We start from the raw sequence: 144,179 nt of genomic DNA, 5'->3' as shown, positions 1-144,179 counted from the left end.
CAACAACAAAAAAAAACAAACAACAAACCAAACAAAAAAAAACCCTATAAACCTTGAAATGAAGATTTGTTATAATAGAGTTACTGATTGCCAGTAATCAAATTTGGTCCGGTGCAGTCTGAATATTCAGGAGAGAATATGAAGAAATACACTATATGAGCACTTAGACATGCTTGTAGTCTTTACAATGTCCTGTTCGTTACAGTTTTCTTACAGTGCTTAACAATGTAAGGACTATTTAGGTAAGAGTGCAGGGATCCTTATATAATGACTGGGATAAGAATCAATCTCTTCTACACATTCAGAGGTGAGAGTGGGAAGGAAGCCAAATGAAGTACAGTAGTTGACTCATCTTCCCAGACTGAGAAAGCATGCTCTCAGTCAACTTGCAGATATAAAACCAGATTACCAAATGAATTACACAGTGATTCATTCTGCACACTTCCATCCTTCCTTTCACCATTCCAGATCTGAAAAAAAAAAAACAAACCAAACCCAAAAACCCAACCAGAAGTAAAGACTCTTTATAGCACTAAGGACAGGAAACAATTTTCATTTAGCTACTGGTAATTTGACAGTTGTTCTGCTTAGACACATTTCAAGTTTCTCACAGGGCAGGAGAAAAGGGATACTGCAAAGGATAGATACTTGAGTACTTCTCTAACTCTATGGAGATTTCCAGACTAGGCCATAAATGGGGAATATTTTCTTTCTTTTGGACTGAAATTCTTTTGGCAAGAAGAAAGCAAGTGACTGTTCTCCAGCAGTCTTGGCCAACTTCATCTTTGTGGTCAATGCACTCAAATCAGCTACTCTTTATCAATAGAGATGAATTTAACTCATTTATCTGTTTGCAGCCAGAACAGCTTATTTTAAAAGCTATAATTGCCAAGTAAAATTCAGTTTTAAGAAGGCTCAGCATTTTCTCAAATGGGTAGTTTTTACCAGTGTCAACTTAAGGAATCAGAACTGTGATGAAACATATATTTTTATATTACAAGGTTGTCAGAATTAACATAAAAGCCAAACCCATATATCATTAAAATTGAAAAATGTAATTATTGTCTTTCTTATCCAGCAATAGATTCCATATACTAAACTGTTATTTCTGTTTATAAAATGTCACCATGTAAATGGAAAATTTTAAACCAGGTGATTTTATGATGCAATTGCAAATGAAAACCGTAACTTTTTTAACTATTTTATCTTATCACAATGGTAGGTGATCATGATACTCTTACAGAAGTCTGCAGTTTTATCCTTCTGCAAGAAATATGTTGTATTTTAATAAAAAAAGGGAATATAAAAATAATTATATTTGTCCCTTATCTGTATTTCTGATTCATGATATTTGCGTTGTATGGCCAATGTAGCTTGCTTTCCTGTGAAAAGGAGATCTGTTTCTAGAGAAAGTAAGTGAGGCATAAAATACCTATATTCTTTTGGAAGAGAGGCAGCAAAATAGAAGCTAATAAACAGCAGATTAGCAAACACATCTTTCTGACATCTGCTTTGTTATATGATGAACTGCGTCTCTGGATTCTCCACCTTCTTCTCATTCAGAATGCCACTGTAATTCAAACCTTTTGTATTTTTATTACGAAATTAATTATGAAATGCCCTAAACAATTCCAGCAGATTCAAGGATTATTTCATCCATGTGCATCACTCTTCATCAGCTGATTCATGCTCTGGATATCCTTATGGATTGCAAGCAATGAACAGATAAGTTGCAAAAAAAGAGATTCAAGAATAAAAGGTATAAAGAAACAGTGAGAAAATCAACAGTTCGTACACATGAACTAATGCTTTTTTTTCTTTTTTTTTCCTGATGCAGAACTGGGATTAAAAATTACATAAATTGACAGTCAAAGATTGGTTTATTTGTAATAGCGCCTTTTTCTTCAGCAAATGTCTACGAAACAGCTAATGTCCCTGAAGCTGGAATTTTCCATAGAATTGTGTTCTACAGGTTAATTATTTTTCATCCACAGATAAGAAAGTTAAAATAAACAAGACACAACTTAGTTACAATATATAGTCACAGCCATGGTAGCAAGAAATTGCCAGCATATGTCCCATTCTTTGTTTATGAAAGTTAAAAGGAATAATATTGAAAGGTCCTACAATGGCAAGGAAGCACTCAAGAAGTATTACAAAATTCCAGAAATTTCCTACATTTAGATGCCTGCAAACAATAAGAAATATTGAAAAAAAAAGAAAGAAAAAAAAAAAATTCCTGAAGTTGTGATAATCAAACACTTAAGAATTTATATGTTGAATTAGTTGCGTTTGTTTGTCTCTTAGATCAATTTTTGCTAAGATAGAAGTCATCTGACTATTTTGCAAAGTGTTCTCCTTTGTGTCATTCAGTTAATTTTGAGTTGGTTGTAACTATGATTTTTTAATCCACATATTCATCTACATTCATTGCTAGCAGTGTAACTAGCTAATTATTTCTAAATATTGACATACTACTCCGTATTCGTGTAATATGTTCTTGTTTCCCAAAGACAAAGTGTATTTTTTCTCAAGTATCATTATTAATTTCTACCTTCTGTACCTCCTAATTTGCTTTCTGTGTAAAAAATGCTAATCTTTTCTTACGAGTCAAAAGTATTTATTAAGGTGAAATAACTTTCGACAGAAGCTCAGGACAGAACCTCAGTTTCAAACTTCCTGAAGGCAAACCTGATTTTTTATGACAGAAATAAACTTGATCTAAGTTGTTGCCTAAAACCTTCTTTCTAGTATTTTGATATGAGAATGATGCATTGCATTGAAGCTAAACCCAACATGACAGTTGAAGAGGAATTAATCTTGACCTGGTTAATTATCACTTTCTTTTATTCTTCCTGCCTTCAATGCATTAATGCTTGTTAAGAGGAAACTCCATGTAACCTTGTGGAGACGTTATTTTTTACTTCACACCCTAATCTGAATTACAGATGATCAAAAAACTAATCCATAGGATGTAGTCAGAGCTTTTGGGAGGTTTCTGTGTGTCTTATTTTGTTCTGTCAGTATTTTCCTAGGCACATGTAAATACAGGAACTGCCATACTGGATCTTCATCAGTCCAAAACCATGTCCATATCAACTGCCTATACCTTATGCTTCTGAGGAAGATGACATGACTTTGCAGAAGAAGCAAGTAGCCTGTTCCTCCGCATTAGCTTTTAATTTCAATAGTTACACTTGTGAAGCACAAAGATAAATGCTTCTTTTAGCATTTTGGGGGATAATTATCATAACCCAAGATATTCTTGATACTCCTGTACATGTTTGTGTTTTTCCAGTCTATTTCACTGTACTTAAATTCTTGAAGTCAACAAATTTCTCATAACAGAAATTCTGCATTTTTATCTTTTCTAAGGATAGCAAGCCTAGTCTTTATTTTCTGAGAACAGGCTTTTTCTTTAATTTTTGTTGATCTTTTGTTATTTCCTGTATTTTTTGTAGTCTGTGAAGGAATAAACAGTGTGAACATAGTATGTTAGTGGAAGATACACCTCTGATATCAATAGAATTATCTTTTTGTTTATTCTCTGCTCCATTCCTTATAAACTTACTGTTTTGACAACTTAACAATTCACACCAAACAGAGGGTAACAGGATTCAAACAAAATCAATTAACACTTCAAATTTTCCCATACTCCATCTGTTCTCATAGTACAGGTATAAAAGCTGATATTATGAAAAGACAAGACTCTAAAATTAAATTTTATTTACTTCTATTCAGTGGAAACCAGTAGTTTGTTTGAATACTTATGTAGTGGAAAAAATTGTTATTTGTTCATCAAATATGAGTCCTGCTTGAGTCATAAAAGTAGCCAAGATCAAGCCAATCCCCATAGCACACTCAGGAACACTCTTTGGTTTTCCATGTCTTCTGTCTTGTTTTCAGGAACCATTGTCTGGGTGTCTACCTTACCTAGCAGACATAGTTTATGTCTTAAAATAGTTGAAGGAAATCAAAATCAGCTGATTATGCTGACCACAGCTGAAGCTGAAAAATTAACTTTCTTCAACATATTAGTAAAAGTCAACCTGCTTTTTAAATCATCTCTGGATTTTCTTCTACCAAATTTAAAACCTGACATATCTGAATGATCAACACTAGAAGATTAATAGTAGAATTTCTGTCCTTTCTCACTTTTCAAACCTCATGAATTCAAAATGTATTGAAAAGATCAGGAATTATTCTGTATAATTTATATAATTCACTTAACCTCAGAAACCCTATATACAAAGGTTGCAGTTTTAAGTAAGGTTTTTGAAGCCAAACTAATGTCCATAAATGGTCTGACAGGATTTTATTACTTCTAAGAAGGATGTTGCAATCCATAAACTGTAGGATTTTTTATGTGAACAGAAAAAAAAAATCACTGCAAGCACAAAGAGTATTATTTTTGTTTCTTATTGTAGTATTGTGACTAGCTGTGTCTATCCTGCTTCTGAGGTATTGATAAAATGAAAATTATATGCTGTCTGCACTTGGATAAATTTGCATCCTTTGTTCTACTTCTTATCACCTTTTAAGCTATTCATTACATATCTGCCTGGTAAGAGATACAGGGTAACTTAACTATTTGCAGAAATTGCTAAATTTTAAGTTAACCTGTGATTTAGCAGAGCAGAGGTTTCTTTCATGTGGTTAGACAGTTGTTTAATCCTTGTATGTCTCTAAGGTTTGAGAATAAAAGGAGCCTGTGATGGGGCACCACTTAAGTCAATAGCCTTTTTATTGATTTTGATGGGCTGGATCACCTTAGTTTTCTGGGTTTCATTTTCTAGAGGCAGTTGAGAGAGCTGATCCATTATGTCATCCTTTCTGTTTCCCATATCTTCCCTTATCTTTCTCCCTCTCTTTTATCACAATCAGATTTATGGTCTCATAATAAGACATCATGGTGTTATTTTCTTTTTTCCACTCCTTTTTGAACTGTCCTTTATTCAGAGAGAATAGTGCTAGTTATGATTACACTGAAGTTTTATTTAAATGTGTGAATGATGAGAAGACTGAAGACCATCAACGACTCTCTCTGATGATGAGAATAGGTGACAAAGCTAGGAATACAACTTTAATCTCCTGCACTTCACTGTACCTTAATAGCTATAGAGATGCTGGGGAGGGACTCTTCATTAGGGACTGTAGTGATAGGACAAGGGGTAACGGGTTAAAACTTAAACAGGGGGAGTTTAGATTGGATATAAGGAGGAAATTCTTTCCTGTTAGAATGGTGAGGCACTGGAATGGGTTGCCCAGGGAGGTTGTGAATGCTCCATCCGCGGCAGTGTTCAAGGCCAGGTTGGATGAAGCCTTGGGTGATATGGTTTAGTGTGAGGTGTCCCTGCCCATGGCAGGGGGGTTGGAACTTGATGATCTTAAGGTCCTTTCCAACCCTAACTATTCTAGGATTCTATGATTCAATCTCAAAAATTTAAGGATATTGACAGAGTTTCTGTAGAAAAGAACAGAGCCTGGAAAACATAATGCTTTCCTAGTAAATGGTGCTTTTTGTTGAGGTAGATCAACATTGTATTTGAGCAAAAATAATTTTTGTTCAACACCATCATCAATTAATGTGGTGTGACCCAATGAACACAATAGATTCAAAAGAGTATTATCTGACTAATGCACCAAAAAGGGTTTTTGTCTTTCACATAGTTTATTCTGACATTTAAAGAGAGATCACCATCACCTAATTTTAGGCACGTAAGAGTTCAACATTCCTTGGTTCAAATCCCTCTACAGACAGACCTAATGGAAAAAAATAAATATATCCTTTCTACTAAAAGCATCTGGCTACAAGAAGTGAATGATTCTCTAGAATCACACTGATCTCTGTGTTACCTTAAGGGAGATTAGGAAGATATCTTCAACTTCATGACTAGAAACTTTAAAAGGTTCCAGTTAGGTAAATGTTTCAGTTTAGGTTAATTCTTCTAACAGCATAATTTTCTGCCTATAAAGGCACAAGCATCTATATTTATAGGACTTTGGAGGGTCAATGTTGAGGACAAAGAAAGAAGATACCCTTAAAAATGAATAAGGGTTGCCAATAACCTCCCCAAATTCTGTGATTTTATATTGATAGCTGTTGCTGATGTTAGTTGCTCTTGCATGCTTCCAATACAGCTCATTATTAACAATGTCCTTACATTAGGAACAGAACCAGAGAACTCTCCAATCCTTGTTGATTTCATTTATAACATTTAAAAATTGAAAACAAATAGTAAAGATATTCAACATTTTTAAGTCTGGAATATTTTTCAGCTTTTTCATTTTGAAATAACTTTCCCTATCAAAGTGTTTTTCAAAATACTCAAAAAGTCTGAAAAACATGGCAGTCTAACATTTAAAATATTTCTTAAAAAAAAAAAATCTGTTTTTTTTTGTTTGGTTGGTCTTGTTTTTTTTTTTAATTCCTTGAAATTATGCTTCTTGGAAAGCTCTTTAGTTTTTTAATCTGGTTCAGAATAAAACTAATTTTAAAGCTGTAAATCTTTCTGCAGAGTGGAAATTTCAATGTCCATGTAACTAAATTTTTCTGAACTATACAATCCTTTGACAGCACTTTGGCTTTTGCCTCTGCAGTTTTGTCGATTAAAAAGTTTTCAAATAATACTTTAATTCATATTTTTCTTTTATACAACAACAGTAAATCAGAAATATACTTTGTGAAATAAATGAATATATGGCTATTTAATGTTTTTTATAGCTGAGAGAAAAATCATTTGAAAATACGTCTATCTTTTCTTTTCTAAATGATATTCAGTGTTTCAAAGGAGAGGACTGTATTTTTTTTTCCCATTTACTCATCTTATTTTTGGCTGCCAGAAATGAGAAGGGACAAAAGCTGCAATTGAACTCTACTGTTTCATGAAAAAAAAAAAAACCACAAAAAAAAAAACCCAAAAGCCAACCAAACTACACAGCTGTTTTTACAGACTGCTTCAGCTCCTTGAAAAAGTTATTTACACTCTTGTCTTCACAACTATATTAAATCCTCAAAATATGTTGACTGTCTACTTTAATTCTTGTCATCAAAATTACTTAAAAGCCGCCCTGGTAGCATAAACAATTCTTCAAGGAATTTACATATTCCCTAGCATGAGGAAATCCATTTAGCAGCACAGAACACAAGACGTCAACACTTTTCAATCGCATGCTAATTAAGCTGAACTATATGTTTACAGAATAAATGTGCCCAACACGCATAAAGAACAGCAGACTTCACTACCATTATTTTTCAGAGAGTGGCTACATTTTAGGTCTACTCTGTGATTCAGTCCATGATAATTTAAAATGGACACTTTTAAAGAGTCACTATGCTTCATGGAAATCCATGAACAATATTCTGCTTTGAAAACATTTCTGCTTATAGCTCATACTATTTTTCTTCATAAACATTGTTTTACTTATATATAAGGATCTTTGTTGTTAATAAGTGCATATATAAGCATTGTTATTTCTTTGACTCAAGTCATAATCTTCTGCTTGTGTTTGAAAAAAAAACCTTTTAATTATCAGGTCTCTAACAGGCTCCTCTTTCATCCTTCACTGCCTCTCTAACTTCCTTTTCTGTAAAAGGTGTAATTCTATGCTGTGTAAGAACTGTTTATTCTAATAAAGAGCTGTTTTACTTGTCACTGGGACCTGATTATATTGACATTAAAGTTCCTGTTATCGTACCTTAATTATATAAATTTAGAGAACTTAGACTTGGTTTAAAGGAAGTTTAATTCGAGATCCTATTGAGTTACAGGCTTTGCCTGGGCTTAACATCATGAATAAAGATAATCTTTGGTACATTTTCCTCATAGACACATTGAATTTGTATATCGTTACAGAGAATGTTTTGTTTTGGTTAGTTGTGTTTTTTTTTTTATTGGAAGTTGTTTTTTTTTTGAGGGGGGAGTAATGGTTTGTCATTGTTTGTTTGTTTTTTTGTTTGTTTTTTTTTTTTTAATGGGCAGACATCTTTAACAGCTTGGCTTATATTTTTGATTGTGGAGAATAGGCAGGTCCTTGGCTTGTCTGAGTTTTGATTTATCTGCAAGCTTGCCCAGATCTACTTAGAAATGCCCATGGGCATAATGCTTCAGGGGAAAAAAATGAAGAAAAAAAAAAAGAAAAAGAAAAGAATTAAAAATATTGAAATTTTTCAATTTACAAATTATCATTGCTTCCATAATCACATTGTTGCTGCCTCTTTTTTTGTTTAACTCTCGTCCCTTGTGTAGCTCTGGCTGTATGTTGGAAAAATCGTCCATTGCACAAGAAATCCATGCTGATAAATGTTCACTGTATGTTAATTTACCTAGAGAGGACATTACACAGTTTCTGCATAAATAATTTCAAAATGCAAGCATAAAGTAGCGTTACAGTTTTTAGTCAAATTCTTCTACTGGGCTATAGGAACCCTGGAAAACAAAAGGAAAAAATCTTTGCAAACACATTTCTCTTCTTTAAAGGCTATGATGTACAGCTTAATTGTGTAAAGAAATGTAACATTGTACTCAACAAAAGCAATGAATAAATAATATGAACTTTTATGCCTGACAGCCTATGTGTAGTAATTAATACAGAATAAGAAAAGATGCAGTAACTACCAGAATGAAGACATAAGATCTGAGTTTAAAAGATGAAAAGCATTTTGGTCATTAAACATTCTGCATATTGTCAGCAATTCTGAACCATAGGTGTTCAGATACACACAACTGAGAGAAGGAAGTCAGTATTTTAGCTCAGAGAATATATATCAGTGATTCATTGTCAAGTGAAAACACAATTCTGCTAGGGTCTGTTCAAATCTATTTCTACTCAGGCCTTTACCAATGACCTGGGTGGAGAAAAACCTGTGTTTGTTAAGCCCACAAGTGGCATGAAGATGAGAAGGATTTTAACATGCACTTTGAAACAAGACAAAATCAAAATGGCAATAGCAGACTGGAGAAAAATAGAATGAAATGGAATGAAGCCCAGTGGGAAGTGCCCAATTTAGGAATCATTGACTGCACATTGTAGCATGGAATGAAGAATCAGGGGCTGATTTACTTCTTCAAGAGAGGAAATGGAAGATTAAATCATGAACTGAATATAAGATTTATGGAAAAATGGTTACAGCATGAAGAAAAAAGAAGAACAATTGTCTTCAAAACTGTTGTAGGAGGGAAAACAATACCCTTTTCTCAAGCACATGATGGCTGTGACAGGAAGAAATGTGCTTAAAAAGAATCAAGAACATAGTAGGTGTCAGATATAGTAGGTGTCAGAAAAATATCCAAATGGTAAAAAACCTGAAAAGACTGGAAAGGATATGCAGAGAGCTGTAAAGTCTCCAACACTGGAGTCTATAAAACTGGACTGGAAACACATTTTTGCATGTCACTTGCATGCTTTCTTGTACATGTCCAGATGGAGTGAAAAAAAGATGTCTGTAACAACTCTGGTTTTGATTTCACGATGGAACACGGGTGTACAAAGATTATTTTTTTGTTTTATTATTTTCCTTGAACAACTAGCAAGCCCTTAAAATAGAAATACATTTCCCTATTACGTTGTTTGAATTTTGGGTAACACCTAAGTCTTCTGTTCTTTAATCAAATCACTCGTAACCTACCTATGTTAGACCCAGTCAGGCATTAACTTAAGATTTAAATGTTGATACTACTCTAAAAAGCTAATTTCATGAAGTATGTGTGCTTGGATGAGAATTTTTTTCATCCCTATAAATGCAGCATTGAATGAAGACAAATTATTTAAATGCAATGTTATATAAGGTCTAAATTTCTGCTGTATTCTTTCACGGTTATTTAAAGCTTCATTCTGAGTAGATAGAGGCTAAAAAACAGATTCATAAAAGTTTTACAGGCATTGGTTCTAGCATTACACTTTCTGACACATTTATAGTTTACTTTAAAATAATGAGACCAGATTAATGTCTTGTGCAACGGCACTCACTCCACTGAAATTACGCCCAGGATAAAGTTGGCACAGCATTGTTTGAGCAACCCCAAATAAAGATTCTCCCAGCTACTAGGAGAACCAGGAAGGGAAAATGGAGAAAGAACAGATGTTGATTCATTATTCTTTGGGTACTTGTCTGTTTTTCAGAACATCAAACAATTACAGAGAATTCAGCTGTTGTTAAGGTAGATTTATTTCAGCTGAATATATAATTACATAGGAATGTTGCTTTGGAGTGGCAGTGCTGTTTGAGAAAAGAATTAAAATCTGCAGGATGGTGGAAGTACGTTTAAAAGGTAATCCTTAAGGTAATGTTAACACAGAACCTCAGCAAAAATGAACAATACAGTCTTTTCTTAGAAAAATTCCAATTATTTCACTTTTTTTTTTTTCATATGTATAGATTTGTGACAGCAAGTCTTTGGGATTCTGCTGGCATGGAATCCTACATATATGGTACTGATACATAAGAACTATCTTTGTGATCATTCTACAGTCCTCTCCTAGACCCCTGCCAGATTTCTTTAAGTGTTTGATGTTTCATCCATACCCTTGGGGATTACCCTTCATTCACATTAAGGCTACTTTACACCATTGCAGAATTATGAGGGACTGTTAAAATATCACTCATTATGACACCTTCCTATATCTGTATGGTGAAAAATGGCCTTAGTGCAAGTAAGAATTAAATTTTAAATACTAGGGTAGAACTTTTCCCACACATTTGTGGTTAGGCCTGGGAGACGTTTACTCTGCCTGCAAAATGGAAGAAATATGTTCCTTCATGGTTATGAACCAAGTTGATAATGATGTATCAATCACACCGTCTCTCCAGTGGAAGCAGGTGGACTACTTCAGTCACAATAAAAATGATCAAATTAATGTTGTAAAGGATTATTTATTACATGACTGGTATCACTGCACAGATTTTCATGGAAAGATTATTTTCCAACAGAAAGAGTATGAAAAGTTTTTTGTCAGCAGCCTTCTTGAAAAAAAAAAGAGAAAAGAAAAAAGGAAAAGAAAAAACAATTATTTCAAGTTGGATTTATGTTTACAGTTTCCTTTGGAGACTATCTGTCACTAGTTAATCTTCTATTGACGGGCACCAGCTGACTGGCTTGAGGCCTTCGCCTGACAGCGGATACTTACCCAAAGGGTAAGAGTTTCATGAAACTTGTGTTGAGGAAAATTTTGTCAAAACAGACACAATTTTTACCTACATCAAGTGCATAAAAGTTCCTGATAGCAGACTGAAGATTTTTGCTGTTTTATTGTTCCTGACCATATTTTAAGCTACACCTTTAATATAGCTATCTTTTTTGTTCTCAGGGCTTTGCAGACAATAATAATTTTAAGATATTACTACTTAATAGCAGGCAGCATGAGGCTGTTGAAAGTTCACTGGAGTCCAAAATAATGTAAAAAAATAAATAAATAAATTTGAGGTTATCAGACACCATGATGCAGAGAAAGATTTTTCTCACAGATTATTTCTTCTTTAGTGTTGCTGATGAGAGGCCAGCTGGTATCGTTTTCCTCTAAAGGCACGTGGTTTTGTGTGACATGAAGTTATTAAAGCAAAACCAAGTATGCGTGACTTGAAATCATTCTCTGAAGGAGATGCATGTTTCTTCAAGAAAGTAGATTCCCAAAATTTTATATATACTTCCTTCCAACAGTCTACTTAATTCGTGTAGCATGATGAGAAATAGATTCTATGAAATAGGAAGAAAGGCTACCCAGCTGCTCAGGTGTCGTGGTTTAAACCCAGTCAGGTAACTTGTTCACTCACTCCCAGTGAGTGGTGCCAAGCTGACAACAATCAAGGTCCGTGTTCGTCTCCCCCCCCCTCCCTGCACCGGGGCTCTCCCCTTCCCCGCTCCCGGAGGAACGGGGAGGAGGATCGAGAGAGTGCAACTCCTACGGGTTGAGACAAGAACAGTCCAGCAACAAATCACCACCGCTACTATCAGCTAAAACAATGATAAGGGAAAATAACAAGGGAAGAGAATACGATACCACCGGCCAAGAAAACGAGTTCCACCCGGAAGCCCCTGTCCTTCCGGGCAACTCCCAGTTACCCCCCACCCCGGGCATGACGTGCTGTGGTATGGAATACCTCCCCGGCTAGCCCGGGTCAGGCGCCCCGTCTCTGCTTCCTCACAGCTTCCCCTCCTCCCTGGCAGAGCATGAGCCTCACAAAGTCCTTGGTCAGGGTAAACATCACTTAGCAACAACCGAAAACATCGGCTTCACCAACGCTGTTCTCAAAACTAGAAGTCAAAACACAGCACTGCACCAGTTAACACAAAGGAAAAAACATGACTGCTACTGCTGAACCCAGGACATTATCCACCCCTTATTCCATACCATTCACGTCGTGCTCAGATCCCACATTTTCAATACACCATCGCTCTCCCACATATATACATCCATATACATACAGACCAAGAGGAAAAAAATAATTTTCTTAGTGCATGGACCAATCCCTATAATGCTGCCGAGTCCATTCGGTCCATGATGTTCCAAGTTCATTCTCTGTTGGGATGATGGCTGGAGGGAAGTCAGGGCCAGTCGCTGGTGACCTGGAGACATCTAGTTGATGGGCTATAAAAGCATTACACAGCAGGCAACAGCATACAATTGAGTTCACTGGCTGTTTTCCCCTAATATCAAATCCCCTTGAGGTATACATCGGACTTCCCCATCTTCCCGCATTACCCACCAAGTATATCCAGGTCCCTGAGCAAAAGCAATCCCACGAGTGGGTTTGCCTTTACCTGAAGCAGGAATAACCCAGACTGTCTTCCCCAGCAAATTCTTCATATGCACCACGGGAACTCTGTCCCCCTCTACAATATGTAAAAGTTCTGACTGGGCTGGGCCAGCCCTGTTGGCAGATCCTCTGGTGTTGACCAACCAGGTGGCCTTTGGTAAATGTGTATCCCAATGCTTGAAAGTTCCCCCACCCATCGCTCTCAGTGTAGTTTTTAACAGCCCATTGTACCGTTCGATTTTCCCAGAGGCTGGTGCATGGTAGGGGATGTGATATACCCACTCAATGCCATGCTCTTTGGCCCAAATATCTATAAGGTTATTCCGGAAATGAGTCCCATTGTCTGACTCAATTCTCTCTGGGGTGCCGTGTCGCCACAAAATCTGTTTCTCAAGGCCCAGGATGGTGTTCCGGGCAGTGGCATGGGGCACAGCGTATGTTTCCAGCCACCCGGTGGTTGCTTCCACCATGGTAAGCACATGGCGCTTGCCTTGGCGGGTTGGTGGCAGTGTGATATAGTCAATCTGCCAGGCCTCCCCATATTTATACTTCAACCATCGTCCTCCATACCAAAGAGGCTTTAACCGCTTGGCTTGTTTAATTGCAGCACATGTTTCACACTCATGAATAACCTGGGCAATAGTGTCCATTGTTAAGTCCACCCCTCGGTCACGGGCCCATCTATATGTTGCATCTCTGCCCTGATGGCCTGAAGTGTCATGGGCCCACCGGGCCAAAAATAATTCACCTTTATGTTGCCAATCTAAGTCCATCTGAGCCACTTCAATCTTAGCCGCTTTATCCACTTGTTGGTTGTTCTGGTGTTCCTCAGTGGCCCGACTCTTGGGTACATGGGCATCTACATGACGTACCTTCACCACCAGATTCTGCACCCGGGCAGCAATATCTTTCCACAGTGCAGCAGCCCAGATGGGTTTACCTCTGCGTTGCCAGTTGCTCTGCTTCCATTGCTTCAACCACCCCCACAGGGCATTTGCCACCATCCATGAGTCAGTATAGAGATAAAGTACTGGCCACTTTTCTCGTTCAGCAATGTCCAGGGCCAGCTGGATGGCTTTCACCTCGGCAAATTGACTCGATTCACCCTCTCCTTCAGCAGTTTCTGCAACTTGTCGTCCAGGACTCCATACAGCTGCCTTCCATCTCCGATGCTTTCCCACAATACGGCAAGAGCCATCAGTAAACAAGGCATACTGCTTTTCACTTTCTGACAGTTTATTATATGGTGGGGCCTCTTCAGCACGCACCACCTCCTCCTCTGGTGACATTCCGAAATCTTTGCCCTCTGGCCAGTCCATGATGACTTCTAGAATGCCTGGACGACTGGGATTTCCTATTCGAGTTCGTTGTGTAATTAGTGCAGCCCATTTACTCCATGTAGCATCAGTTGCATGATGTGTAGAGGAGACCCTGCCTTTGAACATCCAGCCCAGCACGGGCAGCCGGGGTGCCAGGAGGAGCTGTGCTTCAGTGCCAATCACTTCCGAAGCAGCTCGAACCCCTTCATAGGCTGCCAGTATCTCTTTCTCAGTTGGGGTATAGCTGGCCTCAGATCCTTTGTATCCCCGACTCCAAAAGCCGAGGGGTCGACCTCGAGTCTCCCCTGGAGCTTTCTGCCAGAGGCTCCAGGTAGGACCGTTCTCCCCAGCTGCAGTGTACAGCACATTTTTTACATCTGGTCCGGTTCGGACTGGTCCAAGGGCTACTGCATGAACTATCTCGCGTTTAATTTGCTCAAAGGCTTGTTGCTGCTCAGGGCCCCATTTAAAATCATTCTTCTTCCGGGTCACATGATAGAGAGGGCTTACAATCGAACTGTAATTTGGGATGTGCATTCTCCAGAACCCCACTGCACCCAAGAAAGCTTGCGTTTCTTTCTTATTAGTTGGTGGAGACATTGCTGTTATCTTGTTGATCACATCTGTGGGGATCTGTCTACGTCCATCTTGCCATTTTATTCCCAAAAATTGAATCTCCTGTGCAGGTCCCTTGACCTTACTCCGTTTTATGGCAAAACCGGCTTTCAGCAGGATTTGGATTATTTTCCTCCCTTTCTCAAAGACTTCTTCCGCTGTATCGCCCCACACAATAATGTCATCAATGTATTGCAGGTGTTCTGGAGCTTGCCCCTGTTCCAGTGCAGTCTGGATCAGTCCATGGCAAATGGTAGGGCTGTGTTTCCACCCCTGGGGCAGTCGGTTCCAAGTGAACTGGACACCCCTCCAAGTAAAAGCAAACTGGGGCCTGCACTCTGCTGCCAAAGGAATGGAGAAAAATGCATTGGCAATATCAATCGTGGCATACCACTTGGCTGCTTTTGACTCTAGTTCATACTGAAGTTCTAGCATGTCCGGTACGGCAGCACTCAATGGTGGTGTGACTTCATTCAGGCCACGATAGTCTACTGTTAGTCTCCATTCTCCATTAGACTTTCGCACTGGCCATATGGGGCTATTGAAGGGTGAGCGGGTCCTGCTGATCACCCCCTGACTCTCCAGTCTACGGATCAGCTGATGGATGGGAATCAGGGAGTCTCGGTTGGTGCGATATTGCCGCCGGTGCACTGTTGTGGTCGCAATTGGCACTTGTTGTTCTTCAACTTTCAGCAACCCCACAGCAGAGGGATCTTCTGAGAGACCAGGCAAGGTGGACAGCTGCTCAATTTCCTCAGTCTCCAAAGCAGCAATACCAAAAGCCCACCGGTACCCTTTTGGGTCTTTGAAGTACCCTCTCTTGAGGTAGTCTATGCCGAGGATGCATGGAGCCTCTGGACCAGTCACAATAGGGTGCTTTTGCCACTCCCTCCCAGTCAGGCTGATTTCAGCCTCCAGCACAGTCAACTCTTGGGATCCTCCTGTTACTCCAGAAATATAGATGGGTTCCACCCCTTGACAGCTTGATGGCATCAGGGTACACTGTGCACCGGTATCTACTAGAGCCTTATACTTCTGTGGGACTGATGTGCCAGGCCATCTGATCCACACAGTCCAGTAAATCCGATTGTCCCCTACCTCCACCTGGCTGGAGGCAGGGCCCCTCTAATGGTTGTCACAGCATTGGACACTTAAGTCGTGTTGAAAGGGATTATTCTTCGTTATCACAGGAGCTGGAGTAAAATCAGCTCTTCCACTCCATCTGGGAAACTGCTCACCAGAGACTGAAGCCGTAGCTCTCATGGGACGATCAGTCTTGGCCCTTGCTCCCCTCTTCAGTTCACTCACCCGTTCCTCCAAAGCTGAAGTAGGTTTTCCATCCCACTTTGTCATGTCTTCTCCGTGATCCAGCAGGTAAAACCATAGGGTACCCCGTGGCGTATACCTTCTGTATCTCCTCTCTTGAACAATAGGACGTCTTTTGTTAATAGCTGAGACGCGTGTTGGTACACGTGAGGAGCTGGATAAATCAGATACATCGTCCCTCAATTTGTCGAGGTCCTGGGACAGTTTTTTCACAGCTGAGATGATGGAAGGAGTGAGATTGTCTTCGAACTCTCGGAGTTTATGAACCATTTCATCCACTGTTAGTGGTACTATGTCATTCCAGGTCACTGTTGCCAATGAATGGGCATATGATGACGGTGCATTCCGTGTAAGTTTTCGCCACATGGGTCGTGTACATTCAACTTCATCTGGATCTATAGGTGTATCCCCGTTATTCGGCTTGATGTGATAGATCATCTCTACGATGGCCGATTCCCTCAGAGACTGGATGCCTTTGTCTATAGTAGTCCACTTGGCCGAACGACTCGTAACATCGTCCTTGTACGGAAACCTTTCTTTCACAGCTGCCAAGAGCCTCCTCCAAAGGCTGAGGGACTTTTTCTCTCTTGCAATTGCTTTGTCAATTCCCCCTTCTCTAGCAAGTGATCCCAGCTGCTTGGCTTCTGTACCTTCTAGTTCGTGACCATCGGCCCCATTGTCCCAGCATCGGAGTAACCAGGTGATGATGTGCTCCCCTGGTTGACGGGTAAAATCTTTTCGCATATTCCGCAGCTCGGTTGAGGTCCGAGGTCGAGAAGTTACTTCTTCTTCTTCTTCGTCATGTGAGGATGACTCCTGATCAGATTCTGGACCGGGTGGTGAATTCATTGGTTCTTCATCTCGCTTCACCCTTTTTGCCTCCTTTTTGCTTGTTCTCTTGCGTACAGGGGCAACTGATATTGGTACGAATTGGTCCTCTGGTTTGGCTGCAGTGATTATCACTGTGGTTTGAGTAGCGACTGTACTTGTTGCTGGGGGTGGTGTAGCTACCGTGCTTGGAGCTGGGGTAACCGCGCTGTCTGTTGCAGTTGAAGTTTGAGCAGCTGCTGTACTTGCCACTGGGGTAGCTGCGCAGTTCATTGCAGCCAAAGTTTGAGTAGCGACTGTCACTTTGCCCTCAAATCCGCCGACATTCTTTTCCTTTTGAAGGTGCTGAATAGTGTTGAACAAGGCCCTGTAAGCATAGGCCAAGCCCCAGCACGTTGCCGTGATTTGTCCATCTCTGGTATGGCCAGAATGACCACACACCTCATTTAAGTGTTTTACTAATTCTTCTGGATTTTGCAGTTGTTCGGTAGTGAAATTCCAAAATACTGGAGGGGCCCACTGACCTAGATACTTGCCCATACTATCCCACACACCCTGCCACTCATGGCTGTCCAGCCTCTGGGAAAATCTCTCGGTCCTCCTACATCGTCGTTTGACCCCAGACAAGACCCAAACCTGAATCTGCTTAACTCTTGAAATCAGTAGTGGGCAAAACACACTCTGTATGCGTGTTAGCATGGTGATTCCCATCACCATCAGCAAACAAGTCTCAAGAGCATTAAAAGGCCATTTAAAAAATTCAAAACTCTCAAATGTAAATGGTCTGGGGGGACGACTAGGAGGGTAAAAGGATGTTTCCTTCACAGGCTGAGCACCTGAGAAGGAGAAAAAAGATGTGTAATTGCTAAGCACCTCCATCATATACCTCCCAAAGTATAAAGGTGGTGACCACACTGGGAACATAAACCAGATCAGTTTCATGATCAATGATTCTATTGTATTACAAGTCATTACCATAAAGTACAATGGGATAAAAACCTTAGCCCAAGCCCCACACTTGAAAAACACTAATACAGCCAATACCGGATGGACGTAAGATATGGTATACTGAAACTGTGAGATCAAGAGGAAAAACCTTGAGAGCCAATAAATCAGCATTGTGACGAGTGACTATCAATCCAGTCAGATCTGTTCTTATCTCAACCCCTCGAGCCCCACGTTGGGCGCCAAAAAGAACTGTCGTGGTTTAAACCCAGTCAGGTAACTTGTTCACTCACTCCCAGTGAGTGGTGCCAAGCTGACAACAATCAAGGTCCGTGTTCGTCTCCCCCCCCCTCCCTGCACCGGGGCTCTCCCCTTCCCCGCTCCCGGAGGAACGGGGAGGAGGATCGAGAGAGTGCAACTCCTACGGGTTGAGACAAGAACAGTCCAGCAACAAATCACCACCGCTACTATCAGCTAAAACAATGATAAGGGAAAATAACAAGGGAAGAGAATACGATACCACCGGCCAAGAAAACGAGTTCCACCCGGAAGCCCCTGTCCTTCCGGGCAACTCCCAGTTACCCCCCACCCCGGGCATGACGTGCTGTGGTATGGAATACCTCCCCGGCTAGCCCGGGTCAGGCGCCCCGTCTCTGCTTCCTCACAGCTTCCCCTCCTCCCTGGCAGAGCATGAGCCTCACAAAGTCCTTGGTCAGGGTAAACATCACTTAGCAACAACCGAAAACATCGGCTTCACCAACGCTGTTCTCAAAACTAGAAGTCAAAACACAGCACTGCACCAGTTAACACAAAGGAAAAAAACATGACTGCTACTGCTGAACCCAGGACATCAGGCATGCATGATTCGTGAAACCAACCACTTGCTGAAGCTTGTGTTCCTCAGGCCCATAAAGAGAAAAAAACTTGGTAACTAGACAGGCATTCTATGATGTCTAAAACCTGGTTTTAAGAGGTATTGGAGTATGATACTTGACTAATCCTTTTGCTCCTTACACCATAAGAGACAGGTAGAAAAGCATAGTTATGCGAATATAAAACCCAGGATTTAGATCTGCTGATTTCAATTTTGCAAAATAAGGCACAAGGAGTAATAAGAATTATTTTTTTTGTGTGAAGAGTAGAACTAACTAGAAGTAAGCTTTATTGTTCTCTGTGACCTGCAGAAATGTTCTGCAGCATCAAATAAGGTGCAAGCTCTAACCAAAGTTTTTGTTTCCTGTGATGAGCTGACAGAGTCAATGTCTTTCCTCTGCAGAGTCCTTGTCCTCTAATAAAGTTAGTGATCAGGCTGCATGAATAAGTCTCTCTTCTCTACTCAACCACTGTATACATGATAACATGTAAAATATATTTGAGATTGTGGCTTTTATCAAATCAAGTTGAAAAACGCTGGTAGCATGTCAGTCAGCAAACCACCAGGATACCAATTTCAGACACAAATGCATAATTTGATCTAAAAAAAAAATGTATAAAACCTAATATCAAACTAGAGTGCAAAACCTGAGATAATTCAGTAATAATTTAGATGAGCACTTGTTGCAGATTCATAAATGCATATTTATCTGTCTATTTATATATTTACCTACCTCAAGTGTTTTTGTGCATAACACTTGCAGGAAAGTATAAGTTAATCGTACTCAGAAAATTCTCATACTGATCTCACACAGAGATATTTCTGGTACACACATTTTCTGGGATGATTGTTTTATAGAAAATCCTGCTCCTTAACCACTTGCTGAAATTCAAACCACACACAATGAACATGTGTTTTTAAAGTCTAGCATCCTGATTGTTGCACACTGAAAATTAAACACTCTATGAGCGTTTTCCAGATAGGGATAAAATCAAATATGTTCTCCAGCCTAAATGTATGCACAGTTGGAAACATTCATATTTTCTTGGTAATTTCCCTTGAATGAAAATACGATAGGTAAGGCAGATTAATGCATGTGGCCTCAGGCAGCTGGTGGCTGACCATATTACTCTCACAATAGGTTGAGAAACAGATGATTAAAATGTAACATCATTTTGTCAGCTGTTGTTCCTGTTACTTTAACCTCTGTGACAAACTGAAATTACAAATATTTCAGGCTCTGAAAGGAGATTAGAGTCAAAGCAAATGTGCAGAAAGTTGTTAAGCTAATATCCATCTTTCATCAATGCCAATGTTTAACTAATGTCCAGAAATAATGCCAAGAAAAAAATGCAGGTATTGTAAGCTGACATACTAATGAAATACATACTGGAAGTCTTCTTTCATTTCAGCAGTAAGGACCCCGTGTTACATTTTATTATCTGGAAAGTTCCTATGACTGCTGTCAGCAGCATACGAAGACCAAGCTGAACAAGATTTATGCCACACTTCCTTTATAGTCAATGTAATAGTAATGCCCTATTGCCTTGCCTAATGGGTGTTGTGCACTGTGAAAAAAAAAGCGTATTTTTGCCAAATAACTGCTCACATTTACCAGTTTCATAGTGTATGAATTGTGTGCAAGCTTTCAGTTTCCAAACGGAGTCCCTAGAAATCAAAACATCTGAAAAACTCTGGTTTTAGTCATATAAGGAAGCTGGATTGGATGAAACAACTCAGCCAATTAAGGGTTAAGCCCAACATGCCTCAAAAAGTTCTGGAGGCTTGTATAATTTCTGCTAACTTCCATTTAGCAAAGCAAGACCTCAACAATATTTTTGCTACACTACACCTCCTTTTTGTCTGTGCACAAAATGGAAATCAAATGCACAAATATAACAAGTCTTTTTCAGCATCTCCAGCTCATTTAGAAATTAGAAATTTCACCAGAAAAGTTGCTTCTAGGAAAATCTTAGCCTGATTTGCAGATTCCAGAGAATAATAAAAAAAACTCAAGTCTCTTTTCACAAAGGCAGCCTTAAGCAATTTCCTGTATAAATTTCCACATTTAATTATGCGAATGGCTGCATATGTGCATACCAGTTTAAATAATGGGATGTTCCACATATACCCAAATAACTTGACTTCTATGACTGTTTTAGATATTTAAGTCCACAGTTCAAAAAAGCACAAAATATGCAAATACTTTGGTGAAACTGGCCACAAAGAAGTTGATCAATTACTTTTAATTAACCTGCATACTTGTCAAACACATAAACATTGTTTATTTGACTGGGGCAAAAGTAAGCGTACAACAAACTCTTCAGATTTTTGCCTGGTGCTTTGTTCCTTCCTTTCTCATCACCTGGATTAAAAGTCTTCTCTAGTTGATGTGATCTTTGAGGAAGATGTCAGAGCCTGCACTTCACTCCTGAAGAAGTTAAACCCCTGGAAAACCTACAAAGTGTTGGATTCCAAGGCATTAGTGTTAATGCTAAGGACTAAGTAAAGGAAGGGAACATGCTGAGCCCAATGAAAACACCAATTACCTCAACCAACAATAAAAGTAAAACAGTTTGTGGGAGTGAGTGAAGCATTGTTGAAATTATAATAACAGTGAAGAGAAGTGGAAAAAAAGCAGATTTTAGGATGGTTTACCCCTAAGTAAATAGTTTGTTCCTAGCATTTCTTGGGTTTCTGGTGACATCCATATTGTAATCTAAAGGCAAACAGGTGAGATCAACAGAAAAAGTTGCTTATTGACTGTAAATGAGCATATTTAAGAAACTAGTATTAATTACATGGCTGAAAAGTTCTTTGATCAGAGTTTAGGGACTGCAGAAAATTTCTTAATCAGAGTCTAAACCATAAAAACGTAAAAGAGTTTTGCCTATAATACAATATTTAATTCATTTTGTCTTCAGTGCTGAATTCCATTTACAGTTACATGCATTGTGCAGCTCCTGTAAGCTAATAATGCAAAATCTGACATCAACTACACTTCTGTGGATCAAAGAAAGTCCGTGTCTCCCCTTCCTCTTATTACCTCACAGATTTATTGTCTGAGACAATTTGGGTTCATTATCAGATAACCCTGATGATGATTGCATCAATTTTTGTTTTTAAAACTGTTGGAGTTTTTTTCTCTCTTTTTTCCCTATTGACCATCAAATTGAATATGGCTGAAGTATATTCTTTCAGCCATGGTATGCCTTCAGCGTATGATCCCTAGACTTGCCCTCCAATTTTCTAGTGTTTTGTTTCAAAGGACTGATGTATTTTCTCAGGACAAATGGTGATCAGGACTTTCTACCTAATTTTTTTTTCATTTGCTCTTCTCCTTTCCTCTTTTAACCCATCCCAAATCTCTGCAATAAGTTTGCATTATGTATTCTGTCATTTTATTGCTTTGTTGTTTGCCTTTCTTCAAAATGCTACTCATCAGCAACAATCACTCTTTCAAGAATCAGTACTTCTATTTAAACCAATATCTGACAATAAAAGTACACTAGAATGAAATAGAGATAAATTGGGATCCAAAACCAAATAACTATTTCTGTCATAAAGAGAATGTGAGAGGCATGACAGTGTGCTAGGCAGCAAAGCAGGAAAATCTTTTTCATTTTGCTACTCAGAGACCAAATGTATGACTTCATAGCAAATTCTTCCATAAACAAAAACAACAACAAAGAGCTACTTCATTGGAATCTAGAGATCCAGGAGAGTCCTTATTCCCAAAGGCATAGGTGTTATTCAAATAAATAGTACAGGACAGCTCTGTTCTGACAGTAGGCTTGATATATTGCAACATACATTTACCATGGTGGTTTTGGCAAACACTGTAGAAAACTGTGTCTTCCTTTAGTGTATAAGTGATGAAACCTACCAGTAATATGCTTGTCTAATCGCAATACTTTCCATCAGTTTTTCTGTTGCATGTATTGCTCCTACTATGGAAAGGATCAAGAAATGAAAATGAGTCTGGCACTGATTTTGACTGCATCTGTATAAAGCTGGAGGAGAGTTCTTTTTGTTCCTGAGGTCTTTACATCAATGTGACATGACCACAACCTGGAGTTCAGTCTTTTGGGGATGTTTGACATAAAAGTTAGTATAGAATTCACTTTTTTTTTTTTCCCTTTAATTACAATGTATGAAGATTAGTAATACTGTTATGCAGAAACAGCAGTTTTTAAAGAGAGGTGTGTTTAAGAGCCTGAGTTTCTCCCCTTTGTTTTGCATGCCTCTGAATGCAGGCTGTGAACTTGACTGCCTTGAAATTATAGTTAGACCCCTGCGCTGGAATGTCCTTCAGGCGCAAAACTGTCTTTTACAGCAGCCCACAGCACTTTCCTTCAACTTATTTGGTTTTAAAGTTATGCTAAAAATCTAAAGAGAGCCCCCTTTTGGTTTAAACACCTCTCAGTCCTATATTGTGTTTCTGTCATAGAAGTGATTCTGAGTTGGACTAATTAAAGGCCTGATGAATATGTGAGGGTTAAACTCACAGGCTCTGCTCATTAACAGTCACTTACCTAGAATATTTTGAGACTTCTTTTCTGTGATGAGAAAGAGTGGAATAAGACTAGACAACACTTAAAAACTCACATTTTATTACACAAACGCACATTTCTGTTGTATTACTAGTCCTGCAGTGATGACAATATCTAATTTAACAAGAAGATTCCTCCCCTTCCCCTGTGTTTCTTCTTGGAAAATAACAAAAGAAAACAAAAAAATCACTAATGAATACCCCTTCCCCCAAGAAATAAGGAAAATCAGAACCATTTTGTTAATTGTCTTTTTCCTGCTGTTTCCATGGTAATACTGGCTACTAGACTTCACTGCAGAGTGACAGTCCAACAATTCACACACTACACCCTTTCAGGCACAATGAATGGCTGTGAAAGAGGCAGAACAGGCACTATTCAGGAAACATGTGATATCTACTCAATGCACTACCTTTCATCCACATTTTCCAAATTGCAGTTAATTTAATTCTAGACAAATGGCTAAGGGGTACAAATGAGGATTAAAAGGAAAAGAACATCTTGAGCTCTAATGGGGACGGTTTGTGTGGAGAACAATATAGCACTTTCTTCTGATGCCAAGGCTGCCAAATTGAAAGATGCACTTTCCCTCTTCTGAGGCCTTAATTTATACTTTATATCAATAGTGAAATAAACATGACAAAGTTTTTTTGTTTTTTTGTTTGTTTGGTTTTGGCTGGTTTTTTTGTATTTTTTTTTTTTTTTTTTTTTTTTTTACAATTTATGTAGATTTTGGCTTTCCATTTGGAAACATTTATGTTACAGAGAGATGGAATTTTGAATTTCTTCAAACAAAGAAGAAACTTCTTCAAGTAAGACAGCTTTCTTGACCAGGCCTCTCATTCGATCTGTCTCTGAAGTTATTGTTTTAAGTCACATAGAAAAAGCCATAACAAATACTTTCAGGTCACCTTAAGAAACAACAGTGAACCTTTTGAGAATGTCAGTGCCCGGAAGGAAATTGTTATTCACATTAGATTTAATGACAGTGAGGCTTTTTTTTCACATGAATCTTTTTATTTTGACATGTAAATTGTATTATCTTTGCTTAAAATTGATTGATGAATATATTGAATTTTGTCATATTCAGTTAAGCATGAGGAAAGATTCTTAAAAAGCTGTCATATTTAGTAATGTATAACATGACATCATAAACACTGACAGTGTGTCAGATCTAAAGATTTCACTTTCTGTGTCACATGCAATTTACGTGGAAAATGCAGATGCTGTAAAGAGAAATACTAGAGATTAGCCAAAACCTTTAAAACTAAACTGGTTTTAATTGACTTTTTCTTTTCTATCTTAAAACTTGAAAATTATTAAACCAAACAATCTATGTAAAATACTTCTTATTCAGTAGAAATATTGTTTATTGCAACCATACTTTTGTCAAAGTGATGTATGCAAAATGGCCCTTCAGACATAATTACTATCAGTATCAATTATTACTGTGCTTATTTATTCTTCAGTTAAAAATATTTCAGCTTTTAAGAATTTTTTACACAGAGCTATTGGACATAATTTTTTATCTGTGAGAAGCAACACTTGATACTGTATGGCCAACAAATAAAAAGACAAAAAAATCTTGTGAACACATTTCAGGTTTTGCTGATAAGTGTGCTTTGACTTTCAAATGTTTTCTATTACTAGGTTTAACTGCTCATACTTACAGACTTGGTTACCTGTTAGATGCAAATAACATGTGAAAAGAAGTGGGATCAACCACTTCTTGTCAAGGCCTCAGACAGCTTCAACCTTTTGCAATGTACCTTATGTAACACCTCTCTATCCTACTGGTGTCGACCTATCTATCTGACCTGTTTTAAGAATATGAAGAAAAGCTGAAGATTTTTCATACTTAATATAAAATACTTAATAGAAAAATAGTTTTAAAAACAAAGTAGTGTTTTTAAAACCTAGCAAAAAAATACATGCATTTTATTATATTTGGTAGTAGGATCAGACTTTAACAGCAATGTGGCATTAAAAATCCCATTTAAATCCATCTTTGGTAATTTGTTTGTGGTCAGGACTTAAGCTATTAATTCCTTTTATTTTTTATTTTTTTTTTCAATATGTGAAGCAAGAGAATATCACTATAAAATGTACTTAAGTATGGGCAATAAAGTTACATAAGCCTGGGTACCAAACAAATATTTTCAGAGATCTAAATGTTTTTAAGAAACGTAAAGTTCTATAGTTCTACACTGCCACTATTCAGGGAGATTGATTAATGATCCTTCATAGGAAATAAATGAACGGTATGTCAGAATTTCTGGGGTAGTGCCACACTGCTCATTTTAACACAAGATGAAAGTTTTTTTTAGAAGTATCACTTTGCTTTGCAATTCCCAAGAACTTGGTCTTTTGAGGGATGATAGCATTCTTGGACACCTTGTGTGGTTTAGGAAAGTTTAGTAAGTTCAATTAGAAATTTTCCTCACAAAGAGATACCATCTCTGCATTTTACCATCTGTACTGGTTTTGGTTTATTATTACTATGCAGTGTTTGAAATACAAGAAGGCAAGTGGAGTAAAGACAAAATTGCCCACATGTCTGAGTATAATAAGGGCAAATTTTGTATTAAAAATGCTACCAGAATGGCAGTAGTACAGTCTTGTGCAATCCTATTCTGTTGTCTATGCCAGAAAGTGACTTTTGTATGCCTTTCAGGGTCATTTTGGAGCATGCACATGCGAAATAACCAAAGCATGGAGGCTTAACACCTTTAGCCAAGTCTGGACAGATGTCTGTCTGTGAGCTTGTGACACACACGTTCTCATGGAAGGCTGATACAGATATAGTTAGGCGTGGAAACAGTTGTCTGTAGATTCTGCATGGTCTACTTCATCTGACTAGCTAGTGGAAAGCACTTCTTTTGCTTCCCTCCCTCATTCAAGCCCCAGGATGGGCACCCAGGGTTCTGCTCGGATGTCTTCTCTACACAGTCCCTTGAAAGAGAATACTGAAGGTATTTTCTTCAGCTTCAACTTCTTTATCCAAGAAAATTCAAACCTGCAGAGCAAAATTCAGACAAAATGTCTCATTCTCTTTCACTGCCACAACCAAAACTCCAGTCACTATGAAGCGTAAAAAAACTCGATTAGCCTCTTTTCCCTCAGAGCTCAGCTCAGCTTTGCTCAAATGTCTGCTAAAACATTAAAGTTTAGGGACTTTCAGAGAAGGATTGGCTGAGCTTGTAGTGAAACCTGAAAAAGGGTAAGTTTGATCAGGCTTTTGATTTTGTATTTTTTTTTTTGTCAAGAAAGTCATGCATTTCTGTATGATACATGTTGCAAAACTGGTTTTATGATATTAGAGTTTCATCATACATGAATAAGTCTTTTCCCAATTTTGTTTTCTGCTGGAAATACCTGAGAAGGTAAAAAAATGGAAAAAATTCAGAACCATGCTCTTTTTAGCAAACAATGTTGCAGCTACTATTTCTCCAGAATACCATTTTGATATTCATAGTGAAAAAGAGAGAAGAAAACCCAGCAAAAGTAACAAATCAGCTAAATAGCAAAGCTACTAAAACCAGCACAGACAACTGGGATTCTATCTACAACCTTTTCATTGCTTTTGCTGTATTTACATTAAAGTAATTGAAACACATTTGCATGCTAGTAAAACAGTGAGCAGACAAGAATTTCCTGCCTCTAGCAAAATATTGTATTCCAAATTTAGCTTCAAATGCAGGTCTTGGGAAGTTCTACTAGACAATTTTGTCTTCTGACCCCAGGCCTTGATTTCTGGTTTTCATTTCCACTAAGGCTTGTCTACTTTTCATAGGATGACAGGCATGCCTCTCTCTACAGGCCACAGGTCTATCAATATCCTGGTCAGCCTGCCAGGAATATCATTGCTGCAATCAATGCATTCATTGGCAAGCTAACATACCGTTCATGTGAGAGATATTGGGTTGTTTGCACAGCTGATGTAAATTGGTGTTGTGGAGTAACATTGATCTACAGCATCTTAGAACCTGATGGGTATCATCTGCTAGCCAAAACAACTCTAGTCATCCAGTGATTCCAGTATCTCTTTCCAAATGTATATTCCCACACAGAAAAGAAGTCTGCTGTCAGGTCATTTCGTTGTACAATTGCTTGTTGAATGTTTCCGTTCCTGGAGTTTTTTCTCTCCTTTTCCAAAGCAAGTCGTCTGATTTTACACTAAAATAACGAGTTCTGATTTATTTCTAAATACAGAAGCATTTTGTAGAGTCCAGATGACTTGTATGACCAAGGAATCATTTTGGTTTTATACTTATTTTTGGTAGGAAAGCAACAAGAAAGCAGTATTAGTAGAAAAATCATGTTTATTTTTTTCTTCTTCCCCTTTTGTTTGGACACACATACGCAGATTTGGGGATCTTTGACTGCCAAGCGCCCTATCATTCTCACAGGGGTTTTCCTTACTGACCTAAGTTTGATCCTGGTTTTAGTATCAAACAGCTGAAAACCATCTACTCTGAAGAAAAAAAAAAAACAAATAAACGAAACAAGGCAGAAAATATTGTCACTAGACACATATTTTGTGATTGTAATGTAGTTATATAGCTCTCTGGGCCCACTTTAAAACCAAGGCCAAGATCTGACCTCAGTATTTTCCTCTCTGAGCAGATGCTTAGCTATGAATTCACTTGTCACTTAAGAAAGGAGCCCTTGATTCTTTTTTTCCTCCTTCCCCTGCCCTAATAATAAATATTCCTTTTAAACAATTGCATCCACATTTTCTATGTAAAGATTTTCCTCTAATGTCACTGGGAGCATAACACTTCATGAAATGGTTTGAACATAAAGCCTGAAGCCATCACTGTCCAATAATTTGAATTACTTTTCCAGAAGTAATAGCAATTGATTACCGTGTGATTTCTATGGACAGTTTCTCAAATGCAATGTTGCAGTTTTGGGGGTAGGTATTCCTATGTCCACAAATCAAGAATGTAAGCCTGCTGTAAAATTTCAGAAAAAGGTGGAGAGAGGATCCAGGCCGATGGTCTGTAGAGGACCTTCTGCCCATTGCCTGTGCCACACAGAACTGGTGAGAAATGCATGCAAGCAAAAGTCCAGGGACCATGATGTGGTTGTGGTTCTGCATCTATGCAGACACATGACCTCATGCAGCTTTATGAAGATGTCCAATGTTATCTATTCAGAAACCTTCACATGACTTTTCAGACTCTGAGTCACCAAGAGGAGTGATACACCTCTGGTAGATCTTATTCATCGTGAAAGAGAAACACCCATGACTCTTCTGTTTTAAGATGTTTGAATTTATAAAAATTTAAAAACTAAGTGAAGGCCATTGTGATTTGTTGATGTTTGCGAATCTGTTGAGAACAATACATTGAGTTTCAGTGATCTGAGGTGCGGGAAATGAATGGCTTTTCAAATGATACCAAATGATACACGAATACTAGATATGACTAATTCTGACTATTTGTTTTTTGGTTTGGATCAGTCTGGAGTTTGATGCTTGGTATAACACACAGACATTAGAGAGAGTACTGCCAGAAATTACTGTAAAGTGAATATATTAGATGTAATGCAGTAGGTGTTTCGGTAATGAAAGAGAACTTCAACAGGAAACTAAAATGCAAAATCTTTAGTATAGGTTTATAAAGGACATTTAAAAAATCATCCAAAGTAGATATAACGATCTGAACTGATAGAGTAATTTAAGTATAGAATGGAAGTGAAATGGCACCATCATGAAAGAAATAAGAAGTCTTAGATGAGACCGAAACATTAAGTACCTTTGATTTAATATAAACATGGACAGATCCGGAGTCAGCAGCAGAGACAAGAAGGGACCAAAGTGTTTAGTTATTTCATTTTTGTACTACAGACCCTCTCAGAAAACTTTCTATGAAAGCATGAATTTTTTTCATAGCACAGGAGAATCAACTCATTATTTCTCGTAGCATTCAAAGAAGCTACTTCCAACGTAAATGTACTGTAGTTGAAAAACTTTGAGGTGTAACATACAAGGATGCTCTTTGTAAGACCTAGGGTGTAATTATACTGACAAAATCGTATGATTGACTGTTATGACCATATTAGATACCTTAGTGTGGAAGACCCTTTTTCTAAAGATCAGGAATGATCTGAGTCTCATTTTCCAATGCAGGATGTATCCCAGTCTTCAGAATAAGGACAGTTTCTTATAATGGATTTTCATTATAAGGGAGGATGTTACTATGGACAAAAGAACTTTATTTGTCTAAGTTTGAACTGTTTCTAGCATCAGGGCTTTTCGCTTACAAAACGACTTTTAGAAAATACTGAGAAAGTCACAGCAGCTGTATCAAAAACTAGGAGGTTGCAGCTTCCTTTGCTGATCTACACAGAAGAGCTCCTTAAACATCACCTGGACCTAGAAGGACTGTCATGACCAGCTTTAATTGCCTGAATAGCTGTGGCTGGAATGGCATGCCATTTTCATTGGAGCTGCTTGAAGGTGCATGATGTTTATTAAATTCATAAGGCTTCAATCACACAATACTTGATCAGCCATCAATACAATCAGTATTAATACAATCAGTACTAATCAATACAATCAATACAATCAGTAGTAATTTTGCAAGATTTGTTCCTCATGTGCTTGATATTTTGGGATTCTCTGACAACAAACTAGATGTTTAGATGAAGAGCAGGCTAGCAGCTCCACGCTAAATGTCTCTCTGAGAAGAGTAGAGCTGCTTCGGTGCTTGGAGATAAGTCCTGGAGAATCCTGACTGCTCTGAACAAATTTTGATCTGCAGCTGACTAGCTTTTCTTACTGTTTGCACAAACTGCTAAGTAAGAGGCTTAGCTTAAATAACTCTTGTGATAGTACCATAGCCACAGGGTAAAGATAAGAAGAAACTGCAGGAATAGTTCTTGCCAATACTTTAGATAACAAAAAAAAAAACAAAAACAAAAAACAACAACAAAAAAAAACCAAACAAAGAGAAACTTAGGCTCCTGTAGCTGGAATTTTTGTACTGGACAAATGTTCAGGGGTGTGATTTCCACCAAGCCATTCTATCATAACAAATCTTTATTTTTTCCCATTGTGTGATTTTCAAAGTGATCAGGAGATTCTGAGCTATAGCTAAGGCAGACAACCTTGCGACATGCTGTCAGGTCTGCATTCTGCTTCTCTGTCAGCTACAGAAGAATGCCCTAACTTGCTGGACCACCAAATTCTGCCAAATAAGCTGAGCTTTATTATGAATGCTTATTTATTTGATTTATTTGTGGTTTTAAAGCCTGATTATGCCCTGTTATCCCTATGAAACATCAATCAAACAAACATGAGAATGGGAGTTGTGCTACTCAGGTCCCACATTCTTCCCAACCCTCGGGTTAGAACCGCTGGTGGTTTCCGTGCGGGGTCTCAGGCCGCGACCTGAGCTGCGGTTGGTGCTGCGGCTCGACAGCGACACCGCGCGGAGGCAGAGGGAGAGGCGCCGCCGGCGCTGCTCGGGAGCGGCTGGCGGGAGGGGGTGCTATTGAAGGAGATTCCAACAGACAGATGTGGAAGCAGTCCTTTGCCTGTAATCCAGGATTAAGGAAAACAGCAACATTCCCCCCCCTCCCCAAATCACTTATGTATTAAACAGGGGAGATATAAGGATTAGATATAAGGTTAGATATCAGGAAGAAATTCTTCACTGTGAGAGTGGTGAGACGCTGGCACAGGTTGCCCAGAGAAGTTGTAGATGCCCCATCCCTGAAGTGTTCAAGGCCAGGTTGGACGGGGCTTTGAGCAACCTGGTCTAGTGGAAGGTGTCCTCACCCACGGCAAGGGGTTGGAACTAGATGATCTTAAGGCCCCTTCCAACCCAAACCATTCTGTGATGATTCATTTCTGTCTTCTTTCTCACTCACTGGGCCAAATATTTCTTGCACGGCCAGCATCAAGTTGTACCTTAAAATGACACCTGAGCCACTCTCCATTTGTCTTTTACTCTTTTGCTCCATCCCTCAAACTGTCAGAATTAAGTGTAAAGAGGAGATCCAGTTTTCAGCATCAAGCTTTGCACAGCTGGGAAGCAGAGGTGGACCTGCATTCCCTGCTTCAGCACAGCTGTGCCTTAAAATAGGCCCTTGAACCATTTGCACTGGCCACAGCAGCCCCAGTGGCAGAAGGATCTGGGGAGACAAATACTTTCCACTCAGTCTTGTTTCTTCCAGACCTCTAATATTCTACTTGCACTGTGAGGAAGCAACCATATTGCCTTTACAGGCCTCATGGTCTTCCTTTAAGAGATGTGTTAAAACAATGACAGAACTTGAACTGAACTGTGGTTTAAACTTTTCTGCAGTACCTTAAAGTATATTGTAGCAGATTGAAATCTCTACTACAACAGATAGAGAAGTAACTCAAAAATGGTGTTTGTACATGCACCTCAGCTGACTTTTCTGGAGTCAGTGACTACTGACATATTAAAAATCCCAACAGCACTAACTGACAAGGCTATTCTTTAGGTTCTATATTTGTAGCATTACCTGTCTCAGATATGTTGTATATGTATCATCACAACCAGAAGAAAGCCTTGCGTTGTCATCACTTTTTACAAGAGAACACAGTAACTTGGACACTGCTCAGTTCCTCAACAGGAACAAGATGCGTAAGTTTGTCCCTGCAGTAAAAATAAGCACTAAATCCACAGACCAGCTTGATTTTACTGTTTCATACTGAAATTCATCTTGAAAGGCTCTGCCTCAGTTATTTCCATGTCCATTGGAAAATTGCCAAGTACTGTATTGACTCTCCCATTTGCATTTACATACATTAAAAAGTATCTGCCAAACTCCTTCACCATGGAACAGAAACTATGCCCTCATGCATCTCAAAGCGGGCTTGAGAGCAAGGATTTGGTACATTCTTATCTCTTTCAACAGTTCCCCTAGAAATTAATGTTCCTCTTGAACTGAAATTTACTGTTTAAATATTGAAAACCAAATGAAGACTCAAGTCTCCCACTGAAAATTTTACAACTAGAAAAGAATAGTTTTACTTTTCATTTCTTTGTAAAAAGGTCAAAAACCTCCCCATCTGAACATTTTTGACTCTGTACAGAAACCTTAGTGGTTGCCTTTCAGTGTTCTATGGTAAGTTGTGCATAAAATCAGCTCTAATTTATTCTATGTCTTCTGAGTTATGTGCAAGGAAAAGACAGAAGTTCTCTGCTGTTTTAAGAAATGAGGTGCTTAGCTGATATATTAAGTGAATCAGTATGTATTGCTGCTATCTCTTCGGGTTTTGTCATGGGTTTATAGTGTTTCCCTTAAGCAATCACTTGTTGGAACTGTGTGATTTCATGATACTCACTTTTTTAAACAAAAATATATTATGCTTTAGACATCATGCAAGTGTAAATTGTTTGTGAATATAAAATAGATTTATCTCTAAACCTGAAAAAAACACAACCAAAAAAAAGGAAGGAAATATAATTCACAATTATTTTAACCAGTATATATTAAAACCTATTTTTTTAGTTTATTGGGTCTTATTCTTAGTTTTCAACTCTTTCAGTATTATTGTTCTTTATTAAAAAGAAAAAGTAGCAAGTACCAATTTTTAAGTTTCTAAATCAACTCTAGACAATTTTCAGTAAAATAGGTGAAGTACATATAATTTTTTTTTTCAAGACAATACCCGCCCTCCACGAAATACTGACCTACACACACACCATCACTCTCCTCTACCCCACCCTCAAAAAAAAACCCAACAACTCAGACACAAAGCCAACACAAATCACTTGCTTCTAGTGACAGAATTGCGAAGTAGAAATATAATTCAGAACAATCAAATTCTTAATGTGTGGCAATCTTACAAAAGGCAGAATTGCTTTCTTATCTTAAACAACTCATCAGTGTAAATCAGTAAATAAATATCAACTTTTCATTGGCAAAGTATCTGTGTAAGAGGAGAAAAAAAGAACATTTCATTGAAAATACATAGTACAATGTGGGTGGGGTTTTTAGTGTGTGTTTTGTTTTTTTTAATTGAAGTCAGAGATGATTGCTGAACCTGGACTAACACACCTGTAAGATTGTTTTGGTCCGACTGGAAAACTTCTATTAAATTTTTAGTCTTCCTGTAACACAGAGAAATACTACAGCTGTTCCTTGGTTTTGGCAAATACCCTTGACCTGCTCCATAGTCAGTGGCTATTGTTCTCTTTGTCAGAATATCAAGTCTTCCCATTGTCAGAGAAAAATATAATTATTTGCTTGGTATAAATATTTTAGACATTTGTTTTCCTAGACTCAAAGAAACCTGTCCAACTTGGGAGGATCTCTGGAAGCCCAGGCTAAACCAAAGACTGAACCTTTGGTCAATTTGAAGTGTTGCAGTAATGTTTCTGTGGTCAGCTGAAGACTAACCTATGAATAGTTTTATGCTAACAGATAATCCAAAACATACAAAGACAAAATCTTCTCAAATATTTTGGCAAAAAAAACCTGTATGTCACAGAATATGACACTAGAAGAGCCTTTAGTTGCTACCCCATTAAATTACCTATTTTGTACCCAACAGAAATTTTATAATCCTTCATACAGACCCATCTTCTGGAAAACACAGGATGTGCAATTAAATCTTCAAGTCAAAATTATTTACACTGGATTTCAAATTGTGGTTCTCTAGTTAGAAACAAAACCAAAGCAGCCTTTCCTACTTAACCAGCCATAAGAGTCAAAATCAGAGGCTGCAGTTATGGGTGAATATCTTAGAGTTCTAAGAGATAATATTTAGGTTGGCAATGATTTGGCAGGCCCTAATCAACATATGGGATATTCTACTCCTAAGAGATGGGGCCAGAATCATTTTCCACTGGATGAAAATTTTTCAGAGGTAATATTTTCAAAGCAAGGCCTTCTTGGATCTCGATTTCTATACCTAGAAGTGCAGAGGAATAACACAATGTCTGCCATCAGGGCAGGAACTCAAACTTATTAGGTGTTTTTACAGCCTTAGAGATTAATGTAAACCAAACAAGGTTTAAACTCTCTATAGCTGGACTCCTAGTTCTGTGAGTCAGAAACTTTAAAGAGCTTCGTGTTCCCCTGCCCAGGTCAGGATAATCTTTCTTCTGTTGCTATGTTAGCAGGTGAATTATCAAATTCAGATAAAATTCTAAATTAAAAAAAATTATATTCATCCCTTCCCTAGATAGTGAAAGCTATTTTCAAACAATGGCTACTATCACTGTAAAATGCTATCAGCTCAAAAAACATATTCTAGTAAACATTTTTTATTTTATTTCTTACAGTTCCAAAACTAAAGATATTTTAGTCTTACCATGGGTCTTATGTGCAGGTCCAAATTTCACTCTAATGCTGATTTACTATCTAGTCACCCAATGCCAGGAAAGTTAGTGCTGTAGTCTTACTGGCTGGCTGAAGTGCCCTTTACTGAACTGTAGGCATGACTAATTATTAGAGAAGCAGAATTCAGAAACAGAATTTAAGAGATTTATATTTTTTGGAACACACATCTCCTATAATAACAACAGTCCTGGTTTTACATTTATGGCCATATGCGGCAGAGAACAATTAAAAAAAAGAACAAAAAAGGAGTGTTTAATGGAAGAACTGGATGCCTAATGAAAAAATCACTAAGATTAGACGTCCTGCAACTTCAGTAAAGATTTAGTCATAGGAGTGTGTGCTAACTGAGCTGCTCCTAGCCAGAGGACATAAAAATGCTTTCTCAATCTGCTATGTGCAATTTTAACTAATAAGGCCCGTAATACAGATGGGCAAACCTCAAAAGGTTCAGAGTTTGGACTCAGTTCCAGTAAGCGCACATGCCCATTTGAGTGATTATGTCCTTTCGTGTCTGCAAAATTGGACTGGAATGATGACAAAAGTGAGCTTTCTTCTCCTGGGATAATTCAGCACTTCTAGTCATGACTGCAAAGTAAGGTCTCTTCTTCCAGCATTTTTAGTTGTGACTGAAAATGTAGACACAAAATTAAAAAACCAAAAAGGATACATACACATGGGAAGAAAAAAAAAAAAAAATCTGTCCTTCTGAAATAAAGGTTGCTGATGTATCTTTTATAATAATTCATTTATTCCTAGTCTACTAGCATAAGTTTTGAGGAAAATTAAAAGAAGTCTACAACTTCCATTTTCCAAAATAGCATTTAAAATACCTTTATACAGGCATGGGTAGTGTGTAAAACAGAAGTAAATTTAGATTTGGGGATGAAGAGAGGAGAAAATAGGTTTAGTGTCTTTTTCAACCATGCTTTTGCTGTTTAAAAATCTGATAACTGAATTTATATCGATTATCAAAGCCAGGAGACTCCTAAGTATGAACAATTTTATTTATGAAAGAAAGTCTATTTTTAAGTCTTTCCAAGTCACAATAATAAATTATACAATTAACTGAATGTTGCAAGGGTTAGACTGTCATATAAATTTGACTAGATAAAGCCAAAATCTCTAGGCAAATGGTAATTTCATGGCTTTATAGAGAACAAAAAAGAGAGAGAAAATGCTAACAGATACAGATATTCAAGAACCCAGAGTAAACATAATATTATGGAAAAGCAGCACCAGGTACACACTGAACCACCTCTGATTAAAACTCAGACAGCACTCTACTGAGAGTCCTATATGCAGTGACTTCTGTCTAGGAAAAACAAAAACACAGATCTGGATATTGCTTAAGTTGCTTAGAAAATATTTTATTTGTTTCACAAAAAAAGCAAAGAAAAATAATTTTTGATACCAAGATCCAAGTTAATTCACCTAATTTAGGCACTTAGATTCAGGAAATTCAGGAATGGGAACTTCCAAAATCCCTGTGTCCATGGTGCAATGGGAGGTGACTGAATCTTTCTGTACAGGCACTTACCTTTCTTCTTTCATCAAGGAAAAAGTCAAATGTACCTAATTTCATACATAGGAAGAATCAGATGCAGGGTGGTTTTTGTTTTTCCACAGTTGCAAACTGTGAAGGCCATTTTACATATACAGAATTTGAGAAGAAATGCTACATATGTTAAATAATAAATTGTAATTGTTTACAACTATAATACAACTATAATGTTCACTTTGTTTGAATGTATGCTGACAAATTTGTGTCTGCTTGAGTAAATCTATCCTGAAAAGATATTTGGTGTTCTTGTTTTAGAACTGAATGTATGTACTGCACCAGTCAACATAGGAGGGGTTTTCCCTCTCTTTTTGTGAGAAATAGGTGCTTCAGAAGGAAGACAAAAATCTGCCAGCTTGTAACCTCAGTGGTGCTTACAAACCTCTATGTAAGTCATGCGACCGTTATACTCAAACAATAAATACGATTAGATGTGCCAGATGATTTGGAAGAAGTTTCAAGAAATTTGTACAAAGATGCAAAGCCAAAGCAATATCTTTTGTGGTTAAGGCTTGAAAAATATTTTCAGGATACTGATATTTTGTGAGGACTTGAGGACAAATGGCTCAGGGCTGATGCAAGACAAGCTGGGGAACTTGTAGATAGAAAAAATGCAAGACAAGCTGGGGACCTTGGTAGATAGATAGAAAAAAGAAAGGGTGGTGGGATCAACACAGCACACCAGGAAAATCAACTTTGCCAGCATCATACCAGGTTGGTATGCAAAGCAGAGCCTATATGTGAATATCTGAGGGAAAACACTAGAGTAACTGAGAAATGAGATAGTGAGAGCCTAGGTGAAAACTTTGATAGTGAGAGAGGACATGAAATACTGCATTTTTGAAAAGTTATGAAGAAACAAATATTTGAGAATTAAGCATACATTGGTAAAGGACCTAGTGGAAAATAGACTCAAGTTTTCCAGACTGCAGTGACCTGCAGGATAGTTCACTACTGGTTAGCATGATCAAGCAGAAATGAGTCAGAGTGAAGGCTTGGAGAAGTATTTTTTTTCTGCCTGAGTTGATAGTTAAATACCTGTGATGAGGTATCAGAGACAGTCTGACATTTTGCACTGAACAGGAGGCAGCCTGAATGAGAGATGTAAGATGTATATCTACAGATTGTTAGCACAGGCATGGAAGTTGAAATTGCGTGTAAAAAAATCTAAGGAGGTATGGAGGAGAAGAAAGAGTTCATAACCAGAGTCCTGTGCGGCAGTGTAGTGAAAGGTGGAGAAAGGAATTAAGGCATTGAAGGTTCACATAGGGAGAACCATTTGAAGATAGGGACACTGAGGAGGACAACATCAAGTGTATCATGATCCAACAAGACTTTTGGAAGAAGTGGTCACTAAAGCGTCAAGGTCGCCAAAGTCTAAAAGAAAGTGTGAATTCACTATCAGTTGTAAGGTTTGGATAAGAAAACTTGATCAGTTTATGAAAAAATGTTGCAGCTGAACAGCAATTAGGTTATTATTAATTTCCTCTGGCAGGAAGAGATGGAGGAAGAAACAGCTAGGAAGGAAAGAGAGACAGCAAGATTTTTGGCGGTGGAAAGTTACTGAGCTTATTTGTAATGTAAAACTGAAGTTACAGAGGCAAGGGAGTATCCCTGGGGATTGGAGGGAGCCACTCTTTTCTCTTGCCTCAGGCATGAAGAAGTGAGCTGGTCACTAGTGCTGAGGCAGATACTGAGACAGAAGGAGTTTTTTAATGTCTGTGTAGAAAACATACAAAAGAAAATATACTGCTTTTTTTTCTGTGATAGGTCTGTGAGAAGAAAAACTAAAAGTGTAAGTAGGAAACAAAGACATCTCCAAAGCAGTCTCTGAAAAAGAAGTTGCCAAAGCAAGATCCACAGGTTTGGGGAGAAAATAGAAAGTGACAAACACGCCCACTGTAGGAAAGGAACTGGTTCGAGACCATCTTAAAAATCTGAATGTGCACAACTCCATGGGTCCTGATGAGATCCATCCGCAGGTCCTGTAGGAGCTAGCAAATGAAGTTGCGAAGCCGCTGGCCATCATATTTGAGAAATCATGGCAGTCAGGTGAAGTTCCCGATGACTGGAAAAAGGGAAATATAACCCCCATTTTCAAGAAGGGAAAATGGATGACCCGGGGAATTACAGAGCAGTCAGTCTCACCTCTGTGCCTGGCAAAATCTTGGAGCAGAATCTCCTGGATGGCATGCTAAGGCACATGAAAATCAACAAGGTGATTGGTGACAGCCAGCATGGCTTCACTAAGGGGAAATCCTGCCTGACCAATTTGGTGGCCTTCTATGATGGGGCTACAGAACTGATGGACAGGGGTAGAGCAGTTGATGTCATCTACCTGGACTTGTTAAAACGTTCGACACTGTCCCACACAACATCCTTAACTCTAAATTGGAGAGACATCAGTTTGATGGATGGACCACTCAGTGGATAAAGAACTGGCTGGATGGCCACACACAAAGAGCTGTGGTCAATGGCTCAATGTCCGGCTGGAGACCAGTAACAAGTGGTGTCCCTCAGGGATCGGTGTTTGGACCGGTCTTGTTCAACATCTTCGTCACTGACATGGATAGTGGGATTGAGTGCGCCCTCAGCAAGTTTGCAGATGACACCAAGCTCTGTGGTTCGGTTGATACCCTGGAGGGAAGGAATGCCATCCAGAAGGGCCCTGACACGCTTGTGAGGTGGGCTGATGCCAACCTTATGAAGTTTAACCATGACAATTGCAAGGTCCTACACCTGGGTTGGAGCAATCCCAGGCACAGCTACAGGTTGGGCAGAGAAGAGATTCAGAGCAGCCCTGCGGAGAAGGACTTGGGAGTGTTGGTTGATGAGAAAATGAACATGAGCCAGCTTCAGTGTGTGCTTGCAGCCCGGAACGCCAACCGTATCCTGGGCTGCATCAACAGGAGTGTGACCAACAGGTGGAAGGAGGTGATCCTGCGCCTCTGCTCTGCTCTTATGAGACCTCACCTGGAGTATTGCGTGCAGTTCTGGTGTCCTCAACATAAAAAGGACATGGAACTGTTGGAACAAGTTCAGAGGAGCTCCACGAGAATAATCAGGGGACTGGAGCACCTCCCGTATGAAGACAGGCTGAGAAAGTTGGGGCTGTTCATCCTGGAGAAGAGAAGGCTACATGGAGACCTCATAGCAGCCTTCCAGTACCTGAAGGGGGCCTATAAGGATGCTGGAGAGGGACTCTTCATTAGAGAATGTAGTGACAGGACAAGGGGTAACAGGTTAAAACTTAAACAGAGGAAGTTTGGATTGGATATAAGGAGAAAATTCTTTCCTGTTAGGGTGGTGAGGCACTGGAATAGGCTGCCCAGGGAGGTTGTGAATGCTCCATCCCTGGCAGTGCTCAAGACCAGGTTGGACGAGGCCTTGGGTGATATGATTTAGCGTAAGGTGTCCCTGCCCACGGCAGGGGGATTGGAACTTGACGATCTTAAGGTCCTTTCCAACCCTAATTATTCTATGATTCTATGTGTGCCTCTCAGTGGAACACCACAGCATCCATACTTTAAGTGAGTCAGCCTGGACAGCCTATATGTTCATTTAGCGTTTGGAAGTAACTCCTGGTCAGAGACTGAGATTTCTGAAAATCTTGGGCAACCACCCTCAAGAGCAACTCTCTGTCAGTTCTGTGAACTCTGTATTTACCAAAAGATGAAAAATAGGTTTCTGGATGGCATAAGAAAAGTATGAAAAAGAAATCAACTCTACAGCTGTTTCTTATTAACATTGCCTTAGAAGTTTTTTATAAGCTGTAAAATAAAACATGCCAACACTAAGTCATTTATAATTAAGCTTTTATATCAAGGGTACTTTAGAAAAGAAAAGAAAAAAAAAAAAAGACATAAAAATTCTTACACCAAAGATGAATAATAGTATTTTTATAAATGTTGCTAACATAAAATAAAGTTGAAGTTTAAGGGCAAACTATTTTGAGGACCAAAAGTACTTATGGACTCTTCTAAAGTTCAGTGTCATAAAAATTACTTGAAACATCATAGAATACAACATTTCCTACTGTCAATTAGAACCGATTACCTGAACTTAGTGAAATTACAAGGAGCCACATCAATGAAGGGCCTAGCCTTACACCTTTACAATACCTTCTTTACTTCCTTCAAGTTTTCAAAGGAAAAATAATCTTCTACTTTGAGATGTCGCTCTGAACATTTCAAGGACCTTCACTTCTTTTCAAGCATCTGTTTCTTTTAGAAGGGTGAATTTTACCTTTGGAATTGTATGGGAAGATAAATTTTATCTTTAAGTGAAGACTCATTACTCTTGCACATTCTTAGGTACATACAAAATGTAAGACTTTTTTTGGCTAACCTTGCATACTAGTTCAAAGTTAAAATTCAGCCCCTACAGAAGCATTTTATCCTGTAATTTTAAACTTCAAATTTTATAGTTTTTATCTGACAGAAGTTTAAATTAAATTGGACTCTAAAATTCCCACATATGCCATTACAAGAAACGCACTTTGTTCTGAACAAGAAATAAATTAAGATTAACCATTACTAATAAGACTTGCAGTGATGTCAGTTCCATTATAAACCTTTCATTTCTAATTCAATGTTTTCTCTATCAAATCCAAAGAGTGACCTGCTTTTTAAAACTTCCAAATGTACCCAAGACTACCTTCTAAGGTCTTATTTGCATCTTCTCTTTCATTAGATCTCTTTAAAGACCATGGAATTTTCCTAAAAAATAAGATCAATTTTCCAAACTACAAACCAAGAACCAAAACATGAAACTTGTGAATTAGGGCAAAAATAACTTTATAGTTAATACATGAATCCCAGATGAAAATACAGAAAGCAAACTCAGATTTTACTTAAAAGCTCTCCTTCCCCATTTCCGCTAACCATAAATATATGTGTGTGTGTGTACTTAGGTAGAGAAAAAGACAGGAACAAAGGGACTTCAGTGATCAGCATAATTCTCTTTATCAAAATTCCTGTTCCTTTGCATATTTGTAAATGACAATAGGCAAAGCAAGTATGTAGACATACTGACTACTGTCTAAGTAGAGGCAACTTTATTTTTTTGTGTTGCATACATTTTTAGCCTTAACAAACAGAAGTAACAAGTTATTATATACTCGATGCAGTGAGGGAGGTGAAGTCAAGTCCTGATTTTAACACAGACTTCCCACGCAAACCCACTATTTTTCTGTGTTCCTGTAAGCCATACGTTACATGGGATGATTCCTGTCCAGAGCATATGCTACAAAATGAAACCATTTTGAAATGTCAGCCACAGCCTATGGATACAGACCATATTCCCTGGTGATATCTAGTAACAAAATGGGTGAAAAAAGCCTTCTTTTTACGCCTTTAGTCAGCCACACATCAGGAATTTATTATTTTCATTTACCTTTTTCTCTTTTAGGCAGAGGAAAAGATAAGGCCAGATTTTCCTCTGGGAGCAGTCTGCTTATTACAGCAGACATCAGATTTAAATCAATGTGGCCCACTACAGATCTGACCCCCAGGTTTGTATTTTGTAGTAAAGAAACAACATCCATTTGAATTACTATACAGCTCTGGGGTTTGAGCTGGATTCACCTTTCTCGAGCCATGCCTCCCCAGCTGAGCTCTGTTAGAGTCAAGCTTTTAGTAGAACTAATTAGCTCAATCACAGCATGAGCTAGTGCAACTGGATGAGCTTCAAACTGGTGTTACCTCACACCCATCTGTCTCAAAAAAAAAAAACAGGCAGAGGACTGTGCTTTGCCTGTGTGTTGCCTTCCCTTAAACCTCCAGCATAAGTTTGCCTGTAACTTCACACACCAATTTGTAGTGTGAAACTAGAGGTGTAAAAACCTAAGCAAGCTACAAAGCTATAAAAGTATTTTGATTTTGCTTAGGTGGTACAGCTCTTGCACTCCAATGGAGTGTTTTCCAGTCTTTTTTTAGTTTAATTGAAAGTACAAACTTCTTTGGCAAGACTCACAACTGCATTGCACAGACAGTGCCTAGTTTTGTGCATAATTCTCTAAATCTATATGTGGGATGAACAGAGAGATAGAACAGGTTTATTGCAAGCAGAGGACGATGGTAATGACTTGCCTTAAGCTACACGAAAACTTCAATGCATGTTAATATTCAAGTGGCTAGATATACATCCAAAACAAGTATTTGCAACTGTACTTATGACTTGACAGAAGTTCTACACTGAACTAATAATTATAGTGACAGGGGCTTTAGACGCAGAATTCTGTGTCAATCAGAAGTACTGTAAACAACTAAAAGGAGGAGCATCATCAGCTGCTGCTGAGGAAGAGGAGTAAAATCAAGAATCACTGGCTCTTAGACCTAGAATTTTAACTCTCTTTGTTATCTCAGGGTCTTTTTTTATGTACATCAAAATATGTCATGAAGTACAGAAAGGAGGAGGGGAGCAAGGGCAAAACATGCAGCCTGACCTCCATCGAAGGCTGTAAGCTTCCCACCATTTCATGAATGCGCGCAGGGCTGACCATGCAGGAAAAGTGGTGACGGCATCTCCTGTCCCTGGTCAATGTAATGTGGACCACGATATTTGCTCCACATTTGCCAAGGTCTCCAGGAAAGGAAATTGGTAATTTACTTCCCATAAGGAGTACAATGCTCTCTGAAAAACAGCTGTACTCTTAAGTAGAAGTTATTTGAGATTCAACTGAGAATTGTAAAACTCTCTGGAGTCTTCAAACTATAAGCACAGCTTACACTAAAAAGTAAATGTCAGCACTTTTCTGAAAGCTTCATTTGGGCTCTTCCTCCTCTTCCTCCTTGCTCAGGGCCATTTTGCTGTGCAAACAGCACCACTTGACATGGTTTGTTGTCTGACAAAAAACAGTGAGTTTGTCATTCTATGTTGCTGCAACGAGCAACTCGTTGGAGCTGCACAACTCAGACCACAGCTCTGCCAGAGACTTATTGCTTCCCTCCCTCCCCCTTCCCTTCCATGAGTGGCCAGGCTGCAATCTGAGACAAATAGTTTCACTGTGTCTGCTCGCTGCATGAGACGAGGTGAGCTGGGGAATGGTGGCTGCCAGGTTCCAGATTGATGGCGTGTTGAAACCCCAGAGCAAGATATGTTGGCAGCAAAATGATCCTCCATGGGGAATCTCACATAATATGCTTTCCAGATTTCTGGGCCAGCTTCCAGCTTCTCACTCCTATGTAAGCAACAACTATCCCTCATGAGGGAGAAGAAGGGCCCTTGCACTTGCTGCTGATGACTGCCCTAATAAATGTGTTTAACATATGTATGTTTATAAAGCAGCCATAGGGAAGCAATTTGACTACCTCTTTCCACATATATCTTCTTCCTGCCTGCCTGAAGGCTGGCATGATGCCAGCTTGAAGACAATGAGGTATAAACTTGACAGCCACCTATTCATGCATATGGTCAGACAGAACACTGTTCCTTTGAGATTACTCCTCCTATGCTAAGCACACTGCCAAAGGAAACTACAATACTCTTTCCATTTTATGATACAGATAATCAACATTATAATATTCATGTTATCTCTGAATACTGGAATTTTCTTATTCTCCAGAACAACAGAGCTATTGTGACTGCATCGTCCACTGTGGGTCTGAATTGGCTCCCCAAACCCAACTTTGGCATTACTGTCATGCAAGCTCTCAAAAGCTTCTGTTTATACATTTCTCAGGATAACTGTGCATAGGTAATGCTCTGTGCAACAGAGTCTAAATTTCTCTGTTTTTTAAGCACCTTTTTCAAAGGAAATTGTCTCTTACCTCTTCCAGTCTGTAATAATTTCACCAGATTATAACAACCATCTGCATTGGCTATTGTCCTCTGTATAATTCCATGGTGAAGGAAAAAAAAAGGTTTGGGGGGGGGAGGGTATGTGTATTACATTAGGGGAAAGTAAATTATTTGCCACGTAGCTGGCAGATCATGTTTTTGCATAGGAATTTAAAATGCCCTGACTAAGGAATTTGGAAATACCCTAACTGTCGTAATTAAAATATCCAGCCTACGCTACAATCATCAGAAGGATACAGACATCTCCAAAGGCTGAATTATACCTCTATAGAGACATGTCTAAAATAAGTAGGATAAAGTATCTTCTGGGAAGAAACTTTTTCATTGACTATACAGAGGCCTGAACAACTGACTAGCACTGGAGTACTGTATTTTAGGCACATAAAATAGGTTGAGACTAATTCAACCCTAGACCTGTACTGCATTTATAAGAGTAGCCTAAATTTAGCAGACCTCAGGGATATTTCTGCTCTTCACCTTAGGAGCTCTTGGGATTACCTCACAGGTAGCTCCAGGGTTGAGTAATGAGGCTGCATTGTAAGAAAGCCATCTAAGATTATCCTACTTCTTTAAAGAATTACTTGCCTGAGCCTGCTTGCCACTGTTAGATTAATTTATCTTATAACATTACCTGTACTGGTGGCATTGTATTGGAACACAGCAGCCCTACCAAATATGTCACTGAGTTATGTGACTGGAAAATAAAGAGTAAATACCAAAATCAAACCTTGAAACTTGGTCTTGGATCATCTTATATGAATGCAGAGAGATCTGTGGACTAGCTTAGCCAGGAAAAGGTGACAACAAAAACACATCTTCTGGTACACAGCAGTATTCAGCTCTAAAGAAAGAAAATTACTCAATAAAGACATGGAGATACTTCTCAGACCTGGGATGAAAGTACCATACCATATGTATACTTGAGTATTAACATAAATCATAAAAAGATCTACATGTATGGGATAGCATTCTTTTCTTCCTCGTGTACATGACTTAAATCCTGAGCCTATGGCATCTATTACTATTGTGGTGGCCATAAGAACCAACAGTGCTTTAGGTGAATTAAGATATTGTTTCCTTTCAGTTCTTCTAAGGGAAGGGACATCTGCAAGTTAAGATGAATATGTCTTTCCAGGAATACATAATGATACCACTATCAACAACTTTGTACTCAGATTGCTAAATCAGAGAGAGATGTCAATATCGTTTATATAGATATGATTGCCCATCTTGAATTTATCCAAGGAGCATTTACCTTGCTTTTCTCTCTTTCTCTGGCCCCTGGTTCCCTGTTTAATGAACTCATGCTCATCACCTATGGTGAGGAATATATACTTATTTCCCCCAGGTTTTCAAGTTACATTTAAGATCTATTGTCTTCCTCTTCAGCATATGTGGGAGCGAAGAAGTTCCTACAGAACAGTTGTTTGACCTTTGGGAATACTTAGGAAAACAACTGTCAAGGAAATGAGGAAGCTATTATATGTTAGACATCCAGTTCTATTCAGTTGTTTAAATCCCTATAGAGAACAAAAGCATGGAAAAGAAAATATGAGATATTTAAATATTGGCTTCTTCTTTCTTTGGTCATCCAACACTAAAGTCTGGAAAGTGTCCTATCACTTTCCATGCTGTGTGAAAAATGGTGTGTAAGTGTTAACAGGAATGAAAAGCTGTGCAGAAGTAAAAACACCCAAGCAAAAATTATTTAAAAATTCTTCTTGCTATTTTTTGAAAGAAAAGTAGTTTCCTAAGTGAATGGGTTTGCAAATAAATATTTATGTTCTTAATAAGGATTGCTAGGCACTTTTTTTTTTCTTTTTAGAAAAAGAGACAATTTATGAGGTTATTGTCAAACAATGTATTTTTAAAAAATGCTGTGCACAGCCCTGTTATCTATATTAAGCAAATGCTCAAGCAGTATTCAATAGGTGTTTGAATAAAACTACATTATACTGAAGCATGTTAATACAGTATTATAAGTGACATCGTGTGTACCTCAGTTTAAATACCAGAGCATGAAATAAGAATATGAGCTTTTGAGTTATGAATAGTTTCTCCATACTTAATGTACACTCCTTTTGTTTTCTGGACCAACATATTTTATAACAATACCAAAAATAATAGAATACTGCTACAAATTTCTAAATGAATGTATGAGTTATTAAGATATTTTATTTTAGGAACACTTTACTTAATTTACGGAATTCACTCACAAGCTTTGACAATTTATTTGAATTTACTTTTTAATGATCTAGTTTCACTGAATGTCATGGTTTAACCCCAGCCAGCAACTAGGCCCCACACAGCTGCTTGCCAACTTCCCCACTGTGGGATGGGGGAGAGGACTGGAAGAGTAAAAGTGAGGAAACTTATGAGCTGAGATAAAGACAGTTTTATAAGTAAAGCAAAAGCTGCACTTTCAACCAAAGCAAAACAAGGAATTAATTCACCACTTCCCATGGGCAGGCAGGTGTTCAGCCATTTCCAAGAGAGCAGGGCTCCATCATGCATAACAGTGACTTGAAAAGACAAATGCCATCACTCCAAAAGTCCCCCCCTTCCTTCTTGTTCCCTCAGCTTTACATGCTAAGCATGATGTCAAATGGTATGGAACATCTGTTGGGTCAGTTGGGGTCAGATGTTCCAGCTGTGTCCCCTCCCAACTTTTCTGGTGGGGTGGTGTAAGAAGCAGAAAAAGCCTTGGCTCTGTGTAAAGCCCTGCTCAGCAGTAACTAAAACATCCCTGAAATATCAACACTGTTTCCAGCACAAATCCAAAACATAGCTCCATACAAGCTGCTATGGAGAAAATTAACTCTACCTCAGCCAAAACCAGCACACAGTGTTACTTTAATAACACTGTGCTGAGCTCCATGAAAAGTGATTTATATGTATTCTGCAAGCCAACATCGTGAACTCACAAAGAAAGAAAACCACCTTTGTGTTAACTCGTTGTCCTGAATATTTACCAATAATTTTGCTGATATATATGTGTGCACTCACACATGCACACACAGTGATGATACATTAAATTTTACAGAACTGTTTCAATATCTGAATTTGAAAGGAAGAAAAATGATTGCTTTTAAAGAAAAATTAACACAGAGTAAAGTGAACATAAATCTGACTGGCCTGCAAAAAAAAATAAGGAAGTAATTCATAATGTACTTTACCTTGAATGACAGACCATTTGCTTTCTACAAGTCTTAAGTAATCTTTTCAAAGTATTCATACATTTTCTGCTGAATTCTTCCCAGTATGTTTGTACCTATATACATTAATTTTTGCAGATATCTTCTTTTGTCTGGTGTTCCTAAATACCTGTTCAGTCAGAAACCATAACGCAACAGTCCTAAAAGCATCAAGCTATTTTGCTAGCAACATCCTAAATGTGTTTAAAAGCATCACACTAATGCAAGTTCATTTAAAATGAAATAATTAATAATGACCAACAATACTTTGTATAACCTTTGACATTTCCCACAGGTAAGAGAGAAATAAGCAAGTGATAGTAAGCATGCGGCAGGGCTGGACACAATTTAGTTTGCATCTAACTACTGTTGGTCCCATTCATCAGTGATGTAGAGCTAACTTGATGCTTGGAACTCGGTACTTGCCCAAATGCCACGCTTGAAATTGGTAAACTAGCTAACAAAACCAAGAAATCAAATAAAACTATTTGTAGCCATTATTAATGGCAAAATCAGTTTTTCTTTAAGTACCACTCACTGCATATTATATATATATATATTTTACCTATATATAGGTAAAATAATACAAGACAGTTATTCCACATTCAGAAGTCTTTCACGTCTGGGAGAACATTCAGCAGGTTTTCTACTTTTTGTTTCTTTAAGAATGTGAGAGATATTTTCTATATTTGTCGAAACTGTCTATATTATTTTTGCTGTGTTTGTTGGTGTAACACTTTGCTGTATAGTTGCTATAGTAAGATTCTCAACCTTGGAATAACACCTGAAGGTCTAATACAGCAATATTCTCTGACTGAGCTGTGAGGTAACATAGAGGAAAATCTTGTGTAATGTATGACTGAGTGAAGGCACTCAGTTATACAATCCTGTAGCAGTCTTAATGTCAAATTCATATACTTTTTTCTTTTTTTTCTTTTTGAAACATAAACATTCTCTGTTATGAAGGCTTTTGTTTACTCACCATTGCAACCTGCAGTTATTTAAAAATATATTCTTATCTCAGTGCAAACTTAAAATTCATGAAGATCTCACTTTAAAGATGATAATTCTTTAATTAAACAACCATGAATGCCAAGAGTTATTTCACATTCCAGTTGAAGTATTATATTGCATGGAATAAGAATCTCAGAATTTTTTTACAGGTTTAGGAGGAAAGCAGTCATTTACAGAAGGATTAGCAGATGTCAAGTGCTGACCAAAACATCTTGCACGTCAGTATACAGGATATCTTGGAACCTCCTGCTTCCTTTTAAAACTGGTAAAAGGAACCTTGCTAGACTGACATTTCTGCAAAATGTGTGCTCTGCAGCTGATTTCTGTGATAATCTACTGCCATGGTTTAAGCCCAGCCAGTAACTCAGAGCCACGTAGCCACTTGCTCACCCCTGCTTCCGGAGGGATGGGGAGGAGAATCAAAAGAATGTAACTCCCACAGGTTGAGATAAGAACAGCCCAGTAGCTAAGGTATAACACAAATCACTGCTGCTATCACCAGTATAATAATGATAAGGGAAATAAGGGAAGAGAATACAACCGCTCACCACCCGCCGACCAATACCCAGCCTGACCCGAGCAGTTTATCTAACCCTTCTGGGTAACTGCCCCCAGTTCTACATCCTGGGCATGATGTGCTTTGGTATGGAATACCCCTTTGGTTAGTTTGGGTCAGGTGTCCTGTCTCTGCCTCCTCCCGGCTTCCCCTCCTCCCTGGCAAAGCATGAGACTCACAAAGTCCTTGGTCAGAGTAAACATTACTGAGCAGCAACTAAACACATTGGTGCCATCAGCGCTGTTCCCAGGCCGAAAGTCAAAAACACAGCACTGCACCAGCTACTAAGAAGAGAAAAATGACAGCTACTGCTGAACTCAGGACGCCTACTAACAAGCAGATCATTATTTAATCACCTTGCACCATGAAGACATTTATATTGAAAGGGAAGAAATCAACAACAGAGTTTTATTTGCTCAGCAGTTCCAGATTTAACAGCTTGGAGTGTCAACAAGGAGTTTCTCCCCTGTATTATATTCAGAAGTAACAAAGGAAAGCATGGCAAAGAACAATTGTTAGGCAAATGTACGGCTTCTGCCATGCCAAAATTCTGACATCTGTAACTTAAATTCAAAGTATTTTTTGTTTGGTTGGGTTTGAGTTTTGGTTGTTGGGAGTGGGATTTTGTTTGCTTATTTTGCTGGGTTTTGTTTGTTTTGTTTTGCTTTCTTTCCCCACCCCCCCAAAAAAAAAAGCAATAATAGAAAAGAATTATATCAATACCTTACTGTGTAAGATTTTATTTCTGGATAAAAATCTGATTTGATTTTTCAAAATGATAAGTATATCAGAGTAAAAACATTGATTTTCAGTTGGTTTATCCTTCTACTAAATGGAAAAAAATCTATATGATTTATTTTATGATTTTCTTTCTTTAGTCTACATTTCTTTCTGAAATCTAAGATGCTAATATAAGCTGACAGCTGAAAGTTCATACACAGATTGAAATAGGCAGTGGAAACTAAGAGTCTATTCTTGAATTTACTAGGAATTATGGGCATTTGTAGCTCTAGCAAAGATTTTGGCATATGTTTTAAAGGTGATGTATTGGGAAACTCATTTGATATAAAGGTAAGAAGCTGGAGTCCCTTACTGCTGTTATAGAAACCACTATATCTCTCAAATGCTTCCTAAAAAAGCTGTCAGCAGGATCACAGCCTATCACACCTGGATTTCAAATGTACCATGCTTGAACATTACAAATTAGATGACTAGTAACCTTCAGGTCTAATGTTTAAAGTCTTAAAACAGCCATAAAATATGGACAGTTGCTTTCCATAAAAAGGGAAATAAATCATACTTGTTACCTGGGCAGATACTTGTTTTGAAGCCAATCACAATTAAACATACACTGCTCTATTCTGTCCAAGATTAACTTATCTTCCTTAAACAAAATTTTTTCAAGTTCTGCCTGGATTAAGCATATTGGCATTACACATGCAATGTGGTATTGCAGGAAACAGTATGACTTCCTAAGAGAAAAAGAAGCAAAAACTATGTCTTAGGCAGTAATTCAGGCAGAGCTATAATGAATCCGTCTCTCCATCACCATATAAACTGGTTCTTTCAAGCTCATGTTTTATCACATGGATTCAGAGTTACTTGCTGATTAGTTTATTCAAACAGCCATTATTGATACAGACTATGGCATCTGCTGGAAACTGAGTTAGACTGGTGATGACAACATGGCTGACGGACATACCTGTATTTTCAAAAATATACTCTTTGAAATACTTAGGTTTTTTAAAGTGAATGCGGCAAGTTTTTTTCCTCAACTTCACAGTTTCACCCAAGCCTCAAACACTGATAATGCCAGAACACCAAGGAATGCTTCTATGCAAAGATGCCGCAGCTCAATGTAGGGAATGCCAAAAGTGTTGGTAGAATGAGCAAATGTGCATCTACACAGTTTGCACAGTGAAATACAGGCTTTAAACCAGAAAAATCTTAAGGCACCTCTATGTACATTCGGTCTTGACTTCTGAGCAATATGTGCATCTTGTATAAAATATTTTAAAATATGGCTTGAAAATGCTCACTCAGCTTGAAGATAAGAGGTCAATCACAGATTTCTGCAAAACAGGAATTATTTCTGTAAAAGCTTTTTGTCTTCTTTTTTATTTGAACTATACCTCAGATCTGATGAAACTGTCAGAAAATGACACCAGATGTAATATAATAAAAAAAGGGGAAAGGAATTCTGTAATAGAAAAAGAATTGTTCCTCTAAGTCCCACATCTTAAATGACTCTGAGGGTCACATTTCTTTAATCCCCTCTCTCTTTCTGCCTTTTTTTTTTATTAACGAACCAAATTCAGTGATACAATGCACTTATTTCTTCCAGTTTCTCATCTCTATACAAGGAGGAGGAGGAGGGAAGAAAAGATACAAATTCTGTAGAAAAATAAACAAATCACCACCCCTCCCAGAGTGTTCTCATAACATTCACAATTATTCAGATATCCTTTCATTTTCCATGAAAGGTTTCTTCACTGAAATAGTTGCCTGTGTGCCTTTTACCAGGCAAATGGCTTTGTTGCCAACACACAAAAACCTAATCACGTTTCTCCTCTTGTTCTTTATTGCGGTCCTAAGTTGAGATAAATATGATCTGTGACAGATGGCAGTACAGCTAACGAAGCCCAGGTCAGTGTGGGACCGAGTGAGAATTGCCACCAGACAAGGTCAGCGAGCCTGGCCCCAATTCAGCTAATAGCAGTGTCAAGCTCTGCTGCTGTTCTGGCACAGGTGCAAAACTCAGCCTTCAGCTCAGGCCCATATGCTGGGAAGAGCTTTCTTCACCTGAGATCTTTTAATAACCCTCCATCACTATGAAATATCTGACCACTGGGGACTTGCCTGGCAAGTCTAACAAATTAGGGCTGCCGTTACAAGTAAACAGCTATGCCTGCCAGTTACTTCCATCTGCCCGGCACTGCCAGGTTCATTATGAGCATCAGGAGATGGAGTTAAACAGATGGCAGGAAATGTGCTTGGCCCTTGCACTCAGGAGAGGAGGATGAGAGGCAATTGCTTTGCATAACATCCTTTTCCCTTCATTACTTCACATTATAATATGTAAATAAAGTCACCCCAGGAGGAGTTTAAAAAGCACTTAGCATTGAAATATAAGGGTGCTACATGGAGGGAGAGAGAAAGGAAGGGATGAAGTTTCAGCTGCTTGCAAACCAGAGTTTGCTCCCCAGCCCAAAGAGATTTCAAGAGCTGCTTTTATTTCTGACATACTACATGAAACTCTTTCTGAACATCTCTCTCTCATTCTGTTTCCCTGGCTGTCTCCAAAGATTGCAGGAACCTGTCAATCAGGCAGCTTGCAGGAAGGCCTGCAGCGTGCATATGAGAGCATGAGGGGTGCACAATGTTAAAGAACCAGGCTCTGCTCAAAGCCCTTTTTTTTCTTTTGGAGTTGATATTGGAAACACAGCAAGCCTGCAAGCTGGTAGAGAAATATCATTAAACACTGCCCCACACAGGAGTAAAGAGAATCATACGATTTTCATGTAGAAACATTAGCATCCTTGGATTAAAGTGGGGACACAAATAACACTGCATGGTACTCGAATCTCAAAGTAGGAAGCATAGCTATGCTATGCCCTGCTGCAGACCTACTAGAGGATACTAGGTATTTCCACTGTTGCTTCTGAGTCTAAATAAAGACAACTGCTTCTGAGTCTAAAAAAGATAACTATAACTTAGAAACAAACCAAATTGGATGTGAGGACTTTTTATGGAGTTAGGGTTTCTGAACATGGATCTGAACTTCCTGGAAGAGTGGCAGTCTTTTTTATGCATTTCTATTATGCTTAACATACAGCAAGCCTCATTTCAGCTGAAGCCTGCAGTTGCTGGTGTAAAACAAGGAACAAAGAGAAAGGAATGAAAGGAGAAGGCTGACACACGAGGGGTAAAATGGCCTGGCATCAGTGGACTGATATCAGTATGAATCTGATGATTTGACCCACTAAATTCTATTTCTTCATCGCACAGTAAGGGAATAGGTTGCATAACAAAAAACAACCAGTAAGGCAAGATACAGTAGCAATAGTCTGTCAAGATTTTTCCTCTTCATTGAAAGATTTGGATTTCACATAGCAGCTGGAAAATATATGATATTCAGTAGGATTTAGACAGGTAAAAATGAAATATGTGAAGCCTGTCAGAGGAAGGGCACTACAGAGTCTAGTCAGACTGTAGCCAGGACAAGTCTAAGTCATATTTTGAATTGTGGACAAATTATAGACGACAAAGAAGTCTGTGAATATGATGCATGTAAACACACAAGTCAGGAGGCTACTAAGCAATAGCTGCCAGGACACTTTCTCCAAAAAGTAATTATATACCCCTATTATATGCCTGGGAATAGCAGTCTGGTTTCTTCTATGCTCCAGCTGAGAACAGATGTTCAGAGGCCAGCAATGAGTGCCTTATTTTAAACGAATTGTGAGAAAAACAGAAGAAAAGAAAAAATATTTCACACTTGCCAGCTTTCTGGGTCTCGATGGTAGATTGCTAGATTTCAGGATGGCTAGCAGCCTGGGCTACCAGGTGTTCAAAACTCCCAGACAAATGACCATGGTGTCTATAAAGAGCGGCTCTACTGCACACCAAGGGGAAAGCTGTTCTGCTTTGCACAGTCCAGATTTGTCTGGGATACAGCAGGCTTGTCAAGTACGTGCAGATTACTGAGCATGTATGATAGGTCCAAAAATGAGACACATAAAACCTAGTTCCTGTGGACCTGCCAGCTTTGACAGGTCTGAGTCTGGAAGCTGCATACAGAGTGTACTTGTAGTGGCAGACGGTGGTACATCCAAACTTTAAGTCTCAAAATTTCCATGACTTCTTGCTAACAAAATTCAGAAAACAGGATTTTTTTCATCTTGACCATCTTTATCACCTTAAATAAAACCAACTCCACATCCTGTCTGGAAAATATGGTGTCAGTGTATTTTCTTTAAATGTCTTCTGCCCTCTTCCTTAGCTACTCCCATCATTATTCAGTTTCCTACTTCTGGGTCAAAGAATTCATAAGCTGAGCTTATGTATTTAATAGTTGGTTTGTTTCTTTTTCCTTTTGATAGAGTGATTATTTTGTTTGACACTTTTATTTGTAAAGATTTAACTTGTAATTCACTGTCTTTTATCAAACCAAATCTCCAGTTTTTGAAGCATTTCTCATAACAGCTCAGGCACTCTGCACACCATTTCTACTAAGAGCAGCAGTGAATCCTTTCTCCTATTCCTCCTTGCAAGATTAGCCATGATTTCTGGGGGTCTCTTATTCCAGGCAGGAGTAGCCTCCACACGAAATACAGGCATCAATTGATATTCTTACTTCTAATTAGTGTAAGATTTTTTGGACCATCTAAGTCATTCTTTTCTACAAAGTCTAATGCCATGATTAATTTTGGCATATGCTGTTCTTTTTGTCAAGCCTGGTTATCCTGTGGCCACTATTACTTAGGGGTTTGACAGCAGTTCATAAGGCAATTTATGTCAGACTTGAGTGACCTGAGATTAGACTTTCTCCTCTGCTGTAGTTTGGAACTCGTGATTGCTTTCCTGCAGCCACTATTTGTGCATTTTTTCTTATCCTTCTGGCAATACACTGGTGTATAGAGTTAGTGGATTTCAGGCTGAAGTGGAAAGGAGTATCTGGATTCATTCTCCAGCCATCCCAGGGGTATGCTCTGGGTGTGTGATCTGACACAGGGATGCTGGTAAGGAGAAATATCACCAAAGAAACTACTCTTGTCCTGAGCACATTGCACTAGTGTTCACTCCTTGCCATGAAGATCTGCAGTTTGTCCTTTTTAACTGACAAAAAAGGATATGTGTTTACAGGACTCTTTAGCTAATCCAGGCTCAGAAAGGGACTGTCATTTCAAAATAAGATCTAGCTGAAATGATTATGTGGTTACTATCTGCTTTCTCTTCCATTGCTCTTTACCCCTTTGCCTATTGCCTGCCCCCACTGTCATCTTATGTCTTATAAGCATCTTATGCTAGCAGTATGTCTGTATGCCTGTTTAAAGATATATGGAAAGATATAGATACAGCTAAAATGGATGTGCGACACATATGTGATGAGTCTGCTTAAAAACTTTATAGTATACACATCAGACATGCAAACACTGTGAAATTTGACCACATATAACTCCTAATGAAACCCCATTTACTCAGTATCTATGGAATACAATGCATGTACTAATTTTTTCTAACGGTCTTTTTTATGAGCAAGTGGCAAGTTTCCCCAGGTGATATATCCTTTTTCAGAATCTCCTGTCACAAAAGTTCATTTAGTATTTTGACTAGGAAATCCAGTATACTTTTGCAGACACTGGAGCTCTTGTCTGTTTGCAAGGGAGCTGTTTGCTTCAGGGTCCTGGTTAGAGAGAAAAGTGCTGATTCAGCTTTACTAAGGTGTCAGGAACCTATGGGATTACGTGAGTCTTTGCTCTGCCATTGTCTCTGCAATATATCCCATCATGCTCCCTTCAGCAAAGGTTCTTACAGCAAAAGCCTTCCTCTATAGTCTTTCGCTATAGATAGTGTCAGTTTTATTTTTATGTCATGTCAAGAGTTCAGTGAGGAAAATGGAGGAAATGAGGATATGGAGCAGGGACCAGAACACGTGTCTACCCTTTCATGAAATGGAGACAGCTTTTGCAAGTTCCAGCATGTTTTTAAAATTCTGATACCACCCTTGAGCTTTCTAATTGAAAGAAACTTACATTTAACTAGCTGTAGTATTGATGTGAATGTAGCTGAAAATGGCAATAGTCATTCACATGAGGATATTTAGTATAGCTAAAATCAAGAATTTTGAAAATATAATTTCTACATATTTTACATTAACTGTGAGAATTGCTGTTTCTTTTTATAGAAATTTTTAAAAGTATATATACTGGTTCTTTAGTTAGTCTTAAACAGGCAGCAGCCATTTTTTTATTTTGCCTTGTTCCACAGCTTTATGGAAGATGTCAACATTGTCTCTCGTGCCTCATCATTAGGAGGCTGAAACACCTTCTATTTACCGGAGATTAGCCACTCCAGAGAGAGGAGGTTTCGCTGTATCCCCCTCTGTCTGCTGAGACAGCTGTAATGGCTATGTGCACCTGTGGCACAATAACCACCAGCGGCCAGCTAGTATTGTTTATGGCTAATGAGGCATATAATTGCTGCAGTTAATCCAGCTTCTGTGGTTACTAGGTAGACGGAAGAAAACTACAGTGAAACTGGATAGGGTAACAGAGCGATCAGAATGTCTCCAGCATTCAATTTAGCTCTAACAAGGCAGTTAGTGTTAGATCTCAACTGATTGTTAAAGAGCACTCACTGATGTTAATAAGCATAATAATCAACTATAACTGGCATAAATTAATTCAGCACCACAATACAGAAGTAATAAAATGGGTAATCATTATGCTCTTTAAATTATATTAATGTGCACATTCAACCATATCAAATGGTTTAAATGTTCATCAATATAGCAATAGTAAATTAATTTGAAAGAAATGCAATGCAGCAAACAAACCCTAATTGCCATTTAATAAGTATGGTAATTTCTATTTAATTTGGCTACACTGTCCTGTCGAAAGGCAAAAAAACAAAAGTATGTAGAGTTAGAAAAATATTCTTAAGTTGCTCAAGATGACTAATTTAAAGAAAGCTTTGCATTTCTGTGGGCTCATTTCTCTAGGTTTGGTTCTTTCCATACTACACCCTCCTTTGGCCCTCCAGAGTCTGCCTTACTCCAGATTTGCCTTTGATATTGATCCAGCCAACAAGCAGCTGGCTGTGAGTCCCCAAATGTCTCAAGACAATATTGACTGAGTGTGCCCAAGTGTTTCATGAATAGATTAAGGGGACAGGAAAAAAATACAGACATATTCTATACATTCCCTCAATCAAAGAGTCTCAAAACAGCCATACAAATCTTTTTAAGAAGCTGCATTGAGAGGAGGTTAAAATTTTTGTATAGCTGAATGTCTGTGTTACTCCCAGCCAAACAAAGGTCAAGGTAAACAGAAAATGGATTTCAGCCTTTACCTAATGGTGAAACTGCAGCACACTTCTTTTAAAGCTTTGCTGCTGTGCAAATAAACCAAAGGCAGGGAGATATTAATTAAAGAGCCAAAGCAAAGAATCTACAGCTGCTCCTGCTGCAGTCTCACAAGGGGTTTGAATGTTGCTAAGGTTTTGTATCAATAAATATAAATGTTCCAATTTCAAATACACATAGCTCAGATAAGGTTTATTCCCTTACTTCTGTGCTTCACCTACATGTAGGTGGCAATTCTTTGCCCGCACTTTTGGTTTATTTTCAAAATGTCACATTTCACATATCACCCTAATTCCATCCCGGCCCTCTCTCCACATTTCAGTGTTTGAGCACCAGTGGAAGAACCAATTGTTCCTCCAGATTCCTCTATAGAGAAGGAACATGTTTAAGGTAAGCAGCAGTATAGGGACAACAGGTGAGAGGTTGGAGAATGGATCTGTTGACAGGGAGAAAGAGGCAAAATCCTGAAATATCTCTGTCTGTTCCTGTCACTAACATAAAGCCTGGGATCCACCTGAACTTTGAACTGGTTGAAGTAATAAATGTAACCTCTTTAAAGTAATCTTTACCAGCCCATTAGAAAGGTATGAAGGAAACCACAGACCTGCCATATAAATCTTCAAAAAAGCAGAGTAAACTATCTCTTACTTCCATCTACTGTTTTCAACCAACTGGAAAGCATGTTTTGAAAAGTCTTTGGGCACAGAATGCTTGGAATTTCTACTTGACTGCAGATGTGTTGCTTTCTGTTGCTAACCCACAGGATGCTTATGAGATTTGAAGCTACTGACTGTAACTGGTTTATGGGAAGCTAAACAATAATCATTTGGCAAAGTGCTTTGACAGTCAGGTAGTTGTTCCTCTGTGCTTTCACCAAACAAGCCTTGGGAATAAAAATCAGAAGAGATTGTCTTTCAGTCATCAGGACTATTTGAACACGCAATCATGTGTCTTGGGGGTGAGGGGTGGGGGAATGCACATAAAAATCGGTCAATTTTGGAAATTTTTGGTTAAGCTGCCTCTTTTCTGCTAGGGACTTAGGGAAGCTGGAATTGTCATTGTGTTGTCATTTTATATGTTCAGTAAAATACATCTTAATTCCTAGTGTAAAAATCAACATTCTCATTGGATTCTTTTGGTAGGAAGACCTGATTTATATGAGCTGAATTCAATTTTTCTTCATAAAAACAACAGCATGTAAACATTTTAGAATTCAAATTACTTCATATTATTTCTGGTAGGAAAAATAAGTCTAGTATTACGCTTTTGAATGTCTCATAGCTGCTTTGACTGGTGTCAAAACCAAGCACAGCTGCAGTGGAGGACTGCTTGATTCCCTTCCTGTTTTTCTGAGTCTATCAGAAAAATACCAGACCATGACATACTTATATATGTGATATAATCAGTGCAGTAAATTTGTTTCATCTTGTGAAGCCATTTTGCTTAATTTGTGTCAGACTTTTTGTTCTTGGCACCTAGTGCTGGGTTACAGGAAAGGAACCGTGGCCTTTGCATGGGAATGTTCTCACACACCTGGCATAAAACACTTGCCAGGATTTTCTTCTTAACAGCTAATCTATTGACCTTGAGAGAAACTAACCCATTGTTCTTTGCTATCATATGACTTCTTCCTTCCAAATAATCCTCCAAAATGATTAAACATTTCTGTGGGAGGCAGAACCAGGGTTGTCTTCGAGGACTGATGATACCGAGCTGTATCAGCAAACAAAAAGGTGGAGAGTCATAGTTCTTCTGGTCACAAATAATTTCCCCTTTATCAGCCAGGGTGGAAGAAACTGCTATTTGCAAAAAATACCTTTTAGCTGTAGGTATTTCCCCTCTCATTTATATTTATATTGAACCTTCAGCCTTTGATGCATCATATACTGATTTATTTATATCACGATCCATATCAAAATGTCTTGACAAAGAATTTCTTAAAGTTTGATGAATTCAAAACTTCTGAACTTCATCAGTGTGAATCAGGCAACATTGAAAGGGAGAAAAAAAAAAAAAGAAAATGAGAGCATCAGTGTGACAAAAGTGTTTCATACCGACCTCATAAGCATCATCTGCCCTTTCTCAGATGAAGCAAAGCAGGAACCGGCTGTTGCTGCACGGCTGGCTCTATTGACAGGTGTGTAGTGCCATCTAGTGGCTCTCCGAATGTATGCTGTCAAACGTGTCCTTCCTACGTTCGGTTATTGGAAGGCTACATGTGAGGGAAAAGGTATATCGGGATCTTTGTGATAGGACTCGTAAAAACATGCTTCCTATACTTTTAACCCTTTATTTTTGATTCTGCCTTATCAGCACACTTTGAAATGTGATACTGTTAAGAAAACTATTTTTCGTGGTATGTAACTTTGTACAACCCCTGAAAAATAGTACATTTCAGACACTATATTTACTGTAAAGTAGTAGGTTCGAAACTAAACCTGTTGTTTTTATACATTATTAAAGGGAACATGAGATTCTGACCATTAATTGGAGTAATTTTGAAAAAGAGAAAGGATTTTGCCACTATTTCTTTTTTGGATCTCTTGATATAGTCATCACCATTTCATCCACACCAAACAAGTCAGCTTCTGTTGGTCACCATTATCCCACATATTCTGTATTAAGGTGATATATTGGCTAAACAGTAGATTTTTGCCACTATTAATAGAATTGCTTTTCTCAGAAAACTTTTCTTGTTTGTGCGAGAGCTTCTTAAGAGCAACAGGAACCTGTAGTAGAGACAAGCTGATTTAAAATTTTCTTTGCCAAGGCTATTGACTTCTGTGATAGAAGCAAACAGCTCTTGCCTACACTGGGTACCTTCTGAAGAGGTTTTGTGACCAAGTATCTGCTGGTCACCATTTGCACTTGCATGATACAAGCATTTTCCCCAGCTCCCTGGGGTGCATTCTTATTAAGATCTGGCAAAACCTATGCTGGAGGATACAGCAGATTTTGCTATCTTGCCTGCCTCTTCCTAAAACGTGAGGTGTACAGGATTAAAACCTTACAGCTAGGAGCCAGTGGTAGGGAGCGATACACATATTTATGGCCTATTACAATTAAACATGTTTGAAATCTAAAGATAAAAAACTAAAGGACAAGCGATCCTTTATGGTGATGGATTATCACTGATTTTCCCCTCAGTATTTTTTCATGGTCACAGCTGCTGATTCAAAGGGATTGCACTTGTAATATTTCAACAAACACTGAGCACTACAAGAAGTTTGTAGAGTTGTTTCCTGTGCTATTTGCTGAGAAAATTACTTCCCTAATCTATAGAGTTAATTCCCTGTAACAGTTGGGTTGTAAATATCTTGACAGAATTTTAAGTGCTTTGCTATAGTAGTCCTATATCATACCACATGAAAGGAAGCAGACAAGGTGGAAATATGGAGCTATTTCTCTTCATATGGCTGGCTTAGAATTGAAGTTAGAAGTTATACCTGTCAAACATAACATAAGTGATAAAAAGATCCTTTACATCCTATGGAAGCTGAAGACAGAGGTTGAGCAGTTTGGCAATTAATTTTTTTGATTATTTTCTGAGGTTTCAAGATTTCTTCCCTTCTCCTATGTACCAGACAGTGTTTTTCTCATTTCAAATTCAGTGAAAAATAATTTTTCTTTTGGATCAAAATATACATTTTCAGATTTTCTCTCTCTTTCTCACAGAGAACCAAAAAATCCCAATAAAAATGTACGTAAGGTATATTTGGTATATTTTGTAAGGAATCTATTGGCTTAGCCTTGTTTTTTAAAACACTCAAATAATTCTTCTGTTTACTGTATTTGCAACCTCTAAGTCTTATAGCAGTAGAAAACCTAACTGAAAGCTTCATACTAAACTATTCAAACTCTTAACACTGGCAAAAAAATGCCAAAATTCATTCATGTCCTGACATGTCCTCTGTGGCAAAATATACTAGAAAATAAGTGATGCTGAGCATACTAGGACTTTTATGTCACTTAGAGACTCTTACCTAGGAAATTTCCTAAATTTCATTTTAAACTTTCCATCTCACCATTCAATTTGCACACTATTAAAGAAGAACAAAAACTTCTGGCAAATCCCAGAAGTCTGTGATTTAGGATCCCATACACAGAACTGAACTACGAATAAATAGAGCATCTTTTAAAGGTAAATAGAATGTCTTTTAAACAACAATGCTTAGAACAATTTATGTAAATATTCAGGCACTGATTGACTGAAAAATTGCATCAGAATTATTTCAATAATTTCCATTTTGCATACTAACAAATTTCAACAGGACAACTAGCAAAAGCCAAAATAAAGGGAACTCTTTGACATGTATGATAAGTGGAAAAACTGAATCCACGTGTAATAGAGACATTTAGTTCCAAGATGTGTGGATTCAGTTTTATCCAACTCTTATTTTTGATTGCAGAACAGAAAAGCTTGTGAGTAGATTATCTGCAAAAATGGTGCAATATACAAATTTCTATTTACTCTGACCTCATTTTTTACTAGGCAAGCCTCCCCCATCATTCATTGATTTTCTCACTTGAACATACTGGTTTGCAGGCTGGGGAGAAACCACAGATCTCTGTGACTTCCCCCATTACACCCATGCAGTCTTAGGACCCATCCCACCACATCTTTGTGATGCCAGTAAGAACATACCTCTGCTGGCATGCACATCTCCAGCTCCTCTTGCTTCTGTTCTTTGGCCATGTTACTCGGCTTTCTTAGAAAAAAAAACAGTATGCCTAATAAACCTGCTGCTTAAATGACCCTCTTCATACTGAATTGGCCACATTTCACAAGCACTCACCAGTGTGCGCTATGTGCTTCTTTCTTGGACTGGTTTCCAGTACCTTCTCATTAACACTCTTGCAGGTAACCTTAATGCTCTGGGTAGTAGAAATAGGACCCCTTTATCATACACATATGCTAAAAAAAAAAAAGTATTTTAGGACTTAGCAGATTTTAAGACAAGTTCTGAGAGCTGAGAAATTTAATGTGGGTATATTTAACTTTCATTAAGTCTCAAGAAAGTGTCTCTGTGTTTGCTTAATCTGGTGTTGTTCCCAATGTATTAGCATGTACAGAAGAGTCTCCCTGGGAAGCCATCTGGTATGTTATAGCACAGTATGTACTATATTTCCTTGCTGCCAAATACATGCATTCAATTAATGATAATCATCTGCTACTTCTATGCAGTTTTTTGATGGATTTTATTGTTGGTTTGTTTTCTTTTTTTCCTTTCCTGGATACTCTCAGCCAAGCTTTGCATAATCACCTTAGGAAACCTTGGTGCTGAAAATCTGATTTCCTTCCCAGACAGCAGCATACCAGTAGGGTCTGACACTACCCTTGCTTGTAGATGAGAAGGAAGTAGAAACACAATAGCATTGCTTTCTTTCACACGTTCACAGCTGGGCTCCAAGACACAGTCAGCAAAAAAACATACTACATAGCCTGCAGAAATGTCATCAGGACTTGAGAGGTGCTGATCCAGGAGTAACAATTGCTCTAAGAACAGCTGTTGTCATCCACAGAGATTTAGCAGTTCCTCCAGAGAAAAATGTCAGCCAGTTTTCCTCACTAACATGAAAAAGTTGTTTCAGATGTGACTGTGAACGAAGACAGAATCAATTACTTTAATTCTAAAGCAAAAGCACTGAACACCAAAATTGCATTCGGGACTGCACAAAGACTGAAACAATTCCTCAATCATAGTTATAATAGATACCAAATCATAAATGATACAAAAATAAATGTAAAAGGGAAAAAAAAATAAGACACTTCATGCGCATTTGACTTTGTCAGTCACTTTTTTCTTTCATATCTTATAATAAAGGCAAATTTTGACTCAAGTGGATCTGCATTGGAAAGCGAATCTGAATTCCCCACTCCTATGACAGAGATCAGGACAACATCAGGTGAACATGCAGTGAGATTCAGACCAGCAGTAGCTGAGAACACATTTGTACAGCCTCACATTAGAAGCCACAGATCATTCCAACACCAACAGAAAAATATGGACTTTTAGTAAAAATAAACAAACAAATAAATAAATAACTCTCAGAAACCACAGCATAACTAAGAAATCCAAATGGAGAGATGAAGAGTTTTGCCAGTGTTTCACATCCCTGAAGTGGTACCATCAAACTTGATTAGTACAGCATTGGTTTTGCCACATCCTCCTAGGTAATGGGTGGGAAATAGAGTGAGATAAAAGCTAGAAAAATGGTCTTATTTAGACTGCAAGACTAATATCTCTCCCTCTGTGCTCCTGTCCTTGCCTACCCTGTAGCAAAATCTGCAGGGAGGCTCCTGCAAGGTCTGAGGCAGTGCTGCATACGTGGCCCATATGTTGCTTTATTTCTCCCTCCATCAGCTCTGGCACCAGCCTGACTGCTGTATCCCTGTGGCACTTTGTGGACATGACCAGGAATTTGCTGAGCTGAGGACCTGCTTGTCTCTGATGTGACACGGTAAAATCTGTGCTGTTTGCATGCATCCTTGCTTCATGTCTGGGCTATATGTCATCAGCATGAAGGTACCAGTGGTGTTGGGCTGTCAGGACTGACCCCAGTGCTACTGTACCAAGATATAGGGTCTGTAGGGGGCAGATTCTTCAATATCAGAAACCAAAGACATCCTGGCAGAGCTCCCTCCTACCGTTACCAAACCCTCTGGGGAATCACTTGGCAGATCTGGATGTAGACTCTTGATGACCACTATTGGAATGTTGCTCCAAAAGTCATTGAGACTACAAAATTCAGATTACTTGTCCTACTGAGAAGTCTGAGTGTGTACTGAATATACGCAGATTGCAAGAAGACAAAACACAGAACTGGACTTCACTAGCCTATCTTGAACATTTTAGAGAACCTGCAGAAAGAGAACGAATAGGAAGATGGCCCTGGTATACAACCAGGAAGTGTAGAAAGGGGATCTTTGGTTGCTTCTTCTGTTGTTAGATGGATCATGAAAATAATCAAGTTGATCAAATTTATGGTACATCTCCTGCTGGAGTGGATCCAGAGAAGGCCAAAAAAGCTGGTGAAGGGGTCTATAGCACAAGTCCTAGGAAGAGCAGCTGAGAGAACTGGGGTTGTCTTCTGGAGAAAAGAAGGCTCAGGGGGAACCTTATCACTCTCTATAACTACCTGAAAGGAGGTTATAGTGAGGGAAGGGACAGGCTCTTCTCCCAAGTAACAAGCAATAGAACAAGAGATAACAGCCTCAGGCTGTGCCAGATGAGGTTTAGACTAGATATGAGGAAAAAAATTCTTCACCAAAAGGGTGGTCAGCCATTGGAACAGGCTGCCCAGGGCAGCGGTGGAATCACTGTCCCTGAAAGTGCTCAAAAACAGTGTAGATGAGGCCCTCAGTGTCATGGGTTAGTGATGATCTTGGCAGTCCTGGGGTAATGGTTGGGCCTGATGATCTTAAAGGTCTTTTCCAACCTAGCTGATTCTATGATTTCTAACATTTAGTTGTCGCATATAGGTTGCATTGAGGTGATGTTTCAGTGCAAACCAAAAGCTTTTCAGTATAGTAGCACACAAATTGTGACTGTACACACAAGACAAGAAAGCTCTGTTTTCAAGCTATTGATAAAGTTAAATAGAAAAATCTCTGTTGGCATAGATTTAAGCTCCTTCTTTCATTGTATAAAAACAGGCCAGAGAGGAAAACTCAACTGAGCAGCTAATATGTCTCATTTTCTGAAGTATTAGAGGAGTAATAAATGTTCTTAAGCCAGGTGGCACTGAGAGTTCCTGAAATCATCTTCCAGTACTGCTTGTGACACTTTTGCGTCTGACTGCATAAATACTCATCTAGGGGTTTACGTTTTTACAAACTTTAGATTTCTTAAATCAATTCTTTACTCCCTCTTGTGGCTTTTTAGCAAAGTATGTTCTTTCTACTTGGAATCCAGTTGGATTATTTTACATGCCATTTATTCAATGTTAAAGAATTTGGCCATAATCTTGGGTCATGAATTCTATTCCTTAAATATATCTCCTTCTAAAATACATTAGATTACTCATACATTTCTATCCAAATATATCTACGTATCTATTTCATATTTTAATAATCATGTAAAGCAGCTTGAAAAATATTTCAGCATAGCTTTTCCAGCAAACATTTAAAAAAAAGTTTTTTAGAGAAAAAAACAACCTTTTAAGAGTATATTCATTGCCTTCCAAATATGATTTTATTTCTCCTAAGTGTATGAGAACAAAACCATCTTTAATACGTTGATGTTTTTTATATATATAATCAAGTGTTCAGGCAGCAAACATAATCTCTAATCTGGCCACAACAAGCAAAAATTCTATTTTTGGTTTTCTTTTCTAGTGTGTGCTGACTATGGGCATTTACCTCAGGAATGCAAAGAGAATAGGAATGAACTGTGGCACTTGCACAAGTGAAGTGACAGAATTCTTATTCCTGTGGCACATCAGTCATCATATTCCCTTACTGCTGGCTGTCACACTGCACGCATCTCCGACAGATGCAGAATACTGATGGAAGACACTCTCTTTTCAGCTTTGTTTCTGTTTTTCTCTTTACATAACACACTCCTAGCGGGCAAAAAGAAACCAACTTCAACAGCATCAAAACTGTCTTTTTCCCATATTCATTCCACTAAATTATGCTAATCTTTATTTTTATTTTTTACTTTAAACAATTCTCTAGAAATTAGGGTGCAGCTAAAGAATCAAAGTCCAGAGGCTTTGCAGAGCGTGTGGTCACAGCCGACCCCCTGTAACTCTACATCTGCACACTAATAGTTGCAGAAAATCTGCAAAGGTAAATCAACATTCTTTCACTGAAGGCTACTCTAAATTGTACCATTTCACATTTGCCACCAGGTAAGAATGTGCACATGGGGAGTCACTCTGGCTCTCTGATGCCATTTTAAGCCTCTGTTACCTGATCATGAGTCTGAGTTTTAGGTAATTTTTCCAGCAGTTTCCACAGATGAAGCTGTTACCAATTTTCACCTATTGTAAATTAGTTTTGCTCAAATCACTTGGCTGAACCTTAATTTTTTCTTTCTCCAGATACCTTGTCTGGTTCTTGATTCTGCAATCAAACATATTCTGGGCATGGCCCTATATATGAGAGAAACACACTAGATAGTCGTTTTGTGCTTTAGATTCTTGGTTATGGTGTCTTCAAAGACACAAAAAGAAAATGAGCAGTGATTAGAAGGTATTTGATTTAGACTTGGATTGGTTCAAATGGAAAGAAATATTTTTGGTTGTTTGGAGTCAATTGATTTTGCTTTCTGCCTAAAACAGGAGCTCTGGAGAAAGGAAAGGTCTCTGCTAAGCAATGTGGACAGTAAGCTTGGAATTCTGTAGCTCCATCTCTCTGCTTCTGCTGCAGAGATATTTCTTTGAATCCAGTGTTGAAAACAAGACCAGATTACAAGGTCTTAGTGAATCAGCAGCGCAGTCTTACAAAGCCTAGCTCCTGCTGAAACAGCCAGCCAGGGAAGCTTCCAGGGCCTGACAGTGCTCATGAGATAAAACAAGCTCAGTTCAGATTTCCAGCTGTGAACAATGCACTAAGGATCAGAAATCAAAGGTCTGTTTGTTCGTCCATATCTCGGTGGTGACTAGCTACACAGGACAGAAAGCAGGGAATGAGATAAAGTCATGGAGTTAATTTGCCTGGAGCCTTGAAGAAGGTCAAAAAACCTCAAATAAATCCAAGGACTTCAATTAGTCTTAAAATGATTTAGACTTTGAAGAGGAAACTCAGCTAGCATGGACTGGATTATATTTGTGTGGGCATAAGGACAGTGTTTCTTTGTCTTGGGAAAGTTTGACACGGCATTCACTTCCCAGTCTGCCGGGAGTGGAGTTTTGTAGTAATTTTATTTTAGAAGCTCGCACCAACTAACTGACTTTATTGCAATAAATCATTTAACATGGAGCTATCGTTTCAGAGCTCTGCTGGCACATTTCTCAGATAAGCACCACATGTTTCAGAGTAGTCACACCACCAGCATAGCAGACTGTAGTATCCCTTGGGTTATTCAGTAGAGAGATAGTGTGGGAAAGATAAAGGTAGTTGTACATCAAGATGCTGAAATATTCAGGAAAGATTTTTCCTTAGGGAATTCCTTGATACACTTTTTTTGACAGGGCAGGTGCATAACCACTGAGTTATTTATTAGACAGCACAAACATGGAGAGCTACAGTTAAGATTTATCTTTAATTTGGAGTATTCTTTATAAGTGACAATTCCATTGGGAAGCAACTGCTCTGAATTGTTTTAACTAAAGAAAATTAACAGTTAACATGTGTAGGAAACTTTATAATAATTCTGAAGGCAGAAACACAGACCCAGTGATAACTGAAGGGACAGGTATTCAACAAAGATTAATGCAGGGAGGATGAGATGGGAGCATTTTTTCCTGGCTTACATGCTTTGAATAGGTGAGAGCTACTGCAGGGAGTTAGAGTGAAAAGAAGTACTAACTTATTCCTTTCATTCATTGCCATGTATGGATATTTGTATAGGAACTGAATAGGTTTGCATAGAAAATAATGGCATAGCCACAGCTACTACAGGGTGATGGGGAAGGACTAAGCAGTGCACTACATATCTTTGTGCTCTTAAACTGTGGTAAATTGCAATGAATGCATTGTCACTTCAACCTCAGCAAATGCATAGATAGATCTATGGCAATAATTTTTGTTCTCCTGCCTACCCAAAAGTGAAAAAAAAAAGTAAAAACAAAATTAAGGACAACTTTTAAAGCACAGTGGCCTGGACTTTAAGCCATGTTAAACTACATGATGTCCTACTGTGAATTCAGTGTTGTGCCCTGAGGCCTTTTCACTGCTAAATGGCATGTGACCAAAATATCAAAAAGTGTTGCCTGAAGAAAGATATTATAGAAGTCTATAACATAAAAAAGGATGAAAAGTGTGAAGGCTCAGTCCGACTTTTCAAGTACAGACTAGTAAATTTCCACTATGAGGCTGATTCTAGAAAACCAGAGGAGGATGCTGTTCAGTATGCTGTTAAGCTGTATAACTTCTTGCCTTAGGATGTAAAGGATGCTAAACCCTTTCAGGGTTAGGCAAGTTTATTAAGACAGACTCTGATGTACTGCAGCCTGTATAGTGAAGAGCCACCAAGACAACTGTGGGGCTGGATCACACGATGTGCAAGGAGAAACTGAGCTACTTGGATTTGTTCAGCCAGGAGAAAAGAAAGCTAAGGAGGGGCTGCAGCAAGAAAAGTGGTTAGTTACAAAGGAAAATATTTCACAGCAAGGACCGTCGCACTGGCACAGGCTCGAGGGAGAGCCTGCTCAACCTCCTGGTTTTGGAGATGCTCAAAGCCCACCTGATGAGGGCGCTGAGCAGGCCAGTCTAGCATTAGCCTTGATTTAATCCTATACTGCTGTGAAGGGAAAAAACAGTGCAGCTGCTGAATACAGAGTCTGAGTCAGGAGGTCCCTGAGCTACAGATTGCTGGAGGATGAGCATGCTTCAGGGAAATGTCACCAGCCTGGCCTCTACTATTCCGGCCAACGCTAATTTCCTTTTACTGGCCATGGTCAGAGACAGGTTGCTGGGCTGGGTGAACCTTTTTTCTCCCTCTTAATGTCCCTATTAAGATGCTCAGAATTATTGGGTGCCCATCATGCAAAAACTTGCTGCCATATCTTCATCACAGGTATACTTACTAAATGTGTGTCATATTCACACTGTGTTTTTATAAGGACACTTGCTGCATCCAGATGCTGAAAGAAGATGCCAAATGCAACAGATTCTGAGTAGGTTTTATTCAGTTCTTATTGTGTATGACATTTCAGCTGCTAAGAAAACGAAGATTTAATAAGTGGGGAAAAAATGCAAAGGAAATCTGGACTTGCAAAGAGGGGTAAGTGGGACAAGAACTAGTGAATGTAAAACTGACATCTTTTCCATTAGTATCATGCAAATAAAAGCTATATACAATTTGAGAAATTAAATTATAAAAGCCTATAGAATACCAGGAAAAAATAAAACAGATCTACCAACAAATATAGGCTGGTGAGAACTGGCTCCTCTCTTCAGCTTTGTAGTCTTTGACTAAGAACACCACTTGTTTTCTCTTCATCTTCATCTGAACACTCAGCAAACTTAATTTCAGGTTAGGATGTGTGCTCTAGATTGATAATGTAGTTTTATTTTTTCTGTTGTGTTAGAAATCTCCTCTCATGTACTCATGCACACATAGCATTTACTATTGAATAGGAATTACTATAAGGCTCAATGTTTTGCAGATTTTGTCACCCCTGCACCTTCTGCCATGGTGTTTGTTATGTTCATAACAAATACAGGTAAAATAAAAAAGTTTGCTTGCTTAAACTAGTGTTTATGGCTAAAAAAATATCTCTTATGCTGCTAACAGTGTCCCTGAGCACTTGTAGACATTCTTTCTTTTTTTCCTTTTTGTTTTACTTTCCTGCCACTACAGTTACATTTGGCAAAAGAATGTGTGCTAACAAGCTTAATAGTTACTTCACATGTATTATTTCAAAACATTGGCTTTCATGTGTAAAATAAATATGCCACCAATGCTTCCTTATCAAGTCACTTTACCTAACTTTGGTTGACAAGAAGGAAACTGAAAGCTGTATCAAACCCTGTGAGAAGTTTGATTCATCCTTTTTGTTTATTATTTTTAATCCTCAGTGCCAAGATGAGCATTTTGCTTTGACTGACATTTATTTAATAAAGTTGTTTTTCTAAAACAATTTTTTTTAAAAAAAGCCCCTATATACAGTTATTTTTCTTTCACTTTCATTTCTCTTTTCTTCTGTCTCCTCTCAGCACTTCAATATTCACTGCTGTTTAAGATGCGGTCCTAAAGGTTAGACATTTTACCACTGGGTCCAAAGGACTCTGAATTAATGTACATTACTCTCACAAGAGTACTTTTAGACTACTATTTATACTTAATAGTATTAAATGAGAAAGAGAATACATAAAACACAATTAGCTTATTTCTTTTCCATCTTTTGCTTGTATTCTGTGTGACCGATATTTCCAAATCAATTACACTAAGAGAACCCAAGGAAAGCAAAAAAGAAAGAAACAGTTTTGATGTAAGACAACAGTTGCTTAAATATATTAAAGTCTCTTCAATTTTCTTCTTAGATCCTGGTCCCACTGAATGCAAAATCCTATTATTCAATCTGTAAAGAAAAGACTTCAGGTGAATAAGTTTATTCTCTACAAATCCTCAGATGAGCCCTTTGTAGTATTTTTAAATATTCCTTTTCCTTGCTGCTTGTCCCCACAGCGCATTTCATTCTCTTGTCTGGATTTTCTTTTGTTTCATCCTTTTCATTTTATGTCTAAGGACTGGCACTTTTTGTAGAAATATGTGGGTGAAGAATGTAACAGCTGTTATACTCTCAAAATGAACTAATTTTAGCATCTGTTTTTGACCTGTTCCATATCCAGCTGACTGACCCTGTAAACGTTATTTGAACTGATGAAGCTATTTCAGCCTTGGGAGATATGTTAGTACTTTGGACTCAGATGCGTGTTTCAAAATATTGAGCTAAACAATAGTGAACTTATCCCTGAATTATCCACACTTCTACCGAGAACAGCCAGAAACCTGAGGAGTGCACATTTGGCAATAGTTGTTTATGAGTAAGAGCTACTTAGGGAACTAAGGGCTTCACTTGCCCTGCAGTGCCTGGTGCTTACAATTGCTTTGTATGACATTTTATTTTTAGGTGCCATTTTCTTGGTTCTTTCACTCAAAGTAACAAGAGTATCTGACAGCAGGAAAACCCTTGAATCTGCCAATTTTTATTTTTTCTTTTATTTTTCAATAGCAGGTTCTAGGTAGTGTTGTTAGAACAGTTGAAGGTTTTTTGCTAAAAGCAGAGAGACTAGCAAACACAACAAACATGCACAGAAATATTGTCTGCACTGGTTATGAAGAAAAGATGGAGAATGTTTCCTTTGGATCATGCTGATTGCATTACTTTTTAAATGTCTCAAAAGCCCCTAAGAGTGACAGGATGGCCAAGTGGGTGTAAATAGGCTTTTGACAGCAAGGCCAGGTTCTCTTGACTTTAAAGCCAGACGTTCATAGCAAGACTGTCATTATCTGAGAGGTCTGAATTGCATGTTTTCAGATATCCCTGGATTCGCTGACCAGTTTCCTACCAGGAAACAAACATCTTTGTTTTGGCTGTAACCTGCAACAACAACAGCTATCTGTAATATAATATCCTTTTAGCTTACGTCACCCCAGGCCTTCTTGGACAGCATTTGCCCTTTTGGTTTTCATGAGTATTCATAATTTGGCATGCAATCACTAGAACTTTCATTTCTGTTTCTCATTTTTACAGGACTACCCAAACATGTACAATTTACAAGTAATTTGTCCCACATCACAAATTTGTCGTGAAAGCTTTAGCTAAGTTTGATGTGACTGACGGTCCATGAAATTTTGTAAGGCTCTGTGGATATTTTATTAATGCAGACAAATGTTAACCATATGCTAACCTACTTAAATGCCCTGTGGTAATACTGCTCAAATGTGATTGAGATTGATTATCTTTTGCCAATAGAGCTGTATCAGCAGAAAATTATTTGAAAAGCCCCCTCTTAACTTTATTACTTCCATTTCCACCCCAAACTGAAAAAGCTGTAATAACCTTTATAAACAAGAATAGAAATATATGCAATTTCTTTTGAGGAGATACTTTCTGAAGGTTTTTTCTCAAAATTCCCTCTTGTAAACTTCTCGTATTTTACATACTAACACATGAATTCTAAAATTTAAAAAAAGCTTGTATCTTTATTCATAAGAAATGGTTCCTTCTTAGTTTATGCATTAAGACCTTTGAAATATTCTTCTGAAGGAAACTTTCTTGAGACACTGTTCCTAATCATTACCTTGTCCATGAAGGATATTGCAGAAAACTTATGGCTGATGTCAATATATTATATTATTTTCTGTATTTACCAGAGACTCTAACTTCTGAACAGTTTCTCTTTCCCATCTTATATTTTTCCCAAAGTATCTTGAACTCAGAATGATTTCAGTGGCAGTGATACTGCTTTATTTTGAAAATCTTATAATTTGTTAGAACTAGACATAGCACCAGTTACACTTTCTGAAGAAACCTATACATTTGAGTCACAGCTGGAGCCCTAGAATAAGGAAGAAGCTACATATCTCCTGTAATCATAAACTTTTGTAGCAATATAAAAAAGATTACCAAAATTACCAAGAGATGGCTAATTATTTCTTTTAATATTTGTCTTTGAAAACACTGATAATAGAATATCTCCAGCATTTTAAAATTTATAGAGATATTTTCTAGATTTGGTGGTAAAGTTATTACTGTCATGGCCTGAAGATAAACACTGTAACACTGGAATATTGTCTTGTTCTATGTGCTGCTTCTTTTGAAAACAGAACATTAAGTATATTCTGATGTGAATCCTGTAGGAACAGAGTTGGAAGTGACTGTTTTACATATATTAGTGAATAATAGCCATGATAGCAGGTTGCTATTACTATTAGTCTAGATATGATAGATCTTAGAGATGAGGAGTTTTGCTTCTTGTCTCTGTGTCACCAAATTCATCTGCTCTGAAACTCATTGAAATGTTAGCGTTAATACCATGGTTTAGCAAAGTGCAGTAGTTGATGTCTAGTTCTTAGCAGTTTCAACAGGAAGGTCAATATCTACTGACTTCAGTGAGAGTCAAACCTATGTGTGCTTGCTGGATAAGAAAGCTGCCCTGGATGAAGACGTATGACAGGCTGAGTTATGTATGGGAGTTAAGTATACATGTGAAGGATTGCTGAATCATGGCCAATTTATGTTTTCATTCCATTTGAGGTTTTGGTTTTCATTAACCTACTTTGGACAGCAATTCTAGGACATTAGGCAGATTAGCACAGAAGTCTGACAACCTGTTGTATGTGTTTCTGAAATTAAGACAGTCCAGGTACTACTCAGCAGGAAGGAAGGTAACATCACAAAAATCTTATGCTTTTCAGAAAAAATAAGCTACCAGATAAAAATATAAACTGACAAACATAATGAAAATATTGTGCTAAAAATAGCATCTATTATCAGGACGTAATTTTTTAGTATTCTTTGAAGTGATGCTTGTGTCCTTTGAACTTGGAGATATTTTGGACTGATAAAAAATTTTTGCATTGGTTTCTATAAGAGCTAGGTATAACTGACATTTGCAATACTTTCCATCTTGTTCTTTCTATATAACCAGGAGGCCTAAGTCTATAAATATTTCTTATTATATAAACTATCCTTTCTATAAATTTAGTGGCTCCAGGGGTATTTATATAATACAATCAGTTTCCTAATAAGGTCAACTTTCAGTTATCCCAGTTACATCCTATTTCCTTACTATGCCCATATGTCTTCAATGCTGTGTCATACGAACCCTGTGATTAGTGTGGAAAAAACTGATAGCTCTCTTTCAGTGTATTTCCACTTCCAGTTTCATATTTGAACTTCACTTGAGTATTTTAAACTTCTACTACCAACAGCTCCTCCTGATTTTTCATTACTGAGAAATTTGTATCTTTATTCACTTCCATCACTCTGTTAAAAATAATGTTTCTATTTGTTCTACAAACAAGTCTAGCATGCTTCCTCATGTCCTGCTCAGCATGGTTACTCTGGTTGTATACTGCCTTTCCCAAAGTGTCAGCCAAAAATAATGTTGAGACCAGTTCTAACGCAGCTGTAGAGACTTTTCAGGTTTAATCCTCTGCTGCAGAGTTGATGGTCTACCCAGTGTATGAATATGCACCAAACATTACACTCCTCCATGCGCATTAAGAATTTTCATAGATTTTTAAGGACCTTGAAATGTTTCTTGGCTGTTTTCCCATGGCAACAGAGAGCACACTTGTAGCCTTCATGTTGGGTTACAGAATGCACATTTGTAAGGAGAAATAAACCTATCTGACTCTGTAGAATTGCTCTTCTCAGTGTGAATACTTACAGAAACCTGGAGGTAAGATCTAAGTATCAGTCTTGACGTGTAAGCAATTGACTCAAATAATTTTTTAGCAATAAGAGCAAAATGACAGGATTGAGTGACCTAAGGAAATTACTTCCAAATATTAGTTATAAATCCACTGAGTTGCACAACACATATATCACACTACTCAAATCATTTGTCTTTTAAATAGGTGAGTACACATGATATGCCAGAACAAACCTCTCCTTTAAACAGACGCAAAAATTAGCATTGCAAAAATTAGTAAATTAGGATGTAAAAGATCATAAATATTTGCATATAAAAACTACGGTTTTAAGACTTCTGTGGACCTAGGAGTCCAAATATCAAGATAAAAGATGTCAGAAAAAGTCATAAAAATCGAATTTTGTCTGGAAGGTAATGGAAAGGAAAATGAGCAATATTCTGAAAGTCAAATAAAATTCAAGCATAGATAAAAAACTGGTAGGTGCAGAATTTTTGCAAATAGGATACAAGTCAATGTGCAATTCTCTATCATCTAGAGCTAAGTAAAATATGGAGATTATACCTGCAGCAATTTTTGTTTTGTAATCATGGCTTTTATTGTATATAAGGCAAATTGTAAGTCCGGACACAGCCTGACTGACTCAAAGCTGCAAAATTATTTTCTGGAAATGCTGCAGACTGATGCAATGGGTGGCAGCAGTTCTCCAGTACAAAATCATGATCCTGAAATTCAGGCCTTAGCAGTTAGTAACATCCAGAACCTTCATCATCTGGAGGGAATAGGGAGATGAAAGTCTTTGTTATTAGAAATGTGTGTAGATTGAGACATTTCCATCATAAGAAGAGAATTTTACTTTCATTCTTTAAATGTTATGGTGATCCCTAAAAGGTTCAACTGCCAGATTGTTGACTACTTGAATTAAAACATATTTATATACCATGTATATATATATATAGTATACCATACAATTTGGTTGCTCAGGATTGCATTCTTTCCTGTATATGCTACATAAATAATATGGGTGTAAACAGGGAAAACTGTTTGCTTTGTATGTTTGAGGAATTTGGAACACAAAAGTGTCAGAAAGGAGCCGCAAAAGTCACCGTGTTGTAACTCACCCCTCCCCTCCAGCTGCACAGCAATGTCGCTGTCAACAATGGAAAACGGAAGTTAGCTTACATGCTAAAGAAAACTTTATTTTCTGATAACTATGCAGTCAATTTGGTGTGGATTTTTTCCCTATTTTTCCAGGCACTTGCAGATATGTAACGCAAACAAACAAAAGTATTGGAAATAATATTTACTTGGTGATATTCCGTCTTTGTGGAATCACATGTACAGTAGCGCAACACATTAACCTCTGTGTTAGATATACCCACACTTATATTTGCACTGTTGATCTATAGGTTAAAAAAAAAAAACCAAACAACTTCAGAACGAATGCTCTGTCTTTACAGCTTAGCACAGATTCATAAATTTGTTTTAAATGTGGAAGGTTACACTGAGAATGGTAGACAATGGTTTGGTCACAGATGAAAAAGCAGCACACATATTGATGAATTGAGAACACTGGAAGACAACTGTCATAAGAAGAGCAGATTATAGTTATGCAGAATCTTATTATTATGTGATCCATAAATAGACAGGTCTGTAACAATTGCTATTTATATTTCATAGGTGGTTTACGCATAAAGTCATCACTATGAGATCTGCCAGCAGAGCTAAGGATGTAAAGTGGTGTCCTGGTTTTGTCTGGATTACAGTTATTTTTCTTCCTAGCAGCCGGTGCAGGGCTGTGTTTGGCTTCAGTCTGAGAACAATGCTGATAACATACTGATGTTTTAGCTGTTGCTCAGTAGTGCTTATCCCAATCAAGGACTTTTTAGTCTCATGATCTGCCAGTGAGGGGAGCACAAGAAGCTGGAAAGAAGCAGACAGACCACCTGACCCAAATTAGTCAAAGGGATATGCCATACCACAGCAAGTCATGCCCAGTGTATAAACTGGGGGGAGCTGGTCAGAAGGGACTGATTGTTGCTCAGGTCAGTAGAGCATGAGACTTAATCTCACGGTCGTGGGTTTGAGCCCCACAACGGGAACCAAAAGGGACTGTTGTAGTTTAAATCCAGATAGTATCTAAGTACTATGCAGCCACTTGCTTAACCTCCCAATTCTCCCACCATAAATGTTTGCCTTCTCTTTCTTAGACAAATGCAGCAATATAGGAGGAATAAAAACACAACAAATAAGCAAGCAACCCCCCCAATCAATTCATAGGAGACTATAATTTTCAAATGTATCTTTTCACTAATTATGTTCTTATTGAAATAGCTAAACTTTCAAATCCAGAGGAACTTCCAATAATTGCATGAAGACCTCAGGAATTTCCTTCTGACTTCAGTAGGTTTGGTTTTGGGAACTGGTAAAAATACTAAAGTGGACACAAACTAAAGAAAATCACTTTGTCTCTACTTCAAATAAAGAAACATAAAATTAAAAAGATTCAATAGATATATATTTATACATTATAGTAGAGGCTAAAAATGTAGCTGTTCTTTGTATTATATTTAGCTGCATTAAGCATTTCTCTGTGATTAATACTTATATATTTCTATAATTACAATATGAACAATGCAAAAAAATATTTACAGATTAAAACATCCAACGGTTTTCAACTTTCCAGTAGCACTTTCCCATTTTTGTGCAACACTGTAAAACCAAAACTCTTAGAAGACCTTTCTGTGGCCCAAATTCAATTAGTGTTCCTTCAGAAATTGTACAGGCACTAATGGAAAGATAGATTTCAAGATATTTGTGATACAGATTCCACTCCCTCTCCCCCTCTCCTCATAGCAGAGACGTTGTTTTCATTTCTGACAGATTAACCTAGGGCCAGAATTTCCAATCTGTTGACAGTGTTTGTGGCTGAATAACTTCGAGTTAAAATGTTTCTAAACAAAAACAATACCCCCCCCCCCCCCCCCCAAATTTATATCAAGATTACATTCAGAAATGTTTTTCTTCATTTTCTTTAAGGAATCTACCTTTATCATGTGACGTTCAAAGTGCCTTACTGTCATTATACAGCAGATGATAATATTCTGAATTCTTTTTTATTTTCAGATTATTTTGGTTTTAGTTCAAGAAAACATTTCAACCTTAACTTCAGTGCAATCTGAATGATAATCCATAAAAAAGGTATGTCAGCCTTTAAATATATGAGTGACTGGTGGTTTTAACTCTAATGCTTTCACCAGTGAATCCTGCAATGTGTGAGAACAAGGCACAACTGATTTCTCTTTATACATGCAATTCCTATGGAAATCTGAAACAGAAAAGTTGGAGGCAAAGAAAAGGCTGGATGATTCATCTTGCTGTAGCTGTTGAATGTTACCTTCAAAACTATAATGCAAATACTTCTTTGCATTCCCAATACGTCTTTGGGAAAAGACATGGTTTACAAAGAAATACTGCAAAATCGAGATTGACTGCTTCCTTCTCCTGTGGTCTACTACAAACAGAAATAATTCCATATGGCCCTATGTCCTGTTTTATGCAAACGGTTGAAATAGAAGTTCCTCACCAGTGTTATAATACAAACTCCTATATATTAAAAAATGGAAAAAACATATGAATTAACCAGGCTTATTTTCTTTATAGACAGAAAATATATCATACTTTGTGAATCCAGATTTTGTTTTTAACTGAATTCATAGTAGATATATAGGGCAGGAGGATAACAGAGAAAAAAACAAAGTCATCTCACTACATACTGTGAATTGTAAAAGGTAGAATCTTTAGTGTTGTCCAGGATTAATGTATGTAATGTGGATAAAATTATACATACTTAATTTAGCGGTGAAATATTGTTTCTTTATTAACTAATCAGCTTACCTACTACTGTAAAACTTCATTCTATTATTCCTTTTGAAGAAGGACAAATGCAACAATTATCTTCCTGGTTATTTAAATACACACAGACAATTAAATGAGTTTCTCTTACATAAGTACATGTGTTTTCCTTTTCAGACTAGAAAATCCTTTACTGTCTCCTCTACTATTTCATGTCTTCAAGCTATTATTAGTATCATATGGTTGTGTCTATGGAAGTTAAAGAATCAGTATTTTACTTAATTTGCTTGCTTTACACAGTCAGCTACCCTCAATATCTGTATTCCCAACCAGCTCTGTTTCAAAATCAGCCTGCTATTCTGTGAGCCAGAGCTTTAAAACATACATGAAATTGCTGAAGGTTGTCTAGATTGAAATGCAAAATTGGTACTGGAATAAAAGAAAAACCTTAGATGAAATATGAAGTGATTAAATCATTATACCCTTGATGTATTTCCTGTTCAAGTCTATAATTCTCTAGGTTCTACTCATCCCTTGTATTATGACTTCTGCCACAGAGTGATTTGTTATTTCTCTTACTCTGCTGGCATCTGATAAACAGGCATTAGTTTGCTTACTCTAAGACCTACCAGAGACCAGGGTCTTTGGGGGAAGTCCTCAGTATGTACTCTGTAAAATTCCCTTTTTTTAAATACTGTTTTCTCAATTAGTTCTGTTGCTGACGTTTTTTCTCCAGTCACACCTATAGGAATCAAGAGGAATCTGAAGGTTAAAGGAGTTACATAGATGTGCAAATCACATAATCAATAAGAACATCTGTCCCTTCATGTTCTCTTTAACAGGCCAGCCTTGTCACTTTTGAGACCATGTTGTGGTTCACAATGATGCAGCTGCAGCAGCTGTCAGTTTTTGTGCTAGGCAGATACACAAGAAAAGCATGCATTTTCCTCCTTCACTCTCTGCCATCACAGAGGCAGTTTGAATTCAAAGAGCTGTAGATAGATAATGAAGGAGGCATTTTGACTGATAATGCCCTGCCTCCCTTTACATTCCTTTTTAAAGAAAAGATTTTATTTTAAATTTTATTTCCAGATCTGGCTCAGCTATGCTCCTATGACCAACTGAAAATTAGAGATGTTGTAGTTCCAGATGTGTTATGCAATGATGCTGTCTTGCTTTAACAAGATCTAAATTTTCTTGTGCCTGTGTTCTGCCTGATATGGGACAGGAAAAAAAAAGGAAATTTACTGTAAGGTAATTGTTTGCTATCCCTTCCCCAATCCATTCTAAATCCAATATAAATCAAGATTAAAAACTCTCTAAACATTTAATTGCTGAGCTAAATGCGAAATGACAAATGCTGGGTGAAACATGTCTTTCTGTCTATAAATATTACACTTTTATGTATTCTTGACAATATTTCACTCAAGTCTATCTCTAAGAAACAGCGGTAGCTCTTTGCAAGTGTTATTATTTCAGCTCAGTATTTCTATTTTAACATAAAGATTTTTAAGTCTACAACTCAATGTGATCTTCACTACACAGGCAACATAAAACCCATCCCTTCAGAAAAAAAAGAAAGACTGAATGCTTCTATTTGTGCTTCTGATTCTTTATGAATACTAATGCGCACAACCACATATTAAATTAATCTCAGCTGCCTCAGTCACACTTGGTAAATGAATCATAAAATAGTTTCATCTTGATATGGTAAGTTGTCCTTGACAGCAAATTAAAATCTTAATAAGTGCCCTATTCACAAAACACACACATACACATATTCTTCATTCCTAGAAATCATGGTCAGAATGCAGATTCATTGGGTTTTCTTTAAAGAATGCTAAGCACAATTATATGTTATTTCTTCAAGGCCCTGTTATGGTATACCAGGAATTTTAAACCTTAAAGGAAAATATTTTTGGCACTGCCTGAATGTTTTGATAGGGAACGTCAATAACATATTGGAAGCATGAGCAAAAGAAAAAGCAACCCAACAATTTTATCTTTATGTAGTGTTTAGACTAAACAAATCTTATTTCTCAAATATACTGCTAGATTTTTATTGGGTTTTGGGTATAAAGGGAAGTTGACATCCTCATTGTGAACTAAAAGTTGGCTTTTGTAAACATTTGAAGACAAAGGGGATACTTTGTTATTGACAAACAGGGAGGGCAGCTTTCACTACTCAAATCTAATTATCTCATGTCTGTATAGCAGTTGGGAGAAAGTAGGTGAGAAAAAAAATGTAGTTTTCAATTTTTTTTTTTTTTTTTGAAGGGTAGGTAAATGAACAGCCAGAACTGTGTATGACATCAGCTAGAGCAGTATTGGTTTCCAGAAGTTACATGTATTTAGGATTGAGTTTGATATAGTGGATAGTACATAATCTTAAAAGACCTCTTCCTATCTCACACCAACAAAAAATTATTCAATATATACAATTAAATTTAATTATATTTGTGAAAAAATCTAATTCAGTGTTGATTTTCATAGCTGTAAAAATAATTTCTCTATTTCACTTTTTTTATTAGAAGGACAATGTACAATTTAACATAAGCTGGAATTTCTTGCTAAGAAGCTTGCTGTATTTTGACAACAGCAGGTGTTTGAGCAGCTTTTAATTTTTGCAGAACTCTTTCATCCCTCCATATATTTTCATTATGTTTCAACAAAACTAATTTAGAGCTTTTAAGCTGCATATTACCATACAGTGCCATATATAGAGTCTTTAGCTATGCAGTGTAAGTCTGCAGATACAATAGTGCTTATGAATTTCTAACAAAAAATAATTACAGCACATGTGCAGATTATACTTTTCTACATGAAATAATCCTAGAATTTTTGATTCATTTTGTCAAACAACTAGCTCACATTTTGGACTAATGATCTGTAAAATTTCATTTGTACTGTAAAATAACACTGAAGATGAGATCTTTTAAAACCTTTGTAGAAGAGTTACTGGCATATATTTCTATCACAATATCTGCACTTTATAATGGAACCTGTGACAGTCCTTTTTAATGACAGAGCAGCAACTGAAGAAGTAGGGTAGCTGAACAGACAAGGGCAACCAAAGAAAAATGGTATATCGTATGCATCATTGTTCAAACACAGCACAGTGTTCCCACATTTAAAGCAATCTGTAATGAAAAATAACAAGATTTTGTTAAAATAAATGAAAATGACAATTGGTTATTATCCTCAGCTGAAGTTGGGGCAGCCTAAGTCTTAGAAGTTATAAACCATAAATATATATATAAAGCTTTTGTTTTTATAACGCCTTCTTGAAACAGTTCAAGAAAGATGATCTCCTGCTCTTGGGCAGCTATACCTCTGTGACCTTTTTTGTATTCACCACAAATCTTCTGAATACATCCCCAAACACAGAATGATCCATTTCTTCACAGTGCTCTTTGGATTGAATTATAGCTTTGAGTCCTCTCAAAGGAGGATATTGAATAAAATGCCACTTTTATAACATATTTTAATAAAACTGTCTATAGTCATTGAGGCAGTGAAAGATGGAAATTAAAAAAATATATTAATTGTTATTAATAAGTATTATTAATAGCGCTATTAACTATTAATGACTATCAATATTGAGAATCTTTCCAAGATGCCAGTTTAAGTCCCTCTTCAGATTTTATAGTCATGCTTTTTAAATTTTGGTTTCATTTTTGAGCTGTCTGCCATTACAGTCAACAGAAGAAAATATAATGCATACTTAAGGAGTAATTAATTTGGCAAACTTGAGACAACTTCTTTAAAATTAGATGAACTCTGTCCTATACTCCACAGCTTATATTGACGAGATCTCTGTTGACTGTGGAGACAAGCTACTTTATAGGCCACTTTATTTAGTCTGATGAATCATATTTTTATATCCATTTGAATTGTAGACTTGGTAATGTGCATGTCTTCACATAGAGATTTAATAGCACAGTAGCTAATCCATGGTGGTTATACTTTCATGAGTGAGGGACCCAGGCTTCTCTTCCTGAATTCACTCATCAACACATATTCCAGCTTCTGAAGCAAATAAAGCTAAGGTTTTAAAGGCAGTGGTTTTGTGTGGCTTGCCATCCCTCTGAAGGGATGTGGTACAGCAGCAATGCCAATTCCAGGAGGGAGGTCACAAGGCAGAGGAGTTAAGGGGCTGTAGTCAGGACACATGGAGAATTCCTGCTGCAATGCCATCTGTTGCTTTGTGTCAGAGGTTGAAAACTGCCTGTCTAACATAAGTTATTAATGAATCACCCAGAAAAAAATCTGAGCTTTGCCAAATTTTAGAGATTGCCAGGACAGTAAAAAGTCACAAATATTTGCAACTCTTTACAAACTCGTTCAATTAAGTTCCCAAAAAACAAACTTTATAAAACTCAATCATCATTTTCAATGTTTAATGAAACTCTAATTCTACCTGTAAAAATAATGGAAATATAGAATCAAATGCTGTTTCTGTGAATTTCATCCAAGTTTGGACAAGGCTGTCCTCATAAGTTTTTCTTCTGCAGCATAATTGGGCTATTAGTTGTCTTACTTCAAACTTTGTCTCTCCACAGGACAGGCAAACGTGTTAGCCTGATGCCACAGTCATTCTCAGGCATTACTTATGTGGGACAGCATCTGTCAGGAAAACATAAATCTCTTTACTACCAAGAAGAAAAAAGATATCATCAAATGTTTTGGCTGTGAAGTGTTCAAGGCATGCGCACTTCGCAGTCCTGGAAAACAGGTCTCTTTCTTCAGTGTGTATTGTACATTTGCACAGAGAGGAAAACACTTCATTCTGTATTGATGCACACTAAAGCAATATGGAGAGAAAATGGGTGGATATTTTAAAAGGAATTTTCAAATTTTGTTCTTCCTTTAGATGGGACTACCCCCTCAATGTGCAGTGCCGGTACCCATTTGTGTGTCCCTGGATTGATGGAAAAGACATTTGGCAAAACAGATTTCCTGATCCTGTGTATTTTTGTTTCTGCGTGAGTTCAGCTGTAGTAGGCAATATCTTGTGTTTAGGGAAGAAAACCCTCTTTTTGAATTTAGTCAGCAATCATCACCTATATCTGCAAACATTTCTGGGGTTGGAAATCTGATCTTAATGGAAACTGCTGGCAGACTTGATGTATTTTATTGCTAATCTGCTGTCTGCCTTCCCCTGGCAAGAAATCCTGAGATCAGTAACTGACAGTTATCCATTGCCTATGCTGACTAGTATTTCCTGTGCTCTGCTCTGCAGCCTGCTCACTATGATTAAGTGACCACATATAACCATGTTTGTTAATGAGTTCATAGTATTTTCCTTAGTCAGTTAGCTAAGCAAATTCTGAACCTTTGAAGGCAGGGATACACTTTATTGCTTCCACATATGGCTCTAAAAGGATGTGATACAGAGGAACACAATGTGCCTAAGCCAACAGGAAACTTAAAAAAAGAAACATGTACAAAGGCTCTAACAAATTTATTTTTCTTCCCACTGAATACCTTGCATTATTCACTCCAGAAAAACAGGCCAGCAATTTAAACACTGAAGGCGGGCAGGAGACGGAAAGAGTATAGATATCAGAAGAATATTTAACAATATAAAATACTAAGATTATTTATTAATTAAAATTCTAAGATTATATAGACCAAACTGTTCTGCTTTGAATTTTGATCAACATCGAAGAGGACTGTTTGGGTTATGCTTAAAGTTTTAAGTAGAATACTGAGTACTCCATAGTTTAGGCAGTGAGGCATAAAAGCCCCATGTTTTCTGATAAAATACAGGGCTAAACTCTGCACCACAGATGAGTTTACCCAATGTTTATTTGGCCAAAATACTTTCATTCAGTCTAATTTAACAGAAGGGATCCTCTGTGCACAGATTTCACTTGTGAGTAAGATTTGGGCATATTCATGGCATTTCTCCAGCCGTCTACTCCCCACAAATACAACCACCCTCCACTGCAGCAGAACCTCCAGCCTTTGGGGAATCTCCAAGTGTGTGAAGCAGACTATGGTGGCAATAGATTTCCTGATCTTGTTTGTCTTTATTTTTTTATTGTTAAATACAGGTGTCTTATGAAACAGTTTGTTCCTAGGAAAAAGAATCTTTATTTCTTAATTGTCTTTGACTTAAAACCATAAGCAGGAATAGCAGGCTTTGACTCTCAACTTTATTGCAGATCTGTCAGGGTACTGATGACGGCAAAGGGATGTCACTCAGGAAAAGTTCTTGGCTAGGAAACCTGAATCATGCCAACACTGTCAGGTATTTTTATTGGTCATGTATCTGGGCCAGTGAAGGGAAATAAGATGCCTGGAGCCAGATAAACAGTTGCAATGCACAATGGTCTCCTCGGAGGAGAAAGCAGGGTGCTACACTGGAGTAATTATCACAGAACAGTTCTGTTTTATTTTCTTCAGGCTGGGAGGGTAGATTTTCCCCATACGCTTCCAGCTGTCTCCCTTGTTTTTCCTTGCTGCTAGCTGAGTCACTGGGGCTTGGTGCAGTGCCGGGGTTCCTGGCTTTGATTAGTACTTGTCTAATCCTGAATCCTGGTTCTCGAGCTATTCTGACATAGTATTTCATTTGGTAATAGCTCCTATCTTTTGAGTGTTTGCTGTTGTATCCAATATGATACTGTTTTAAGTTTCTGTTCAAAACGCGATTGTTATATTTTCCTTGTGCTCAACAAAGATGTTAAAATATGTTTCCTTGGAATTCTGACTCACTACAGCCCAATTCAGATGGAAAACTTTGCTGAAGTTTATCAGACTTAATATTAAAGCAAATAGCACCATTACAAACCTGACATACTAAGTATCACTTTTGGCAGTGCTTTTAGCTATGTTTTGGTTTTTTTTCCTTACATTATATTCTGTATATTTGTAATTGTTCATCACTTGTTTCTGAATTCCTGTGTTAAATCCAGATTAGCCTTTTGTGGGGAATCATATGCAAAAGGAACTCATCCTATGGGTGGCAAATCAGATCCAGATTAAGACAACATAGTGAGCGAACAGGAGTCCTGTTGGATTTAGCATGTTCTGGGTACAACTATACTACTTGGGTATGCTCGTGTGTAGGGAGTGATTGTGTCCAAACTTACTGCCCTCTTAAACTGTAGAAGAAATGGGCAAACAAAAGACACTTTCTTTTGCAGAGTATTGTGATATTTTAACACTTGTTTTTCTTCTGACCTGAGGAAAGAATGTCAAGTTTCTCTCCGATGCGAAAAAAAATATCAAATCTGTCAAAATTTGTCTGAGTTTAAAGATTTGTTTATGTTTTAAAGAAATCAATGAGTTCAGAAAGAAAAAGAAAATAATTTAACCCTCCTTTTAAAAAGGAATTTGAAATGGAGTGTAGCATTACGTAAAATTTTTCATTTCCTCAGACACAAACAGCAGTGCTGGTTCACATTACAGAATGTTTTAAATTTTAAAGAAAAATTTCAATTTATTTCCTGACAGAAGACTATTCTGTAAAAAAGTCTCCAAACCCACAGGAGACCTGCTATGTAGCTCATAAAACACTCAAAATATTTTTTGTTAGTCATCTAAAATCTAAGGTAAATTTTTATCCATATGCAGAGCCACTTGCATCAAGCTCAGTCATAAAAAAAAAGTTATGAGCAATGCCCAAATACTACGTTCACCCTTAAGTCAGAGAGAATCTTACTCCAAAAGAGCTTAAAATGTTTACAGATGTCCATAATGGTGTTTTTGCTGTCTTGGTAGCTGCCATCATAACCACCAGCAGATGGTGCCTTAGCTAAACCTCCGTGAATAAGTGGAAGCAGAACGTAATTTAAGAAACATATTCAGACAAATTTGCTAATCTCCATTTCTTAATGTACGATGAACAAAATGGAAAACATTTTGTTATTTACTATCAAAAATGGATGGAAGCAGTAGAAGGTAAAAGAGCCATGAGCCTTTAAATGACAATGTAAAGCCATGCCAAAGGTGTCTGATTTCTTTATCTGACAAACCGACAAAATGTACCAGATGAAAAAATGGAATACATGTGCAAAAATGTTCATCAAGTTACATCACCTCTAAATGGAGGTAATGACATTTGGGCAGTTTGTTAGTAATAAATCTTGAATGGATGAATATGTATAGAGGAAGGGAGAAAAATGTGTAGCTGTAGGCTCAGTCAGTTTTGTAATATCTCTTTCAAAAATGCTGCTTGTAGAGTTCAGTGGCAGCCTGCTTCTTGAATGTAGCTCACACACTGTCCCTTGCAAAGTTGTTCCCTGAAATATGTTGATAGCACTCATAGGCATGTGATGTTTTTTACAAACATCTAGCGATTCTCTATAGAGCTTGAAGAAGTTAAAAAGGAATGAGGAAAAGCACCTGTGACACATTTAGAAGAATTGTTTTCACATTTTACAGGACAATCTACTTGAGAATAATTCACTGATCAAAGTTCAAACAACAAACAACTTGGAGAATGGTCTTAGAAAAAAACAGAGAAGAAATGAAAACTCTTTTCTAAAACAAAAAGCTATTTAAACCTCTCTGCAATCTTATACGAGATAAAAGATTACAGAGATGGCTGTATGCAAGCCTTCCAACATTTTTTACATAAGTATTTGAACTGTAGGCTTAAGTTATTACGTTTCTTTTATCAACATTCAAGTCTAATTAGTAACATGTGTATCTGCATCATCAGAAGTGAAATCTGAAAAAAAGAAGGAATAGGTTTCAAATATGTTTTATGCTATAGGTTTCTAAAAGAAAAAAAAAAGCTTATTGAAGATGCTACTGCATTTCTGTTGCAGACAGAGATCCTTGTTGATACCCAACTTTAGTGAGTGTTGGAATGTTGGATTAGTATTTGTTCAGTTCTAGAATAAGAGCACTGCAGTAAGTGGGACGTATATTGAAATATTAATTCATATTCTTATCAAGCTACATTGTTAGAAAGTAAACTGTTTGTCCAGTTCACTAAACTTGTGAAATAAGTCTAGAAGAGACATAGTATATTCTAGTAGAATTATGTTTTAGAGATAAATATGTCATAAGGAATGTGCCTATTCCTTCTGGCATAGAAATGCTGCTTGTTTTTTAATATATGACATCTCCTGTTCTGGCAGTTTCTGAAAAAACTTCTTGGGTCCCGACTCATTTTGATGCAATAGCTTTTAGACCCTAAGCTTGCAATACAAAATATAGGCAGAAAAGTGTGTTATTTATGTACCACAAGCAACAGTTCAATATTTCAAGTCCATTAGTCATTTACTCATATCAACTTTAAGTCTATCTTAGGCAGATTTATGAATACAGTTAATAATAAACAGTAGTTGCTTTCCGCATCCTAAATCTGCTTAACATTTGTAAAAGTTGAAAAAAATGCGAGTATATGTACTGAGGGAGACATCTTTAAATTTTCTAAATAAACATCATATAATTAAAAAGCATTTTAAAATAAAATATCTATAACAAGTATTATTTTAAAAAAAATTCTGAGAGCTTGCAATTATAGAAAAAAAGGTGCAAAACGTGGGGGGTTGTATTTTTTTTCTTGTGTTTTCTATTTGTCACAATAGCTAGTCCTAGGGTAATGTAAATTTATTGTCATCATTAGACCTTCTTGTGAGTCTTACTGAAGAATGAAACAATTTCAGGATTCAATTTGTTTGCATTGTATCATATTCCTTTCAACCATTCAGCATTTTTCAGTGATTCAAGAATACCAGCCTGTAATTAGTACAATGATAGTGACTGAAGGCAATACTGATTACTAGGGTGACTTCTGGCCACTCAACCACTTAAAATTACCAATGGGTCTCCAGTTTGAACATTGTGTTTTAGTAGCTGATGAGGAATTCCAAAAGTCTGGAAGCAGAATATAAGAGCAGTAAGATAACATGGGTGGAAGGCATTACTAGAGCTGACATCATGTCTCTTATAGCCAGACATGTAGAGCAGCACTGTATCGTACATGCCAGATTTGAACAGTGTTTGAAAAGGTGTTGGCATCATTACATATTTGAAAGGAAAAATATACTACTAATCATGGAATAATATTTCATGGGAAGAATTAAAGCATTCTGGCTTTATCAGACTCCTCCATTTTTTGCCAGCGCCAGCAAAGAGTGGTTCCCAGTAGCCGGAAACCACAACTGGTTCCTGAGAATTCCTATCCTACAAGCTTGTAGATGCGGAAGATCTGTCTATTTGTTTATTTATTTATTTATTAGGTTTTAAAATATATAAAACTAATAAAAAACCAATCACCTGAAGGAGTTTGTAGACCGCTGAAATAGTTTTCATCACACAGGCTCGCTAATGTCTCCATACTCTTGTTTCCAGCATCTGAAGGGATTGTTACCCAGCTCCCAGCTCAGAAGTTAGAGCATGTTTGAAGTTTAAGCACACAACCAATCCAGCTGTTTCTATATGAGTAAGCTCTTATATGCCTTTTTGGGCTGAGATATAAAGGGACAGCCACTCTGGGCTGTAGTTAATGCTCTGCATAGCACTGATTTATATATGAACTGACCATGAAAAGAAAAAAGCTAAAAGGAAGAAAAGGAATTCTAGACTAGAGTTAGGATAGTTCACATAATCGAGTGTTCTGGCTCATGAAGAAGGTTGAGTCCTTCTTTCTGAGTCACTGGCAATCTTAAATTGTGTGAGGTGTCCCTGCCCATGGCAGGGGGGTTGGAACTAGATGATCTTAAGGTCCTTTCCAACCCTAACTATTCTATGCTTCTATGATTCTATGATAATATGGAACCAGGAAAACCATCAAGACCCCTACCCTTGTTTCACGATTCCTTTATAAGCAAATGTAATATGTTCATATTCCAGCAGTAAATTTCTATGCCAATTCTTATGATTTTTCCCTCTGAAAATTGTGATTAAAAACAGGAGAAACAATAACACAAGAAACAAAAAGGCATTTCACTGTTAACTTTGAAATAAAGCTAACACAGTATGGAAATCACTTATAAATAAAAGCTGAATAAAAGCTACCCTTACAAATCCACGTTAATTTAACCACTACAAGTCTATCTTAAGTTCTGAAAAGCTGAAGACTAAGTCACTGAGGCTCTAATACCCATATTAGTACAAGTGTTTCTTTCACTGATGAATAATTCAGAAAAAAAAGAAATGTTGGTACTATTTCAGTTGCCAGTCTACTACAACTGGTTGCAAAGACACTCTGGAGGAAGATGACATTTTAATGAGTTGCTAAGGTTAATATACTAAAAATAAATATTACAGTTCTTTAAGAACACCTGGGAGTGTGCCACAGTCCAGTTCAACTTCTAAGCAGAGTAAAGATATAAAAAAGATTACAAAAACAAATGTGGAGAAATGATTAAGGCAACATTAAGGTGCAATAGCTATTACATTTTTCCCTGTGTGTTCCATAATTTTCTTTTCATTTTCACTGATAAGGACTTCTAGCCAGGAAAAGTCCAAGAATAAGGGACCTTCCAGTATTTCTCCTGGTCACTGTCCTGGTCACTGATTTTTCCATGCTACAGATTTTTCCCACTAAGTCTCTGCTACTATTTACACTGTGCTACATTTCCTGGTGGCAAGATTATTGCAAACTTCAGGACCATACTGAATTTTGGAAAAAAAAAGAAAAATTACTGAGTTTCCTTAAGTTTAGGGTGCGTTTTCAAAAGCAGTCACATGAATACAGTAACCTACTGTTCCCAGCAAGTTACTTCTGAACAGGTGATTGATGGAACTGGAGTGACTTTTAATATTATAATATTTATTGTTAAATTATAAGAATGGGTTCCCACGATTTTTACAGTGGTTTCATGGAAGCCCTTGAAAGTACTGATTAGTAAACATAAAACTAGCTTGGATGGATAAACAACAAAAAGGAACCCATTCTGTAATCCTTTCTTTGCATTTCTTTATTCAGTTTGCTTTTAGATCAGTGTTCAGAAAGTCACTGTATAACAACAAGCCACAAATTGTTGAATCAACAGCAGGCTGTAAAATTATAAAAACCCAGTAGGTAAGTGAAAGAGATGTGTGCTTTAGGAGGTCTTTTTAAAGCTGCATCTATGTGTTATTGCAAAATCACTTACAACCAGAAGTACCTGCTCTTCCTCCCTCACAGTCGCCAGCTGGCTCACAGCTGGGGGGTGTGCTGCAGTGTAAAAGATTTTGAGTGACGTTGTATGAAACTGTGTGCCAACCTCATCGTAAAAGCTTGTGTTAACCAACAGCCTCTCTGTTCTTTTAACAGAAGTGTATGTTCTATGCCTCCTGTCTGGGAGCTAGCTGACAAGCAGCTCCTGATTGCCAGGCATCTGTCACTGGCATGAATGGACAGTGAAAACCTACTATCCAGCTCTGAGTTTAAAGGCACTTGGCTTCTGCATTTGGGGAGAACATCTCTGCTTCCAATAAGAAATGATTCTGAAAAATTTACAAGCTCAGATGTCTTTATCTGAGGACAGACTGGCTGCTTTGAAAGAGAAATATATCCAAGAGTGATACGACTCTCACAGTGACTCTGAGCACTTGAATAGAAGATTTATGCTTAAATATATAGACCTCAAATCAAGACTAGGCTTGCAATACAGAAAAAATACGACGGAAATATATTTCCCCTTCTGAAAAGAAAAGAAAACAAAACAGTCAAGTGGAGATGCTGGTTCTAGGGCTGCAGCTCAGTGAAGAGAAAGCCAGCACAGGTATGGGGTTACTTGGCAGGATCAGCCACATTTGTTGACCCTAGTTTTCATCATGTTGAGTAGGGGCCAGAAACAAAAGACTGCTGTGCAGTCAGCAGATCTGAACCTCAGCCTCGTAAAACCCCCAAGGACTATCTTATCAAGCTGGATCAAACACTGGTTTAGTGCAGTAACCAGCCTCAGGAGATGTTACTGCTGATCACTGCAGCATCCACACGTAACATTTTGCCTATGTAGACACATTTGGGCCAAATTTCATGCAGCTTCTAAAAGGGTGCAGGGTGATGAAGAAAAACCAAGGAATCTGAAGAGCCACACAAATTTTAGCAGTAAACCACCATTCCTGAAGGCACAATAACTTTATAAATTAATGGAAACCCTCCATCTGCCTTTACTACAGGTCCAGCAAGGCCAGCAAGTTCTTATCCTCACTGCCAACTTTTGAAAGGCCAAAATACAGGGGTGCTTAATACCTGCTGCCTGGAGCTCCCATGGAACCTTTACGGTATCTGACTGCCTCAGTCTGGACTGTTCAGGCTTTTCATTACACTGGAAACTTTTAGGCTGTTTTCATGCAACAAATGACCTAAATACTCCAGTGTTGCTGTGTGTGGACACCATGATTCGCATATGTGAGACACGGCTCAAAAGCAGTCCATATTCTTCAGCTTTATGTCTATGTTCTCATTCAAAAGTGTATGTATTGATTAATTTATTGTAAACTGAATAACTATCAGGTTTTTGACTGGGAAAAAAACTTTTTTTTTGAAGTTGGTATCTGAGAAAATTCCAAAGATATGGCAAGTGATTTTCAAGCAAGCATTTAGAAGGATGGGTATTGCATTTTATAAAACAGCTACATTACATGACATAGTTTCCCTTTATACTCAGGGTGATTTCCTGATCTCCAGGAGGGGACGTTACTAACACATAATCAGGTAAGATTGGAACAAATTATTAACAGCAGTGTTATTATTTATTAGTAGCAATGTATTAGATGTTAAAGTTGTGTGAGTAAAGATCATATCAGAAATCAAGCTACATCTCCCAGAGCAAGACAGACTCCTGCTATTCTGTTTCTGTTTGGTGAGTAGTGATAAACAGAAACAAAAAAATTATCAGAGGTAAGGCTGAGGCAATCAAGGGTCTGGATGAAAAGAGCAGATTTTTGTCACATGGCCAAATATGTAACTGTAACCTGTTTAGGAGATGTATACCCTCAGGAAATATAAATGGGGATGATCATACTAGCATCACTGACATTCAGTTGAACTTGATCTTCATGAAATTTCTCATAGCACTTCGGTTTCCACACATTCAATCAGGTAGCTTGCACTTTTGGGTAGAAGTACAATACAAAATTGTGCTATTAAATTTGCATTTCTTAACTTATGGTATGTACAGTCTGAAAGGAAATTCAATCTAAAGAATGCTTCACCAGTGGGAGTCATATAGAGTTTCAGAAATTCTGGAGCAGCTTAAAATTATTGATAAAAATAAATTCCAAACGCTAAAGCACAATACTTACATTTCCCTGGTCTTGTAAACAAAAAAAAAAAAAAAAAAAAAGGATTGCTGTGTTGTGTCCTATAAATAAATAAATAAATAAAATAAAATAAGTAAATAAGTAAATAAATAAATAAATAAATAAAGTGAAAACCCACATGCTGGCAAGCCAAATGAGTTATTACCAGAAGATGGCAGTGATGTCTTTTTACAACTGTTGTCACTATGCCATTTACAAGAATATCCTAATTGCTGTATAGTTATATCATAGTAAAAAAAGGACATTGGTATAGTCAAACCAATTACCTCCTGGTACCTTCAACAGTCCATCTAATGTCTCCTGGTACCTTCAACAGTCCATCTAATGTGATACAATTCTTCAGTAATTTTCAGTTCTATTACTTTTCTTCTATTTTTCAACTACAGTTGTTTTGGAAATCAGCCAAGCTGTAACAACATGAATAGCATTTCAGTTGCAGCATTAAAAAAAAACAACAAAAAAACAAAAACAACAACAAAAAAACAAAACGTTTGAAACACCTTAAGTTAGATTATTTCCAAATGATAAGAATCTGGTTGGAGGCCATTTTCCCATCACTCACTAGGTCTGGGCAACCTTTATTTGCTTCAGTTCTTTGCTAATTTAAAGTCTCTGTGAAATAATAGCAGAAACTGTAGTGAAGGCAAATGTAATGTAACATAAAAAAGAACATTTATTTTATTGTATCCACCTCATAGTTATATATGCAAGTTCCCAGATGCTCGAGCACAATGTGTTTCATTAGAGGGGAATTCCCTAGTCTCAGCAGAATGATGCTACATTTGCAAAATGCCTTTAATTTCATGTAGGCTGACAGTCATACTCTATCCGAGATCATGCAAGGAGCTGTAAAGAGAAAATCAAGGTTTCTGCTTTTAATTTCATAGGTCACAGAATTATACCATCCAGAACTAGACAAATGAGTGATTTGTGGAAGGTATGTGATGCCTTTTGCCATAAAGCCTGTCACCCCTACACACTTCATTGTCTCGTCAAGAATGAGTGTGTCTGCTACTGCCAGCGCTGCTGTGAATCAAAAGCCTTGCAGATCAAAGGTGATGCTGCTTATCAACAATTCAGCAACAATAATACAATCTGACCATTTAATTTTTCTTAGAAGGATAAAGGCTTCTAATTTAAATTGTACACATGAACTTAAAACACTGGTTTTGGTAGTAATACTGACTTAAATGCTTTTCTTTGCTGGTTAAAGTTTCCCTAAGCTCCTTATTGCTATGTAAATGTGAAAAACCCAAACCTTAGCAATGGATTGGAAGCGCTGATTCTCCTAAAGTCCCCTAAGCAAACTGAACACTGAGCTGCCATGTCAAGCCTGTTAAGTCATTTGAAGGAATTTGGGAAGTCAGAGCACTGGGGTAATTTCCTGGCAATTCATCTATAATGTCTACTGCCTGTTCCAATTTCTGACACATAGATACATTATACCCAACTGTGACCAGACTGCATAAACAGTAAACTCTCTTGAAAATATAGAATGTGAAGAAATAGGCTTTCTTAATACTTTTAGAAAGGTAGATAAATCATATCAAACTTGAAATAACAGATGATCAGATCTTGAATGGCTGAATACCTGTGTAAATTTTCATCTAAGGACTGAATGTGAAACATGTCAATAATGTAACAGTATTAATTTTTAAAATTGTTTCAGAGTGTTTGCCAAATACCTAAGCACCTGAAGCAATCCTACCGCACATGACTGTGTTTCACGTTTGTTTAACACAGGTTTCTCCCATTTATTTATAGAAAATTACTTAAATACTTTCTAAAGTATGTTTGATTTCTTTTGAATTTACCAGGCTGCTGGTGCGTGTTTTAAATTATGCAGCTTTCTGAAAGAGATAGATATGTCATGGGAAGTTTGGTGGGGTTTTATTATAAAGAGGAATTTGAAGCTTTTAAAAGATCAAGGACAATAGTGTAAAGATATAGGTCAGCTGAAATTTAAAGTTCATGGAGCACTCTGAAGGCTTTTAAATATATCTCAGTAGGAAATCTGTGAATAGGACTGCAGATCCTTGCCATGTAGAAATGCCTTTTCCTTATGAAGTTGTAATTCCAAACACTATGGCCTTGAATCTTTTCACTTTCATCAGTGTCTAAAGTTGTGAAGTTCTGGTGGACTTTCCACTTACAGAAATGAAAGAAACACCACATGCTCAAATAAATATATAATTATTTTACATGTTATGATCCACTAAATTATGAAATTAAGAAATCTCATTGTGTATATCCTTTATTTTTAAGGAAAACAGAATAGTCTGGCTTATGAAGGAAGGCTGCTTTAGAAAGCTGTAGGTGTCCCTGTATTTGTATAACTCCTTTGTAAATATATTAATAGATGACAGCCTTCCTCAGCATATTGAAAATAGTCTGCTTTTTACCACAACTAGTGCATTTTCCTTCAAACCCTTCTTTTTACTCCAGTGTGATATGATATTGATTGAAACCACAAGGGTTCCCATTATACAGCCCAAAATATGGTGATGAAATCTAGAGAACCCTTTCCTTTTCTGTTCTCTCAGTCCTTCAATTTTTCATCCTATTTCCAAAGTTCAGGCTATTTCTATTCCTGGATAGAGAATATATTTTTTCCTTTTTGTACCTTTTTCTTTCTTTGTTTTTAGTAAAAGTAATGAAAAAAAAAATCAAAATTCTATTAAACCCAAACACTTTTTGTTAATAACCCATGCTCATCCTACTGTTTACAGCTGTAAGTGATGTCACCCTGAAGGAAGAAATTTTAAAAGAAATATTTTGGTGGTGTGTATAAACTAAAATCAGATCAAAATACTCTCTGCTTACAATAATTTATACCAGTTTCTACTGTGGCTTTGTCTAAGAAAACAATCAAATGCAAAGTTCACTCTCTGATGACTGAAGAATTGGTTTGTGTCGAAAATTCAAAATTGTCAGAGCAAAACTTCTCACCTGTAGGCTGTAATGGAAAAAGGAACATAAAAAAAGGTCTGTGTTAAAAAGAATAGCAGTAATTGAAGAATCATTTCTATATTCTGAAGACCTCTTGAAAAACAATGACCCTGGTAACTGGGCAGACAAAGACTACACTATTAGTGAGCATTAACTTCAGGACTGCAGCCAAGGGACAGATATTAGAAAATGAATACAACAGTAAAAGTCTCTCTCCCTCTCAAGACTGTGGAAATATAATAACAAATTAATTAAGAGGAACCATACAATAATGGGCTACAATCTCGTCAATTCACAGGCTAAGAAAGGTTATATGAGGTCAACATTTGAATGCAACCCAATCTTGGGAGCATCCAGACCAGCAAAGTTGCAGCTTCTTAGACCAAAAGTCAAAAATGCACCATTCAATAATATCAAAATGATAATATCTTCTTTTGGCAGGTTACATTCTTCATTCTTTAGGTAGCTTAAAATAAGAGCAGAATGCTGAAAGTGTAAGCCAAATTTTCTAGTGGAAATTTATGTGCATTGCAGGAAAAGAATTACTTATTGTCATAAGAGAGGGTGTAAAGAAAAAATAACGGGCCAAGTGAAATTGTGAATGATGACTGAATGCTTCACCAGATTACTGTAAAGATTCCCAAGGTAAATGGTGAGGCAGGCTTTTCGATGTAAATCTGCATAAATAAAATTAATTAAAACTATAAAAATATAAAAGTTTGATTTAGAAAGAAATAAATAGGAAGGATAGAACTATAGTGACCTATGCTTTGGTTACAATTTATCTTTCCTAAATTAACTTCTAACATCAGACCTTCTTTGAGCTTGTTTTTTAGAGTCCACAGTAACCAGTGAGGCAAGGGAGAAGCAGTTCTGAAGAGAGACCCTGCTGTTGGCATTTTTAGACACTGCTTGTGTGCTTGCCTTCCTAATGTGCCTGTTTCTCTCCACAGGGTTTGGAAGAATCTTGACTAATATCTTAGACTCAAGACATAACTTTTAAATTATTATTGTGGAGAAGTTCCCTATCGTCATTACCTCTACTCTCCATTCACTTTCCGAAAACGTGGATGATTGCAGGACCACCTCACAGGAGCTCTCACTTCAACAGGGAAGTTATAGATGGTTTATAATCCAAACACTACCAAGACCCATAGAAATGTGTCTACTGACAGTGCTCAACAGGAATATGGAAGGATGCTTACAATAGTATAATTTAATCATGGTTCTCATATGCATATTCTTATACAGTCCAAAAAGTTAGACTACATGCACAAAATTACTGAAATGGCCGTTTTGAAAGCCATCATTGGTCTGGCATTATAAGAGTCATTTGGCAGAAGTCTTTTGTGTAGTAGCTTTTGCTGCCATATTAGTAATAGAAATGCTGTAGTCACCACAAATATTTGAAAGAGACGATATTGTAAGTTTTCAGTCAGCTTCCTAAAAGGCATTGCTTTTTACTGCAAACCTTGTTTTAGTTATACTTTTTGGCTTGGAAAACAGTGACTAGTGGCATAAATAATAAGCTAAAGTCTATTTTTGACTGAGTCCACCACTTGGTTTAATGAGGAAGACTGTCATTGTCTGAATTGTTACAAATCACTTTGACAGTTAACGAAAAAAAATAGAGGACAAATTCACTTGGTGCCTTTTCAGTTCCCTCTCTGATGTTTTTTAGCCAGATTTACAATAGTATCCCGTTTCCCTGGCCTGTATAAGGAATGTGGGCTCAGTTACATTTTCGTTTTAAAAGTCAGAGATTCCAGCTGGTAACAGCAGCTTTTCTGCCCTTTGAAGTAGAGATAACAGATAATATTAGATTTACAAAAGCCCAGCAACATTTATTAAATTTTAGAAGCTTTCCTTCTAAACACACAATATCCTTTAAAAACTTGATCTAAGGGGGATTATGAAAGATAGAATGCAGTGAGGGAAGAGAGGCTGCTGCCTGGTGTAGTTCAGAAGTAATAGAGAGCACACTACAGAGTATTTTGTTCTTCAAGTGATTTTGATTTTCTGCTTTATTAGTAATTTTTAGATACACTGTACAGTTTGAAGCTGAGAACAGTGCTAATCTGATGAGATGATATATACATCTGCTAGAATTGATCTACCAACTTGTATTCACTAACTTGGTGCCCCAGCTCTCTATACAGTGAGATTTTCCCTTTTCTGGAAGATATGATAAAGAACACTCAGAGGGTCACTCTGAGGGGCAGGAAGGATAGTCTTCTGAATAGGCAGGCAACCACATCGTTACAGAGGAAATTTAATGGTAATATTCTTTTTTCATTTATACAGAAAACTGAGACCAAAAAAAAAAAAAAAAAAGACTCACATCACTTTTCAGAGGGGTAAAAAGTGTAAAAATATAACTGAATTGATGACAACCAACAGGAATAATGCTTAATCTCACTAGTTCATACAATGCTACAGGTTTGGAGGTGAGTGTGCTGGAAAGCTGTTTGTCAGAAAAGGATGTGGTGGTGCTGACTGACAGTGGCTGAACATGAGCCAACTTGTGCCCAGGCAGCCAAGGAGGCCAACAGCATCCTGGCCTGTATCAGAAACAGCATATCCATCAGGACCAGGGCACTGATGAAGCCTCACCTCAAATACTGTTTTCAGTTCTGGGCCCCTCACTACAAGAAAGACATTTTGGTGCTGGAGCAGGTCCAGAGAAGGGCAACATAGGTAGTGAAGGGTCTGGAGAATAAGTCTTATGAGGAACAGTTGAGGGAACTGGGTTTGTTTAGTCTGGAGAAAAGAAGGCTCAGGGGAAACCTTACTGCTCTCTGCAACTACCTGAAAGAAGGTTGTAGTGAGCTGAGGGTCAGTCGGAAAAGACAAAATGCCCCCAAGTTGCGCCAGGGGAGGTTTAGACTGGGTATTAGGAAAAATTTGTTCATAGGGAGTGTGACCAGGTATCGGAACAGGTTGCCCAGGGAAGTGGTGGAAGTGTTCAAAAACTGCACAGATGAGGCCTCCAGTGATATGGTTCAGTGGTGGTTTTAGCAGTCCTGGGGTAATGGTTGGACTTGATGATCTTAAAGGTTTTTTCCAGCCTATTTGATTCTATGATTCCATTATATTTTTCTAATGAGGTTAAGGACTAGCAATGATTAACAACATAGACCTCTGTTAATATATTCTCTTAATATATTCTGCCAATTTATGTGATTATAATAGTTTGTTTGAATAGTTAGTTTGAATCTTCAGATTCTGTTCCATATAGGGAGGGTGTGCAAACAGGCACAGTATCTACTGAAGCCTAAGACAAGGAAGGTCAAAGAAGATTTTCTCTTATTTATTTCTTACTCCTCAGAGAGTGTTCTGCTCTTGAAGCAGAAAGATAAAGAGACTGAAGACAAAGCTCTGTGTAGTCAAGGAAGTTATGGCATAGGCATTCAGTCCCTGCTCTTCTCATGCAGAAGAAACACACAGAAGTGTGTGGGCAGGAAATGGCAGAAAGCATCTCTCTCATGCAATTGCCAGCTACCTACAAAATATGTAGTGGAATATTTAATTTTATTTTATTTTTAAATATACAAGCTATGCTTTTTTTCAATTTATGCCAAAGATTTATCAGGCCTGGGTACGACTTGCTCTGTAATTAAAAGTTTTGACGTTCAGTATGCCAGCTTCTAGTCTTTGGTATTCCTACAAGAATTCAGGGTGAAAAATTTATTTTAAGAAAGGAGATAATGTAAACAAAGGTTTCTCCTAAACCAATCAGCAGCTCAGTCATTAAAGTATACAAAATACATCTGTTTAACAGAAAGGTTTTGGATCTTAGTGAAGGGTGTTTTTTTGGGGGGGGGAGGAAGTCTGGAGTCTTTGGGCAATTTAGAAAATCTTCCAGTCAGATCTACTCTCATGTAAACAGAGCACTTCATTATATAAACTGTATCAAGCCCCAGAAGAAAACAAAACAAAAACAAAACCAAAAAAATCCCAAAATGTTGATTATAGAAAATGTGCACCAACTCTTTTATTAAGGGCATTTACTAAGATAGCAGTTCCAAGATAATTGACTGAGGTAAAATTCCTGGTGAATACAACTTTCAGAACACTCCAGTTTCAGATGGACCAGATGTTTGGTGCATATGTGGAATTCCCTAGGTGAATCTGTATATGAATACTTGACACCAGCAAAGACATAGGAAAAGATGTGGATGTAGAACATTCTTTGTATCTGTGAGCCTTATACGGCACATCATCATCTTTAGGGAAATAGCTGGAAATTTAAAGTAACTCACGTCTTTTTTTTTCCATCTCTGTATCATCAGTTGGTAAAGCAAGAATTTCTGATGTTTTGCTCTGCACCTCTGAAATTTGTGATCTGCCATTAGGCAGTTATAGCTGTGCTTTCTGGCCAGCTGTAGGACTAAGGGAGAACAATTTTTTCTTGGGTATTTTTTTTTCCATGGAAAACCCCTTACCCCTTCCAATTCAGCCTCATTTGAATGGAAATTTGAATGGTACATTAGGTGCTTGGCTGAGCAGTGGGATATCTGCCAATTTGTCATGCCAAATGAGCAAATTCAGAGCAACAAAAATGGTAGTAATACATTACAGTCTAGTCACAGCACATTAAAGTTTACTGTACACAAGACTACTCTGAGTTCAGGCTCCCTTTCACTATTATTTTAAAGATCAGCAGCTATATGAGCTTTGTGCTTATATTACTTTTTAGCTTACAACTTATGTCAGGTTTATAGGGAGTCACCTGGACAGAAGATTGTTGCAGTTACAGCAACCCTAGAGCATCTGATTGACTGACCACTGCTAACAACTCTGCCTTACACTAGCTGTGCTTCAACTACTCGTCACAGATCAGCATGGGCAACTAGACCTGGAGCTGTAGGACTTACTGATTTATTACCTCATAACTCCATTTGTACTCTTTCACAGCCTTGAAAGTAAACATCTTATAATGTAGTTTATAGGAAACTTGGCATCTTTTACATGAGTTCCTCAACTTTCAATAGATGCAAAGAATTGTAACACTCCCAAACATAACTGTTAGTACTACATTTTATGGCAGTTCTATTTAGAATTAAAGTTATTTGAACTTTGAAGTTCCTAAACATGAGGTGTTTTGTTTTTGTTTTTGTTTTTGAAATCAAGTGTGAAGTGTGACTGCATGTGCAGTTTTCTTGGATGTCCTACTTTTTTTGGTACAGTCAACACAGCTGTTCCATTCCTCTACTCTAGTATTACACAAAGACTTTCTCCGAAACAGGTGTCCATTTCGTGTTCTAAGTAAATAAAGCCTAAAAATAGAGCATGAAGCAGAATACAAAGCTTAGCATTTTCCTCTTTAAATATCTTCTGTAGAAAATTCTGATCAGGTTGCCTCTGCACTATGCTGCATACCTGCTTCTAACAGCCATAATCTATGCTGCTGAAATAACAGTACACAGCATGAATATCAACCTACATCAGCATCTAACATACAAGGATTTGTAGTTAGATATTATATCTATCCAGAATTTATGTATTTATGGTAAATTGTATATCACTTTAGAAATGCATAGTAAGATTATCAATCAGAGATCTGGGAAGTTTACATATGAGAAACAATGAAAGGCTGAATTACAGCTTTTTTTGCTACAACTAGTACAATTTTCCTGTACCTTTTTTTTTAATAATTCATCAGATCATACATGCCATCCAGATATATTTCATGCACTCACCTGTGACCTGAAAGCTATAGCTAATTCATCATGACCTGTAATCTAAGTAAGGTATTCTTCAGTTTTTTTAACTGATTTGATTGTCTAAGCTTTACAAATAACTGCAGCTTTCAGTTAAGAAATTAGGGGGCGAATGAACCAAATAAAGAAAAATATTAAAATGTTATTTGTTGAATCTTTCTGAATTTTCACATTTTCTGAGGATAAAAAAAGATATTTTTCTTCATTAAAATGTCCCTTTTTCCTCCAGTTTTGTTCATTTGTTTTCCTTATCCTTTTGTCCTTTTTCCTTATGCATATGAAGCATAGCTATAGTAGGCTATGCATATGGACTTGCCTCCTACTATATCAGCCTCTTCTGTCTGGCCTACTCCTTCACACAACTATTTCTGCAAAAAAACTGACACTGTATCACACCGCAGATTCTTGGCTTCCTCAGTCTCATACCCTGCGCCTTCTTTCTGTCAACTTATGTTCCTGATTCCAAGCACAATTATCAAAATATAAAATATTAACCCCATCTTTATGGAAACCATTATTTGAAGAGACACGAATGTAGACTAATTTAATCAGTGCTAGCAAGCACGATCATAAATGTATCTTTTCCACATTCTACCAGCTCTTCCAGAAATGTCTGGATAATATTAAGAAAAAAAACCATATGTACGTTGCTTACTGAAAAGCATTTTATATCTGTCATTTTATGTAATATAAACATAAGCTGAACATCGGAGAAGATGTCCTGAGGTGAAGAATGGCACTGAAATAGCTCCCCAGTGAAAACTGAGTAGGAAGCCTCAAGAGATTTAAAGCTACACAAGACAGAATTAAAGACTGTAGGGGAAAACATTTTGGTGACAGAGAGCAAGAATAGTTTAATAGATCTTTTTCCATCTCTCAGCTCTGTGCTTTTATGATTATTTTTTTCTGCCTGAAAAATTTTAAAATGCTTCTTTTTGATAAACAGAATGATTCTGTTCTCTAAAGCTATATGATTTTACATGATGAGTAACTAACTCAAGAGCTTTGTGTTGGTGCTCTTGAGGTAGCACTTGAATGATAGAAAAAAAACGGAGCAACAATTAAACAGGTTTTACGGATAATTAAAAAAAAAGTGATTTTAATTTAAAGTACATTGATGCTATTCTGCCAAAGCCATATTAATTCTGAAGAACACTAAACATGGTTTACTGAGCTAATTTATTAGAAATACCAGCCTTAAAAAACTACATATATTGCTGACTTTTCTGTTTTATTCATTAACTTTTGTTGAGATTTGGAGAGATGACAATTTTGTTCTGTGTTTGAACAACACCTGACACAACTGAGTTTTATTCTGTGGCTTGTTGCTACAAACCCATAGGAAACTACAACCTAACCTATATTGCTGATAGAAAATTTATCCATGTGAAGCATATTTTTTAAAATATTTGGTTTCTAAAAATATATATATAATTACTCGCAGGTGTAGGGGAAACAGGTATGACAATAAACATGAAATATAGTCCTTAAGAAGAGGCAGTACTGCTATTTCTTTATGTCTGGAATAAGAAGTTACAGGACTGAAAATGAATTAATGTAATTATTACTGGTTTCTGGGGCCTCGGTGTTTCAGAGTTCGAGGATTCCAGGTGAGAGAAAATGAGAGGCAAATAGAGAATTCTCAACTATTCTATTAATATAGGAAAATATAGAGATAGTAAAGGATACGGTAAAGGATAATTCTGATGTTACTTCATGGTTATTTTACCAGCTCCAAAGACCCTGTGAAGCTGATCAGGAAACCAGCTCCGAGGAACATCATAGCAGCACGAGGTGGCAGGCTCAACTCTAGCAGGTGTCCCCAAGAAGGCAATGTTGACCTGGATGGTATGAGGTTCTGCCTCCCCTGCATCACATGAGGCTCGGGCTTTTATACTGACAAAAATGCACCCTCATTCCAATGCAGGGGGCCAGCCTACGTTGGAAGAAGTGGCCAGCAATATCTAGAAAGGTCTCCAAGGGTTGAGACTTTTCTGGGGAGTTCTAAAGCGGAACTTTCCAGGAGAAACCAAAGCTGGACTTTCTAAGGAGCAGACAAAGCAGGACTCTGCCGGGGAAAAGCCAAAACAGGCTAACAGTACTTTTCTACCTTTGTTTATTTCACCACAGACCATTATTTTTTGTCCCTGACACACTTGGTAATTCTTCCAAGAGATACTTCCACACCACATAAAGCTAAAGCAGAGAGATAATCAGTACTGCAGAGCAATAAAAACATAAAAATACTCCAAATTTTTTTTCTCTACCTTCATCTCTATTCAAAATTTGTATTAAAGCTGATACAAATGTAGTCAAATTTATGCTAACTCAGCACAGGCATAAATTGAACCCTTTTCCAAATTAAAGTTACCAAGTTATGAAAAAGTTATTTAAGCAAACGTTTAACTGGGTTACATGTATCTATTGTACACTTAGTGTAGCTTCTCTAGTATTGACAGTGTTTGAAGTACAACCTGTAAGAGGAATGACCTCTATTTAAGAAGTGATACTAACTCTTTCTTGTGTTCACGAACACTAAATTTATTGAACATGCTTTAAATAACTGGGAAGAAGGAACTACGAGTTTCCCTGAAGTCAGAAGATTTCAAATGTACTTCTAATGTGCAAAAGCTAATTATTCTGCAAACAAGGAGAGAGAACCAAAGAAGAAAGAGATGGGAAATGAAGAAGAAAATGATTGAAGGTAAACAGTAAGGAGAGCAAAGAGAGGCATCATTGACAGCATAAGGACAATGAGAAGGGCTTTTGAAAAGTGGCAAGGTTAAAGAAGTATTAGACAAAATGGGTTTAGTAATACACTCTGGGAATGAAACTGCAAAAGACGTAATAATGTTTTTTTTCTGTCAGCTTGTCTGTAGAAGCGTAATAAAGAAACAGATATCAAGAAAATTTCATAAAATAGCAAAATATTTTTTATTACTAAAGTTAGATTTCCTTTAGGATGTTATTAGGATAAATTAATGTGAAGTACTTGACTTCAATAAAATTACATCGATGTCCATCAGATGAGGGTTTGGTAACTTGCACACAGTTATATTATCTGAATATCCTAACTTTAATAAAATGCTTCTTGCTATTTGATACCTTTTTCTGTGATTTCCTTTTTTAGTTTCAGGATATGACTTGTTTTCTCACTTCTATATAAAGTTTAGGGAATTCTAGTACTTATTTAAACTAAATTTATCCTATCCAAGCATATTATACAAATCTGGTAGTTATATGGATGAGGATCCTTTTAAAGCTAAAAGTCCAATAAAGAAAATGTATCTTTGATTGGTTAAAAACTTCAGGAGAATTGAATTTGTGGGGGTGTTTTTTCTTTCACCTATTAGTTTAGAAAAATACTGTTTATTCATGATAGACAACATTTTCTGACAAACCTTGCAGTTGCGTTCTGCTTAAAAATGAAAACACTGTAAAATAATGTGTCTTACTTCTTCCATATGGAGAGTTATAATTTCAAGAGCTGCACACCTTTATCCTGGTGTATACACCAAGGCATCAACTGAGTGAAACATTAGATATTTAAGGTGGGACATTAATGTATCTTTACCAAATTATCCAATTTAGACAAGTCTTCAGAACGCGATGGAGTGTTTTTCTACATGTTGATTCATTTTAATATAGTTACCTAAGAAAGCTAAGATGCACTAACCTCAAATACATATTTCTTTACAGGAACTATTCAGAGGTCCAAGGATAAATAACTCTTTACACCCTTTAGGCATCAAAGATTAAGGAAGAAAAATCCTACTGCATAAGGTTTGCTTTGCAAGGCTTCTTCAAGGCTGTAGCTGCTCACATATACAGGTCACTTAGTGCATTTAACCACAGACCAACTATTTTCGAGGATGACCCCTCTCCTTCCAGCAACCACTGGGCAAACACTGTGCTACTTAGCAGAAGTAAAAACCAAGTAGTGCTCAGCTACTGTCAACTAAGCACCATTTTGTTCTTTCTCAAAAAGAGATTCTAAGTAGATGGTGGAGTTTTTACTAAACGAAATCAGGATATCACTGCAATCCCTCAACAGGAAGACTGCTATAAAACAGAGCCATTGAGAGCATTATAAAAAGTAAAATATCTCTCCTCCCTACCTTGCTGTAATGCTGTGTGTACTGAAGCAATGTAACTGTAACAGTAATTGCACAATATGTTACTGTATTAATGCTACCCTGAATATGGGTGATTACATTTTAAAATATCTTTAAAATAGCATATTTTCCTGATAATCTGTGATAATAGTTTTTCTTCACCATCTGTCTAGCTAACTTCTGATTCTTTGTTAAAGGCAAGGAATGTAAGCAGATGCAGATGGCATCAGAATCCAGGATATCTACAAAGATTTGCATGAGCAGAACAGGCAGCACATGGACAAGGTTACCACGGAGTGGATTTGCATACCAAATAGCAAAACAAAACAGGAAAAAACAAGAAGCTGCACTATGTATGTGGTATATGTCATGATCACACTAGGCTATGGTGTTTCACATGCTATTAGAGCATGTATATCACATCAAATATTAAATTCTTGGAGGAACAACAGAAGGTACTGAAAGACATCTTTGTTTCCTGGAGCTCTTTAGATGCCCTAAGGAGTTAGAAGAGCACTGGAAATCTGTTACAGTGCTAACACTATTAGAAAACAATGTTAATTCATTGTTCTTTTAGGAAATGTGTTATATTTATGGGATTTTACCCAGTAGGATTTCAGGCTTTTATAGCTTTATGACAAGTAATGTTCTTAGGGAATGGAAAACATAGTAATCTAATAAATAACAATTAATTAAATAAATACTTCCATCTATTTGAGCAGTTCCATTAAATAGCTACATATAAGCCAAGAACTCTTTTTCATGTTAATATCTTCTGATATTTTTTCTTGGATAAATGAGAACATAAATTGAAGCTTTTGATATTCCTGAGAATTATAGGCTTCCAGAGCAATGCAACAATAGACCATACTTGCAACTGGACCTCATTTTCCTGAGAAAGGAGAAATTGTTTCCATCCTTGAATAAAAGAAAAAAAATAAACAACCAATCAACCAACCAAAAAAAAACCCAAATCCCCAAACCCCCATATGAATAAACAGATAATGTTAGAAAAAAAACCTCTTATCTATAAAAAAATATACCCATGATGTAACATTTCTTTCTAAGCTGTTTTTCTGCCGTGGTGAATCAAAACATTATTTTTTTAAGAACAGATTTACAGCCCATACCAACCCTACTCTAAAGACTGGATATTCTTCTTTTGCAGGATACTTTGTCTGGAGCTCTTTCTGCTGTCCAATGACGAGAAAAGAATATCACTAGGAGACATATCCTTAAACCACTGGGTTTCTTTGAGAAATGTATGCTGCTGAGGATTTGAATTTTCCTTCTACTGGTGGTCTTGTATTGAACACATATTGACCAAGGGGAATTTATATTATCTTTTTCCACAAGCTTAAAACAAATGATTAATTCATAATAAGGCTGGGTGGAATTTTCTGATTCTTATTCATGTCTTCCTCTGAGTTGGTAACAACTTTTCATATTTGGTAGCCTACACCGTGTCCTGTTGGATTTCTACCTGTGCACCTACCAGAGTCATCCAAATATTGGTATAATTGCTTAGAACATGTTCTGAAGTGATGTTTTTGCCTAACATGCAAGATTTCACTTAACTGGCAACAGCTTATTCCTACAGCCTGATTCCAGATATCTTACAAAGCCTCCATTTTTTGGCCTTTTAACTGCTTTTTATTTCCTGTTAATTGTCCTTGCACATGCAAGTCTCCTAGTGCATCCATCCCACAAGGATTTTCTCTGTATGTTTAATAGACATGAGACAGCTAAGTTGCCTCTTCTATAACTGAGTTACTGGTGACATTACCATCCTCCTATGGTGTACAACCATAAACTTACCAACTGTGTTGAGGCAATTCAAACAGCTCGATGTGAACTTTGAACGTTTATCAGATCATAAGCACTTGACTGACAGACCAGTTAGTCTCACCTCTGTGCCTGGCAAAAGCTTAGAGCAGATTCTCCTGGAAGGCATGCTAAGGCATATGGTGGAGTGAAGGAATGCCATCCAGAGGGACCTTGACATGCTTGTGAGGTGGGCTGATGCCAACCTCATGAAGTTTAACCATGCCAAGTACAAGGTCCTACACCTGGGTTGGAGCAATCCCAGGCACAGCTACAGGTTGGGCAAAGAAGAGGTTCAGAGCAACCCTGTGGAAAATGACTTGGTGGTGTTGGTCAATGAAAAAATGAACATCAGCCAGCTTTGATGCGAGCTCACAGACAAGAAAGGCAACCGTACCCTGGGCTGCATCAAAAGGAGCATGACTAACAAGGCAAAGGAGGTGATCCTGCCCCTTTACTTTGCTCTCGTGAGACCTCATTTGGAGTATTGTGTACAGTTCTGGTGTCCTCAATATAAAAAGGACATGGAACAGTTGGAACAAGTCCAGAGGAGGGCCACGAGGATGATCAGGGGACTGGAGCATCTCCCGTATGAAGGCAGGCTGAGAAAGTCGGGGCTGTTCACGCTGGAGAAGAGAAGGCTGCATGGAGACCTCATAGCAGCCTTCCAGTATCTGAAGGGGGCCTATAGGGATGCTGGGGAGGGATGCTTCATTAGGGACTGTAGTGACAGGACAAGGGGTAATGGGTTAAAACTTAAACAGGGGAAGTTTAGATTGGATATAAGGAGCAAATCATTGCCTTTTAGGGTCGTGAGGCACTGGAATGGTCTGCCCAGGGTGGTTGTGAGTGCTCCATCCCTGGCAGTGTTCAAGACCAAGTTGGATGAAGCCTTGGGTGAGATGGTTTAGTGGGAGGTGGCCCGGCCCATGGCAGGTGGGTTGGAGCTAGATGATCTTAAGGTCCTTTCCAACCCTAACTATTCTATGATTCTATAATTCTATTACCCTGTTGTGATGCTTCTAGTCTGCTTTTCAACCTTCTTTTCTTCTACGTTGATATATGCCAACATCTGAATCAATAGCATCTTTTTAGTTGAACAGATATGTATGGTTCTATTTGCTGTGTTTTCACCAGAGCATTTTAACATCTTCATAAAGATGTTATAGGACAGCTTGCAAAGCAGCTATTTTTACCATAGTTCATAAGATATATGCAAACCAAACATTCACAGTAGAGCCTTGCATTTTTTCATTCTTTAAAACCTAAAACTATGCTGCATGAGTATATAAAACCAGCATCTATCGTCGAAAGAAATCTTTTGCATAGACCTCATGATCTGTTTTACCAATTCTGGTATTGTCTAAATTGCAGTTGGAAGCATATCTTAATATTTCTTTCCCAATAATAGTATCAATAATAAAATATGTATTTGCCATGACATTCAAAGCTTAAATTCTGATGTTAAAACCTCTCCTACTAACATCTGATATGATAGTATTTAAATGAAAAAGACATACTTTTCAGTCTCTATTTGATGCAGATCCACTGAGTTCATGAGAGATGCTTTATTTTACACCAGATGATTTTTTCTCCCTTGGATAAAAATGGTTCCAAGAGAAATCACAGTATCACAGTATCACAGTATCACAGTATGTTAGAGATTGGAAGGGACCTCGAAAGATCATCTAGTCCAATCCCCCTGCCGGAGCAGGAACACCTAGATAATGTTACACAGGAATGCGTCCAGGCGGGTTTTGAATGTCTCCAGGGAAGGAGACTCCACAACCTCCCTGGGCAGCCTGTTCCAGTGTTCCGTCACCCTCACTGAGAAGAAGTTTCTTCTCAAGTTTAAGTGGAACCTCTTGTGTTCCAGTTTGTACCCATTACCCCTTGTCCTATCATTGTTTGCCACTGAGTAGAGCCTGGCTCCGTCCTCGTGACACTCCCCCTTTATATATTTATAGACACTAATAAGGTCACCCCTCAGTCTCCTCTTCTCCAAACTATAGAGACCCAGCTCCCTCAGTCTTTCCTCATAAGGGAGATGTTCCACTCCCTTAATCATCTTTGTTGCCCTGCGCTGGACTCTCTCCAGCAGCTCCCTGTCCTTCTTGAACTGAGGGGCCCAGAACTGGACACAATACTCCAGATGGGGTCTCACCAGGGCAGAGTAGAGGGGAAGGAGGACCTCTCTCGACCTACTAACCACCGCCCTTCTAATACACCCCAGGATGCCATTGGCCTTCTTAGCCACAAGGGCACAGTGTTGGCTCATGGTCATCCTGTTGTCCACTAGTACCCCCAGGTCCCTCTCCCCTACACTGCTCTCTAACAGGTCATTCCCCAACCTATACTGGAACCTGGGGTTGTTCCTGCCCAGATGCAGGACTCTACACTTTCCCTTGTTATATTTCATCAAGTTACTCCCTGCCCAACTCTCCAGCCTATCCAGGTCTCGCTGGATGGCAGCACAGCCTTCTGGCGTATCAGCCACTCCTCCCAGCTTAGTGTCATCAGCAAACTTGCTGATAGTACACTCAATTCCCTCATCTAAATCATTGATGAATATATTAAATAATACCGGTCCCAGTACTGACCCTTGAGGCACTCCACTGGTTACAGGCCTCCAACTAGACTCAGCCCCATAGACTACAACTCTCTGGCTTCTCTCCTTCAGCCAGTTCGCAGTCCACCTCACTACCTGATCATCCAGTCCACACTTCCTCATTTTAGCCGCGAGGATGCTGTGGGAGACTGTGTCAAATGCTTTGCTGAGGTCAAGGTAGACCACATCCACCGCTCTGCCATCATCCATCCACCGTGTTATTTCCTCATAAAAGGCTAAGAGATTGGTCAAACATGATTTCCCCCTGGTGAAGCCATGTTGACTGCCCCTCATAACCTTCTTATCCTTGATATGCCTTAAGATGGTACCAAGGATAAGGTGTTCCATCACTTTCCCAGGGATGGAGGTGAGGCTGACCGGTCTGTAGTTACCCGGGTCCTCCTTCTTGCCCTTTTTGAAGACTGGAGTGACATTTGCTTTCCTCCAGTCCTCAGGCACCTCTCCCGTTTCCCAAGACTTGGTAAAGATGATGGAGAGTGGTCTAGCAATGACTTCCGCCAGTTCCCTCAGCACCCGCGGGTGCATCCCATCTGGACCCATGGATTTATGGATGTCCAGATTGCTCAACTGGTCTCTAACCCATTCCTCATCGACTAAGGCAAACCGCTCCGTCGACCTGACTTCATCTAAGGTCTCAGGGGTACAGGGCTCTTCAGGACTGCCCGCAGCAGAGTAGACAGAGACAAAGAAGGCATTCAGTAACTCTGCCATCTCTTTATCTTCTGTCACCAGGGCACCCATCCCGTTCATCAGTGGGCCTACATTGCCTCTGGTGTTAGTTTTGTCTGCCATGTATTTAAAAAAGCTCTTTTTGCTGTCCTTGACCCTTCTTGCCAGGTTTAATTCTAAGGATGCCTTAGTCCTCCTAGCTGCCTTCCTACATCCTCTAGCAGCAGCCTTATATTCCTCCCAAGTGGCCAGCCCCTCCTTCCATGACCTGTAAACTCTCCTCTTCCACTTGAGCATACCCAGCAATTCCCTGTTTAGCCACGCAGGTCTCTTGGCCCTCTTCCTTGACTTCCTACGTGTCGGGACGCTCCGATCTTGAGCACGGAAAAAGCAGTCCTTGAATGTCAACCAACTATCTTGGGCCCCTTTACCTTCAAGCAGCCTTGCCCATGCGATTTCCCCTAGCAATTGCTTGAAAAGGCCAAAGTTTGCCCTGCTAAAGTCCAGGGTTGCAATTCTACTTGGTATTCTACTAGTCCTGCCACACAAGATCCTGAACTCCACCATCTCGTGGTCGCTGCAACCAAGGCAGCCCTCAACCCTTACTGCTTCGACCAGATCCTCCTTGTTAGTGAGGATGAGATCCAGCAGCGCTCCTCTCCTGGTCGGCTCATCCACCATTTGCAGGAGGAAGTTATCATCCATACACTGGAGGAACCTCCTGGACTGTGGCTGGGTTGCCGAGTGGTCCTTCCAGCAAACATCAGGGAAGTTAAAATCCCCCACGACGACCACGGCCTGTGACTGTGAGGCCGCTCTCAGCTGCCTGTAGAAGGCCTCGTCAACTTCCTCACCCTGATCCGGTGGTCTGTAACAGACACCTACAACAGTATCCCCCCTGCCAGCCTGCCCCTTAATTCTCACCCACAGACTCTCAACTCGCTCATCATCTGTCCCTGGACAGAACTCGGTGCACTGTAGTTCCTCCCGCACATAAAGAGCAACTCCACCACCCCGCCTGGCTGGCCTGTCTTTCCTGAAAAGGACATAGCCTTCCATGACTATATTCCAGTCATGTGAGCTGTCCCACCACGTCTCTGTAATTGCCACCAGATCATAATCTCCTGACTTAACACAGGTTTCCAACTCCTCCTGCTTATTTCCCATGCTGCGCGCATTGGTGTACAGGCATTTCAGGGAGCGAGCTGAGCACACCGATTTCACCCTAGGATTGTAGGAGGCCTCCCAGTCTTCATTAATTCTGGAGCGCTGCCCCACTGGGGCAAGCCCAGCTACAAGCCCATCCCCCTTCGAATCTAGTTTAAAGCTCTCCAAATGAGCCCTGCTAATTCGTACCCCAGCATCCTTTTCCCTCTGTGAGACAAACCTTTCTCACTTGTCATTGTCCAGACTGGTGCCCTATAAAACCAGCCGTTATCAAAGAATCCAAAGCCCTGCCTGTAGCACCAGTCTCGAAGCCAATTGTTCATGAACTGAATCTTCCCATTCCTTCCCACATCAGTGGAAGATGGAAGGAGAGAGGAGAAGATCACTTGAGCCCCAGACTCTTTCACCATCCACCCCAAGGCCCTGTAGTCTTTCTTCATCCCCCTCAGACTGCGGGAAGCAGCTTCCTCCCCACCTGTCTGGAAGACCAGCAGCGGGTAATAGTCTGTCGGGTGCACCAGGTTGGGGAGCGCCCTGGTGATATCCCTGATCCGGGCTCCAGGCAGACTACACACTTCCCTATGATGAGGGTCAACTTTGCATATCGGGCCCTCTGTTCCTCTCAGAAGGGAATCCCCTACTACAATGACCCTTCTTTCTTTCTTAACAGAGGCAGTCTTGAGGTGCAAAGTCGACTCCCTTTTCCTATGTGGCCTTGTGGGCTGGCCTTGCCCCACCTTCTCACCTACCTCTCCTTCAAGATCCAGGGCCTCGAACCTATTACAGAGGGACACCTGGGGAAGCAGGGCAGGAAGGGGGGAGGGTTTCCCACGACGTCGAACTGGAACTCGCTTCCAACCCTCGTCGTCTTTTTGGTCCCCTACCTCTGCGCAACAGCTACAGGGCAGGGGCTGCCTCGGGCCATCCCCCTCTGTGTGAGAAGGCAGGGGGTCCTTCCCCTTTTGGGGGGTATCTCCCTGGAACCGTTTCGACTGGCCCGCCAGGGAGTTACTCCACCAGTCGATCTCCCTTTCACACTCCCTGATGGTCCTCAGTGTCTCAACCTCCTCCTTAAGTCTTGCCACCAGGCTAAGCAGATCTTCTACCTGCTCACACCTCACGCAGGTGGAATGCTGTCCTCCCTCCCCCGGCAGCAGCAGGCTCTGGCACTCCCTGCACCCAGAGACCTGAACAGCCACGGTCTGGGACGGGGTCTCTGTCTGAGTTGCTGTAGTCACCTTACTGCAAGCTCTCTTTCTGGAGACAACCATATTGGTGCGCAGTCTGGGACACCAGCAACAGGGTCAGCAACACGACCTGCTTGTTCCTCCCTGTGCCCGGTGGGCAGCGACCGGTCGCTGCCCTCTCAAAGGCTTTTTCAAGGCAAGCAGCAGGGGAGTGGTCACCGTCACCGTGGGAACGCCCCCCGCCACGTCAGCCTCTCTCTCGCAAGGGCTGCTGGGGGTTCGGGGATCGGGAGATGTCGGGAATCGCGATGTCTCTGCGCTATCCCCTCTGATTTTCCTAATCTCCGTTGACCCTCACATCGCTGAAGCGTGCCGGCTGTGGCTCTAGCTAGGCTAGCTCCGATCAGCTGACTGATAATGGATATAAAGGTGAAAACAGTGTCAGACAAATCCGAATATCTTCCTTTCTCTCTCTGTCAAGGTTTATTGTAGCACCAATCTTATTGTCTCTCTCTTGTGAACATTTGCAGTGATCTCACCCTTGAGTAATCATATAATTGTAGTTGAAACTCTAGTCTGGTGGAAGTGCCAGCTTCAAAAGCATCAGTTAACATATGAAGAACTGACAAAGTGTGTTTTCATGCTGAAAATAGATTTGAGTAACTTGAACGTTTTGTGAAAGATACTTGGTAATGGCATCCATATTTCTTTTCAAACCAATAGGTTATTATGTGTTTCAGCTCTGACTTCTGACAGGAAGAACAAGTGACTGACTTTGTACTCACCTTTGTGCTATCATCCCACAGGAGGCAGTGTCTAAAAGCACAGATATTATATTATAACGGCCCCATTCCCAAGGAGGGAATGACTGTGTCTTCGTTTTCCTGTTGTCTATTCACAAAAAGGCAACTACTTTTTTAGCTTCACCGTGATCCCTCTGTCCTAAGGGAAGAGGATGTGGCTGGCTGTAACACTATCACTGTCTGTTTAGTCTCTACTTAAATTACATTAATCCCGTGTTCTGGGACTTCCAGTGGCCTCTAATGACAGAGGCGGGAGGAAAGAAAGAGGTCAGTTCTATGGCTTGTGTGTTGCTGCAGGGCAAAAAGATATGCCACATCTAAAATGGCCATGAGGCAAGGTGTTCAGAGATAGCAAGTAGAATTGAAATTTGTTGGGATCTAGGTAACATACTTTCTTCATACCCTCAAATTTAAACTAAGCACAAGAGTAGGTCACATTGAAGGAAGATGAGGGTATTTATTTCCTTCACTGGGTCTTCTACTGGATCATGAGTTTTCCTAACAGCTTTCCTTGGACCAACAACCCTTTTATTTACCAAACATTGCTACCTCTGGGAGCTAGCTTATTGTTCTTTTCTGCTCTCTTTCCATGGGAAATTATATTTCTTCTTTTTGAGCTCTCATTGCAGGCCTTATATTTTTAAACATGCTGGAAGGGATTTTTTAATGTACAGAGTATGGGGACATGTACTAAAGAAATTATTTGGATCCTCTGAAATTAGTCATCAAGCACATTATTTCCTGTGATTTCAAGAAAATTAATATAAAAGTCCTCATGGTCTTGTCTAGTCATACATTCCTACTGTAAAAGAACTCCTGTATTCACAGTGGAAAAAGAAAAATATCAGACTAAAAGATTAAATCTGAAAGAGCACAAAGAGGAACATAGGCAGAAAGTAGAAAAGGATATTGCAGTCTTATCTTAAAATCAGTAATTATTACCAAACTTCTAAAGCTTTCTCTAGCTCCTTGGCCATCACAAAGAAAACTTAAACCCAACATAATAATTAGTGGGATTTCTACTTGCCTAAAGACATTTAGGTGTCTTCGCTTAAGCATAAGAATGTCATAGAATCATAGAATCATAGAATCATAGAATAGTTAGGGTTGGAAAGGACCTTAAGATCATCTAATTCGAACCCCCCTGCCATGGGCAAGGATACCTCACACTAAACCATCTCACCCAAGGCTTCGTCCAACCTGGTCTTGAACACTGCCAGGGATGGAACATTCACAACCACCCTGGGCGGCCCATTCCAGTGCCTCACCACCCTAAAAGGAAAGAATTTCCTCCTTATATCCAATCTAAACTTCCCCTGTTTAAGTTTTAACCCATTACCTCTTGTCCTGTCACTACAATCCCCAATGAAGAGTCCCTCCCCAGCATCCTTATCGGCCCCCTTCAGATACTGGAAGGCTGCTATGAGTTCTCCACGCAGCCTTCTCTTCTCCAGCCTGAACAGCCCCAAATTCCTCAGCCTATCTTCATATGGGAAGTGCTCCAGTCCCCTGATCATCCTCGTGGCCCTCCACTGGACTTGTTCCAACTGTTCCATGATCTTTTTATGCTGAGGACACCAGAACTATACACAATACTCCAAGTGAGGTCTCACGAAAGCAGAGTAGAGGGGCAGGATCACCTCTTTTGACCTGCTAGTCACGCTTCTTTTGATGAAGCTCAGGATACGGTTGGCTTTCTGGGCTGCAAGCACACACTGAAGCCAGCTCATGTTCATTTTCTTATTGACCAACACCCCCAAGTCCTTCTCCACAGGGCTGCTCTGAATCTCTTCTTTGTCCAACCTGTAGCTGTGCCTGGGATTGCTCCAACTCAGGTGTAGGACCTTGCACTTGGCATGGTTAAACTTCATGAGGTTGGCATCAGCCCACCTCACAAGCGTGTCAAGGTCCCTCTGGATAGTATTCCTTCCCTCCAACATATCAACTGAACCACACAGCTTGGTGTCATCGGCAAACTTGCTGAGGCCGCACTCAATCCCACTGTCCATGTCACCAACAAAGATGTTGAACAAGACCGGTCCCAACACTGATCCCTGAGGGACACCACTTCTTACTGGTCTGCAGCTGGACACTGAGCCATTGACCACAACTCTTTGTGTGTGACCCTGCAGCCGCTGTGGTCCATCCATCAAACTGATGTCTGTCCAATTTAGAGATGAGGATGTTGTGTGGGACAGTGTTGAATGCTTCGCACAAGTCCAGGTAGATGACATTAACTGCTCTACCTCTGTCCATCAGTTCTGTTGCCCCATCATAGAATGCCACCAAATTGGTCAGGCAGGATTTCCCTTAGTGAAGCCATGCTGGCTGGCACCAAGCACCTTGCTGATTTTCATGTGCCTTAGCATGCCTTCCAGGAGAATCTGCTCCAAGAATTTGCCAGGCACAGAGGTGAGACTGACTGGTCTGTAATTCCTTGGGTCATCCATTTTACCCTTCTTGAAAATGGGGGTTATATTACCCTTTTTCCAGTCACTTGGAACTTCACCTGACTGACATGATTTTTAAAATATGATGGACAGTGGTTTAGCAACTTCATTCGACAGCTCCTTCAGGATCTATGGATGGATTTCATCAGGTCCCGTGGACTTGTTCACGTTCCAGTTCTTAAGGCGGTCTCAAACCTGATCCTCTCGTACAGGGGCACCTTAGGGTCTTCATTCTCACAGTCCTTGTGTCTACCTTCCAAGACTTGGGTGGCGTGGTCAGAGCCTTTGCCAGTGAAGACCGAGGCAAAGAAGTCATTAAGAACCTCAGCCTTCTACAAATCCTGTGCATCTAGATCTCCTGAGAGCTTCCTGAGGGGCCCTATGTTGTCCCTAGTCTTTTTTTTATTTGCAATGTACCTATAGAACCCCTTCCTTTTATCTTTCACATTCATAGCCAAGTTTAATTCTAACTGGGCCTTAGCTTTCCTAACCTGGTCCCTAGCTTCCCGGACAACATCCCTGTACTCTTCCCAGGCCGCCTGTCCTTGCTTCCACCTTTTATAAGCTTCTTTTTTCATTTGATTTTTCCTCAGCAGCTCCTTATCCATCCAAGGAGGTCTCCTGGCCTTCCTGCTGCACTTCCTTCTGGTTGGGATGCAACAGTCCTGAGCTTGTAGCAAGTGATCCTTGAATATCAACCAAGAATCTTGGGCCCCCTTGCCCTCTAGGGCTATATATCCCATGGAACCTTACTAAGCAGGTTCCTGAAGAGGCCAAAGTCTGCTCTCTTGAAGTCCAGGGCAGTGAGCTTGCTGCATGCTCTTCTCACTGTCTTGAGGATCTCAAATTCGACCATCTCGTGATTGCTGCATCCAAGGCTGTCCTGGAGCATCACATTTCCAATGAGCTCTTCCCTGTTGGTGAGCATGAGGTCAGGCACGGCACCTCTCCTTGTCGGCTCCTCTATTACTTGCAGAAGGAAGTTGTCTTCTACACAATCAAGGAACCCCCTGGATTGCTTGTGCCAGGCCGTACCGTCCCTCCAACAGATACCAGGGTGGTTGAAGTCACCCATGAGGACAAGAGCCTGCGAGCATGAGCCTGCTCCTATCTGTCTGTAGAGCACTTTGTCCACAGAGTCCTGTGAGCGTGAGGCTTTTCCTATCTGTCTGTAGAGTGTTTCATCCACAGATTCTTCTTGATCAGGTGGTCTGTAACAGATCCTCACAGTAATGTCTCCCATAGCTGTTTTCCCTTTAACCCTGACCCACACACTCTCTGTGGACTGCTCACCTGTCCCCAGACAGAGTTCCATGCTCTCCAGCCTATCCCTAACATAAAGGGCATCTCCCCCTCCCCGTCTGCTGGGTCTGTCTTTCCTAAAGAGCCTGTAACCTTCCATTCCAACACTCCAGTCATAGGAGCCATTCCACCATGTTTCTGGGATGCCTATTATATCATACCCCCGTAGGCGTGCACACATCTCTAATTCCTCTTCTTGCTCCCCATGCTATGGGCGTTTGTATAGAGGCATCTGAGCAGATCTCCAAATGAATCTGGCTCATTGGCTGGAGCAGCTGGAATATCTCTGCATTGCTCCAAGCATTTATTATAGGTGCTGGCAACTGACTGGGAGTATTGGGATGGAATGATGCCCCCTCTCCCAACAAATCTAGTTTAAAGCCTCCTTGGCCAGCACCCAGTGAGCTTTGCTACAGTGCCACCCACATTGGTGTCGCTCCTCACTTTCCCACCTAAAAGTCCCTTTGAATCCAACCTCTTTGGTGGTTGATCTCGGCTGCCCAGCAGCAGAGTGAGTAGAACATGAATGTTTGGCCTCTCACAGGCTAAACTAGGCTAATCTAATCTAACCCAGGCTCGGCTGGGCTAGGCTAACCCAGGCTAGGCTAGGATAGTCTAATCTGATCTAACCCAGGCAGAGCTAGGCTAGGCTAGGCTAATCTAACGCAGGCTAGGCTAAACCAGATTAGGCTAGACTAAACTAATGTAGGCTAGGCTAGGCTAGGCTAATCTAACACAGGCAAAACTAGGCTAGGCTAATCTAACACAGGCTAGGCCAGGTTAATCTAAACTAACCCAGGCACGGATAAAATAATCTAACCCAGGCTAGGCTAACACTGGCTAGGCTGATATAAACTAACTGACGCAGATCTTGGGTAGTCTAACCCAGGTTTGACAAGGCTAATCTAATACAACCCTGGCAGAGCTAGGCTCGTCTAACCCCGCCTAGGCCAGGATAACATAACCCCTAGGCTAAAAGAAACTAACACAGCCTAAACCAGGCTAATCTGACCCAGGCTAATATGAACGGAATAATCTGACCCAGGTTAATCTGACCCAGGATAATCTGACCCGGGTTAATCTGACCCGGGATAATCTGACCCGGGTTAATCCGACCCGGGATAATCTGACCCGGGTTAATCTGACCCGGGATAATCAGACCCGGGTAATCTGACCCGGGATAATCTGACCTGGGTTAATCTGACAAGGGATAATCTGACCCAGGCTACTCTGAGCTGGCTAATCTGATACTAACCCTTACCCTAAACCTAATCCTAAATATAAACCTAACCCTAAACATCACACCCTAAACCTAACACTAGTCCTAACCCTAACCATAAACCCAAACATCTCCCTTAAATATAACAAAGACTAGGCTAGGCAAATCTAACCCTAGATAGGCTACGCAAAGCTAATCTAATCTAAATCAGGCAGAACTGGGGTAGGCTAAACCAGGCCTAACCTTAAAGCTAACCCTAAACCTTACACATAACGCTAATGTCTGCACCATAACCGTAACCCTAACACTAAACATAACTCTTATCCATAATGTTGACCCTAACCCTAACGGTAACCCATCCAAACCCAAACACTTACGATAACCCCTAATCCTAAAACATCCAAACCCTCACTCTTACACTAAACCTAACCCTAACCCATAACCCTAACCATTACCCTAACTGTTAACCCTAACCCTAACCCTAACCCTAACCCTGACCCTAACATTAACCGTAACCCACCCTAACCTAACCCCTAACCCTAACCCCTAATCCTTATCCTAACACCTAACCATAAACCTAACCCTAACACATCCTAACACTTAACGGAACATTAACAATTACCCTAACCCTAAACCGTAACCCTAACACCTAACCCTAACACTAATCCTAAACCCCTAACTGTAACCCCAAACCGTAACCGTAACCCTAATCCTAAACACTAACCCTAACCCTCTAACTCTAACCCCTAACCCTAACCCTAATCCTTACCCTAACCTTAATCCATCCTAACCCTAACCCATAACCCTAACCCTCTACTCCCATAGCCAAAGAACCAGGCTGGGCATCTTCAGCACCCAGTGAGCTTTGCTACAGTGCCACCCACATTGGTGTCGCTCCTCACTTTCCCACCTAAAAGTCCCTTTGAATCCAACCTCTTTGGTGGTTGCTCTCAGCTGCCCAGAAGCAGAGTGAGTAGAGCATGAATGTTTGGCCTCTCACAGGCTAAACTAGGCTAATCTAATCTAACCCAGGCTCGGCTGGGCCAGGCTAACCCAGGCTAGGCTAGGATAGTCTAATCTGATCTAACCCAGGCACAGCTAGGCTAGGCTAGGCTAATCTAAGGCAGGCTAGGCTAATCTAACCCAGGCTAGGCTAGTCTAGTCTAATCTAACCCAGGCAGATCTAGGCTAATCAAACCCAAGCTAGGCAAGGTTAGGCTAATCTAATCTAACCCTAACATAAAGGGCAACTCCCTCTCCCTGCCTGCCGGGCCTGTCTTTTCTAAAGAGCCTGTACCCTTCCATTCCAACACTCCAGTCATAGGAGCCATCCCACCATGTTTCTTTGATGCCTATTATATCATACCCCCTTAGATGTGCACACATCTCTAATTCCTCTTGTTTGTTCCCCATGCTATGGGCGCTTGTATAGAGGCATCTGGGCTGAGCTCTAAATGAATCCAGCTCATTGGCTGGAGCAGCTGGAATCTCTCTACATTGCTCCGAGCATTTATTATAGGTTCTGGCAACTGACTGGGTGTGTTGGGATGGAATGATGCCCCCCTCCCCCAATACATCTATTTTAAAGCATCTTTGACCAGTCTGGCAAGCCTCCTACCAAAACCACAGACCAGCTCCACCAGCCCCCAGTAGACCTGGCCTACAAACTTGGGTCCCATGTTCAAGACACCCAAACCCCTGACTATGACACCACCCTTTTAACCATTTATTAACCTGGCCAATCCTCCTAGCCTTTTTAGGGTCCTCCCCTGTGTCCTGGAGAATTGACGAAAAGACTATCTGAGCTCCAGAGCCCCTAACCACCTCTCCCAGGGCTCTGTAGTCTGTCTTTATGTTCCCCAGGCTACAGCTATCTATATCCCTAGCACCCACATGTATCACCAGGAGTGGGTAATAGTCCTTGGGACTTACTAGAGCAGGCAGCCTCTCTGCAACATCCCTGATCCCTGCCCCTGGTAGGCAACACACCTCCCTTGAGGTGGGGTCTGGCCAGCAGACGAGTGCTTCTGTCCCTTTCAGTGTAGAGTCCCCTACTACTACAACCACCGCTTTTTCCTGGCAGCACCAGTAGTGTCCTTCTTTACCAGTGCATCAGCCGGCTGTTTCTGGCGTGAGTGCATTTCCTCATTAGCCTCCTGCAGGACAACAAAGCCGTTCTGGGTGGGAACAACAGATTTAGGAGGAAGCCCCTTGCTTTTAATTGTCCTCTTCCTCCTTTTTTTGTTGTTTTTTTTTGTTTGTTTGTTTTCTTTCCCAGCTTCCCAGGTTAACGGCCTCCTTCTTTCCTTCATGAGCTAGAGGGGAAGCTTGAGGCCCCTGCACAGTTTGGGCCAGGAGCAAGCATTCCTGCTTCCTCTCAACTTCCCCGACATCCTGCAGCCTATTGACAGCATCCCGCAGCTCAGCCCCTGCTGCAGGAGGACCTCCACCAGGGAGCATCGAGTGCAGCCCTGCCCATTGTGCACCCTCCCCTCACCAGACCAGTGCAGGCACTCTCTACACCCTGAGCCCTGCACTGCAGCCTCCCCTCTCGTCGGCTATGTCTGGGTGCCTACACCAGCCACCACCGGGGCAGCCAGAGCAGAGCCACCAAACCGGGCTCTGGTCATATGACGAGTGATCACCATCCCGCTGGCCTGCCTGCGAATTGCCGTGCAAACTGCCTCGACCCGCTCTGTTCGCCTGCGCTCCTCATCAAAGATAGAGACAGAGAAAGGACCAGTGACAGCCAGAGTTGAAACTTTTGTGCCATTGTTTGCAAATATGAGCTTCTATTGTCTGGTAATTTATCTCCTAGACAAGACATATATTTTGCCAGAAACTAATATGCTTTCCAGTCTCTGGCCAGTCTCTGTGCCACTCTTCTCATGGACTACAGTATCAACTAATAAAATAAGTTATTTTCTTTTTGGAGTAATTTTAATTTTCCTTCTTTCTGTCTTTAATTATAGAGTATCTGATAAAAACTAAATGCATGACATAGGAGAAAAAAACAAAATCTTAATTATTTTTTTTCTTAGTTATTCCATTACAGATTGAAAGGCTTTATAACTTGGTACCAGATCAAGGTATCGGAGTGGAGGTAGGATTGTGCAGTAGCACAGCTGACTTTTGCATTTTCATTATTATTTCTTTACTTAATGCGGTCATATTTAAAGAACTGCAAGTATATCAAGGAAAAAAATTACACCCATGCTTCTCAGAAAGAGGTAAACAAATCTGTACAACCTACAAAGCATCACCACACCACAGATAACTAAGCACAAGAAATTTAAAAAGTCCCTATGTATGCTTTGCCGTCCCATTCATCAGCACAGATGTTTTCAGAGAAAGAATACAGAATGACTTCACTGGGAATTCAGCTAACCCCTTGACTCTCATGCAAGTCTTTAGCAGGTGACTTGCTAGGCCTAATGTGGCTTGGATTTCCTTCCACTTAATCTCTTTCTCTAGTAGGTTACAGCTGTAGATATGTGACAGAAGAGTTATACTTGAATAGGATATCAGATTGTATCACCCCAGACACTTTAGGGAATGAAATAAAATCAAGCCTATGCTGGTTTGTTGCTGTTTATTCACCAGCTTCTTTCTTAATACTATATAGGAAAATATGCATTTAAAAAGTAAATATTATACAGACTTTCTCTGCAATCCCCTACAGTGAGCTCTGCAATAATCTTTTTGTGTCTGGGGAATTTAAAATCTCAGCAATTCCAGGGCAGTAACAGTAACCAGATTACAACTTCTGAAGTTCAGTATTCTGTCACATTAGATATTTAGTCAGACCTGAAGGTCTCTGAACATTAAACTCTAACTGGCTGCTCACAGAGGTCTTTTTCCAGGTATATATAGTTTATATCAATTTCCTTTCTTTTCTCAAAGGGGCTGGTGTTAACTGACTATCTAGGAATGCTTGGGAAATCCTAGCTGGTCTTCAGAAAGAAATGCAAATAGTGGCAGGTATCAGCCAACTTAATACCTGAATATGGTAGGTAGCACAAAATGTGGATGATTGGACTTGTTAAAAGGATGAAATCTAGGAAGCAGAATGCAAACATCCAAATGCAGTGTAACTGGACTCTGGTAGCATCCTTGCTCTAGCATCCTTTTGCACTCTGCCCTTTTTCAATGACCAACTAAATTTTCACAACATTGGAATTTCCAAAGCACAATAGTGTTGTCTGGAATTTGTACAGAGTTGCATGCTATGGCCCTGCCTCCCATGTTCTATTCTGTTCCTGTCTCTGGAGATGGCAGAAAATGTTCTGGTTTGAAAAGGATCCTATCAGGTCAATCTCTGACTGCTTTCCTTGGTCAAAAATTTGTGCTTGAAATAAAATTTAGGAAATCCTATTAGTAGCATTTCAACATCTTTATTTCCTTTATTTATTCCTTACTTTTTAGCAATAAGAATAGTGAGACAAGAAGTGAGACTGAATAACAAATCAGTTCTCTACTCTATAGCTTAAGCTCCTATCAGTGATTTTAAGGATAAGGAACTAAAGTATATGGTTTTCCTGAGACTTTCACCTAATTATAACAGTATGTTCAAGTGCAATGAAGTAAAATGTGTGCTGGCCCAGCAAGAGGCAATATAAAAGAGCAGGAGCTCTGTGACATATAGCAAATCTCAGCAAAACAAGCAAATCACAGTCTTTTTCCCATAGCTGTATAGTGAAGGAAGGGATGCAAACATAGAATCAGAATCACAGAATCGTACAAAACTTAGGGTTGGAAAGGACCTTAAGATCATCTAGTTCCAACTCCCCTGCCATGGGCAGGTACACCTCACACTAAACGATGCCACCCAGGGTGCTGTTCAACCTGGCCTTGAACATCACCAGGGATGGAGCATTCACAACCTCCCTGGGCAACCCATTCCAGTGCTTCACCACCCTCACAGTAAAGAACCTCTTCCTTATATCCAATCTAAACTTCCCCTGTTTAAGTTTTAACCCTTTACCCCTTGTCCTATCACTACAGTCCCCAATGAAGAGTGCCTCCCCAGAATCCTTATAGGCCCCCTTCAATCAATGGAAGGCTGCTATGAGGTCCACGCAGCCTTCTCTTCTCCAGGCTGAACAGCCCCAACTTTCTCAGCCTATCTTCATATGGGAGGTGCTCCAGTCCCCTGATCATCTTTGTGACACTCCTCTGGACTTGTTCCAACTGTTCCATGCCTTTTTTACGTTGAGAACACCAGAACTGCACACAGTACTCCAAGTGAGGTCTCACAAGAGCAGAGTAGAGGGGCAGGATTACCTTTTTTGACCTGCTAGTCACACTCCTTTTGGTGCAGCCCAGAATACTGTTGGCTTTCTGGGCTGTGAGCTCGCACCAAAGCTGGCTCATGTTCATTTTCTCATTGACCAGTACCCCCAAGTCATTCTCCACAGGGCTGCTCTGAATCTCTTCTTTGCCCAACCTTTAGCTGCACCTGGGATTGCTCCAACCCAGATGTAGGACCTTGCACTTGGCATGGTTAAACTTCATGAGGTTGGAATCTGCCCACCTCACAAGCGTGTCAAGGTCCCTCTGGATGGCATTCCTTCCCTCCAGCGTATCAACTGAACCACACAGCTTGGTGTCATCGGCAAACTTGCTGAGGCCGCACTCAATCCCACTGTCCATGTCACCAACAAAGATGTTGAACAAGACCGGTCCCACCACCAATCCCTGAGGGACACCACTTGTTACTGGTCTCCAGCTGGACATTGAGCCATTGACCACAACTCTTTGTGTGTGGTCATCCAGCCAGTTTTTTATCCACCCAGTGGTCCATCCATCAAATTGATGTCTCTCCAATTTAGAGACAAGAATGTTGTGTGGGACAGTGTAGAAGCTTTGCACAAGTCCAGGTAGATGACATCAGCTTCTCTACCTCTGTCCATAAGTTCTGTAGCCCCATCATAGAATGCCACCAAATTGGTCAGGCAGGATTTCCCTGAGTGAAGCCATGCTGGCTGGTGCCAAGCACCTTGTTGATTTTCATGTGCCTTAGCATGCCTTCCAGGAGAATCTGCTCCAAGAATTTGCCAGGCACAGAGGTGAGACTGACTGGTCTGTAATTCCTTGGGTCATCCATTTTACCCTTCTTGAAAATGGGGGTTATATTACCCTTTTTCCAGTCACTTGGAACTTCACCTGACTGACATGATTTTTAAAATATGATGGACAGTGGCTTAGCAACTTCATTCGACAGCTCCTTCAGGATCTATGGATGGATTTCATCAGGTCCCGTGGACTTGTTCACGTTCCAGTTCTTAAGACGGTCTCAAACCTGATCCTCTCGTACAGGGGCACCTTAGGGTCTTCATTCTCACAGTCCTTGTGTCTACCTTCCAAGACTTGGGTGGCGTGGTCAGAGCCTTTGCCAGTGAAGACCAAGGCAAAGAAGTCATTAAGAACCTCAGCCTTCTACAAATCCTGTGCAGCTAGATCTCCTGAGAGCTTCCTGAGGGGCCCTATGTTGTCCCTAGTCTTTTTTTTATCTGAACCCCTTCTTTTTATCTTTCACATCCATAGCCAAGTTTAATTCTAACTGGGCCTTAGCTTCCCTAACCTGGTCCCTAGCTTCCCGGACAACATCTCTGTACTCTTCCCAGGCCGCCTGTCCTTGCTTCCACTTTTTATAAGCTTCTTTTTTCACTTGATTTTTCCTCAGCAGCTCCTTATCCATCCAAGGAGGTCTCCTGGCCTTCCTGCTGCACTTCCTTCTGGTTGGGATGCAACAGTCCTGAGCTTGTAGCAAGTGATCCTTGAATATCAACCAAGAGTCTTGGGCCCCCCTGCCCTCTAGGGCTATATATCCCATGGAACCTTACTAAGCAGGTTCCTGAAGAGGCCAAAGTCTGCTCTCTTGAAGTCCAGGGCAGTGAGCTTGCTGCACGCTCTTCTCACTGTCTTGAGGATCTCAAATTCGACCATCTCGTGATTGCTGCATCCAAGGCTGTCCTGGAGCATCACATTTCCAACGAGCCCTTCCCTGTTGGTGAGCATGAGGTCAAGCATGGCACCTCTCCTTGTCGGCTCCTCTATTACTTGCAGAAGGAAGTTGTCTTCTACACAATCAAGGAACCTCCTGTATTGCTTGTGCCAGGCTGTACCGTCCCTCCAACAGGTATCAGGGTGGTTGAAGTCACCCATGAGGACAAGAGCCTGCGGGCATGAACCTGCTCCTATCTGTCTGTAGAGCACTTTGTCCACAGAGTCCTCTCGATCAGGCTGTCTGTAACAGATCCTCACAGTAATGTCCCCCTGTCCAAGGTTCAACTGAGCTTAAACCGTGACTCCCCCATAGCTGTTCTCCCTTTATCCCTCACCCACAAACTGTCTGTTAACTGATCATCTGTCCCCAGACAGATTTCCATACTCTCCAGCCTATCCCTAACAAAAGGACACCTCCCCCTCCCTGTCTTCTAGGTCTGTCTTTTCTAAAGAGCCTGTAACCTTCCATTCCAATACTCCAGTCATAAGAGCCATCCCACCATGTTTCTGTGATACCTGTTATATCATATCTCCATAGATGTGCACACATCTCTAATTCCTCTTGTTTGTTTCCCATACTACAGGTATTTGTATAGAAGCATCTGAGCAGAGCTCCAAATCAAGCTGGCTCATTGGCTGGAGTGGCTGGAATATCTCTATGTTGCTCTGAGCATTTATTATAGGTGGACTTATTATATATTATATATAAATATTACTTTTATATATTTATATATAAATATCAATTTATATAATATAGTGTATTATATATTTATTATTATTGCATTTATTATAATTCCTGAAAAAAAAACCCCATTTAGCCAACAGGACTTGTGTGGATAGACACAAGTTGCTGTTGGCTGGTTGTGATTTCTGTTACTAACTTGACATGGCAAAAAAAAAGATGCAGTTAATTATAAAGCTTGATTTTAAATTAGATTGTTCAATGTGCCTTTGTGATGTGGTGGGTAATGAAAATTAAAAACATTACAACCTCTCTCTGGAATGACACTGACAGTGCATGAAATTCCAAAAGTCTCAGATGCATTCAGCTATGTGGATTAAACCTGAAGTGACAATTACTTTTCCAAATACGTGGTTACAGTCTTTGAACTTGCTTCTGAACAGACTGAGGATGTTGACACCACAATTCACATTTCAGGATGATTCTGCTCTTACTTCCTTTGAGACCTTTAAAAAAGCTCACATTGACTTCAGAGGCACAGCAACATGCCCAATACAAGGAGACATTATTTCTGAAGAACAATATTTTCGGAAATTGTAGATATTTACATGTCTGATCTACACAGACAAAACAAAGGTCTATTTATATGTGATTTAGGGCAATGTATGTGAAGAAGGTTTAATTTCCATTCTCCACATAGTGAAAACTTTATTTTTTCAATGGCTTTCTGACAAATTTAGATGGGAAATATTCTATTTCTTAAAAGACAAACATTTGCAGTATCAAGCCATCATTCCTGGACAAATCCTTCTTTCCTATTATAGGCCAATAAGACTCCTAAATTAGGGCAAGAACTTTGTTAAGCTCCAGCTCTCAAACACCAACTCTTTCCTCTACTTATGGTCCAGTATTTTCCAACTTTTCTTTTTACCTCTCTAGAACTCATAAGATGCGTACAAATCTCATCTTATCTTCAAGAAACAGCTTGTGAGAAACCATAAGTTTTCTACCTATTATACCATCTGTATCAACACTGAGCATAATTCATCTGTTGACAATGAATTTAATGGCCAACCATTCTTATGTAACGGACTTCTGAGAATGAAATACAGAGTAAATAAAGATATTCAACAAACACTAAGGCATGGACTTCAAGTATATGTTAAAATGTATTTCTGAAACAAGTCTGAAACCGTATTTTCTTTGTAATAAAAAGCATTTTTTTGCAGGATGGTTACTCGTTTTAATGCTTGTCTCTCAGATACAATGTTACAAATATTTTCAGGAATAACATTTTTGACTTCTGTAGTCATAGAAGAAGCAAACGAGAAAAACTAAAGACCTGTACTACATATTGCAAGTACTTTATGGTATTATGTAATATGCATTATTATTTAATGCTATCGACTTCTTGATAAATTCCATATGACTTTTTTCATAAGCAGACTCCAATAAGTGTAAGTCGGATGAGCAATAACTCGGAAAAACCACATTATTAGTATTTCCTCTTAAATTAGCAGAACAGCTGAAGACACTTTAATATGCTCGTCCCAAAATATGGGAGAGGGGGCAGCTCTGTAAGGAAACCAGAACCAAGATTAAGGATAAGGCAGGGCAGTCAGTGTGTTCGCCACCAAGGTTCCCATGGTAAACAGAGGCCAGTTGTTGACAGACAAGTTTGTAGTGGTAAGATGGAACTAAGGTCAAGCCCATATTGCAGAAAGAAGCAGTGCATGTAAGTTGGAACTACATAAACTCCATTTAGATATTTAGAGAAAAACAATCCCCAGCGAAGGTAGCCATATATTGGAAGAGGATTCGAGAAAGATTGGGAATTTCTCCATCTTTGGCAAAATTTCAGAATTGAATCAGAAATGCCTGGAAAATATGACAAAAGCTGGTTACCCTTTAAGCCAGGTGACTGCCAGAGATTCCTTCCACCCTGAATTATTTTGTGATAAATCATCTTGTTCATCTTCCATCATGAAGCAGAGTTAAATCTACCTTTCAGACATATCAAGTCACAAAGCATGGCAGTTCTTAAGCTAAAGTTGAATTAAAAAGTAGCTGCTGTTGTGTTAAAAACGTAAATTTCAGATTGGGATGGAATCAAGAGAATTATTTCACTCTACCTCATGCTAGTGAGTTCTCAGTCGAGGAATAGTGTCCACTGCTTATAATCCCATTAAAATGTAGCTTTACAAGGTACATAACCCAGAAGGAGTCTAGAATACAGCAGTAAAAAGCAAATTTTTCTTTTTTTAATTTTCTTCAAAACCTTAACTCATGTGGAATGGTTCACACAGGAAAAGAGAAATGAAGGAAAAGATGCTATAAAATTCTGCAAATAGAGAAAAGTTATAGTTAGAAGGCAGAGAACAGATATTTCTTGAATGTCTTAAAAAGAGTAAGTGAATTTCTTTGTAGTAAAGAGGGCTCACATTAGGCATAAGGAAAAACATTCTAATTCTGCTTTTTAGTGAGAACATAATTTGAACAAACTGAATGGAGAGGCTCTTCTTGGGAATTTTGTCAGATTCCTGTTCTCGGGAATTTTGTTAGAGCAGGTTTAGACAAACATCTGACAAGGAAGTTTTTCCATTCTTCATGACTGCATTGAGGAAAGAGAGTGACAAACTAAAGACTCTACAGAGAAACTTCAAATGAAGAAAGGGGGGGAAAAGAGCAGGAGGGGAAATGGATGTTAAAATATACATTTGGGTTAAAAATGATGATGAATGAAACAGATTGAGACAGTTCAGTTTCCTGGGGGAAGATTTTCACTGTTTTATTTTGAATCTCAAAAGGTGAAATTTTCCCCCTTCTCTGTTAATAATGAAAATACTTTGCAATTCTATAACATCTTCATCTTAGGATTTCAAAGAACTGTAATGAATTAAGCTGCTGAGTTTTCCTCCAAGCAAGATAAATGGGGTCCAAGTGCTTCCCTTTGTGTGTCAGTCTGGCTACCTACTTTTGAATGTCATCATTCTCCAATGGAATGAGGAAACATGAGTAGTGGAGAAATGAATATCTTTCAAATTGACTACATGAAAGCATAGTTTTCACTAAAGCGGTTTCCCATCCTGACACTTAATGCAAACACAGTGACCCACATACATTCAGAATGGGACTGACAAATATTACGTTAACCACTTGATTTAAAATCAACAGCTGACTTCAAAAGAAAAGAAGTGACACAACTATTTTTTGTAATAAGGGAGTATTGCCATATATTCTCATTAATATGCCAAATAGTCATATTGTGCACATTTTGACACATGACTACTTTGAAGTCTGGCTTCAAAGTAGACAAGTAGAGATACATACTTTAGCTGCAAACTTCAGAGCAGGGAGCATTCTGTGCTTCTGTTTGTTCATCTGCTGGTCTTCTGAGCTATCAAGCTTTTAAAAGCAAAATATCCTTCATCATAATGCCACTAATTCACAGAATGCTGATATGTTTTATTACTAAAAAATGTAAAAAAAAAAGAAAGTTTCAATATGAATAAATACAAACAGATGGAAGAGATACTAATAATAGATCCCCTACAACAGACCTTTTTTATTAAGATGATTCCATATAACTATAACTGGGGCAGGTCAAATGCTGGATTTGGGGATATGTGGGATATTTTAGCATTTTGAAAAGCTTTCAGTCTGAGCTGGTATGTATACAGTAAAATGCTAATATTTTCTACAAAAAAAGAATTCATGGAAGTTTTCATTTAAGTACAGCCTGATTTCTTCCTTTTTTTTTTCTGTTCAACCTTTCACTCCTTCAGAAAACAAAACCACCTGAGAGGACAGAAGAGGCAATATGAGAAACTTGGGATAAAAGAGCCCTGAGAGCCTCCTGGAGCTCAAGCCATCGTCTAATGGGGGCTGGGAGAGCACTAGCCCTGGGAGATTTGTGGTGAAATCTGGAGTGAAACCCCGCTGTGTCACCAGCCCTGCTCAAACCCCACAGGGTGCCATGGTAAGAGCTTCTCCTTCATGGTCTCTGCTCCAGGAGAGCAGTCTGGGAAAGGGCAGTCCTCAGCCCCTGGAAATGAGTTCTGTGGCTTGTTCCTGTAACTCAGGTCCTTGGACAGGAGGGATTTCTTGTCTAAAAGAAATCTGCTTAGCAGACCTGATTTGGAAATGTAAGCTCATGATGTCCCAGCAATCTGGCAGGACGGCAGGCAGAATTATACTGGAAATCAGCTGGCATTTTTGTGAAAGGCCATGAAAACCACTGACGTAAAATAAAATGTGGGGTTGGCCCCATTTTCCTGCAATATTTGTGTTGCTGGACATATGTGTATGTCCCCAGTACATTGTGCCCCTGGTATATTCCTGGTATTCATGACCAGCTGTAAGTATAATAAAAAGTGTCAAATACACCGCTAGCATACACTGTTTATGACCAGTGTTCTAGCCTAGATCTCTTTCTTTGCTTCTAACAGCTTTAATTCCTCCTTCCTTCCCTTCATTTATGCCATGTATCTAACTGGTATCCCTTTGACATTTTTGCCTGGGACTGAGTGAGCTCAGCATTTATTTGAATACTATTGATCTACTGGTAATGTCAGTGTGCTAAGATGGAACGTGCAGCTCTACCAGAAAACTCCACCCTATGAATCATTCATAGAACTTGCTGTAGTTCGCCCCTGAGGATGACAAGCATTCATGTGTGCTGTGTGAATCATCCTCTTGCTATGATGCTTTCCACTGAAAGACTTCTCAGGTTATTTAACAGAATTACCAGAGTCCTCTATATTATTGTTGTTATTGTTATTATTTTTATTATTATTAGCATTATTAGAATTAACATGTGCATTAACATTAGCATTGTTATTACTCTTACCATTTCACACAAGAAATTCACACAGACAGTTTGAGGCTAGTTATTCATGTCAGATCTATACATAACAAAGCCAGCAAGATCAGAAATCCTCATCTTACTTTATTGGGGGTCAGAAGCTTATGCCACCAAACTCAATGGAACTACTTGTGCCAGGAAACCTGGACTTATCAGTCTCTCTCAAAACTAGGCAATTACATAGCTCTCTTGGTGTGCTATTTGTTTAGCAGGTGATGATCATAAAAGTACTGAGTACTAGTTTAGCTGCTTGAAAAGCTGGCATCAAAATAGAGCTGAGAGCTATCTGATGAGATCAGTACTTCAGGCCTCTCATCTCATTTACTTTTGTCCCCAAAAACTATTTAATTCATCGTTTACTTGTGAAAGAAGAAAAAGGACACCCAAAATGATTGTACTCATTTGTGCTTTAAGGGATTGATTTGCTTGAGACTTATGCATCAGAATGTCATATATTAAAAAAGGCTCTGATGTTTTATACAACAAGGAAGTACTATTGTATGAATACGTAAATAGCTCTTTTCAGCTTATATTACATGAAGGCTCTGCACAGAGTATGCCATGAGGTTTTACTTTGCTTTGAAGCTATCTTTAGTGCAGTGCTAACATCCAGAACATTGAACAGCTAACTGCACACTGCACCTTCAAATTAAACAGATTAAACAGTTCTCAGCTTAACTCAGCCTGCTCCAAATGTAGCATACACCAATAACACAGGCCGGTCACATCGTTGTGGAAGAAGTATTGCCATTAACTGCCTCTGCCTTAGCTGCGTTAATGTGCATGGGCAAACAAAAAGGACAAGACAGACAAAATATGTGACAGCCAAAAACAGATAAGAAAAATGAGAATTGTCTAGCAGAAAATGGGGCAGTTGGCATATGTGAAGGTAGAGATGGAGAGCATTGTTATAGAAGTGCAGTGCAGTAATGAAAACATGAGTTAGTCATACAGAAAATTCAATGGTTTTGATCATGCTGAGTCTGCGCACCACAAGATTTCAGCTATAAGCTCTTTCTTCAGTGTTTGACCCAGCCATTATAGTTTTTTTCCTGCTGGTTCTGCAAGAATAGTGCCGAGGAAGTGGCATAGCTGAAGAAAAGGATGAAATCAACATGTTCTTTAGACATACCTCAGGGATAGAATATACTGTTAAGTAAATAACTTTTTTCTTTAAAAAAAAACCCAACTATTAATTCACCGAGGCTGTGAGCAAAAGACTCCCTCCTGTTGTCCAGTTTTCTATAAATTTGAAACGTATAAAGTATATCAGAACCTCAAGTGATGGCACCTCATTTACAGCAGTAGTTTGCAGAAAAATGTTAGACTGATGACTGTAAAATACATGCTTTACTGTAAGCACATGGAGTAAGTGTAAATGGTAAGAACATGTATGGGCCCAAGGAAAACTGTGACATGATGAGTAGTATTGAGTCAGCTCCCCTTGTAGCTACTTGTTTAAGGTAGTCACATGAGGATGTCTGAAGGAAAATACTAAGCTAGCCAAATCTGCTCAAGTAGGAGTACTCCACTGTCCTTTTGTTTTACAGGAAGGGTAAACAGAGAAAGAAGGCTGAAGAGGTGAGTTCAGGTTACTTTCAAACTAGAGCAATTCCTTTTGATATTGTAAGGCTCTAGAGGGTTAATCTAAATAGTTCAGACTTTGATTCAAATCTAACTGGCTTCAGGACCTGGAAGGAAATTGCTTCTGTTTCAGAGGACTGCAGTGAGAAAAAGATTCCTTCGATGTACCCTGAGAAGAGAGCAGATATTGAAAACATTTGTGAGAGTAAACTCTGTAGCACCTGCGAGCCCCTGTAATGCTGTCACTCTTCTTGATAGCTGTGGTGTGAGGGACTGGATTGTTATTTCACATCCCTGCAGCTTACTTATCCAAATCAAGCTGTCAAACAAAGAAAACAAACTCCTTCCAATTAACTCAGAATGAATGTTTTAATTCCACAGGAAGAGCTGGATCTTCTGTTCATACAGATTGGGATGTAGGATGCTTGGTGAAGGGGCTGTAAAAATAGCAGAAAGGGCACTTTTGCCAAGTTAGACATTTGTAGGAAGACCTTGCCCTTTTAATCTCCGCACATGTTAAGCTTTCCATCCTCTAACTGAATGAGCGTTTCACACATTATAGCTCAAAAAAGCAAACTTTAAAACATTGCATGAGATATTAAGCTTACTGTGTAGCATGCTGTGTCAATTAAGGCCACCTGCTTAATATATGAAACTCTGAAGGGCCTTCTTCTCCTGTGTAATGCAAAAATATATTTAATAAGGAATCCGCAATATTGGCATAGACTTGGTTTGGAGTGCAGAGGAAGATAACAAACACCAGAAATACTTTATGATAATTCAATATGTATTATTTAAGAAAACCATGTGGGTTTAGAGTAAATTGCAAAATACTGAAGCAGCATGGCTTAATGGTACTGACTTGAAATTAATGTGAGCTCATTTTTTCACTGTGGGCATAGACAGCTACAAGAGAGCAGGGTGCTTTCTTATGTGCCTCCAGTGAAAGAACCAAGGCACCAAAATATAATGTTTAAAATAAACAAATAGCAATACCTTTTACACACATGATAAAACTGAGGAAATTATTTCCATATGACTTTGTTGATGTCAAAAGTTTACATAGGTTTGAAAATCAATCCAAAAAAGAGGTGGAGCATATTAGGTGCAATTACACCATCTGTGACTCGCCAAATCTCAAAAGTGCAGAACAAAAAATGCATCAAGAGTGTTCTGCTCTCCTTCCTCAAGTGTCTGCTAATGGCTGCTATGAGAGACAAGACACTTGGTTAGCTGGACCTTCTCAGCTGCGTGTGTTATTCATCAGCCAAAATCAAACTTGTGCTGTAGGTAGGAGCCAGATGGCTTTTATCCTGATGGGACTGAGAAGCAGAATTTAGTTCTTAAATTTTAAAAAACAAATTCTAAGTAGCATAAATGTGTTGGAAATACAAACATACATTTCACTGTATTTTAATCTAACGTAGCTTTGCACAAGCAGATTTAATGAAGGATATGCCACTGTGAGCTTTTCACCACTTGTTATTCAGTATTTTAATCCCAAGGAAGTTAATCTGCACATGGAAAATTCAGACAAATCACACATGAAGGTGTAGCTAAGTGATTTTATTGACATTAAACTGTAATTGCATTGGGCATGAGGGAAACTCTTTCCTTTTGAGTGGAAAAGTTTACTTCCTATGTTCACATTAAATTACAGGACCCACTCCTGCTAGGAGAAACACTGGAGAAAATTAAAGTGAATTAAAGTCCTCAGCTAGTGAGGGAAGAAATGCCTAGACTTCTGAGTAGAAATTGAAGGAGGCTGTAACTCACAAATCTGGGACACTGAGTTCTGAACTGTCAATTTTTAAGCATTTTTTTCCTTTTTGTCTTTCTGAATTTCATTCAATTCCCAGTAGCTAGATATGGGTTTTATTACATCTGGAACAAGTTCCTTGAGAACAGCTGGCTGGATAGCATGGAGGAGCTGGCTATCTGAGATAGAACCATGTGCAGAGAGACAAGAGAATATTTTTTCTAAACTTTATTCAGGACAGTGTAAAATCACAGTGTCTCTGGCTTGAGTTCTCTACAAAGTCACATTTTTCTATGTCATGCCATCTAAAGGATTCTACATGGAGCACAGAGTACACAAACAGTAAATGTCATTGCACAAGCTTTCTAAAGCCTTGTTTTGCAGAAAACCTACCCATCAGGAAAACACTCCCTTCTTGGAACAGTTAATAACTCACCTTTCTTCCAGATCCTGTGACAGAAATCTGGAGATTGCTTACAACCCAACTGAAACAGGCACTTAGAGAATTACAACTGACACACAAAACAGACTTTCTTAAAAGAGAAACCCATACAGCTAGGGAGAATTAGAAGAAGATGATGGTGATGATGATGATGATGGTGACTTTAAGAATGGTGATGATGACTCGAGTGGCTACAGTAAAATGGGTCTTTTGAGACTAGAGTGTTCTTTGAGTCTATTTTTTATGAACAAGGCTTGTGGCTCACAGACTGGGCAGAACATTCTCGAGATAAATGCAAGTGTGATAAAGTTACACAAGAAAAATGAGAAGCAAACGTTAAAGTAAATTAAAATCCTGTACAGTTTTTATATTTATTTTTAATAAAATTTTGTTTGTCCCAGTACCCTTTTCGTCTTGTTGACCCATGGCACATTTTTTAGCCAACAAGGTTATTCTTGAGATAGAAACGGATGCTATAAGAATCTGTGTTATTTGCATGTCAGGGAACTGATTACCTTAAAGATGTCAGCAGTTTTCAATAGAGTCTGCTGCTTTCTCTTTCTAACAGAAAATGAACACTGCTCATTTTTCACATGCTGATTTAGAATCTCACAATAAAGCAGTCTGATTATTATTGTTCACAGCTACATTTTACCTCATTTTGTTTTAATTTAGCAACTGGATCAGCTTACATGAAAAAACATATCAGTGATCATCATGAAAGACATGACAGTAAAACAACCAGACTGTTTAGTATAGTAATAGGTGGGAATATATTTTATTCTATTGTGCAATCTAAGCTTTTTTTTTTTTTTTAATAAGTATACTAAAAAGCCTTTATCTTGCGTGTTATTTTTACGTCATGTTTCAACTTAAAGATAACAGATATTTTCGTTAATCCAAACAACTCAGAACAATGTAATTTAGAATAAGATGGAAATACTGTACAGTTGTTTTGTTAACTTTCAGGTGTGTTTTTCATGATAGCAGTTGATTTTTTTCACAGAGTTCTCTTTGTTACTCCACTGTATCAGTAAAATCTTTTCCTGGATTTTTAGCAGACAAGCCAAGACCAAAAGACAATGCAGTCTGTCATAAAACCTCCAGCAGTGCTGTCTCATTCATCAGCTTGGTTACAGATATAATAATCAGCAAAACCTTTTTTCCATTTAAGAGATTTTTTATGATAATTCCAGAGACTTTTATCATGCAGATTCATTCACTGCTATATACTATGTGAGATCATCTCCATCCCAGCCATGAGAAATGCAGTTTCTAGAAAACAAGAATAATACAATGAAAATTAAAATATTTTACCACTGTTCTGACTTCCATTGCTGACTATGCCTCTTTCTGGCATATCAGTCCTACCTTGCATCTTTGGCAAGTCCTTCAGTATGAGTTATACAGTATAGGAGAAACTTTAGAGAAGAGGAAGAAGGAGGATGAGTTGTGTAGAAGATAAAGTCTATATCAGTAAACTGCAGTATACAAAGTGAATTATTTTTTCTTCTAAAATGAATAATAAATCATAATGAATCACTAACATTGCTTTTTAAATCTCAGGTATTCGACTGCAGGTTTTGTACCAGTATTAGGCTATGACTCAAAGCCATGAAAATAAAAACAGAGCAATGAAAAAGCAGCTAATTTAATTTAGCTAATTTAATTTGTAAAAAAAAAAAAACAAAACACAAAATTCGCCAAATATTTTTTCTTTTACAGGTTCGGATATGGAAAAAAAAAGTCCAAGTTTGAAATATAATGAGAATTTTATACACTAAAATGTTTGCAATACATTTTCCAGTACTAATAAAGAATTTATATTATATATGGCTGTCATAGTTAGTTTTAGATAGATCAAGTACATACTAAGCAGTGTTATTATGACATGAAAATTTGACAAGTAGTCTGTTGCCTTATGTAAAAAGAGCAGGAAAACACATATCAGACATGAGAAGTCCTACTGCTCTCCAGAGGACACTTTAAAAAAGCAATTTTAATTATTAAATTTGACACTAGGCAACAGTTTGTCTTCCTACCTTTTTTTTTTTTAATTACTAATAATCATACAGAAAGCCCACTGGTCATGCATGCAAGCATGAAGTGGTATCACAGATGGAAGTGACTTATTTATAGCTTTTGTATAAAAACTTCTCCAAGGTTGCTGAGGTCAAACACCCCTTTACTTACAAAATTTCATTCCTAAAACTGTGTCTTCTTTCAAGTTATGAATTAATATGTGTTTCTGCCTGTAAACAAAAGCATTAATAATATATTAATCTTTAAAGTAAACAACTAAGCTTTCACTCTCTCAATTAATTAATATTTTCCCTATCTCTCATCACTTCTAAGAAACTAAAATCTAGTTACTTTGACAGAGCTCCTTTGTCTTAAATGTGCCGTATGACAGCACACCACTTGATAGACAGGACTGAGAGGACTACGTTTCCTGAGACTTAGTCTTTTATTTCCCCACCTGTTAAAATTTCTGTGATACTTAAAGAGAGGTAAATCTCACTTTAGGCTTGTTTTCTGCTTCTAAATGTAACTGGTGTCTGGAGAACACCTAATACAATTACATTTCTGATACTATTTGTAGCCATGGAATATGTTAACATTTAGTATGTGCTGAAGTATTGATTACCTGCCTGAAGAAATGGCTCAAAGTTCATTGCATTTGAAATGATTCTTCTTTGATCCCTGACACTGAAGAGAAGATGGAGCAGGTTTCAACTACTTCTGGGGATGACTGCAAGATACACCACATTTTAATACCTTTCTGCGCTCAAGCTGGCAATCTTTTGTCTGTAAGACTCTTCAAGCTTCAAGATAACATTTTGGAGAAAAGAATAATGAAAGCATTGCTAAACCAGTATTTACTAACTTGGAAAGATCAAACTTGTTTTAGAATCCTGCTTTGTTCCTTCTTTATAATTTTTTTTGGAAAAGATTAATGTGATAGCTATGGTATACTTCCAGTACTTTCTGTAAGAAAAATATTGAAACTGGTTAATTTTCACGTTTCTGCTGTTAAAATGGAGAGAAGAAAAAAAAAGATGCTATCATATGTTAAATTTTCAGATTAGACTATGTGTGCCAGTTACTATCAGTTTTAGAGGGAATTCACTTTGTCTAAATTCAGGCCACCCAGAAGTTCTCTGGAGTCAGTCTCTCTATAGTCAGTCTATATGGTAGATATGCCTTTAAACATCTAAAATGAATTAGACCAAGTTATATACCTGTCTTCCTTTTTCAGAGCCCTTTCAGAGGAGTCCCATTAAAGGACTCAATGCTATGTATTACAAGAAACACTGATAATCATCTCTGTTGTCATTTACCTCACACTCTCTCCTCTATTTTTGAGGTACGCTACTTAATCAGTTCAGGGAAGATCAATTTAGAAAAGATTGCCTCTGTTATATTAAAATTTCCATCTTGCTTTAATTTTGGCTATACCATTTTATCCTTTCCTAAAGACTCAAACTCAGAGATTAATATTGCTGAAGTCAAATGATTCACAGCTTTCTCACATAATCAAGAAATTATTACCACTAATCAATTAACTAGCTATTCTGAGTACACAAGTGGAGGAAGTCACTGAAAAGTGATTTTTTACAGGTTCAGGACTTGCTAGTGAGGTTCAGTGATTTTCAAAGATGACATCACAGCTTTTATACGATGATTCAAAGTCAACAAGGAAAGGTGGTATCAGTTATCTATGTTGTATTATTTAAAGGGTTAATAAAGCCATCTCCTATTACCCCAGGGATAACAGAGGCATGAGTCCCTTACATACGTTTGAAAAGGTGTAAGCTCATAGTTAATACATTTTTACAAGATTTCCTCCTGATGTCATAAAAAAATCTCAGTCAAGTATTCACAAATCGTTACCGCATTAACAATTTAGGTTTGAATGGCCTTATTTATGTTTTCTGCAGGAAGAAAGTGTCTACTTGTGTCTGATGTGCCATTTACTAAGAATTATCCACCATCTATAATGTTGGGACTTACTTCCAAATCCTTTGAAGTCTGTTAAAGGATTTGCATCAATGGCAGGGGACTTTTATGAGGCAGCTACTGCTCTGAATTTTGAAAGCTGAATGTACTAAATTCTAATCCTTTGAGATTTAAAGGTGTGGGTATTTTGAAGGGGTTTGAATAGAAAGACTTTGTGAGTGGAATCACCGTGATGCCAGTATTGACACTGTATGTATCTGGTTTCTTCAGCAGAATATAGTCCTTTTCTGTCACATTTTTAAAAGCAGGTTTTCCAGGAAACAATGCAAACAGAAACAAAAAAACTAACTAACAAAACAAAACAAAAAAACAAAAAAAAAACAGATCAGCTGTGGGAGGTGAAGGATTTGCATGAGAAACACTTTGGGAACAATCTCTGAGGCCTTGATACTGAGCAAGCCTTGGGGCGATATCTTTCTTTTTATGCAATACACATAACCTAAACGTCTACTTAAAGCTGAAATGTGTTTGGAAATTGTATGTATTCTTCTATTGTACTTGGAAGATTTGTGAATCAGGACTACGGAATCTCATTTTCAGATGTGAGGTCCTGAAGCATAATGACATGTCAAAATTTAAAGAGATAACTTTCATTAATCAAATTCTACTTTTCATGAAAGTAATAAGTAAGAATAGAGTATGTAAAATACTGAATTTATTATTTGACAGTGTTGTTTCTACCAGTCTGTTGTGGTTTAACCCCAGCCAGTCACTAAGCCTGATAGAGCTGCTCCCTCGCTATCCTCCCCAGTGGGATGGGGGTGAGAACTGGAAGGGTAAAAGCAAAAAAACTCATGAGTTGAGACAAAGACAGTTTCATAAGTAAAGCAAAACTTGTGCTTGCAAGCAAAGCAAAGCAAGGAATTCAATCACCACTTCCCATGGGCAGGCAGGTGTTCAGCCATCTGCGGGAGAGCAGGGCTATATCATGTGTAACGTTTACTTGAGTAGACAAATGGCATCACTCCTAAATGTCCCCCTCTTTTTCTCCCCTCCCCCCCCCACCTTTATATGCTGAGCATGACATTATATAGTGCAGGATATCCCTTTAGTCAGTTAGGGTCAGCTGTCCTAGCTGTGTCCCCTCCCAACTTCTTGGGTACTCCCAGCCTCCTCACTGGTGGGGTGACAGGGAGAAAAGGCCTTGGCTCTAGGTGCTGCTCAGCAGTAATTAAAACACCCCTGAATTATCAACACTGTTTCCAGCACAAATACAAAGTATCACCTATACTAACTGCTGTGAAGAAAAACCAGTACACAGCCTTAACATTTTGTCCACTGTTAATTAACATTTCTCTATCATTCTTTGTGATGTCAGGTCCACATTTGATCATCCATAAAGTTGCAAGTGTAGTGGGGTTTGATATCCATGCTTATTTTATCCACTTCTTTGCCCAAAGGAACGGAATTTTTGTCTTTGTCCAGTTTTTCACAAAAATAAACCGAAATTAAGCTCAGCCTAATTATGAAACAAAACAGCTGTTCTATTTCAAAATAACCAAATTGTTGCAAATGATCAGGAGACCTTTCCATAGGAACTTACCAAGAAATTTATTATCTTTCTAAATCACCATATCTGGCTGTGTGGGTGTAAAACTAAGAAGAAAATTTTAAAAAAGTAATGTAAACAGAAAAATTTGTGATTAAACATGGAAGAATGTGGCTATGTAATTTTAAACATAAAAATATATTTGGCCAAAATTGTATTTAGATATCAGTGATTTCCTACTTAAGTGATAATAAATTATAAGGTCACTTGCAGAACAATATAAATGCAATTAGTTTTTTTGATTAAGAACAGTTCTAATTGATACAAGGTTTGGTGTTGTTTTATACTTTAAAAAGCCTTTCATTTTGATCAAATTCACTCTTCGTGACTATTTCTGGCAATGTTGAGATTATTATTTTGCCATTAAAAAATGAAGAAAAGCTGATTTTCAGGTGATTACTCAAAGTTACAGTGTTTGTGAAGAGAAAAGCATATACTGTTTTCTTATTCTTCCTTATACAGTTCATTACCTTTGATCACACTTCATTTTTTCATGTTTCAGTCATCCAAAAAGGGTAGAATCAGTCTTTCAGTGAATAGTAGTAGAATGGTTGATATAGAACCTGATTTATGAAACTTAATTAACAAAGAATTAAAGAAAGAAAATATAATTGATACCAATCAACATAGGTTCAGGAAAATGAATCATGTCAAAGTAGTTTCATATCTTTTTTGATGAGATTAAATATTTGGCTGATAAAGATAATAGTGCTCATGTAATATGATTAGATTTCTGATTTGACATCACACACACTTTTGATTAAAGAACTTGAACAATATGCTATCAACACATTAAATAGATTAAAAGCTATTAAGAGATTTCTATATCAAATTGCAAATGACTAATCACCAGTAAGTGGATGCTTCTGAAAAAACTCTTACAAAATTCAGTTCTTCATCCCATGCAATTTTGTCAAAGATCTAGAAAGCAGTAAACTCTTCAAACAGCAGAAAGCTTGAAGACTGTTGAGTGAATACAATTGCAATAAAATATTTTCTTTCTTTTCTTTTTTTTTTTGGGGGGGGGGGCAGACTGTAAATAAATCATTACAACTTACATCTTCTACTAATAAAAAAAGAAAAAGAAAATCTTCTCACTGTTACTTAGTCTGCTTGGGAAAAATTTGCTCTGACTGATGTCTGAAGTCTCCAGGAACTGCTGCAATTCAAATAATAAACTCTCAGTTTTGATTAATGTTTTTTTTTCTATATGCTTTTGCCCAGTTAATACCTAATTCTAAATTTATGTACTAAGCAATAAGTACATATGAGAGAGATTTTAATACTGTATGTTATAATGCAACATAAGAAAACATAGAAAGTCTTCACAAAGTAAAATCAAATTCAGTGACCAAATTACTTTAAAGTTTCATATTTGTATATATTCAAATTATGAAAGTCCACTCAAGGGAACAGATATTCAAGAAGTTATGTGTGTCTGAAGTAAAATATTCAAACCTTCTGAAGGCTGAACACCCCGAGTACTGTTTTCTACAAGAATTTTAAATATTTAGCACAAGTATGTATACTCCAATGTGAAAAATAGTTAAGAGGAAAACATCTATAATAAATGAAATTAGGACTAAGGTAAATATAGATACCAGCTTAGGGCACACATCTAAAAGCAAGTCAAAATATTACAAAACTTGCTCACCTCCGTGATAGTGGATCGAGAGAACTGATCCTACATACAACTCCATGCCTTCATGCTGACAATACTGCCATAGAAAGGTGGAATAGGGGCAGAGTTTAATCACTTTCCCATCTCTACTATTTGCATAAGTGTTTTTACATTTTGTTTTTGTTGCCAATATGATGTGGGTTCCCCATGCTCAATGTGTATCCTGCATTTTTCAGTCACATTTGGATCATTTGTAGCTGTGAAGTTACACAGCTCTGGGATCTGCCCCAGCTGGGTCTGGAATTTATACTGGGGACAGTTGTTGGTGTCTGGATTGAAATTCTCACGGAATATAGTTTGCAAAACAGAAAACCCAGGATGTGAAGTGAATGAAGCCATGGTTGCTTGAACATGTCTCTCAACTGAATGGTCGGAGTCATACTACCAAGTTCTATTACCCTCCAAAACTGAAGAATCTTATGCAAATTCTTTATTGATCATGAGGGGCCCATATAAAGTCCTGAGCAAGGAGGGCCTGTGGATTTTTTGACAGAGTGCTAATTGGACAGACTAACAGCACATTAAAGTGCTCTTTACAGTCAAACAGTGCAGATGGCTGAGGTCCAGCACCCAGAATTGGTCCCAGCCAGTGTTTTAATGCACAAGTGGAGATGTGGTTTCAGGGACCTGGATCTTAGGAAACTCCACTGTTTAAATTACAGAACAGTCTAAATGTAGTAAAAAAAAAACCCAAACCCAAACCTCACAGAAATGGAAGAGAAAATTCATTTCCAAACTGCTTCAGAAGCTTGCAATCCTCACTTGAGCAACAGTAATGGCATTAATTAGGAAAAGGAGTTTGTCATTTTACTTCAGTGCACATTAGCTTTGTCTATCTAATATTCCTAATGGATGTGTCTGTGTAAAGGCCCACAGATGGCTCCAGCAATGAGAAGGAGGAAAAAGAAAACACATAATGTCTAAATGTCAGAGAAGAATAAAAGCCAGCTAAACAAACCAGACAGGACACTGACAATTGACACTACTCTGTAGCTGGGAGCTAAAACCCTACCTTTGCAGTAAGATTATACTGCTTTTGTTGATGTCGTTGTTATTGTTGATCACCCCAAGAAGAAAGCTTTGCCAAGGAAGAAAGATCGATGACTGTGAAGAGTGCCAAGCTACACAAAATGAATTCCAGTATTTTACTGACCAGAATGCTCAGCTTTTGGCAGAACATAAAAGAGCAATTTAGGACTAGATGTTCTCAAAAGATTACAATTTATAGGCTTCACTAGGGCACAGCCTACGAGTTATAAGTAGTTAAGAACCTGCAATCACTCCCTCACCAAACAAATTCAGTAAATGATCATTGCACGTTTTTCTACCTGTTTACACCTTATTCAGTGAGTCAACCTGAAGAGAAACATAGTGAAAAAAAAAGGAGCAATTTGCTTTTCTTATGCCAGTAGGAGCCAGTAGAGTGGGGGATTTGGAGGGATCTTTCATTTCCTAACAATTTTGGAGGATGGTGCAATTCAGGATTCAGAAGAATGTCACAATAGGACTCAAAATCTAGAAGGGACATTCAGAGATGTTTCAGATATTTGCTTTGCGCTCTTCTCATAGCACTGCAGGAGCACATGCTGTTTCAAGACATCATCATCAGATGTGAATTGACTTAATGTAACTGCAAGTTACTGCAAGTGACACATCCATATGCTGTCTGCATGTGAAACATTTGCAGAGACTGTGCATTCAATATCCACTTTGGGAGTACTTTCTTATTTGTTCTCCTTAAGCCACAAGGAGATCTTCAAATAATTGGTTACTTAGCCACTTCCAATTATCTAAATTATTTTGTTTTATTGCCTTGAGTGCCAAGCTAATTATTATTAGGGATGTGAGAAAATACTTTATTTCCCAAATTACAAATGGATTATATAAAATTCTGGTAAAAAGAAACAGCTTCTAATAAATCTCTATTTGTCATCACCTAGGAAAAAAGAATGGCAAACCAAAAAAAACCAAACAAAAAAACCCCACACAAACACACAAAAAAATAAACCAAAACTTCATATATTCATTGCTACTGGGAGTATATCAGTTCTACTGGAGCTACACAATTTTCAGTGTTCTTCCATAACAATGGAACGTAATGAAACACGAGGAAAACCTGGTAGATACACCAGTCACTGGAATTGAACATTCCTGAATAGGAGATACACAATTTTAAATTCTGAATAGCAGTGAAACTAAATTATGCTTAAATTTCAACTGCAGGTACATAATTTCTACATTGGAAACTAATGTGTCCCAAATGCTATTGTACCTATGCACTTCCTGAGTCCTTGAAGTGATGAATACAATGCAAAAGCACTGTCCAATACAACATGGGCATGCAGGCATCAAGAGTCCAAAGCAGCACAGACCTGGCAATATTATTTTCAAAACCTCAAGCTCTTCAGTGTATTTTAGGAGCCCCAATGTCTTTGAAAACCTGGTTCTGAGCTGCTCTTTCATATCACCAAAGCAAGACCAATGTTTCTCTGCCCAATCACAGAGCTGTGATTGTAAATGCTTCACATTAAAAGACTGGAAATCTAAATTAGCTAACAGACGATTGCCTTTGAATGCACACCAGATGCTCTTGTGAAAATGCATTGGATTAGGTGAACTAAAAAAATCTTTTTCTTTCTTTCACCATAAAAAGTCTCCATAGTCTGGGGACACGGTTTTACCAACTTGGGGAAAATCTGTAGAATTGCTTAAATATTGACTTCCTTTTTGA

This window comes from Pezoporus flaviventris, unplaced genomic scaffold, assembly GCF_033815535.1.
Source record: "Pezoporus flaviventris isolate CSIRO_AGI_PZ_B2104156 unplaced genomic scaffold, CSIRO_AGI_Pfla_v1 ptg000047l, whole genome shotgun sequence".
NCBI classification, from domain to species: domain Eukaryota; kingdom Metazoa; phylum Chordata; class Aves; order Psittaciformes; family Psittacidae; genus Pezoporus; species Pezoporus flaviventris.
Note: the sequence above shows the minus strand (reverse complement) of the source record.